General features: G+C 36.8%; 2 protein-coding genes and 1 non-coding gene across 3 annotated transcripts; 2 read left to right on the top strand and 1 right to left on the bottom strand.

Annotated features, from left to right (window-relative positions):
* Positions 1-4,140: 4,140 nt before the first annotated feature.
* LOC140154991 (mediator of RNA polymerase II transcription subunit 13-like) lies at positions 4,141-91,550 on the bottom strand. The gene is given in 34 exon segments (XM_072177659.1): positions 4,141-4,530; positions 4,922-5,022; positions 5,886-6,062; positions 6,840-7,097; positions 7,396-7,520; positions 7,942-8,246; positions 8,507-8,730; positions 9,302-9,493; positions 10,173-10,423; positions 11,356-11,619; positions 11,955-12,014; positions 12,511-12,634; positions 13,072-13,197; positions 14,786-15,051; positions 15,384-15,509; positions 16,675-17,411; positions 17,568-17,614; positions 18,438-18,578; positions 20,959-21,164; positions 22,397-22,505; positions 23,242-23,369; positions 29,638-29,845; positions 33,117-33,282; positions 33,913-34,713; positions 37,338-37,505; positions 39,095-39,416; positions 39,989-40,141; positions 42,784-42,815; positions 42,817-43,042; positions 43,677-43,822; positions 53,503-53,589; positions 55,723-55,807; positions 82,885-83,158; positions 91,345-91,550. Coding segments are annotated over 34 exon segments (6,837 nt in total). The 5' UTR covers positions 91,414-91,550; the 3' UTR covers positions 4,141-4,397.
* A 3,617-nt stretch (positions 91,551-95,167) lies between these two features.
* Positions 95,168-95,239, top strand: Trnaw-cca (transfer RNA tryptophan (anticodon CCA)). Its single transcript has one exon. It is a non-coding gene; the product is annotated as a tRNA-Trp (tRNA).
* Positions 95,240-101,634: 6,395 nt separating this feature from the next.
* Positions 101,635-109,041, top strand: LOC140154205 (alpha-N-acetyl-neuraminyl-2,3-beta-galactosyl-1,3-N-acetyl-galactosaminide alpha-2,6-sialyltransferase-like). Its single transcript, XM_072176807.1, has 6 exons — positions 101,635-101,684; positions 102,156-102,406; positions 104,051-104,292; positions 106,023-106,208; positions 106,755-106,874; positions 107,605-109,041. The coding sequence occupies exons 2-6, from the start codon at positions 102,395-102,397 to the stop codon at positions 108,134-108,136; spliced, it is 1,092 nt and encodes a 363-aa protein (XP_072032908.1). The 5' UTR covers positions 101,635-101,684; positions 102,156-102,394; the 3' UTR covers positions 108,137-109,041.
* The last annotated feature ends 16,155 nt before the right edge of the window (positions 109,042-125,196 follow it).

Here is a 125,196-nt window from a genome sequence, read left to right as displayed (position 1 = left end):
TGTAAGATTAAGGTCATGTCTTCCATAGTGGTGTATGGATTTCAACTGAAATAGCCCAATACAGCATAATCAGTTCAGCGAGGTCACTGAAAAAAAGGTCTCTAGCCTAACCTGGATTACTCTGGTTGTCTACTAAATCAAAGCAACACATGTGTGCGTTTCTTTTTTTCCACTGCTATTAATGCACACTTAGATTACAACTGCTGAAGGAATCCGATAGGTTAAACACATCTCTGCGAAGTGATTTAGGCATACACAAAGCTGAGGGCTCAGTGTAACATTGTGTCGTCTCCAATAGCTCCCCTGGGTTATGTTATTCATAAGTATGATTACATTTATACAAAACATTACCCAGGGGAGCAATGGAGACAAATGCTGTGTTGAGCCATTGATGTCTTTGCTATGTTTTCAATTTTATGCACTTGCACATAAAAGGCCAAGTATAAAATAATGCTTTTTTTTAATCAATACATTTGTTATAGTTAGTAACCAGTTTTGATCTGGTGTATTATTAGTTAATGCTTTCAGCAAAAAAATAAATTAATCATTTTAAATATAAATAAATACTTAGTATTCCATTCAATTTATCATTCATTCATTCATTATCTTAATATTTAGATTCACACTTGAAATGCAAAACTACTCTACAAAATTCTCATTCTCACTATAGAAAAATTATCAAATTCGTGGACATCATGGAACATACTCTTTTGCGTGGCTGTGCGTAGTAAGCATTTGTACGCAGATAGCCTCGCTAATATGGACGCGTGAGAGTAGCGTTGTATGCTGCAGTAGTTAGCATGATTAGTCGGGAGTAACAAGCGTAGTTGAATGTTCCACGATGTCCACGAATTTAATATTTTTTCTATACCCTCTGAAGTTCTCTATCTGAATGCAGTGATTTCCAACCAGTTTTTCCCAAATACTTGACTATGCAAGCTTAAGCAATACATGTTAGAGTTGTATGTCAAATAGGTCAATTGGGGATCTTGATTGTAGGTCCAATGTTAAGAATACATCATGATGTACAGCCCTGGTTCTTAGATAGTAGCCCTTTGGTCTTCATACACACAAACACAAGACTCATCTAACCGGTATGTATGATATTCAGCCCTTTGCACTTTTCATGGTTCCAAGTTCCTATTAGACCACCTTTATAAAGATTTATAATCAATTTATGTCCTTTAACATTTTCTTTCACCACAGAGATAAAATGAAACTCTTGGGTAGCTATTTCAACAAATAATTGACTATTTCAAACCCTTCCTATATTGCATTCTTCTAGTTATCAGCATGTCATTCATTAACAGCAGGAAACTGATTTGCAATAGTCAATTGTCCAAATGAAATATGAAGAAGCCTCTTACTATTAATTCCCTAGCATAAACATGTTCAGTAGCTGTTACAACAATTGAACAGTACACAAGAAAAAAAGATTGGAATACATCGGTGGACACTTACAGGACTCTTAAATAACGTATGCATAGCATATCCATTTATACACGATTCATTCATACACTAGCTGAAAGCACATTTCCGGATGGAATCAACCCCTTTTTCCGATATCACTATGGTTTCTGCATTAAATTAAATGAGCCTTTTCTTATTTGATAAATATTGTTGGTACCACCTCATTTGGGGTTTCTATAATAAACTTGAGGCTAAAATCCTTATTCAGTTTAATGCAAAAACCATATCAGCCAGATACACAAATGTCACAAGTCATTCATGTTCTTGCTTCTCAGGACTGTACCTTAGAGGAACATATCAAAGGCCAATTTGTGCATTTTTAGAATCAATTCTTTACATTCTTTGGTCTTCATACAATGGTATTATAAAACAATAATAACAAAAATTAACAAGCAGCAAAAAAAAATACAAAACAAAAATATGCGATAATAAAAAAAGAAGACCAACAAGGGAGATGTTAGACTAGAGCTTCTGCATTAATTACTACCAAGTTTCATAATTGAGCTATTCCACTTGGTATCCATACACCCCTAAGAAAGACACAATTTTAACCTTTCACATAGGGAGTGTTTTACCTGAATGGGCAACTCCATTTAAAATCTGCAACCCCTGTGTGGAAGATTTGAGTCATGTCTTCCATAGGGGTGTATGAATTTCAACGGGAATAGCCTATTATGCAATTAAGGTCAATAGGTCATTCATACAAAGGTTATCTATTTGTTATTACATCAGCAAACAGAATATCTAGATGGGTGAGAAAGAGGACAAGCTTATCATTTTGTGAAATGTTACTGTTGCTAATCATCTATTTCCAAATTCAATGTGTCAGTGATTTTGGTGTATTTTGAATGGTATAGACCATTCCTATAATTGGCACCTGCCTGCCGTAGATGGGGCTAACATTGATATCACAATGAAAGCGAAGTAAAAAAGTGTATCACATGATTATAAAAGAACAAATTAATCATGTGATGCCCTTCTTGATTTCACCATTCCATAATACGGGTTCACCCCATTATGGCCTATTAGTTTTATATATCACCTAGTCTGGTTTTTTATCCTCCAAGATGCATGTACAGCAAACCTTTCAGCACCATGTAACAATTTTATTTTCTCTAGGTACCTGTAAGGATGTGAGAATAATAGTGACTGCAGCACAGATTTTAGCCAATGCACACTGCGATGGCATCACATCATGGGTTAACCCAAATATGACGTTTTCAAAATCCAAATATTAATTTTAAGCAAAGAGACGTTATAAAGGTGAAAACCAGCATGATTTAAAATACCTAATTCATTATAACTTATTTAACACGTCAAATTCTGCCAGCAGAAAATGATGATATTAAAACATGATTTATTTAATAATAATGTTAGGACTTTTCCATTAAGATTTTTTCCTGATTTAATACTTTGGTTATACGGTACCTAGTTACAGAAAATCAGTAGCAAATATTTGACTCGTAGAAAACAATAAATTGAAAGCAGATAAAACCATGCCCATAAAGTGTAAAGTAAAACAATTAATATTTCATTCCGACGCTTCATTATTTTCATATTGATATCAAATTGCCAACAATTTTATGATGCAATTCATATGAGAATTGAAATATGAATAGTCTCTCTCACCATATTAAACACATTTCAAAATCACAACCATTACAAAATGGAGGTAATTTCTCATCAACTCCAAGGACATTTCTGAAAAGGAAAATGGACATGTGATACAACATTGAATCTTGTGCGTAACTTGAATGGTCTGCTTGACATATACAAATGTTGTGATCAGAGATAGATGCATGCTGGTTTCATACTTTCCTGCTGCTTGCCGCTCTGAAGATGATTTTGCTTCACTGCGCAGTCACACCAGAAATGCTAGTGGTGATCAGTGGCAAGCAGATATATATCAATAACTTCACCGCTTGACCCAAGCAGCAGCATCGCTGGGAGTTGAATTTAAGTAAACTCAGAGCATACAAAATACGATTTTGGAGCGGTGCTGAGCTGCAACAGTGGCTTTCAGAGTCATGCCACTGCCACTCAGCAGTGTGCCGCTTCACTTGCAGACCAAGTGCAAGTGGCATGATGAAGTATGAAACCAGCATTACAACAAAGTAGATCGTCCCATCTTATCAAGCTGGCTGATCTTATCTCTTATTACTGCTTTAATCCTACATCCTTCAGTAACGATGCTGGCTTACATATAACAGGCCATGTCCACATTTTTCACTTCTCATTTTCCATTGATGTTTATTACTGCCAATAAAGAATAACTTTGTGATCAACACAAAAAGTCCAAATATAAACTATTCTCATCAATGTATTTACTTAATTTTCACCCTGTTCAACATCTACATAAATTATTAATTTCTTTGCATCACGATTTCCGTTTAAAAATAGAACCACTTGTAGTGCAAGTTTGTCCACTCAAAATCAGTAGAAATTATAATAATTTTGTGCAATGAATTCTTGAACTTCACATTCCGGCGAAATTCTTCAATGGCAATCGCCAACAGTGTTTTCTGTCTGTCATGAGTAGCAATTGTGGGGAAAGATTGTTTCCATTTGATCATCTTTGAGGTAAATATGTTACATCCACACCTATGGTAAGACTTCACTAATGATGCTAGCTTCTCTTCACTGTGCCTCTTTCCCATGGCAAGGTTCTGATAAAAACAGTATTTACTTCCACCAAATAGTGGACTAGCGACAAACTATGAGTTTTCCAAAACACAGCATGTATAAATCCATTCACTAGCATACTGGGAAACTGCTCATCTTGTGTAACTCTCTCTCACACAATGAAATCACACAGTGCCTATAAATAATATACTGGAGTTGTTGAAGTCACATATATATTCCGTCTTTGTTCTGTACAGTCCCATATGTCAAATGCGGGCAATGGTTGCAAAAAGTTTCTTCTTTGTTCACAAGAGGGCTGCTATTGTGTTGTACAGCTGCACAAGGACGACCATGTGAATAGGTAGACATGAGCGACGATCGCCGCTAGCTGGGTCAACAGTTAACCATGACAGGCTGTTGTACGTCTCTAGAACATACCTGGGGTGATAAAGAAAAAGGTGAGGTTAACATCACATCTATTTACCCACTTGACTGCATATTGTGAATCTTTAATTTACATTGACGGGGATGCTTAGCCTCACATATCAAGAAACTTGATAGTTAGCATATGTGCTTACTATCGAGCGCTTTTGAAAACATGAAATTGTACCATAATCTGGCGCTTTACCAACTGAGCTAATGGGGTTGAGACCATTTTGCAGGTTTACTTGTTTGTATATAACTATGTGTATCGATGATTTGCTCAAACCCCTTTACACTTTTGTGGATAGGGCTCTTCATGTTTGCATGTTTTAAAAGTGCTCGATAGTAAGCACATATGCTAACTATCAAGTTTTTACGGTATATCATAATACCATATGTTGCTCACCTGAGAGGATCAGTGGTAAGGTTGGAGTCCAACGGGTGGGTGTGTTTGGTTTGCAAGATTTCGTCCGATGTCTGCTGCACATTGTGAACATGTAATGCAGCCTGAAAATAAATATCAAAGGTGGAAACATTACTCGTATAAGCTATTGTGATGAAAAAGTACTACATATTGTTCTGGAAGTTAACCATTTGAACTGTAATAAGAATGCTCAATATCTGGCTTTATATGTCAAGAGACAATTTGTAACATTTTAAAATCAAAATGAAATTGTGATACCATGGTTGGACTAACCATAACTTGGCTAAAAATACATAATAGTGTTTTGTTTTTTACATATTTAAATGAAGAAGGAAAGGAAGCAATAGAATAGTTTCAGAGAAGGGAATGAGATGAGATGAGATAGCAAGAGGGTTAAAGGAAGGAAGGTTTTATTTCAAACTCTAATGGTGACCTGCAGGTCAAATTGCTAGAATTGTACATTAAACACAACTAAACAAACACAATGCAATTTGCAGGCAGCAGCTTAATCAGCGCCAATATTGCAACATTGAAACAAACAACTATACAAACATCCAATCAACCCAACCCCATCCCCTAGTAGGCAATGGGGATAAAGTGCCTTGCCCAAGGACACAACACGTTGGCACGAGCGGGGCTCGAACTCGCAACCTATGGATTATGAGTCGGGCGCCTTATCTACTGGCCACACGTATGTGATAATAAGATGAAGCGAAAGGGAAGAAGAAAGGAGAGGAAGTGGAAAAGGCAAAGGGTGAAAGAGAAGAGAAGAGTGGGACAAGGATGTAGAGAAATTGTCCCAAATGAGAGAAAAAATAACAGACAGGTTAATAATAAATATGCAATTTGCAACTCCTCTAAAATACTTCTATGATCAGAATGTGAAAACTTGTCATCCACAGCATACAGATTATACTTATAATAGATTTTCCTATTGCACACATACCTTGAGGAAGACGGGACAAGAATGTTCAGCCTCAGGACAAGAAGACCAGAACCATTCCGGGAGAGGTCCAGTTTTGGCAGTGGATACAAAATAACCTAATGCTAATGGTTGCTGTAGGACGGCAGCTTCAATCTCACCATCTCCAAGGATGTTTGCAGGTTGTAACTGAGTAGATGCCTATGGAACAAAAGTAATTTAATTTCAGTTTACAGTTCTATGCTATGGACCTTTGCACAAATCCGTCATCGAGATTCTCCGAGGTTCTCCCAGCAATTCATGTTCAAACATTGCATTTTTGTTTTTGCACTTTTCTAGGAAAGGGCTAGAAGGGTTTTACAAGTGTACATGGTTATAACATATGACTATGAAAGGTGTACACATGCACAACACACACTTTGGGAGTAGCACCTTGTTTTGAGATGGCAGTGTAAAGGGTCAATAAGATTGGAAAATATTGAAAAGCTTCTGACATATCCGTATCAGATGAGTAATTGTTGAATTGGGCCGATTCCCTCTGCTCAAATGCATCTACCCACAATGTCAAAACTTGTTGCATTCACTCGGTCGGACATCCGGGAACATTGTCCCCTTCGTCCCCTTTGCACAAGCGCGCGCATAGCAACCAGCTCAAGAAATGGGAACAGCACATGAGCACACAGGTTTTACGAGGCTATTTCCCCTTTGTGACGTCAGCCCGACCAAGAGAATGGATTTCTTTTGTTAAAATGGACTTGGATTTCATATAAAGGCAATCTTCATGTAATAATTTGCATTGTAAATAATTCATAATATAAGAGGAACCCATCATGAACTCTACTTGGAATCATTATGAGCACTGAGCATGCATCTGAAAATTTATAGTATAAAACTAGCTCATGCACTTCCTTAAATCCAAACAAATCTATTAACTTTCATTACATTTGAATAGAATAGAATAGAATGAAAATTACATACCTCTGTAGTAGCTCTATTGGTCTCTGCAGCAGCAGTACGGGAAGTACTCGGTGAGCCATTAGGTGACTGGGGTGCACCAGGTGAACCGTTTGGTGTTGTCATTGCTGTGGGAGAAACTGGCAACCCTAGTAGATCACCCATGTCTTCAAAGCCAAAGCCTTCTGCTTCAGCAAATGTTGAAATCAGGTCATCAACATTGTCATTTGGAGCACCAAAATTGATGTCTAAGATTGGTTCAGCTGGTCCAGCCGATGCAACCTGATAATAAGTAGTAATATACATACAATAAATACACCTTACACATGCTTAAAACATTGGAAATTAATGAGTAACACTTTGGCCTGCAACAAGTCACTTTCAGCCTCATAAAGCAATTTTTACATGTTACCCTTTTAAAATTGTCATCCATGAGATCAGAACTTGTCCCCACAATGCTAATGCCCTTAAAGATTTTGATTAAAATCTGGTAATTTTGCAGACTCGATGCTTGATATGTTGTATTTTTTCCTTGGGTTTGATTTTTTTAAAGGCATTTATCTATATTAATGCTACTTACCTGTTTTGTAGCACTAGTTGGAAAGACCAGTATGTGGGTACATGTTGCATCATCTGGTGTATGCAGCTGACAACTTGGCTGGTCCCGCTGCGCATTTTTACTGCACTTATCTGCTGCAACGGAATCTGCAACACACAATCAAAACAAAACATTTATGTTAAATCCCGTACTTGGGAAAATATTGCAAGGCGCTAGAAAAAGTGACTTCACATACTATTGATGTATGCAAAAGGATGTATGCATGCTGCTGGTTAAAGATACAATACACCAAATAGCAAAATGGTATATTCCAGTTGACATCTGTACATCCCTATCGAAGACATGATCTTAATCTTTCACACATGGTATGTGTCTTTCAAATGGGGTTACCTGAATGGTTGGCTCCATTTGAAAAATCTACACCCCCTGTGTGAGCGATTAAGGTTATGTCTTCCACTAGGGGTGTATGGATTTCAACTGGAATAGCCCAATGGTAATTGGCTGCATCTCTCTAATGATTCAAACAACCATCTCGTTTTCATACTCTTTCTGAACTCTAAAGCTTACCTGCCATAATCCTTAAGCCTGGCTCTGGCTCAATGGACACTAAGCATGCACTCAAGATACACGGGAAATCGCTATTGGTCTGCACATTACACATACGACACATGTCCTTGAGAATTTTGGACTGGTTGTTAAGGGAACGCCGACTTAGTAGAATGGACCAATCGCGGAGCTCTCCTTGGCCTATGCGACCAAATCTACCTATCACCAGCCTCCATGGCACAGCTGTCTTGGAGATGACACCCATTATGAAATCCCAGACTTTGTTGAATGCTACGTGCCGAACAGAAACCTTTTTCCTTCTTTTCCTGTTGAGAAATAAATAGCAGACATTAGGACTTCATATTTCAACAATTTTGCATTGATGTGGCCGTGTAATATTCAAATATGGGCACTTCTAATGTGAAAGCATTGACAGTAAGCAGTGTACTCTAGAAAAAAAGAAAGAAACCAAATGACAAATTTAATTAACATGTACCCCTTTCCTTATTTTGCCCATTCCAATGTTGATATTGCCATTTTCCAGTACAACCAAACTCAGTGACACAAAAATAATGGTCTTACATACCTATTTGGAACATCTATATTGATGACTTGTGTTTCTAGAAATTCTCCTTTTGAGTCTGTGCATGAGACTAGCATCCACTTCTGGTCATGTGATAGACAGTAACTACAGAACAATTCTCCAGATTGCTTGCTAAGTTCACCAAATGATTCGCCAAGTTCTGTTTGCTTGTCTTTGAGTGATGCCAAGATGTAAGGTGGCGAGTACACCCTTGTGAAGGCTTCCCTCTGTAACAGGTAACACAATATGAAAGTCATATATTACACTGGCTTTTAAAAAACGAATGGCACTCTCTTGCTGATTGACACGAGTGCTCTGTTAATGCATGAATACGCAGAACTTTGTGTTCCCTTCGTGAGCGCTGCTCTGCGCCAACCAACGCTTTGACGCATAAACAGGCAATCCGATTACTGGCTTATGTTATGATTGTGAGACAACTGAATTAGCCAATCAGAACCACACTTTCGTGTTTGCAGTGTGTACGCTTACAAAATGTAAACAAGTGCCATTTTTCTCTGCCAGCAAGTGTGGAATATAACTGCGCTTTTATTACTGTAAGTAGTGGCCTAGTTAACACACAGCACTATAGGGTTTACTTATGTCACAATAGTTGTTGCTTAGGGTAAGTACCCCATTCTAATTATCCAATTGCCACATATCAATTACACTATAAACTTTACCAACTGACTTTACCTGCAGTTCTCATTAAGGATTTATACATCATCTTGTTTGCTCCCTATTCATTTTGTACCGTGTTATTTACTATAGATACATAAATATGAATAGTAACTCTTTTACCTCATATTCCCTCATCATTTTCTCCAGATCAGCTGCTGGACCAAAACTAGTGAGGCTTCTTCCCAACATGGACGGCCGTAGGTGCCGCCTACACTGCGAGAAAACTGAGAATGCTAATGTTTTCATCTGGCTAAGAAGACGCAAGGACATATCACTATTGGAAACCTGCAGCACTTGGTGGATAGGGATAATCTGTGGGCAAATAATAGCACAATAGCACACTTGTCAGTGGAATGTGCAATGTGCTTACATAACTCTGTTGACCAAATCATACCATTTTAGTTTTATCTTGTTTTAGGATTCCAGATTTTTTTCAAATTTCAGACAGAATTTAGCAGCATTTCCAAAATGAAAAATTTAGAACAAAGTTCAATTATAATTGTATACTTTAGTAAACAAATATCAAAGACAGTAATATACATGATATATAAAATGCGAATGCTGTTTTGAAGAATGATACATTTCTCTAACTCTTAAACATATTGCTTCATATAGCTATGTTTATATCCCATTTTACATTCAGTTTTATTTTGGGGGAAATTAATAACAATCTTCTTTGAGGTGTTTAAAAAATGACAATAGTTAGCAGACAATTTGAACATCCAAATTACATGTAATTGGGGGAAACCAACACCACACATTTTGTTGCGAGGTTTTATTATACAATTTAAGATTAACAAAGTATAGAAAAGTGCAAATTTTGAGCCTGGTGCTCTTCTAAAAATTATATAAATTTCATAAATCATTTGCAAGAATCCTTTCCAAAGTAACATTCTAACCCTGAACAATATTCTCCGAGATACATTATCATAACTGGTCATTTCATACCCAACTTCTAGCACCACTGCTGATTAACTTTATTCTAACATACCTGTAATACTATATTTCTTTGCAAGGTGTCGCCAAGTTGACTAAAGATTTCTGTGAAGCATCGAAGTAAGCCTACTGTTGTCACGGATGGGAACTCTTCAGTGTAATCTTCCCCATATGCAAATGGATCAACGATGTAGATCACTACTGCCGGTGGTTGTTCCAGATCTTTGGGATCAATGATGTCAGGAATACCAGAATCATTAACAGCATCTTTGCTCTCGGTGCCATCAGATTTCTCCTTTTGGGACCCTGCATGGAGATGAAACATTAACAACAGTAAATAATGTCCCACATTAGTAGTTATTGGGCAAAGCAGAGATATGGTATGGAAAATATATCATGCATGAAATGTCATGCCAGGTAAAGGCACCTTGTATTCCCATACCATATCGACGCTGAACCCAGTGACAAATTTATCATACCCTTAAATCGCTCTAGAAGAAAGAAAAAACACATCCGATATACATAATAAAACTGCTTGAAGGTACCTGAAAAAGTAAGGTTTTGAACAAATTATGGAAGCCCCTATTTCATGTAATGAGGTGCTCTATGTCGAGGTACACTTCAAATATGCGCTCATTTACCTATGAGACCATACAGGGTCAATAAGCATGTACTCTTAGATGTTTAGTGACCTAGTAAAATATCAGCTTGATTAGCAGTACCATTGATGTTTAGGTCGAATTACTTATTTTTTTATGATTTGATATTTAAAGAGTTTATTGATTGAATAAAGAGATGGTGATCTCCAGGACTTGTTTCACAAAAGGGACATGGCCAAGAAAGGGTAGCATAGCATGTCTAACATTAAACTGTGATTATATTTGATCCAATAGGTCAATGCCAGAAATAAGCAGCTTATACTAACATCACCTGCATAATGAAACAAGCACTCTTGCACACTTTAACTGTGAAACTTTAGTGTTTACAAACTTTTTTCCCATCCTTCTGACACTGACAACATTGGATTAAACAAGCCACATGAAAATAACCTGATACAATCATCATTGTGAATCTTACACCAACTTTTTCAAGCTTCATCTATGTAAGACCCACACTGACTGGTGTATGGTAAATTAGAATCTAACACAGCCAAACAGATCAAGGCTGTGATCATTTTGTGAAACTGGTCCCATATTTTTGGCATTCTTAAGATGCGATAACCGTACATGCTTTCGCACCTGAACCAACAGGCTGTGCGGGCGCTGGCATACTCATCGATGCCGATGGTCCAGAAGATCCACCATGATCAGAACTCCCATGTGATTGTCCGCTGATGTGACTTCCTTGCATGGAACTGCTGTGCATGGAACTACTCGATGAGTGGGAACTACCTGCGATTGTCGAGCCACTACTGGTTGTTGTAGAAGTGCCGCTACCTGATCTATCGTGTCTTGATATTGTAAAAAGACTACTATCGGGTGGGTGCATCATGAGCAGTGGTGCTGTGAAAGACAAAAACAAGCTAACTTGTTATACCTAAAATTTCAAAAATCTTGCATTTCTCTGCTTTACATGAAAGAAAAAGAAGAAGCTAAGTTGCTATACCTAATGTATCAAAACTTTGCATTTCTCTGTTTTATTTTTTAACACTAATACCACAAACATTCTGTCATGACGGCTTACCACCACCAACAACCATGTCTCACATCTTTTCATTCCCAATGTTTTTTATTGAGTACTTATTTATATCAACTCGGTTAAGATTCTATGTGCCAGCTGGTTGGTATATTTGAATCACCAGGCTCATCTACACATCTCTCTTGACACTAGTACTTACCAACATATGCCTTGCATACTTGCGCATAGAGCTTCAGTTTGGAGGCCTCGGGAAGCACACCTAAGCAGCAGATAAAAAAAATTAACATAAAATGAGTTTTATCAGGGGACAAATATGCTCAAAATAAGCTTCCCATGGTTTGTATTTTAAAATCGTAACTTTAATTTCTTTTTCCTTTTGAATGAGAATCAGTTTGTTGGTACACCCATTGAAGAATTCAGAATGAAACTGTGCACAAACAGCAAACAATTTGTTATCACATTGTGTGGAACTGGCTCCCAATGTTCTAAAACATCAGCCGACCTGAACTTGGAATGCTTACCTGAACAGGCTGAAGTTTAAGCATTTGAAAACCACATGCACCAAATGATAAATCATATCTGATCAAACTTAATTGTGATCAGTTCCCTACATTCAAAGTGCATCAGTTGGAACCAAACTATGACGGCAAATAATGAAGGACTACTGTAGTATGTAACATAAGTTCACATATTGCTTAATCATCACCATAGCACATTCAGGTTGTTCCTATGCTACCATTATATTATGATCTTACCTATTTCAGAGAACCAACCATCAACACTTTCTGTCGCCACTTTCTCAGCATATTTCTTGCCTATTCTAAAGATACCATCTCTCTGTGTTTTGGCAATGGGAGCATGCCTGCCGAGTTTGCATGTCTATTGAGATGAGAAACAAAGGAGTGGGGAATATTAACATCAAGAAAATAAAACAATACACAACTCATGGATCCAATGATAATTTAAAGAGCCAAAGCCAACAGGTGTAACATTTGCAAACTCAATTATTTGTCATTATTCCCTTCTTGGTGTTACATGTTTTGTGTTCAAGAACAAAAGTGCAACAATATTCATTTCTTTGAAACTTCAATCAACGTTGTCCATCAAAACTATCGTACTTCAGAGTTTCCAGAAGCATTCCCAATTTTACTTCAGATTTATTACTCCCTAATTTAGCTCCATGTACTATCTTACCCAGATTTAATTCTGAGGCTTCTTTATAAACAGTTTTGATGTTATTTCACAAAACAAAATTTGTTACAAAGCAAGCAATCTTGACACCTGTTATTAATTCCCTGGGTAGTTATTGAATTTACCTCATATACAGCGGTGAGTTCCTTGAAGAATGGCAGGGCACATTGTAAGACGTGGTCATTATCCGGTACCAAGGCAATATAAGCCACATCTCTTTGGGCACTATATGGCTCCAATAATAACTTCTCCTGAAATAGCAATAAGGATTAAATACATTATTGTCAAATGGGCTGTCAGTTGGCATGGTTAGTTTTGTGATAAGACTCTAGTAGTAGGGATGACCAATGAACCATCAACTTGATTAGAACACTCCCATAGACATGCAGGGAGCTCAACTGTGCACTACTTGCACAGACATTTCTAAATTGATCTCATTCTTTTATTTTTCAATATTTTTCTGTAAAAATTGGGGAAGTAAATGCCAATTATATTTTGTAACTATCTTGCAAATTACAGCAACATAACTTATTTCATTTTCCTGTAAGTGCGAATCAAAATTGGTCCATCACCACAGTGCGCTTAATTGCCAGTGGCTGAGTTCAGCACTGCTCAAGAATGGCACAAAATATTCATGTCAATAATTTCAGGTGAAAAACGTGGCCTACTGAGCTGAAATTTGGCAGAGTTGCTAGTAATACCTCTATCATACTCTCTGTACAAAGGTTAAAATATTGAACAAGTAGATCTCGAGTTAAAAATTAAATCACCAGCTTCCCTTTGGAATTTCCATATTCCTTTCGAATCATGCTAAGAAGACACCTTTCTGAACATAAATGTGAAGTTTCGTGCTCATTTGATGTATTTTTCACCTGATTTCAACCCTAAACATTTTCTTATATTTATACCATCTGCACTGACTTGCTGCTATACACGCACAGGAGCTGTACTTTTAAAATCGCGCCTAATCAATAATGAGTCTTTCACTCCATTGTTAAAGTATTGTGCTCCTGTAGCATATGGAGTGACCAGTCCCTGGAGTGTGATGGTTTTGTAGCACATGACAGTATTCATTCAAGCCTATCATGGTCAGTTATTAGCCACTTGCTGAATGGCTGGGCATTATCAGCTATCAAAGAGATACCTTATGCTGCTGCCAATCACAATAGAGGTTAAACATTTTGTTAAAACCCCAGAAGTGATATCAGGACAAAGCTGTGCATGTTGGTACTTGATTGTTTGGATTCCTATGTTGAAAATCCCTTGTAGTACATTAGTATTTTTCTTATGTGTAGTGTATATTGTTGTGGAAAAAAAGTTCACCTGGACTTTTGATTTTGTGCCACTTTGGCCATTATGGATGATTTTTGGCAAATGTTTTCTAAAAGCATGATTTCAGTGCCTCGGTTTGAAGAAATACTTAATGCTATTGACTAGTAAAGTGCCATTTCATAAGAAACCCTTTGATACTTTCACAATATGCTTGTTTCATGTTTGCATATATATTAAAATAAAGAAATATAAAAAGGTAAATATATGCTTATACCAATTTTGCTCACATTGCTATATTTAGACTTTGTCAATTTATTTCGTTCCAATGACCGGTCAGAATGGGAAACTTTGAAAATTCATAATTCGAAAAGTTTTTGACCGATTTTGACCATTTAACCACCAAAATACTTCTGTTGATGAGTTCTTTCCAGAAAACAATCTTTTGTAGCAATAGGGGCAACATGAAATTATGATGGTCATCCCTACTAGTAGTGACCAAACAAAATACAATGTTGTCAAGAATCCACACCATTTATTACTTTAATAAAACGACAATAAAAAGCTCACCCAGTAGTGTAGAGTGAATGGCGAAGACGACAACCAATCTTTGTCAAACCCAACCAATAACGGCGGGATGGGCAAAGGTTCTGGTGATTCTGAGGTCCCTTTGACTAAAATGTTGAAGAAGACCTGCCACGTAAGCGGCCCCTGGACTAGATAGGGCCGCTCCCATAACCTCATGGTGCGCTTTTGTATGGCATCCTGAAGTAATGGCTGGAGGGATGATAGTGTACGGACAATGTCCTGCGATGATAGCAAGCCTCTAGCTATACCTGCAATACATAAGGCAAACATAACAAATGAACCTTGAATTAATCAGTTGCATTGATGTATTTATAAGGTTCTAATTACTTAGTTCCAAAGGATTCAGAAGTATCCTTGTGATGTGGACACTGTTTGCTTCTTACAAGACCATAATTGGTATAAATACACTGCTGTTTGTATTACTCATGTTTGAAGGGAAAAATCAATACACATGGGGTACACAATATTTTACTTCATTGCTTTATCTTTATTAACCTCAATGACAAAATAGACATAGTCTCAACTGTCTTCACAACCAGTCAGTCTTTTGCTAGTTCCGTATGTTTGCCTGCCATCTTACCTGGAGTATAAGGCCAGCTATGAAGACATGAGCTCCTGAGCAGAGCATCATCAGGTAACTTGGTACCAACTCCCTCTGACATCAAGCGACCCTGTTCTAATGCTGTAAAGCACACAGCACACCCATCTGAAAAGCAAATATAATTATGTTATTATTTATGAAGTTTAAAAGCATATGCATTTTTGCTCTGCTTTATTGACTGAAATAGAAGAACATCAACACTTTCAGCATGCAAAGTCACTATGGTGCCTTTTGTCATGTGCAGTCAGGGATGTCACAGCTAATTTCATTATGCGCACATTGAAGTTGCGAGCTGTCACTCAAAATGCTATCATCGACACACCTATTTAAAGATGCTGCATAAATGCATGCACGAAATAGCTGTGTCTATGCATTGACTTCACCGACCGAACTACACAAAAGCCATAACACTAACTTTGAACAGGGTTGTAGCTTATAACAACAATAAAGTTTGAGTTCCAGGTGGCAATTTACAGTTTTATGCAAAATTTTACCAATATTGACACTTTGCGGATAAGTTCAGTAAAATACACATATCTGCTTCTGAGTGGCGGGCTCCAACATTGAAATTACCCTTTCAAGGCGGGCTCCATGTGAGTGATAGGCTCGATCTCCCACAGTAACTACAACCCGACTTTGAAGCAATTATGCCAATACACAAGAAGGTGCACATCCACAAACACACAACTACATGTAAACAGACAAACAACTCACCCCTCACTGACACATACACCCCACCCTAACAGACACCCCATATGTACATACCCCACATCAACACACATGGCTCAAATTGAGAGCATATGGACCAGGAGACACTTATTTCAAAGGAATCTCCTTGCCACTGAACCAGGAGACACTTTTGAGGAACAGGAGACCTTCCAAATCCCAAGTTTAAAGATGCCAATGTTACTTCCATGAGATAACATAATTAGAATATGAACAATATTATGTCAAATATCAACTCAGCTGGTCAATTGCCATGATTCCAGCGATGTGTGGGCCTATTAAAAATTTCACCTCCTGGTACATTTACTGCTTATTGTGTGCCAATTACCATAGGTTTGGGGACACACAGGGGTTTTATAAAAGTTTGTTCTTCATGTATTTTGCAGGCTTTATAATCAATATTCCCCACCATTTTTAACAGGTACTTGTGGAGTGAACATTAAAATCACCTGGTGCACTTTCTTAGTGAACTCCCAATGGTACCATCGCCCATTAAATACACACACACAAAACACATGCTACCTACGAATACACAAACACTTACCATCAATTTCTAGTTGACTACGAGCTAGCTGTCCTGAGTTGTTTAAATTTCTTCTAGCTATTGTATTTAACCTGCACAAAGTTGAATACGGTGTGTTGCACTGATCCTGGATTAATCTAAGCAGAGTATTGGAAGTTCTCTGTATTTCACTACCAGTGTCCTTAGACTGGGCGCCCTCTATTCTACCAAGGGTCGCCCTTCTAGCAATTTCACCGGCACAGTATGGATTGTCTCGGTGGTATGCCCACAAGGCAACATCCGTCGCCTGTCCGGTTATTTCAGATTCGTCCTCCACAAATAAACCGCTACCCACGGCGTATCTGCGATTCATAATTTCACTGAAACCACAACTACACGGTATGCCCAAATCCGGTGCATAGAGGGCTGCATCAGCCCCGTTGATGTCCATATTACAGGCACAAATGACACATGAGTCAAAGTTACGATCTTTGAACACATTGAGTAAAGAATCCGACAGTGCAAGGTTCACAAACAAACTGTGTGCTTCTGGGATGTTGTTCGATGGTGTCGGTGCCTCTAATGAGTTCAGATTCCTTGCGTAGGATGAGGTTTCTGAGGCAGGCGACTGGAGTTCTGGATTTGTGGCGCTTCTAGGCTCCTGACTACCAGGATACATTGCAGGGGATTGTATGGTACTGCTTGCAGCAGGTGGGGTCCGGCCAACGTGCTGACTATTAAGAAGATCCGTGTCCATACTGTGTAAGTTGTGTACAGTACTGAAATGAAAGGTTGCAAAAATAAAAAGTATTAATAACATGCAGCAAGAAATCATAATTATATCATATTTCTCAAAGTGCTATTGACAACATACATTATTTAAGTAGAAAATAATTATAAAATTTACATCATAATTAGAAAAAGAAGATATTTACCTTTCTTTGGTGGCTGGGAGAAAATCTAGCTTTGGTGAAAGAGGTAGCTGCAAAATGAACATGATAACATTTAAATTTGTAAACACTATGCAGGATATGAATGAATACCTGAGTGGAAGAAGGGCCCAACTCCATTTTACCAAATGAGTTTATCATATCTTAAAAGACCTGTACCGTTGCCATTGCAACATATATCATTTCAAATGTATGTTATAATGTATGTTCGTGTACCAGTACTCAAGGTCCCCTCAAGATAAAAACAGTTTGTCTCTTAAAACTTTTCCAAATAGTGTATTTTTTGTTAGTATCTCAAAAAAATGGTTGATGGAGTTGGGCCCTTCTTCCACTCAGGTATTCAAATGATAAGTATATTTTTCTCTTTATCATCAATAAACAAAAATTAAATGATATCTCTGTAAATAGTCAAAAAATCATTAAATGTTTTCATATTATCTTGGACACACATTTTCAGTGATGCAATGCTTGTGACACAAAAGTCATTATTTGTGATTGTCCTTTGAAACTGAATCAACAATTTGCAGTGATTTCTCAAAACTAGGTGCCATCAGCCTTAAAAACATAGAGCACCATAAACAAAGACAACACAAGTATTACTTTGATGGTAAACCAACTAAAAACAATGATGCAAACTGGCCCAATGGTACTTTCCATTGTTTAATTGTTTTAAGTGAAAAATGGAATGTGTTTTCAAACAAAAGAAATATGCACGAGCAAATTGGATGACCTATACAAATATGCAAAAAAATGTTTATGTGGCAAATCTCTTAAACTCTTGTGTAATATACTTTTATACAGCTGAGTATAATGGTTACAGAAGCACAAATCAAAAATAGATGTTGCATAACTTACCTGCCATGTTGCCTTATAGTTACACGCCTCAGTTATTCTTAGTGGGGGCAGCTTACTACTTGGCAGTGACTTGAGTGGTGCATACATGCTTGGCCCTACAATACGCTCCATTATTGGTACCTTGTATACAAAATTCCAATCCTGTAAAAGAAACAGAACAATGTTAAATACTTTTCAAAAAGAGTTTACTTTTTCCATAGCCTAGTTTTCAAGAGATGTTTATTTTTCCATTATTTGGGGAAAAATGTGTTTCAACAGGTACAATGGGGCTTTTTCTTTGCAAACTTCCAAATAAAGCCTTTTTCTTTCATACCCACTAAGAAGGAAATATATAAGTTTATATACCCCTGTATAATGAGTCTACCATAACATGTCATGCTTCAATATCCATAATGCCAATAATTATCAGTGAGCTTCAAGTTTAAAATTCAACATACAAAATATAATTATTATGAACAGGGATGTCAGTGGCCTGGAAGTGGCTTTGCAAGAAAAGCCTGAAAAAGCGTGCATATACCTCAAATTGGGCTGAAAATAATTAAACATTTGAAATCAGGCAATTGCCAGAAATTTGACATCCCTGTGTAAAATAGACATGGTACAATTTCCATTACACACCCTGTATTAGACCCAGCATATTATCTGCAACCCCTTACAATTTAATATGCAAGAATCAGAGGAACCTCATACCATATATGGTAATATTGACCTATATTAAGTGATAACAGACGGGGGACATGGGGATATCCCACTAGAACACATTCTCCCCTTCCCTATCCCATATTCTCCTTCACAATGGTACCCAAACTCCCACAACACAGTCTCCCATGGGCACAGTCCAATCCACCCATGTGCAACTACAAACATTTCCACAGGCTCTGTCCAGTTTAGATAATTAAACATAATTCCCAAAACCATTACTTTAAAAGTTACATATTACATCACTGAATGACGGATATTGAATGGTGTATCTGAGGATGGTACTATTTAGAGTAGCCTGTGTAGAGTATAGAGTGAATCACAGGAAACTAGCCAGTTAAGCTGTTAATTTCCTCCAGGCTGTATCGTAGCCTGTATGAGTGTCTTTATCTATCAAAGGTGAGCTCCCTCCGGTGAGCATGTCACAACATATAGAAATACAGCATACAATATAGGACTATATTTTCTCACATTAAATTATCATTTATTTCCTCTATGTCCGATCAAAAAGCAAAAGTGGTATATGGGAAAAATGACCAAACCTATACATTTTCGACAGGTTTTCTTGGTGCATTTTCAGTTGTTCGTTGTCGGATATAATGAAAGAGTAATGAAAGGCCCACAGAAATACCAGACGCTATATACACCCACACACCCCCACCACCCCATCCCTCCAACACACCCCCACACACACATACAAACAAAATAAAAATGAAAATCTAAATATCATGCAACCTTCAGATCTATATTGGGAACTGATACTTTTATTCAATGTAAAGAAGAAACTAAAAATACAACACTTCTAATTGGGAAATTTGATCCCTAGTTTAGGGGCATCACAACACTTCCCCAGTAAGAATCAACAGTGTTGAACCTTCCGACAGCCTAATCAATCCTGGCATGAAGCCCAACAGTAACACATAGCTGAAGGTCAATACAAGTGTGTGGTACAGATGCATACTTAAGGTGATGCATACATAGTGTAATGCATTTACAATGATTTCACTTGGGTATTAAGAAATAACAAGATTCATGCATCTTGAGATGGCAATCTTAATGAGATTCAACGCTGCAGTCTTAAGATAGACATCTCTCTTCTTGTAGTGTGACAAAATGATATGAAAACAAGTTGGTTCATTACACTTGTAGTCAAATGTTGAACATCATCAAATCCAGAATATGGCAGATTCTATTCACTTTCCTCATATATTTACTGCTAGATGCATATTAATGTTTACACAACATACTCCTACAGATATGCACACACAAAAACATTTTCAACAAAGGCCATCATGCTATTACATTTCACCTTAAAAGAATATTTATGGTGATACAGGAAACTAAGGATTATATCGGAAGGCCCAATAGGGAGATATGTACAGAAATGGAGCCATGCATGTGTGTGTGCATTTTACAGATCAATTCCTTGTCTAAAGAGAATATTTCCTTTCAGCAATGTGCATGTATTTATAGCCGAGCAGCACTTTTTGAACCGTATTTGGCAACAAGAAATTAACGTTTCCACTAAATCCTTTACTTTCCAAGAGCCTTTACTTCAAATATTTAGAACTAATATTTCACACAAAACTGAATTTAACAAAGTATTGAATTTAACCTTGATTACTATACACTTAAAATTGGTCTGATCTGGTCCATTTATATCAGCAGTTATGGCAAATAAAATTATGGTGCTGGTTGTTAAGAAAGTTAGTCTCTCTGCAATCACATATATTCTACACTTGTCATTGTTTATATTTGTACTTTTCAAACAAGCTATTAACAATTTGACTGGTATTGCTCAAAAGCAGGGACAACTACTCACTTCAATTGGTTCTGGTTTCGGACTCAACATGGATTCATCCACATCAATATCGGCAAGATCACCGGAGTTGTTATGTTCTGTCTGTCCCATCCCTTGAACTGAACCATGATTCATGTACTCTGGCTGGTTAACTGGTGATCCAAGTTGCTGTTCTAGAGACGGTGGGGTGGGGAACATCCGTGTCAGGTCAGGATTCTGGACCGGGCCTGGATAGAGAGGGAGGTAAACAAACAATAATGGTCAAAAAGTGTGAGAGTTTACACCCACAGGGTGATACTCCCCCCAATATTGGTTTGTCACATTTGGGGGCCAAAATAATGTTCCTCCAGCATTTATCAGCATAGTCCGAAACAAACAATAATTTGCGTCTTATGCATGAGCATGGCAAAGGTTTGCGCATGTGGCTCTTAGCAAGTGCTATCTGCATAACAAATTACATACAGAACGCAATGCAAGCAATCACTTTTAATCCAAGTTACCAGGCATGTAGGAGAATAATTGGGAGGTACACTATTTTGCTTCCATGAGTGATACACAAACTTGCCGGAGTCTATTATCTTTGGAATTAAATGTGTATTTATTACAGTAACATGTTTGAAATCATGTTATGCAACTTGAGAGCAGGACAATGATCAAATAACCATTTTTTTTGTAGTTGGATGGGTTGATTGATGAATGATGCTTATAATTCATCAGGGGTGTGAAATGGCTTAAAAAAAAAAGCGGAAAATTTACCAACCAGTGGGTTTCGAAAAAAAATCGGAAAATTTACCTACCAAACTACAGTACAAATTCGATGCTATTCCGCGCGTATTTCAAAAGCAAAAAAATTGAAGATTATAAGCTTCCATTTCATGGCCTAAATGTGAGTGTCGCTCGACAAAATTACATTTTATGGTAGCCATGATGTATCTTCTCTTAATTCCATATGCTTTTTATGAAATCCAATGTGAAACTTCCGATGGATGGTTTGGATTGTAAATCACATAATTTCGTATTTCCCCACAGCGCCATTTTTATAACATCATCCGATGGGCGCAGTTCCAGAACAAACGTATTACACAATGAGTATGGACGAGGAATCAAAGAATATCGCGATGATGTTATGACCTGCGTATCATGACCCGGATTCATGACCTTTCAAACATCGTTAATCTTATTTCCAGTCGTTTTATTGCAACACATAATGCTATCAGAAGTGCACCGACACTATTTTGATTTTTGATGTTTTAAAAAAGCTGAAATTGAAATCGGTCGGAAAAATGAAAAAAGCGGATTTCTGCTTTTTAGCGGAGATTTCACACCCCTGATTCATGCTCTCTTCAGGTCATACTAAACAATAATAGCCTCTTGCTTTGCATTCAACATCTTCATCAAGAAGCACTGGAGCACATCTCTGCACCTTTTAACTGCCTTAGTAATATATAGCTGAGCATACCTTGTAAATTGGTACTACTGTTTAGTGAAGCCCCAAAATGAGTCTTTGTAGGTTCAATATCAGTGTTGGGATCCGGTAGTTTACTTGTGATATCCTCAAACTCCACACCCTGAAAATAAAACAGAAATAAACAGCTTTTGAAGAAAGTAGTACATGTACAAATGTTTCAACTTAGTTGTAATGACAAATTTGAAGTAACTTCCACTGAAATATTTACTAGGTTTGTGCATTCTGTTGAATGTACATTGGAAACTAGACCTGAATAAGCTTAAATTTCACCTATTGTTGCAAAACTTCATTTCCCATTTTCTACTTGGAATTCCGTGAAATTTCTCAGTTTTCCATAAAACAAACAACTTCTGTCTCTACGATGTCAATAAATAGTATTGATCACATCACCATGACATAGTGGTTACTCTGTCGCATTGACCATCACATCAACAAAGCCATTATCGGCTATATTAAAGGACGTACAATTCTTTATTCAAAAGTATAAAAATAACACTTATTTAGCATTAGAATCTATTGAATTTTTCTTTTGTCTGCAGCTTCATGGTCGGATGAGAGAACAAATCAGCACCTGACAGAAAGCAATTTAAACTCTTTCTATCAATCAACATGAACTGGGGGATATTGGGTTCAATAACCACCACAGATCTATAACCAAATACCCTTCAACACATTACTATGCCATTCTTGAGGACCAAATACAAAGCTTTCTGCAGCTTTATTCTCACATCTTCCTACAGTTTACAGTAGTTTGTTAGAAGCACATTTTGGTAAAGATCACTTCGCATTTCAATAAGGTAATCTAGCGCCCTCCGCCATGCAAATGATACACTCACCATATCATCATCAGATGATGACTCAAAGAGGTTGTCCAGGTCGTTACCGGTGAGCACCAGATCCTTCTCCTGCGTCAGACTGGTACCTATACCGTCAAGCTTAGCCTTGGGTAATGAAGATAATGGACCTGTGCAAAAGACCAAACAAGAAACATTAAACACCATGATAAGCAAATGTTTATTAGCCTAGAAAATGAAGGACATAGGGCAGAGACTGGATGAGAATAACTTGTATGGAACAAAGACTTAATGACAGTAATTACAAGGGCCTTAATGTGCGACAAAACAACACAAACATTGAATGTCAGTATTACAAACTGTGCAAGAGACTACATCAGGAAGATGTGGTGTGTCATGATTACACCAACAGTGCCTGCACAACTTGAATTTTTACAAACAGTTTTTGACAACCCATTTTGTATCTTTTAAATATTGCAAGATTATCAATCTTTGCACAGCAAAGGGGGTACTAATATTATGGTTAACTCATATTACTTTCAAACATTTTAAAACTGTTCTACACACTTCATACTTTACATGCAAAAGTGACTTTGTCAGTTTCCAAAATAAATTGAAAATAAACTCAACATAAAAAAAAATGAAACAGCTTGTCACTATTTTACAAGTAGTGTCAATTATCATTTTAAAGGCAGTGTCATGGTTAAACTTGTATTTAACATAAGAGTTTCAAGGTAAGGTTGGCTTGATCCTAAGTCTCGCTCACCAACCATCAATTTCCTGCTCAATGCCAAAAATAGGCTTGCAAGCTAAGTTTTGATTACAACATCATATCATGCAACGGAGCATTATTGAGTAAATCAGTTTTTTGTACTAGTCAGACTCCTCCCGCACCCCCAAATATTAAACCTCAAGACTCACAATGACAAATATTTTAGTAATAAATTCAGTCAATAAGTTATTGGTGTTACCGTTTGCTGGATTTTGATATTTTTCAACAACTTTTATTTCAGTATAATATTCTCTGGGACATCTTAATTATTTGACCTAGATTTGCACAAGTTAACTAACAGGATAATATATCCCCTCACTTGGCATTAATAATCAACAAGTCTGTGCACTAAGTTTTCAACTTGTTTTCTTTGCCCTGAATTTGAATAAACCACAACTTGACAACTTTGTGTAGCTATGTTGTCGTTGTTTGGAGACAGGCTACATTAGCAGCCAATTACGCCTTCCTTCACCTATCCAACCGCCGTCAATAAGTCGCTGCGTATACTCAAGGGGGAATCACTCACAACAACATGGAAGTAGCTATGCGTCATAACAACCTTTGCTGCTAACAAAATCCCATAGACCAGCCTGTAACCTATACTGGGTGGTGGTATTGTGTCATACCCACTATGTAATATGGAGGTCCCATATTCTCTGTGTCACTTCCAAATCGTAAGGAATGTTACCAAATAATATCACACATGAATGATAAATTGTGAGTGAGTCTGATACTAAAGTTAAAAGATACGTTCCATCATACCACAATTTCTATTACATTGATTCCCAATGTGCCTCAAGCATGGCATAAACCACATACAGGATTTAGGCTAAACTCAAAATGTATGCAAAGCTTGTAACTATTGAAAAAATACATTCCGTTCTATTAGTTTATCCAATTTACAATTGCAACCAGTGTTCGAAATTTTGGTTGTCCGGTTGCCCGGGACAACTAAAAAAGTCGCCGGACAACCAAAAATACTGATTCGGTTGTCCGCCGGACAACCATAAATCTAGCCAAAAGTCACATTTGTAGGCCTCACGGACAACCAAAAACTTAGGCGGACAACCAGAAATTGTAATCTGGTTGTCCGTGGGACAACCATTTATTTTTCCTAAATTCGAACACTGATTGCAACCTATGCATTTACTGACAACAAGACTGCTCTAACACAAATCCCCCCCTACAAGGACTTGCTGCTTTAATTCTTTCAGACATCTTTATGACCAGTTCTGACAGAGTACTTTTATAACATAATATATTATGATCAATTATGTCTTGATTATGTCTATAAATAGAAAATCTTCAGTTTAACTAATAAAAATCTCATAGAATTCTGTAAAAGGGAAGTAATAGCTTGCATCCTAGGTATGTGTCACAGGACATGTTTCTTACAATTTCTTTATTGTAGAGACACCCTGCAAGATGCAAACCTTGCATATCATTTATCACTAAAATATTTGGCATGGTCCTTTCGCACTTTTTTTCCGACAACATTTGGTGTTGTTTACAGCACAAACATGGAAGTGGGGTTCTGATTGGTTAATTGTATCATTTCATCATCATGTTGGCAAACCATTCACCACACAAGCTGCGTAGCATCTTGTTACTCAGGCGTGACCTACATGTAATTCTTTTTATGCCATAACCAGGAAGCATGGTTGGGCAATGCGAAAGGACCTTGCCGAATAGTATAGCTATAAACTATATAGTTTATAATATCATATTAAATCATACCATCAGAATGTGATTGGTCAAGCTGCACGTAACTGTGTACTTCTTTTACACTTACATACATATGTACATATATAAATGTATGACACATAATTTGACAGTTTGAGGAACTTTGACTCAATGTTTAGTATTATGAGCTGGCTGCAGAAATAGCAACTGTAACAGCCAGCTGGACTGAGAGACTGGCTTACAGCCATATCTGTGAAATGTTATACTGTTGCAGCTAATAAACCTCGAGATGCTTCCCTGCTTTCACTTGAGTCGGTCTGGGGGATTTTGGATTTTCGGGTTGCCCCCAAGGGCGTTGTTTAGAAATAAGCCTTGACTAAAAGTAGTAACTCACTGAACAAAAAGATTCTCAAACAACAATTATATGGATAGAGTGGTAAAATAAAACCTAAACATTAGCTTGACTAGACTGACAACATTCAGCTAAATGAATATGATAAAGTAATTGCACCCCATTAACTTTCCAATGATTTCAGTATTGTGCAATAATTGACAGAGTAACACTTTGTCCCTAATAATATCACCATTAAAACACATGGCTCATCAGTCAAGCAGCCAGCTAGAAAGCCAGTCAGCTACTTCCACATTAACCAGTCAGGCACTGGAGAATACCACCATTCAGTCAGACAGGGTTTCATATTTAGCACAGTGAACGGAGCTCCTGTATTTAGCTTGCCAACTTGTATTAGTTTACTGTATGGGTGTATACAGCAAATGACTGCTGCATTGACATGACCCAAGTGTAACCTCTGATTCAACCATTACACAACCAGTAAGTAGTTTAGTACATGCTTGTCTTCAGTATGACATATGTTACATATCACAAGATCAAAAACACTTGATGAGAAAGAGCATAACAAAGAACCATCCAATTGTGCACATCATTAAAACAATATCATCCAAGCATACATGTCCCCATATCTATGACCTTACACGATTTACTTCAAACTCATTAACTTCAGAACTGTATAAAATGGGAGTTATACAAGCGTTGTCAAGCTGTAGTCGTCATCAGATAAAGTATATATAGCTATGTAAAGGAAACCAAGTCCTACATCATATCATGGACCTGCCAAATATTTTTACTTGGATGGCCAATGCCATCTGATCAGGAAAATCTGATGCCATAGTACTTTTGGCCAAGTGCAGTCAGTGTAAATTTCATTGAAGATAGTGTCAAATCCCGAGCAATTGGCTCACAGTGTTGGCTTCCACACTTGTCTTTCTAAAGATGTGGTTGCACAGTTAAGTTGACTATGGTTACAACCAAGACCATTATTAGCTTTAGTTGCAACCATCATAGCCGACTGTCCTCGGACAATTACCAGGAAATTTCTGGAATTCTCTTTCACCGCCATTTGTGATATGCAAAATCCCCTTAATGAAACTGCCTGCAAAAATGCACCCATTTCACACTAAATTACAGTAGCAACTGATGTGTAACAGGCCAAGATTCAACACAGAGGAGATGGCTGGTGATTTAGGATAATTGATGGGATCGCACTCTCAAACAAAATGTCAAAGGATCAGCATTTCTTTAATTTGATGCCAGATTTCCGCATCGGGAAGCCAGTAACTACCATAGGGAGCTGATTTCCTATCTGTATTTCCACTATAGAAATATACTTAAGCTTATTCTTTTCATTTTGAAAAATCCTTTTCTCATAAATTTGATCGAGCCTTATATTTTAGTTTTATGTACCTCCTATCTCTTTAGTACCATTTTCTACTTAACAGTCACTATGAAATTTTCTAACTTCCTCCCCCAGTGCACAATTAATATAAAATTGAGTAAATTTATTGTTACTAATATCACATGTGACAGGATAATCTGGTTTGTTGACCCATAGATTGTGGTACCAGGTGTTTTTACTATAATATTATCCTCAATTACAACACTGTTTAATTAACATGCGACTGTCTGGTTTTAAGGTGTTGTGATGTTTCAATGTACCACTAACCAGTATTGAAAAATATCAATGTTTTCCAACATTGACTTACCATGTTTTCAATCTATTAAGGGATCGGATAACAACGTTTGTAGTTGCACAGTATTTTTTGTGGGACATGAGAGTACATCAGACATATCAAATTGCATTCTGAATACGAGGAATGTCCTTCTGATATCACATAATTTTGATTTTTGAAATTTGCGATATAATACAAATTTTATGGCAAATTATTAAAAATTGATATTTTTTTAAATTATTGATATTTCACAGTCCTTCAAGCAAACTTTATAAATCTAATGATATCCAGACCTGCCAACCTACTAAGTCAGAAAGAGGGATATTAAGGCCGAAACCTTGAACATGTACACAAAGCAGGTACCGACAAATTCAAAGACTTGAGGTGTGCAATACTTTCAGAATTCAGGAAGGTTTTGCAGGTCTAAATTTATCAAGAGAATGCTATAGCAAAACTTTAAAGTGAAATTTGCATTATTTTCTGCTGTTTTTACATTTAAATTTGCCATCACTGAAATTTTCAGAAAGCAGGACTGTCCCTCATTCACTTTGGAAAACCCCAAATGAGGGACAGTCCCAAAATGAGGGACAGTTGAAAATGAGGGACAGTTGGCAGGTCAGGATATGTACTTAAAGTGTATGTAGCTGGGAGGAAAAGCTGTTTATCAATTGAAAATTATGACCTTTCGTATTGAAGATATACATTTTTCTCCTCAAAAGACATAAAATATTTGATCATGAATGATCCTAGCATTTAGCTCTAGGTCCAGGCACACTCCAAACCCGAAAAAATAAAAAACTTCTGACATTTTTTGAAAAATTGGGGGTGAGACTTTACTCAAAGGTGGGACTATACTTGCGTCAGTACAGTAATATACTACAACATCTTGCAATGATCTAATTCAGCACCTCGTAAACTAATTAGGTCACATACAGTGATTAAGTCTGCAGTTGGCCACAGGGATTGTTTCTGCATTTTCCTGTTAACAAGTGATATTTGACCTGTTTTTCTGCAGGATTTCAGGTCATGCTTCTGAAGATATATTATAGGCAACATAAACATTGATCTCTGCCTTACTGCGATATGATTCAGGAAGCTCACTTTGAATCAGTCAACTGAAAAGTTTTACATGCTTGAATTAACAACTTAGAACAATAAACATGTCAAGAACAATGTGACCAAATGACACAACCCAAACTGGTTCAATTGACAATACATTGTCCCAAAGTCACAAATCGAGAATTCATTTATGTGAACAAAATCACATCAGTTATTTACAATATTAGTATGGCAATAAAAGTGACATGGACAATAAACAGATACTGATCAAAATGCACTTCATCCAGGATTTGAACATATGATCTGGCTGATTACCTTTTGCAGTAACCACATAAATCACAAGGCCTTCAACTCTTTAAGAAACAAAATTGGTTATCCATCCATGTAAGCAACATCCCATACATAGTTTTTCAAACACTTAGTTTGTTGCAGTGCTTGGCCATTTCTGCCAACAAGTTGAACAATTCTGAATGCTCCAGCATGTACTTCTACTGATAATCCATTTAAAATCCACATTCCCCTGTGGAAGATTTTGGAAATATCTTCCACAGGGAGAGTATGAATTTCAAATGGAATTACCACATAACCAGCTCTATCTGAAACTCATCTCACTGTGGAAGATTCAAGTTGAATTCATACTCCCCCTGTAGAAGATATTTCCAAAATATACCACAGGGGTAGTGTGGATTACAGATGGAATAGCCCAATACTTCAGTGATCATAATTATTCCAGAGGGAAGATACTTTTCATTTGGAAGTCACAAGTATTCTAAATGATGATATTAAAAAGAACATTATTCTCCACTATATCATAAGAATAATACTGCAACTTTCAAATGAAACACCAACAGAAAATTCAAGTTCCTAAGAACAAAAACATTTCATTCCAATCTTACCATCATCACCATTCTGTGCGCCATTTTGTGAGTTATGCTCATGTTTCATCTTCTCCTCTTCCGATGCTCGTCTCTGTGCCTCTTCTTCCATTTTCTTCCTCTCTTGTAACTTCTTGCTGTTTCTTCTTGCAATCAGACCTTTTGGCGTCTTGCCCTTGACATCTTTGCCTTTCTTCATCATTGGGGCTTTACCATCTTTAGCATACTGCTGTAAGGAAATTATTGTAACAAGATTAAGCATCATATCAGCCAGACATTGTCCTTCACATTAAAAGGATCACATTTATAAATATAATTTGCATGTTATATCTACACAACTGATGCCAACATCATTTCTGTAACCCATTGCTACTGTAAGTGTGCATCCTTTAAGGTATTACACAATTCAGAGTTCCTCTCTTTCACACTTTTTGCAAATGTTACGTGTATTGCGTAAAGCCTGACTGGCTAATTGAATCATGTCAGAAAACATTAGGACCTCATTTGTTGAACAAGTCTTATTTCTGTCACTTTTTCATTGAAAAAAATAAACGGGGCATTTAATATGGCTGGGACACTTATTAGGAACAATACAGTCTATCGCATAGCCACAAAATTATCATTAAATGTACAATTTGGTTTTAATTCAGTGAAGGATTACAAATTAACAGTAAGACTCCAATTTGAATTGCACAAAGCATTTGTTCATAGCCACCATATCCATGGCATATTTTTTCTCATGATTATGCAAAGTCAACATACAACGTAAAAAAAAAAAGGTTTGGACTTTGAACTGTGGTTACACAAAGCCTTCAAATGATGAGGACCAGTCAGTCAGTCAAGCAAGGCCTAGTCTATTCAATAACACATGTTGACAATACTAGATAGATAGTATCACACATCGGGCCAGCCATTTCTTGTTATTTGTGTGATAAGCAAATAAAACAGCAGCAAATTAAACTGTACTTATTTATAGATAGCTAAATAAAAACATATAAAGAATAGCATCATCTACATTCAATATTACCGTAACCACTCGGGTATAAGCCCACCCCCTAGATAGCAGATTTCACTTCAAAATGGGGGTGGGCTTATACCAGGGGAGGGGCTAGTACTTGAATTTACAAATAAGAAAAATCATCCCCGGGAATCATCCCCATTTGTATGCCCAATGTGCCAGTAATTTCTATCATCTATGTCAATTTCTTAACTTGACATTCTAAGTGTGGAATGTTAATTATCAGCTGATATATTTTTTTTTTTTTCTTAAATGTGAGAGAAAAGCATTGATTTGATTTAAGAACTTGGCAAAAATTTAGTACTGGGCTTATAGCCGAGTGCACCCTTGTTCCTAGAATGTTTTGAAAAATAGGGGGTGGGCTTATACCTGAAGGTGGGCTTATACCCGGGTGGTTACGGTAATATTGGTTTCTCCTCAAATTAAAGTTATTATCAGTTTGATTCATCTTTTTATACTCATGATACCATTACAGGAAAATGTTAAAATCAGCTTTTATCACATGTCCTTTGTTTAATACAAACAATGGGACTAGTTGGAATCTCATTGTTTTACCAGACAAATATATTTGATTTTGATGGCAATTACTAGTAATCACTACTATGCAATAGTGTGTTTTTTTGTTAGCTCAATCTATGTCTGGTCTGGGGAGGTGGTTATTGAGAAAGTTTCAGTCAGCAGAGTGTAATTAGTTATTGTCTTTAAATGACAACAACTAATTAACACTAATAAAATGGAATCATGATAAACATTATCTGCATGCCAATGTTTGTTGACATATAACCATACAATAAATATGATCCCACTTAACTTCGATATTTAGATTGCAATTGCATTATTCTGAATTCCTGATAGACAGTTCAAGGTTAACATACTTATTTATTTTCCCAGTCTATTTACAAGAAATTAATTCAACAAATGGATATTTATTTCTAACTTGCAAACTTAAAAACATAAGCATGTTTTACATTGGAAATTACACAAAAGAAGTAACTGTCCTAGCCCAAGAAATATTTCTTGTACAGAATATTAAATTGAGCACAGATGGACAACTAAAACCAAATAATTTTCCTGCATCACTGTAGCATCATCTTACATTAAATTTAATGAAATTCATGATGCCACTTTTGATAATAGATTTGAATCTTTTCCTCCAAATAATAAGGTCTGGCAAAATAATGATTTCTTAGGGAACCAAACATTTTTTTTTCATTTTGTGTAAATAATATTTCTTTTACAATGTTAAGTTTTCCAAGAACATAATTCTTACTGGTCAGCACAGAAACAAAATTTCCACTTTTATTTAAGGTTTAATATTTTAATGAGGCCAATTTAAATTGGTGTAAATTACAAACAGTACAGAATCCACCACATTGTAACATCATGATCTACTATATACAAATTTCATTTTCTACATGAATGACAAAAGAACAATGCTACAGATCAATAACAATACTGATTAACACATTTGCTTCCCGTCGCCAAAGTGAACATTTCACATACTGTATAGTGTATACGTCATAATAATACTTGTAACAGTATTAAGTTTCATGGTAAAAATAGCTACTGGCTAGCCATTAAATCAATAAGATGCACTGTGCATAATGCGTACCTGTCTATCAGTAACTGTACCAGGAGAAATAATTTAACATCTTTGCCAGCCAGGCATAATACAGGCATGAGACTACACTTTCCTAAAAAAAACTGAAAAAACTGAAAATGCGCGTGAAATTGGGCAAAAAGTACCAAAAACAGGCTGAATTTAAATAAAGTTGCGGAAATTTTGAAAACAAAAAAAACTGAATTCAGTTTAAAAACTGAAGATTCTCATGCCTGATAATATTTACAATTCTTGCACACTTAGTTTATCCTATGTGTGTTGATGAATACTTCAGATATTCAAACAGAATCAATGTCAAAACCTATCTTGACAGTTCTGAATCAATAAGCTTTGTTAGAATACACTTAACATTTACCTTACACTAAGTACTACAATTTAAAACTAAATGTTCACGCATGTTGGATTTGCACACTTTTACCCAGACTATATTATGTTGCTTTCACCCACCCCTACACTCCCATATCGCAACCTGACACTGGACTAAATCATGATAATTGTTTTTTAAATCCCTTGTTATGATGTCAACATTAAAATAAAATTAACAAAAAATAACACAAAAATTCAGTATTCTAAATTTGCAGATTGCACACTTTCTGCATTCCAGGTTATGAGTTCAATTTAATTTTTGAAATTGTTATCATGTTATATGATTAAAATATAACATGGAGGAAATACTTTAAAATGGTAATGTATTATATACAAGTCTGTTGATTATATGATGTGTTGCTTATGCAATGTAAGAAATATATACTCTTAGTAATGTGTTGTGAAACTTGTATGGATCACGGGATTAAATAGCATAGTCTGGGGCTTTCTGATACAAGAAAGCTGATTTGTTGATCAAATTTAAGAAATACATACTGTCGGTGATGTGTCGTCAAACTCGTATGGATCGACAGGGTCCGGTGAGGGTATCCTAGGTGCTTTGATGTCAATCTCTGCAGTGAATACACCAGGCATCAGCTCATAGTTATTCACTGGTACTGTTCGCTCTTGTTTCAGCTTTTTTAATGGTTGCGAAAAGACTCTGTGGATGAGATGGATGATATTAACCATTTATATAAACATAAATTTGATCGATTATACCTTCTTGACTAAAAACACAATATTTATCACATTATTTACACAAAAAAGGTGAATTTTATATCAGGCAAATTCGATCATGATTCTTTAATCTCACACATTATAAACCTTCCACCAACAAACTAACACACAAACATGAACAAACATAGAAACGCACATACACTGAAAGGCGCATGAGATACAAATGTGTTCTAATCCTATCATTGCTGAACAACTTTACAAAATGACAGCTCCTTTGTTCCTAGTATTCATCCATACACTTCACTAGATGGCTTAATCTACACATGCCCCAACATGTGGGTACTTTCACATACAATGCTCAAAACAAACCATTAATTAGCTAGGCTCAGAAATCCGAATTGATATCAATTTAGAATCTCATAAATCACACGGTCAGTGAACATTTTAGCATATTATAGGATTACTCATCATCAAATTGCCAAAGATACTTTTAATCACATTGATTATAATAACAGTATCAGGAGATGATGACACAAGAGGTATACAGAAACAATACAATGAACTGGGGAGATAAAAGAAAGTAATGAAGACAAACAAATGCAAGATGACTTACTCATTGCTATTGTCTCCTTCATAAAGAGCATCCAAACTATTTTCATCCAACTCCTCTCCTTCACAATTCTGATGAGGCAACAGTGGCCTTTTATAATCCGTATGTTGTCCTAATGGCAATTTAAAACACTGCCACAACAGATCCTCATCTTCATCTTTCCCATCAATACTGTGGGGGACAACCCCGTGTTCTGCAGTCAGTTTATGTACATCCATGTGGGCACTCCCATCATGGCCTTCTAACGCATTCATAGCTACTTCAGTTCTGGATAATACTGTAGGTGCGTTGGTTGTAGTCGGCGTGCCTGAATCACTGCCAGTGCGTGGATACGGGCTCAACGTTGGCATTTGATTTTCAATGGGATTCGTAGTACTTGATGGAGGGGGAACTAGTGGGGATGGCGCAACGGACGGGGGAGATTCTGTCAGGCTCGAATCTGCCGTACCCACAGGTCGAAATGCTGGACTCGGTTGAGTGAATTTCGCATTTGCACTACTAAGCTTCACATCTGGTTGCGATGAGGAGGACGAAGGTCCCATTGGGACTGGAGTTGCCGTGGTAGCGGCAGTAAGTCTGTCATTGGCCATTTCATGTTCAATAGCAATGAAGTCTTCAGCCATCATTGCACGGTGGTGAAACGGCGTGATAGGCCGCTGGTTTCGTTGTTGTCTATCTTGTTTAGAGTCTGATTTATGTTTACTGCTAGAACCATTGTTACTGTAACTAGGATGTCCTGGCATGGGAGGAGATTTACCAAATGAAGCTGCTGATGATGCCTTGGGCTTCATCGATGCCTTTTGCCTATGATAAAAACAGAAATAGAAATGTTACTATCAAAATTTTGTAGAAGATGCTAAAAATGCAAATAACACTATCGTAATTAGGTTTCAGAACTTCCAAGTTCATATTCAAAAATGACCACATATATTTACTTGTTCTTTTTCATTTAGAGGCTATTGTACAACATTAAATTTGACATAAAGTAAGGCCTAGGAAAAATTGTTTGATTGGCGCAACATAAAAAAGCAATTTTTTTTTGATATAAATATGAACCTACAGCAAATACCCTCCCCCACACACACAAAATTAAACAGGATAAAATATTTCAAATTCACATTGCGCATAATCTGTAGGAAATCTCTATTGGTGGGCCGGTAGTGGCCAATAGAATATGATTTTCTGCACTACAAGTTTGGTTTGTATTGAAAGCCGTAATATATCAGGAACTACCCACCCATCAGGAATACCACTTGTTTTCACTTTGCATATTCTCCAATGCAGAGTAAAAGAGAAGATAATTTGCAACAATAATATTCTTCAGGGAATGTAGTGCAATAAAAAGCACAGGAAACCACAAAAACCCTTAATGAATTTGGTACATAGTTAACATGTCTAATGCTATTAAGCAAACATATATTTGACCCGATTACCTATATTTTCACCAGCTGTTCAATGTTTAGACATGCCACAAACACGATGACGTATATTGCAATATATATGTATGTTTTGTATTACTGGGAAAATGGCGTCCACAAATTAACCTTTGCTTTTCAAATATCAATATCATCAATTTCTTGATCAGCATCAAGATGCATGTATTTAATGGAGCAATGGTTGAATTTATTATGTTTGTTTACCTATGGCAAATGCGACTACTTTTGTCCTGGTCTAGATTATGAGATTGTTTACTGGAGTGTAAACGACGATGCGCCATTTACAGCGATAGGTAATATTGCTTGTCTGAATCCAGCACAAAATGCTCCCTAGTTTATCAAATAGGCTTAGGCAATGCTGGTCAATTCAATATTTGCATTCGACAATTTCCTTGCAAATATTACAGAACATCCATTTGTTTTTAAATGTTACAGTGTGAAACATGTGCTACTTGATTAACACTACATGACGTAATCTGATGGTGGCTTCATATATCATGAATCAGAACATTGAGATCACTAATCTCTACTTATATCACAATGACATGGAAAAATATCCACAAATACCGCCCATTAAAAGCTGTCATATGAATGCATTCTTGACTACTTAGTTGTTGGTTGTAGTGATCATTAACCCTTATTACCTGGTGAACAAAACACCAATTGCTCTACATGTATGTGATATACTGAATTTTGTAATTCAAGGTACACAATTTTCTATGCACATTAGCCATTCTACCCTGAAGCAACAATTTAAATTCATCCAAAACTTTTGACAAAGAAAGTTCCTCTGACATTTGTCTGGTTTTAACACTTTCGCAACAGATATAGATCATATGTCATGTTGCAAAAGTGTCACTTTCTTCATCATGCTATGGTAAGAAATCATGGGAAAATCAGAAACTCCCACTAAATGCATAATAATTAATACACTTGAGGCCTTAATACAGGAGCATTTGACGTGATGGTGCATCGCAAATCTATCTCCAAATTTCAACACAACGATACAACAGATTTGGGAGACAAGGAATGGGTTTAGTAATTAATATGATACATTGACAGGTTATTGAAAAGACTGAGAGTCAGGTTATAAGGCCAGTGATTGTCACTGAATCCTGCCAATGAACACACTATTGCTTTGTGTACATATTTAAGTCCTAGTCTTAAAATCCAAGCAGGAAACCATAATGGTCATTTCCTGCACTGAAAGAATTGAGTTTTTTTCACCTCGCTGTTATTTTCACTGTTTTAAAGAAATTCTTGAGAAAATCTCAGTAATTTAGTTCGCGGATTTAGAAAAAGAAGAGAGTTTGCACAATATTGTCAATTAAAATTGATTTTATGAATGTCAAGTACTGCAAAAAATTATTCAATACTTCAGAACATAAAATTTCATACGTATTTCACAGTATTTTGTGTCAATAACAAACAAGAGGAAATGTTCGTACAGCTTAAAGTTCCTGCTACTCATGTAAAGGGGTATACTGTATACAATTATATACACGGATTTACATTTAAAGCCCTGTTTGTTGCAGCTTTGGACAATATGTTATTCACAAAGTTGTCGTTTGTTTTGCTTGACCTATTAACAAGCTAATCCTGTTGAAACTGATTTCATGATCAATGTGTACACTCACTCATCAATGTCATATTTGCAATGAGTACTACTTCTAGCATACACACATTAAATTAAATAAATACAGGGATTTATAATGCGCAACTTATATCCTCAAAGTGGATCTCAAGGCGCTGTTGTGAAGCACAATTTAATGCAGCGATGTTTAACACAACGAGGTGAATCGGATTAGACGGGACAGGATTATGGGAAGATGTCCGACTTTAGAATACAGAAAAACTGGAGTACTTGGGGGGAAAACCTGTAGGGGTAGGGGTGTTAATGGATCAGCAACCATACTCGGCACTGCTGAGATTGAACCTGGGCCACAGTGGTGAGCAACAAGTGACAAGTGCAAACCACTTTTTCAAACTTACCTTGAACAACCGCAATTTGAAATTTTGGTAGCTGGATCCACAAATTCCCACATGTTAGTTGCCCCTGATGACCCATTATTTGTATTGATGATGTTGGGTTTCATCTCTGCAGTAGAACCTTCTTCAGGCTGGTTGTTAGATGATGGCTGTTGCTCTGAAGGTTGACTCCTGTCAAGCAAAGTAACAATCAGAGATGTATCAAGACATGTTTTTCCTGAAAATCAAATTAGCCCTTGGCCAGACGGGGGTGTGCTTGTGCGTGGTATTGAACATATATGAGAGGTAACCACAGAGGTTGTCCTGGGAATAGGCTACGAGGTATCACCCCCCCCCCCCCAAAAAAAAATATGTTTTTGATTTTTTTCATAATAAGTTATATCTCTGAACAATGTGTGAAAGATATCACAAAGTCTTGAGTGCAAATCTGTCCCAAAATCTCCACATCATCATGGCTTTGTATGAACTGGTCAAACCAAAAAAAACAAGCAACAACAACAAATCCATAAAAAACAACTTGTTCTCCATTTACACAGGCAGTCTGACCAGGTGTAAGTAACTCATGAACACAATCCATGAAAAGAAAATTGCTATGACCATGCCTGGTAAAAGAATTGTAAATGTTTAATTCAAATTTTAATAACAAATTGGCCAATTGCAATATTTCTGTGCATAGTATGGCAATGTTTGTGAAATCACTCATAGGACCACCTGGTTCTAACAATGTTTTATTAAATTATCACATAACAAAAGATATGATATCAATTTGTCTGTTTTCCATATGGTACAGGTTCGGATTGCAATTTTATGATATCAATAATCATAATTAGTACAATTCAAATTGTTCGCTTGTATACACAAAAACTTATTAAACTATTTGTGAAAATTTACACATGTATGTATTGACAAATGTTACTAAAATTACTTAACATTTTTGAATACAAGGCAATAATAAAAACATAATACACAAGCAGCATTCAAAACAAGAACAAAATATATGAGCTTTTGCTGTTACTAATTTTCGAAATATTTTCAAGCATTTGTAGTTTATCGATTATTACCCTAGCTTACCAATACATCTCTGACGCAAAACTGTTTTCACCCAAAAGGTAAAATATTGGAATAACAATATTAAATGCCAAAATATTAAATAGCAACTTTTCACTAATAATTTGACATATATATATTTTTCAACAATGAGATACCATAATATAGATTAAGATAATAAGGTAGAGACAATGATTAACTGTGATGGCTTATGCACACAGCTGTAAGTGCCATAGTAATATCTATGCATACATATAGTGATTATGTACATGAGCATAAAGAGTCAATTTTATTTCCACAAGCAATATGTTCTGTGATCATATGTACAAATTGTATAGCCTGCTCATTGAGATTTAACAATACCAGTGTTTCGCAAACCTAAAAAAATATATTTCGAATTCATTTTTTCATTTGGACTTTTTCTTCCTTTCAATGAAATCGGTCCAGATTCTAGTATTATTTGTGGCTTTTTAGTACTTATTTATCATTGATCACAGACAAAATCATTTTATATTATGCATAACAGCTGGACTGTTTGTTCCATCCCAAACTGCATGTTATGTTAGTGTATAATATACCAGTTTACCACAAGCTGGTAGATAATGGGTATGATCCCCACTCATTTGTAGCAAATAGCAAAGAATAATAAGACTCATCCCTCTTGTCAAAATGTATATTGAGCACAGAATATAAGAGAAGAAAAGTTAACCTACCCTGTATTGTTCATAGATGCCGGTGTCACTCCACCATGACTAGACCCTGCTGGGCTTATCCTCCCGGAGTCCCTAGGCAAAGTCCAGTCTCTCCATATCTTGCCAGCTAATTTGCTAGCCACAGTATTGGGAGGTGCTACTATCTCATGATGGACACCATACATGGTGTCCAGCATCGTGGCACCCCCAACACCTAGGTAACCACCGGCAAGGTTGTTACTAGAGTTCATACCGGATGGTGGCATAATAGAAAGTTTGTGATCACCGAGAACTTGTTGATCTGGCGGAGATGTTGGTGGTGTTAAAGAGATGGTTGACATAGCTGCAATGTAAAATAAATATATTATCATTGATAACATCATAACAAATAGTACATGTACATGATACCCACCCCACCCTATCCAGGGGAATGTGGGGAAATGATGGGGGTGTTAACTTTTGGACTACATGTAATTATATAAGTACATTCTGCCAACCCCTGTGGATCCCTGTAGGCAATACATGATCCCAAAATCCTGTCGTCAACCTACCATCCAATCCCAAATTTCGAGGGATGGGAGATTACATGTTACAAAATGCTGCACACCCCAACCCTAGGAGTGCACCAACTGGTTAATCCCTAATCCCTTTATATAAATCCCAGCTTGAGCTTACAACCCCCTCCAGTGCCCTGGGATGGGGGTGGATATTTGAATAGTGCATTACACATGCTCAGTGCCTTCAAATTTCAATTAAATTTCAATGGTTGAAATCTGAGTGCTTTGCTTTCTTTCAACACATTCATTTTGACAAGGTATTTGAAGCAAATTTTTCTAGCTTCAGGATTTCTACAGCTCATTCTACAACCACTACACCAAGACATTTTTTTTGCCCTGAAGAAATGCTTTCACTTACCTGCAGCCACCACTGAGGGCATTTTGGAGTTATGCACTGCAGGCGTAGGCATATAGCTGCTACCCATTGGCTGCGGAGTTGTTGGTATCGGCATCATATCTTCGCTATGAGGCACCATTACATACACTGATGGATAGAGTAATCGTACACCGCCTGCAAGATGAATCGATATACAAGGTAGGTGGGAATCAAGTTAGTGCAGCGGTGATGAAATTGTTGCCCTACTTATGAAAGAGGTGCTATCATACCTCACTGTGATATTACCCTGAATCCTTCATAACACTATAAATTGGTGCTGTCGGTAAGTTGCAAGAATATGTATTTTCAATGATACCAGAAATATTCCATCTCTAAGACCAAAAGTGTGGTGTATTTCTGTTCAATCATGTGGATTTGATGGGCAAATTCATACCCCATGTGTACGCAAAAGACAGTTCTTCCCATGATTAATTGCTAATAAACCGTCCTTAATTATTCTTCAGAAAATGATGGGGTTTAGTTTGTGTGCAAGGGTTATACTTGATCATTAAATGTACATGTATCTTAATATCACACAGCACAAGTACTTGAATAAATTGCTTTAATCGAAAATAGTAAAAACTATTTCGAAATGGCCAACCAACCTGTTTACATGTGAGATTATTATAACAGAGACACAAAAAGACCCATGAATTGAAACTATAACCCCTCAACTTATTTCCTCAATTTTGCAATGAAGGATGTAGTTACACATAAATGTATGCAGTTGCAATATAAAAACTTGCAACCTCATCCTTCTATGTACTATAGCCACACAGTATCAAAAGCACCTCATTATGGAATCCCTCGTGTGTGCATTTAATGAGGATGAATGTGCAGCCCTTCCTATGTTCAGAAATAAAATGCATTAGTGCCAGTCATCGATAGTTTTTGCTCGTGGGTAATATTGTATTGAATGGCATTATTTCACATTGTAACATACAGCCAGTATGATATGCACTACTAGCCTGTAAAATGTAGGCTACATATCTGATGTTTCTTATATTTTGTGTATCAGCTCCATGTTATGGTTTATAAATACAGTAAGAATAGCTGGAGTATCATGTTTGCCCCTTAACATTTCCTATACAATGCATATCATTATTACACCCACATACGCAGTGAATACTTGCTTTACTTTTCCACTCTCTGGTGGGAGATGGATTTGAATCACATGTAGCGATATGAGCTTGTCATTTTTTGTGTTCATGACAGCAAGTTACATTTTGTAAAACTAAGCACATGTCCATGGATACAGGTATCGATGGTGTAATAATTGATGTAAACAGCCAAACAAATTTGTTTAATATAATCTTCCTAAAAACAGACACACAGTCACTGGAGCCAATAATATAATTCTTGCCACATGACTTCCATTCACTAAAGCAGCGTTGGACATAAGACATTTTTTATGCGTAGCATTATCAGCTTGCACTACTTGATTTTTGTTACATTTGCACATTTCACTGTATAAATCTGGTATAAAATCGCTACACATTTCCAAAATTGTATAGCAAAGTGACCAAAATAGAAAAGCGTTTTGCTCCTGGATACCGGCTATGGCCAACGCTGTTCCAAAGCACTGTCCTGAATGATAACCCTCACCAACATGAAATTATTTGGTACAAATTGAAGCTGTGCAAAGAAAAGTTTACCCCTATTCCATATTGATTAAAGAGAAGCTGTCCTATTTCTGCTTGACTTGAATCCACTTTAAATCAGTACGAATTTGTATCCAACTTAATGGATTATTTGTAAGTGGATGCTTTTTGCACTCTCCTAAACTCATCCCCCTACTTTATCCTATCAAAATGGAGATTTTGGAATCGGAAGAAAACTCATACTTGTCTCATAACTCATAATCCCAGTGAAATTTTAGGCCTAAAATATGTTCCATTTAGATGTTATGAACAAAAAAGTGAGTCTCATCCCCCCATGGCGGTCACCACTCCTATTGTTTAAGGCCGTCAAGTGTAACCAATGCAATTTAACTCAAAACTTGAATAAATGTGACTACTCCCCTTTGAGCCGATGTAGAAAACTTGAAAACAAAGGAAATAAAATGCTTGAAATTACCATTTGTATAAGAAGTTTCAGCTGTGTAACACTTGCATTACATTGCTCTCCACATCACAGGTACATGCATAGCTACAGCCATACTCAAAATGGATTATTTTGTGGCAATCTATCTTCCTGTCTACTGTGAGCAGCAAGTCAATTAAAAATTGGAATGGACAGATACATTTGAAACCAGCCTAACCCGATTGATATTGGAATAGATGTTTTCAAGACTATACTATTCGGCAAGGTCCTTTCGCCCTGCCCAACCGCTCTTCCTGATTATTACTTCAGAACAACTATAGTCTATATATCTACCTCGAGTCACCGGCACTAGCTGTGAAGTTCAGCGTGTTCAGCATTAGCTTAGCGTTTCCTGGTACGTGTACATACTTTTACGCATGCAACCAACGTGCCGCATATGTACACGCAGGAAACCATGCTAAGCCAACGCAGCACATGCTGAACTTCAAAGCTAGTGCTGGTGACTCGAGGTAGATATAGGGTCACACAACAGTGACGACACTGACACAGTTTGTTTGGCAAATGATGTGCCAATATGATGATGACGTGATTCAATTAGCCAATCAAAACCCCACTTCTGTGTTTACGCTGTAAAACGCCAAACCGACTTGGTATGAAAGGACCTTGCTGAAGCATAACTTTTCTTTCTTTCTTTTTTTATTTAAAATTTTGTATGTTTGCCTACATGTACTTACCAACCATAACTTCAACTACAGCTGGCACGCATCATCCCTAAATCGTGGCCCCAATGGAGCGGTGTTTCAGTCTCTTTCTCCTCTTCTTTCACCTGTTCTTCATTTCCATCTTCTCCAGAGGATGGTTCTTTCTTGATCTCATCTGGGACAACAGGGTAGAAATGCTTCCATTCATTGATGATCTTCTGTGCTACCTGATGACCTGCCTTGTAGGAATGACCAGTGAGGACTCCACTCATGCCATACGGGAACAGCACAACTAAAGAAAGTTAAGCAACATAGGTGTTCCTTCATTTACTTTTTTCTCTGTATTAATTTTAACAATATACAATAAAAAGTTTCCAATGTCCATCAAGAAAACTTTTCTAAACAAGCCTTGTTATGTAATGGTTTGAAGATCCATCTAGGTGAAGATAATCTCAGAATACACATATGTGACATGATCAAGGGAAATGAGTCGGATGTCGCTAATATTGACTTTGAGATATTGGCAAAGAAAGTGTTTAAATTCTTTTGTTTTATATTGTTTTCAGCAATTGATCAAGTGACGTAACTTCACAAAGGAAAGTCGTATCAACATGGGGTTTTCAGTTTTTGAAACCTCTAAATGTCCTCTTTATAAACAAATGTAAAAATCATTTTTGACCAGGGTCGACATGTGACTCATTCCCTTGATCATGCCACATATATACTAATTCATCAACAACATTAAGAGAGCAAGGTACTGGATGCAAGTTAAAGTGTAAACTATAAAGTGTGATGAGGCTTGTGTGCCTGTGCGAAGCACACTATAAATCACTACACTTTTTTTGCAACACTAGAAAGGTGAAATTAAGTTGTCAAAGAGCACATTTTACTGCGATACTCCCTTCCTGTCCTGATTTGTTACTTACCCTGAAATACAGTAGCAGATCCCTGAGCTATGGCAAGATGGTCAGATGTGAGTCTAATAATAGGTTGGTGAAGCATGGTTGCCACACTGGCGCACACAGTACTCTCCCCATGAAGAAAGAAGGAAAATGATGATGACAGATGATCACTGTACAGAAAAGTAGAACACAAGCACATAGGAAATTAGTATGTATCACACTAAATGAAAAATTCTATATGAATTGCATTAATAAAGCAGGTAATTTGACTCCAGTATTCAACGAATGCATGCAAATTGCTATTAAGTTTTCCAAGTAGCAATGAGGTGTGATTAATGTAGCTCTGATGACCTGCACTCAGAAATGGAATCAATGTTTATATTTCAAATTCTACAAAACCCTTATCGTCGCTAATTGCCGAAGTCATTTTTTTTTGTGATTTTTAAAACAAAGAACAAAATGTGGTTCAAGTATGCATCAGTTACATAATCACCCTAGTTATTTCGGATTATTCCCTTTCATTTGTATCATAACCATTTGTTCTTGTGCAAAGATTTGTGAATAAATATGTTTAAACGCATGCTTGAACCATATTTTGTACAAAAATAACTTAGGCAAAAAGCGCAGCAGGCTGACGTAATGTGAATATTTTTATTGTCTATATAGAATTGCAGATTCATACGTAGTGCTAATAAAATGAAAGTGATTTATATTAACCTCGGTCACTACTTGGCTGACGACGAGGAAGTTCCTTGAAAGCGTTACCGGTAAGCGAAATAAACAATTACTAGTCTGTCAAATTTGTATTGCTCATTTTCCATTTTTGCAAGTAACTTCATAACTGACAGCAATAGCAGCACCTTAATCACCAACTATATGCCTGGTTGACTTCCATGAATTTGATTGAAGCCATTGGAAGCCAGTGAACCCAATTTAACGATATTTAACAAGGGTCACACACACAATCACATACAAATCCTGCATGTAGGTAAAGATTCCGCACAGCTGCCCTTCAAACATAACATTGTCAGTCAGACACAGCTTCTCAACTCTTTTTGATTCAATTACACTATGAACCAGTCTTCCTTTCTCAACATTTTCTCACGTACAGGCATGAGAATGGCTTTTTTGAAATCTGCCTGAAAAAGCGTGTGAATTCGGCCTTAAAAAAGGTCCAAAAGGTCCAAAACAGACTAAAAATAAATAAAAATGCATAAATTTGGGAAACAAAACTGCCTGAATTCAGGCAAAAGCCTGAAAATTCTCATGCCTGCATGTAACTTGACTTGTTACAAAAATGTTGGTAAAAATATTTTTTAAACATTTTTTTTCTTATGTTAGAATTGTATAAAATTAACACTTTATATTATTGAAAAAAAAATTTCATTATGTGTGTTTTTAGAATGAAAAATGTGAATATTCTGAAAAAGAATTTTTGCACCATGTACATCGAGAAAGTCTACTTAATGACCTTAGAAGGTCAAGTCATCTGTGGAAATTAAAGTGGTGAAATTGCGACAAGATCTGCCACCCTTGCGAGTGAATTGCAGCTTATTTAGCCAATGTCAACATGGTGTCATCAGTTTAAATATTTTCCTAACATACTGGACTAACACCACAGGTTTTTCACAATATAACAGTAATGGAAAGAAAAGTGCTAATGTTCATCATTTTTCGGCACATATAATTTCGACAAAAAACGATGTCACAAACATAAACATCCATCTCCTAGTATGCTTATAGCCACCATTCCTCCAGGTAGCTCGGCCATATGATTAGCGATCTAGGTATTATCTACGTCTATTAATGCCCCAGCAGAGATTGAACCACAAACCTTGTGCATCATAAGTGGCTACCAATCAAATTTCCCAGAGAATCAATTGATTCTAGCAAATTATTTACTGGACTGAAAATTTATGAGAATCAATTTACTCTTTTCTTTTCAATGATCTTTGGATCAATTCTGGGATTTAATTTGCATCAAAAATTCATACTTATAAACCCCTGAAGTCGTCTTTGAACTCAACTTCATTTGTGTGTAAACAGGGTTTTGAGGTCGCCGTGTTTTGAACTTGACTTCAGAAGTCGACTTCAAATGACCCAGAACAACAATTGTCGAATTCAAAGATGACTTAACTCGACTTTTGCAGTATAAACGAACATGTAATTAGAAGTCGACTTCATAATGGTTATTTGAAGCATGAGCAAGTCCCGGGGATCAAGTGATGGCATAAAATTTGAATTCACAATTTGTTTTGAAGTCGACTACCGTGTAAACACCACATCTAGAAATAATTTATGCTAATCCTTAGTGGCAATCTGAATTCGATGTCACAATTGAAGTTGACTTCTCTCTGTGTAAACGGGGTCTAATATTTCACAATCAATTTTATTGACAAACATATCTTTGCTTTTATTCCATATTTGCATTATCACAATTTTGACATCAAATTTGCTGCTGGTTTGGTGCACATAGACAAACTAACTTTCCTCCTCACTTTAAACCTAAGCTAATCACATTATGTTGTCATCCTGATCTACAAGCCATATCTTAATAATAATCACCATGATATCACACTCACTTCAGTGTTGACCCACTAGCAATCAAAGCGGATGATGATTTTGTTATGTTTAATGCTCATCCCTTACGGATGAGTGTCTCCACAACGACGACGTATGTACGCATGTATGTATGCCAAAGTAGACAGGGAGATAGATGGGCTAAATGTCAAATAGTCTGACCATATATGAATAGTTTTTTTTAAAGCAAATACCATGGCAATCAAAATCCTGAAAGTGAGGAGAATTCACAAATATGGGGGGAAGCGGGAGTGGGAGAATATAGTTTCTAATTGAGGACAATTCTTTTCCAATCATCATTATTGATGATTATCACCCTCATGTTTCTGGCAATGTCCTGCTAAATCTGCAAAAGCAGACAAGCTGGTGCAAGGCTTGTTTTTTACATTTCTAATGCAACTATTACTAAAATAGTACAAGCTCAAGTTCACACAATACACAGGCATATTGAACATAAAAATGTTCTGAACTATTTAATATTAAGAGTAATTAATCTTTTAACAAAAACACATAAAGCCAAAGCCAATTCCCACACATCTCTCTCAGAACAACAATATATCTTTTCGTAACATAGTTAGTTCTGCTACTGGATTTCAACTTCAAGGCGCATCTTCTCCATTCTTTTCACATCACTTATAACGAGATGTTCTGCAAGTCTTCCGCATCATTTATTGTGATGAGCGTAATCAAAATGATGAGAGAAAGAGAGCGAGCGAGCCAAGAAAAGCGACTCATCAAGTCAGACTAATGTCACCTGTATAGAGTACTAAGCTCTGCATGCTGTCAGCAGGACAAGACACTAATACCCTAGTGGGTTAGGTCTGGGCATATGGATGTGTATACAGGCAAAAGTGTAATGCTGAGGCGGCCGGCCGGCCAACCGACCAGCCAACCAATGGTGCAATAATGAATCAACGCAAAATATTGGCTGGCTCCCTTGGTCTGCCGAGCAACATAATCATATCTTGCAGACACTATGAGCCTGCCTCAACTGTTCTCAATTCTCATCCGTCTTTCAGTTACATTAAGTTGCTACTACAATTACACACTCGCACTTCGGAGGTGCGGGTCAAGTTCCAATTTGTTTCGGTTTTCTTCTCCTGAAATAAGCTGAATATTAACATTAAATTTGCCTTTTATGACACCTGTTTAGAATTAAGATATTGGTTTAGAAAAAGATAATGACCAATTAATTAAAAGGTATTCATACTATTTCCAGGTTGCCAATCGGTGTATAACAATTAACAATGCCAATTATACCATAATCTTATTACCATTTTAAAAAGATGCAATACCTGTTCCATATAACTGATATCAAACAGGGCACATCACCAAAATATTACATTTTCAAAAATATAATTGTAACAAAAAACTAAAGCATATCATCACTATTAAATCCCCACTAACTTCCCCAGGGAGTTCCTAATTGTTTAATATTGATGATTATAACAAATTATGTTGATTACCCTAGCTAGCATTATTCACTAACGCATCAGAGCTTCTCCTGCACTATCAGGCACTGCAGGTCATAATTATGACTTATACGTCAAACCTGCGTATTGTCAGCAGCACAGACCCGTAACATCTTAGTTTATTAATGACTTGTAATGTGTAAATTTTCTGAATACACTCAGCTCACGCAGTGAAAACCCTGCAGAAATGTCGCATAATTGGAAAGCATGCAATACCACTGATGTTGAGTTCTGGAGCCAAAACAAATGCAGCCATTTAGTATGGATTTGAGGACAAGTGGTCGTTTGGATAGCATGCACAATAATGCATAAATAAACTGCCCCCGTTTAAGTAGCAATCGCTTCTCGCATCACTATACACAATCGTTGAATGGAAGGCATCTGTAATGTGTCCTTGTACAACAAATCGTCATTATAACTGCCTCATTCCCCCGTGGCATAGATTAAAAAGAACAATAGCACAGTACCAGCTAGTTTTTACAATTTAACTATAAAAGCGCTAATGTGATGTTTTTAGAGTTGAAATGTACATCACATGCATGTGATTGTGCTCATTATAAATGAGACATCGTGTTGCTAATGATATAACTAGGAAATGGAGGCCATTATTAAATTTTATTGTACTGATGGGATTTCCATCATTATTTTACTTTAATTGGAGTCTGCAATCGCATGATTTTGTAGCAACTTGTTTAATTAAATTGCTACACAGATTTTGTAACCTTAATGATGCATATTGTGGAATACAAGTATGACATGAATAAATTTACTCATTATCAAACAGCAATTAAATGGAAACAATTAATGATCTCCCTTGAAAAAAAAATCATATCCTAAAACAAGAAATCAAATGATCTTTCTACCTAAAAATCCATAATTTGTGAGCAAATGATCTTTCAACCTAAAATCCTAAATTTGTGAGCAGGGACTATTTTGTATCACACACAAGGTCTGTATCACAAGGTCTGGCAGTGGCCTTGTGCAATTACTTGTTTCCAAGTACTAGGTCAACCTGCATGAATGAATGCACTCTCTATTGATATTCTAAATATGTAAAATATCCACACACACACATTTGTACACATACACATTTTATTCAGGACCTACGTGACTAGCACAAGTTTATCCAGGTTATTACTCTCAACCTTGGATAAAAGTACATTTTCTGATTATATTTATCTACAATTTTACACTTCTACAGGCTCTACATTGAAGGGTTTTTCTATATTATCTACTTATAATTTGGGTTTGTCACATTACAGGGTTGTAAATGGGCAACATATCCACTTTCTGAAAATTGATCTGGCCCTTGGAAAGGTGGCCAAGGGCTTAATGCTGGTATCAAGCTTTTGGGGTTGATTTGTCCAGGAATAGGCTGCAGAGTATCAGCCCCCTCCTAAAAAAAGTATTTTTGGCTCTTTTATGACTAATTATCATCATCCAATTCCAGAAATGCAAAAAAAAACCTTTGCAGATTTTTTTGGGGGTGGGGGGTAGGTCAAATTTCCAGAATTCCAGCAATTTCCGCAAGATCTCTGCACATAAAGGCCTACACATTAATTACATTTACATGTTGATGTAGTAGCTTTGCAGATCTCATTTAACCCTAACGCTCCTGAATACTACAAAATACTACTTGATATATGCGCTGTTCGTGCATGCATCCCACGTGGTGTGATGACGCAATCGCCCTAAGTGATATATAGGCACGGTTTCGCTGGCCAGCGAAGCCCAAGACCGTGGCAAAGTGTCGCCGACCGAGTGCTTGGCATGCGAGGGGTCTCGGGTTCGAATCCCACCCAGAGCAAACAACTTCTTTCCTTCTTTTCTCTCTTTATTCTTTCCTTCTTTCCCTTCCCGTCAGCCAAAAAGCCCCTAGGCGGTTAGGGTTAAGGGATCAGATAGCAATGTTTTCACAGTATTTTTGTGGACACAGACACATCAAATTGCATTCTGAAAATGAGGAATGTCCTTCTGATATCAAATAATTTTTTGCTTTCTTGACATTTGCAGTATAATCAAAGGTATTCCATCATAAATTTGATAATTATTCTGAACTGCTCAATAAAAGACAATGAGACAAGCAATTAAAAAATGAACAATATATTAAAATATTTGTTTTTGAATGTTTTGTGCTCATGATACTTACATATTTAATTTCATTGTATAAATGGTAGTGTCAAATTTTGAATGGTTGACTTTTTAAGGCAAGATTGCTACTCAATTGTTTTAATCGTTATCTCTTTGACTCTTAACATGTTGTCATGGCAACAGAGATTGTCAGATCTAGCTTCCTAAAATAGAATTTTTCACAGAATCAGTAAATATACATGTAATATTTAAAATGAAATGCTCCAATTTTAACAGAAATTGATCATCTATAATTTGTGATCGTAATTTTTCAGAACTTACAGTTTTTAAGGGTTTGAATTATTTTAGTTTTAGGGTCAGGGTTAGGGTTTTTAAAATTAGCATGATGGTAGGGGTTTAGAAGTGATTTCTGGGGGTTCAGGGGTTTTCAAAAGCCCTGGTTTTAAAACCTAGTGCTACCCCTGCCCAAGTTTGATATAAAATTGGATCGATTGAGCCCATATTTATTGGTCGAGCTATGAGTTTTAAAGTATTTTAAAACTCATAGCGAGACCAATAAATATTGGGCGTAAAGTGTGCCCATATGTGTCTTTGCATGATGATGCAATCGCATCACATGGGATGCATGCGCTTGCAGTTGCTTAAGCCTTTTTGATGTTTGGCTCGGTTATGGTTAATGAAGACAAAAATATCAGAAAGTGAAAACTGCATTGGAACAAGATTTGAATTTTTCACTCTTTCCCAGTCATGGTAATATTGTTCCTATTTCACCCCACCCCTATGACATTATATGCATTTCATGTTATTCTAACTGGAATAAAACTTACATGGATGTGAATGTTTCACACGTAAGGTTCGTATTTAATATTTACAAAGAAGACACCCACTGTCTGTAGGCATGTAAGGTAACACTTCTACCAATAACATTACAGGTGAGTAAGATTTGCAAATTAATTCTAGCTTTTTAGCCTCTACAACATAATGACTAATGTTTTCACATATTGTTTGCTTACAGCTGATGAGTCTACAGATAAATATTCAATTTTGATGTGCCTGTTTTGTTTTAGTAGAACTAAATATGATACGATTAGAGCAATGTTACGACTTGATGATTAATTTATTTACCCTTAATAGCTTTAATGCTTTCATGTCACGGTCACCAATACCTGTCATCAATTTCTGAGACATTTTTCCTACTTTTCCCAAGCAGACCTATACTTCATTTCAAAGATCTACTATAGAAGAAAATTCTGTTTGCACTCTTTTGAGATGGATTGTATTGTATGCCAATCAGGGTCTTAGCTAGCCACCCGTCTGGCCGTCATTTCAGACGGGGAGTTTACTCCTGGGACGGGCAAAATTAATGCCTTTGACAGATGGTATATTATAAATTTTATGTTTTGAGAAACTAATTGACCTTTTAAGTAGACCAAATTTGTAGGAGAAGGCCATATCAGCACATATTTGAACCCCCCAATTGGCTATAGATGTCTGATAAATGTTTTAAAGGTCAAATTAGGACAGACAATTTTATTCAAATGACGGGCAACCCTCAATTTCTAGCTAAGACCCTGATGCCAATCTGTATCTAATCAATGGAACATCACAGAGCTGAAATATTTAACTGCACCTTAAGAGTTGACATATTGCCAGTCAGTCAGCCAGCTAGTCTCCTGTAACATGACATGCAGTGCTGGGCAAAAGATATTTATACACCTCTAGCTCATTCTCATCATTCAGGGGTTCCATTTTTTGTGATGTTGTCATACAAATGTACAAGTTGTAGTGCTAAGGAGATGGCAATATTATGTAATTTGAAATGTATACGTGGAATCGAGCATGTCGCTAATGCATAGCGAGTATGTAAACTCCTGTCACACACCCACCGCAAATGGACTGCAGCCCTTGTTTTTATCTGGGTTTTTTTCTGCTTTCATCCCATTTCCCCTTGCTAGTTCTAGATACGAGTTGATGAATGATATTTGTATTTCATTTCAATAAAATTCATTTTAAAGACAGGCACAAAAATAATACAGAAATATATGTCTCATATGATTTGGTCTGAAATCAATCTGGAATTAAGCACTTTTTTGAATGCAAGTTTACACACACATCAATTGCACTCACTAGAGAATGTCAATATCACTATTTTCATACTTGGACCATTACTTTGAAATTCTTTCACAATAAGGTGAATTTTACAAAGCACGATACTCTAAATCTTTTAAAATGTTCTGCTGACATAGTGGAAGTAAAATACTGATTGGCTATTCAGATCATCCCTCGTCATGAAATATCGGCTGAACAAGCCGTGTGACATTGTGCCATCCAGTTGTGTAGCCTAGTTATATTTAGGTGATAAAGAGGGTGTGTGTGTTGGCAAATATGAAAGGACTTTGCAAACCTGAAGCATTCACATGAACAAACTATGACAAATTACTTTGACTGGGTATATTACACATTCCCATGAATGTCTGGATCCTGACCCATAATAGATCTCTATGCTTGACCAGTGACCACTATCTTAGCAAATATTTGTCACGCTTTCTAACATAATCATATTCAACTTCCACGTCGAAGGATATAATTATGGCGGCTATACCAAGGAACACCAAAAACAAAAAAACAGAAACAATAGTATTTTTTTTGGCATCGCAAAGAGTTGGTGATGTGCACTTGTAATAGCTGTCTTCTTAATATGCTAGACCTTCACTGGTGTAACTTTCCATGTTACCTTCATGTCTGCCAAGTGACCGTTCAATGTCTGGCCACAATCTGACCATTGCAGGAAGTATGTGTGATTAGTATCTGTCCACTGTGTGTCTGCTCTTAGCAAAGTAGGATATCCACTTTGACTGTCTATTCTTGGCAAATCTACCAGGCCTACGTATTACTGTGAGGAGATGGTGACTAAAGCGACGTATACAAAATCAGGTTAGTCTACCATGATTGTGACTTGACTGTGACACATACCATACAATTTAACTGTAGAATGACAGTGAAAAACTTGCTCCAAGCAAAGCTGCACCTTGTAACAAGTGATCTGATCTGATCTGATCTGATTCAATTCAACCATTTTGATGTTGAAAATCACAAGGTTGGGTTAGATTTCAAAAACCCATCTAAACCCAGAACTCCAGCATCTAGAGTTGCAAATTGACTGGGTTTTCAGTGAAAAACTTTGTTTTCATCCTAATTTTGCTGGAACTGTATCAGTTTTATAATTTAGGACAAACTAGATAAGATTTGGTCACCTGTCACAAACACTTTTCTTTTAGCCCTTTTTCTTTGAACAAGTTCATTAGGAATGTAGATTTCAACTGTAAATTTTGTTCATTTGAACAATTCCTAAGAAAAACACCCTCTCACGGTGTCTCCTGTTACCCATAAAAGGAAACAGTCAGATGTGATGAGTTGCCAGTCTGATGACGCCACTAGTGTAGTGGTGAAACATCACTAAAACGCGAGTCAAAAACTTCGTTTTTTCTTAGAAATTGGTCAAAATGAACAAAATTTACACTTTTCTTTTAGATTGGTAATGCTGCCATCTCTATCTCTAAATATGCTATAATTGAAGACCGAATTAAAAAGACTCGTTTGCGCCTGACGTCAGGGCAAAGGCACAATGTGATTGGTCACATCATACGTATTACGCAACTAGGCTTTTCAATTCGGTCTTCAATTATATGCATTCATCTCAAACTCACCTGAAATTTTCTCCTGGATGAGGGATCCCATCGTAAGGTCGGATGAACCACCTTCCAAGGCGAACATAATTAGAACTAAGAAGACACCTGGGAGGAAGAAAAGGGGAAGAAGAAAATATGCAAGGGAATGGGATATGTTAAACTCATCCAAAACAAATCATAATATTCCACTGTTCTTCTATATCTACTTTAGAGGTTACAGTTATTCAACATTAATGTATGTTCATCCCAGACATCTTATTCTAAGACTCTAATCTTACTTTTATTGTACAAAACCTTCCTTAGACAAGGAGGGACCTTCATGCACATGTATGCCATCAGTGAGGCCTTATAGCAAGGACCTGTTAGGGAAACCAAGACAAGTCCTTCACCAGCCCGCTGTTACTCACAATGCATTAAGAATAAAGAGCTAGAAGCCCATGCTTGTTGCTGGATTGACCCATTATCATACAAAGTGCCTGCGGGTATATTTTGTCAGGAAAAAAAATGCACACGGGTAGTCTATCCCATTGTTGTATGTATGGTGCCAGGTACAAGGTGCCATCAGCTCTGTACATTGCTTTTTACATTAACAATGAAAATGATCCACACATTTTGAACATTGTTTAGGGAATTGATATGGTCGCATGTCGTAAGTTGGGTACAATTTCCATTACATGGTCAAAAATGACAAAAAAATTATTTTTTGATATGTTGTATATATTGACAACCTCTAATAATTAACACAACTTTTAACCTTAACACATACTTAATTTTTTGAGATAATGCTTAATTACTAATTAATTAATACACAGGTGTCTATGTAAATCTCAATTTTCAAATGTGTTTTTCTCAAATCGGACCTCAATTACAAAAATGACTCTAAAATTTTTATTTTATGCAAGAATGTCATCAGAATTAGAGGATATGTTCTCAATACATCAATGCTTCAAATGAACTATTTAAAATAATTGTACGTATGTTAATTACATTGTGAAGGTCAACAACATTTTTACGAGTAATTAGCGAGACGGTTATTCTATTATTGAGGAAATGAATATCAAGAAGAGAAACGTACATTAGCATGTTGTTAAAATACTGAAATTCAACTAGGATTTCATTAAAAATGAAAATAAAAATGAAAAAAAATGGAACATAATACCCTTTAAGGTGGTACTACACCCCTTGATAAATTTGTGTCTATTTTTTCATTTTTTTTCAAAAAATAATAACACACTGGTAACAAAAGTTATGTATATTATAGGGGCAAGGAATCCAGTTACTACACTGGAATTTCAGTGACTCAATATAAGCAGTACGTTATTTATGATAAGAAACGAGGTACCGATAGAATGTACCTCATTTCTTAACATATTTAGATGAACCACTTATCTTGAATCACTGAAATTTCAGTGAGGTAATTGGATTCCTTGCCCCTATAATATACATAACGGTTTTTTTACCAGTAGTTATTTTTTGAGAAAAATGCAAAATTAGTCTTAAAATATATCATGGGGTGTAGTGCCCTTAAGTAGTCGGTAATTGTTTTAGTTGTATAAATTCAACATTCACAGCTGTCAATACATCATTCCCTCACTAGATTTGAAAAAGTAACCAGTAGTTTTGACATGCTGACATGTGAATTTTCACATAGGCCCTATGCACACACTCCCGCATCCGCCTGCTCCACATCCGCCTGCTCCTCCACCCCTGGCATTTTTCATTTCAACTGATGTGATTTTTTTACTGAATAATGTATAATTATATGCTTCAGTAGACTGAAAGAGTATAAAATTAGGCTTAAAATGAGGTATCAACCACTGCTGTAGGATATGGGGTTACGGAAAGGCAATCAATTTTGTATCGCAATTTTCAGAAAAGTGTAATCCCTCCACCCTTTTTGCATACCCAACTTATGACATGCGACCATATCTTTTATAACATAAATATTGAAACCAAATGTTCTTAGTAGTAGTAATATGTAAATTTAGCAATGCTTGTTCTATTTTCGATGGGTTCCTTTACTCTTATAGATCTTGTTGACAGCTTCCACAAAAGCATACATATTTATCCACATTGGCTCACAATTTATGAACTGCCATTACAATGTTATACATAGGAAAGAAATGCTTCACATTGGCTTATGGAACTGTTAAGAACTTGTCAGTTCTATTGGCAAGAGGGAGAGCAAGTTGTGTTTACAAGTTCCACTGCATGGATGTGGATCTGCATCATACATACCTTTCAATTAAATTATGTAGAGCTTTAAATAGTAATGTCCTGCATTCATAAGATAAACCGCCGTCCCAAGAACCAGTTGAGGATTCTGCAAATTGAAATACAAGACAGAAATGCATATTGAGTCAAGTGTTCAGAAAGATTAAAATGAGAACATAAAAACATTCATTAGGAAACAATCACAATTATGTCACACAAAATTCCTCTCAATATTATTAATATTATATTATCATACACAAAACTGATTAATAAACCAATGTTGATTGTCTTCATCATTTATAAACCTCTTTCACAGAATTGACAATGAAGTTCTCAAATAAAGTCCTCTCATAAATGTTAACGTTCTCACAAGAGTTGGTACATGTAGATCTCAAAATGGTAACAGGTAGGAGGGAGGGATAAGTAGATAATGAAGGGTACTCACACAGTTTTGTGGGACAGTAATATGCATGCCATAACATTCATAGGTACATGGAATGTTGGGCATCTAATTATTTCAGCACACTTTTCCCCCAGATTGCAGTTGTGGTTGAGCCAAGGTTCATATAAATCACAGAATGTTAAAACGTGCAGTGCAGGAATCAAATCCAGCAACCAGCATTATATGTATTCAAGTCCCTACAAAACAATTCAGTAAGTACACTAGTATACTAAACAATCCGATGTATATAATAGTGTTCAACAGAGGGGAAAATAGACTTATCCTAAACAGGTCAATGTGGTCTGTTCAGTGGTTTAAAATGTCAATACATGTGTCTGTTTGGCCATAACTGCCAACAAATTAGCTGTGTGTACAAATGTTTGCACATAATTTCCCTCTAAAATTACACATTTCCAACCATTTTAATGCATTTCTTTGTCCTTTTCCTTCATTTCTTTTCCCTCCAAATACCCTCCTGCATGACTTGTGTGTCACTTTTCCTACACATTTACCTGGAAACAATTATTCTTTGCAGATCTGATAAACCCTGTTCATCATTAGGCCTACAAAATTGTTGTATTCACGTAACAGGGGTTGAGTTCTGAAAATAACAGGCATGCTTTAAATCGCACTTTTAAAAAGGCAGGCTGTTAGGTGTGCTATTAAATTGCACTCTATAAGAAATTTAGGAATTGAGGTGTGCTATAAATCACACTGGGACAGGCTATTTAAGGTGTGCAAACGATGGTGTGTGATCGCACTTGCGCGCCTTAAAACTTGATCCCTATTTGTAACCATGGAGGTACTAAAATTAAATCTTCACAAAATGTTAATGTTATATAATCTTAATCCGATTACCGCTTTCTTTTTCTTTGTATGTGATAGTGATCTTTAGACACTTTATACGTATGTATTATTCAGAAAAATATTTAATGAAAAATAATTACTTAAAACAGTCAAACACAACTTAGGCCTATACATAATCCATTATGTATTGTACATGTATGTCTAAGTGATTGCAATTTGGAAGCCCCCAGTATCGGTTTGTTATGTTTTGAATAGTTGACAGATGTAATCTTTACAGGTATTCTAAAATCTCAACTGGTCAGCTCTGATCTCTATACTATTAATATCCTTTTTCAAACCTATTTAAATTTTGTTCAATATCAAGTAGCATGAAAATCTAGAGCTATTGATGTAAGGTCACAGATGAGATGTATGTCGATGACCCAACAACTCACTGGTGCAAAATCAACAGCATCCACAGCTTGTAGAAAATGATCTACATGCCAGTTAAATCAATACACCTTGTGAAGTAACCATGGCAACATGAATTTGTAATCAACTAGTACGCCTTGGGGATAAAAGGATGATGATAATGAAACTAAAAACCACGGTGACCTTGCTCTGTGGTTACGCAAATATAAGATGCGCATTAACTGTCCATAATTAATACAATTACTGTAACACACTTGAACTTAGTAATAATTGGATGTAAATTGGATTTGGTATCACCTACTTTTTAATAACAAAAAGGATTATGCTACTTGTACATATCATTCAAAATTCCAAGTGATCCTTTTTATCCAAACACTGGTTTCTACCAATATAATAATAATAATTTTAAATTGTAATAAAAGTCTGTGTATCGCAAAACATTGTGCAGGGACAGCTGTAATCGTGACACAATCTGAATCACGGAAGCCAAAGGATGCATTTTTGAAAATTGAGTTACTATAATTATACCTTGTATACAAACATTTAATAGGCTATCATGTACTGAAAAGTGAAAGCACCAAAGGTCTAGCATACTTAGTTCTATTAGTTACCAAGTTTTGTGATGTCAATTTTCTAATGTAGGCCTATTTTATTTATTTTTTCTCCATATTTTTGCCTTTATCTCAATTTCAAATTTACCGCCTTTAGCCGCCATGTACCAGATCATTGGTATTTTACAAGTTGACCTCAAATGACCTTTGACCTCAGTATATGACCTTGAACACCACCAATAGATGTGGGTTTCCATAGTACAGCTATGACCCCCATTGACCCCAGTTTGGTTGCAATACGATTTAAACTGTTCATGAGACCAAATTGTAACCAACAACACAGCATACGCAGGGACGTACGTACCGAAGCACAGACAATGCAAAAACAGTATGCCTCGTGGTGGAGGTATAAAAAATATTATCATAAACAATAAATCGTATGCTAAATTGACCCAAAAAATACGACAGGAGGTTCTACCATGGCCTACCTATCCTAGAATATCTGAAGTCGATTCACCTATCCAAAAATCACGCATTTTGGTAAAATTCAAAAACTGGCACGCGCATTTTACTCTCAAAATGGTCGCTCTGTTGTTACACTGGTTACAAATATATTTAACTGAATGAAAATTCAGAATACGTTTGAGCCCGAAGTTACATTGTAGGCTAATCAAGACATCAAAAAGAAAATTTGATAAGGCCCATGAAAGTCAATTCCGAGTTTATCGTCCCTTTTTTTTTCCCAGGTTGGTGAGGTGACTTTTTCATTTTTAATTTTTCATTATTTCATCAGATTTCATTATTGACCTCAAGTGCGTGTTGATTTAAAGCCACACTCATACATGTTATTTATAAACATGTTTTTATATGGGTAGGGACTAGAAAAGTTAGAAAAGAGCCTGGTTTTGGTTCCAAGTTATAAATTTATATGTTTTACAAACAAAAATATATGTTCTTCCAATTGCTAAAACTGGTGAAAACACTGATACTTTGAAAATAATGAATTATTTTGGCATTTTTGAAAATTTGACGCGGGTGTTTTTGGTGTCCAAAAAGTGACGCGGGCGGAGGACGATAAACTCGGAATCGACTTTCACGCGCCTAAGGACTTCAGCCCAATATACCAGCGGAAAAAAGGCCTCAATGGCAAAATATTCATAACTACTGACATCGGTTCATTTTAACCTTGACAATTACTTCTAGACACTCATGTTATCTGTTTTATCACCCTATTCTAGAAGTAAAATTTCAGTCTGATACTAACTGTAAAGGGTTAATGAACTTTGGCATGTAATACAAGCTGTGGAGAGGTGGGTGACATGATCATGACACAAATACACCAAGAGGAAGAGTCTGGCACATGACCAAATCCATGACACTATGAACGCTCACTGACTGCAATGCAATGTAATGAACCACCCAATGCAAAAGTAGGCCTAAATCATGTTCCTTTTACCATTTCCCTCTTAATATCTGTATGTTATGACTCACAATTACATAACTTCCGTGTAACAATCATTTCTGTACGGAACTACATTTTATACTTAAACTTAAAGGATTTGACGTATCAGTGAAAGTGTAAACTGTAGTACCAAAACTTCCTTACCAATCTCAGGTTGACTTGACTTGTGAACATAATTTCCCTACCTGTTCATCACCTCTGCTCATCATATAATACATCAAAGAAAATGATTGCTACTAAAATGAATCTTACAAATTAGGGCTACAGGAAAATGACAAATTGTTGTTTCTGCAGATTCAAATTAACCATAATGCATAAAAACTTTTCTGCAATTGTTGCATACATGTATTACCATATTATGTCTATTTTGAAACTTTTTATTGACAATTTGACTCAAATAAACTGCTCCCCCTTTCGAAAAATTTCACCCCAGGGGTTTTTGAGATGGCAAGAGCTGTATTTTTTCAATTTTAGCCATTTTAACTTTTTGCCTTAACCTGGAGGGCTACATTGTATACTACTACTTTTTCAAGTGATCTACCTGACCAAAATCTTCCAGACTTCCCAAATTTGTTTGTCTACATTTATACTTTTTAATTTTACCACTTCCTCTAACAACTGCGTACCTTTTCCCCTGAAATGCATCCTGTACTACATTTTTATACACCCAGCCAATGTAACCATGCCTTCAACAAACCAATGAACTACATAATTATTCATTTGTAAAATCCACAACACACATGTACAATTTTTACATGCTTGGCATTGCTAGCTTTACTACCCTACAACATGCATGTAGTAATGTACACAGACCCACAGCACAAATCACAACACCCAGTCAAACGCAAACTCAGATATGTGTGTGTACATGTGCGTGCATATTCACGCACTTGACCTCAGCAGCGAGTTTAGCTCTAACCTTGAGCATGCTGTCAATGTACATGTATGCACACTGAATCTGTACAGAGAACACTTCATTTATCCAGGCTGTATCTTTTGTTACACACCACAATACAATTGGCACAGTGGAATCAACTATACAATCGCTGGCTAAGCACGCTGCCTTGTGCTACATTACAACGTTAATGCTTAACATGCTATTACGTGGGTGTCAACTTGCGCAAGTCAATGATTCACATTTTTATTCCCCCTTAAATATAAGCTAACAATTAGCTGATTATTCCAGTCTTTTAAAACAGCACTAAAGCCGGGACTAAAGCATGTCCTACAGGTTCAATTTAATGCCGATATTAATTTGTGTTACTGGGATCACCCATGAATGATGTTGACCCTGATAAGTGTGTTGAGTCTCTGTCTGAAATGAAACCTGTTGCACTGATGCACAGCACAATTGTGTTTGAAACCCATACAGAAATTTAAATACATTATTTGGTGGTTCAGTTTTGGGAGGAAGTCACAAAGGACTGGGTCAACAACCATAATTAGTACGATACACATGCTTATATTAAATCTCAATTATCTTAGGCCTGCAATTTTGATTGTTTTATAAATACCAATCATTTGAATTACATCCCCTATTTTGTGTTAATTGTTATTCTCCTTTCATTTTCAGTTTATACATTGTATAGCTCTGATAAATAAAAATAAATTACTAACATTTAAACTGTGACCCAAATAAATCGCAGAAGTGGGGGGGGGGCTATATATGTATGCAGGCTACATAAGTTCTATAGTGAGAATGGTCTTTATCTGACTGAATTCACATCATTAAATCAACCAGACTAGCATACAATTATACAAAGAAATCAATAGTGATATTGAATGTCCAGTGTTGTATAAAATGAGATACAAGGACATGACCCCAGTTGTGGTCCTTCATTGGGGCTTGCTGTATAAATATGTTTGATTGGAAAATAATTTGGAGCCAGGGCAAAACATGCAGGCCTACATTGTACAATGTAAGCCTGCAACTTACCATGTCCTAAAAAGTTACCAGGGCAAAGATTTGTGTGGGCACTGCTGTAGAAAATACATTAGAATTACAGGACAATTAGGGACGAGAAATTGGGAGGGAAACAAAAATTAACAAATTCAAAGCAATGAAGCAAGATTAAGTGTTTGATGCTACAAATTGAAATTGAAATGCAGCTGCAAGTGCTGAATTCTGTTGGCTGCTACATGAAAACATTCATGCCTACAAAATGTACTAATAACAAGTTGCATAATTTACCAATAATTTGCCTACATATTTTCCATGTATCCTTCCAATACTTGGTCCCATCATGAATTGCACCAAAACAACACTTCTAAAATTGGTAAAAATTAAGATAGTAAGCCTACACCATTTTAGGAGACTTTGTGGATTCAATTTTATTTTCAAAGGGTCTCAAATCAGGATTTGCCACCACAAAATAAATAAGTTGCTATCAAAAATGTCACCCCTGGCATTGTTGTGTATTTTCTTGTTTGTGTTTGTACACAACAAAATAGTTTGCAAATTTATCATTTCAAATGTCAAATCAGGGAAATGCATCTGTTTTTCCTGCAACTAGGAGTTTAATGCCAATGATTCACTGCTTACCTGAATGTGCTTTCTGAACACACATTTGGTCCACACACAGGGCCATCAAGGCCATATCACCCATAGTATTGCAATTACAGATGGGAGCTCTTTGGGAACATACTGACTGGAATCTGAATTGGATTGGACCAAAGGATCTGTCTATCCAGGGAACTAGCTCAAGTGCTCAAGTTCAGTTCAGGACATGGAATGTTTATAGTCATCCCTGTGCCCTCATACAAGGTCAGTGAGGTCAAACCAACCCCCAGTGTTGCAGCAGGCAGTGAGGTGAAATGGGGCTCTCTTGGGTAGTTGTTCTGAATCAGGGACAGTCCCAAATTATCATGGATTTATTGAAATGCATGTTTTGAGCAAACCCAATGGAGGTCGTACTGTAAACTGGTCATTCCAGCTCAAACTGGCAACCCATATGCAAATCATTCAGACAACTTTCAACTTGGGTTCTTCTGTATTTATTTACCCACTGGATATCTACATGTATTCTGTGTAAAAACTTGATCCAATTGTTTCATTGGTAAACATGTTATTGAACATGTACAAGTACGCTGCTAACCATGGTAAACAGCTGATCAAGTCAGACTTCATAACATCTGACATGCACTTGGTGAACTTACATACCAGCCAGGGCAAGGAAATCAACTTGATAACAGTGAGCTGGCTGGCAAGTGCAATATTTCCTGGATGGCTTGTGTGGTTTGCCCAGGCAACATTGTGCATAGAGCAGAGAAAACAATGACCTGAATACATGTATCTTTGATGTTCTTAATTCCATCATTTAAAACACATCTGGACTAATCAAAATAATTTTTGAAAATATCAAGGCTGAAAAAATGTAGAACATAATGCTGGTTTTAAAACTTTCAATCCTGGAAGTAAGTTCGAAAAATGGATAGGCCTAAGGTGCGAAACAAATCTCAGATAATTTGTGTGAAATGCATCGTTGGACATATACATGTACATTGAACGAAGAATGAAGAAAGACTCCATTTTGAAAATCTTTTTAGGATTATCAGATTGACAAACATGTTCTTTCCTCAAATCTGAAAACATCTTATTCTTAATTTGAATTTGTTGGTACTGATCAAGTCTAGCCATCATAATAATTGACAGTCTGGCCAGTAATGGACTGCAGACAAGAGATAGAGGCGGGGTCATCAAATATCTTGAGTATTTTCTCATCCCTAACTAGTAACTACATTGTGCATATCATCCATTGCTTATAAAAGCATATCCTGGGCCTTGCAGATCAGTAGTGTCACTTTCCATATCAATGACCACCGAGGATGTGTGCTGGTCTTGGATTCATTCTGTTTTAAAGACCCATTCAGTTCAGTGATCCCAGCGAAAGTGTAAAAAAATCAAAATTGTTTATAAATTGCTTAAAAGTGAAGGATAAGTCATTCAAATTGTCATTTGGTATTTTTGAAATGAAAAATTTGAACAAAACAGCAGTATTAACAAAGTTGAAGCCCCATTCGAATGCATGTAGCTATTTTAGTCAGTATCTAAATTACAGATTCATGTAAATTCCTTATTTTAGTCTTAAATACAAGGCTTTCGGCTGAACCACTAGCAGGCCATGTTTACATATTCATGACAATGACAAAGGTACCAAAATATGAATTTTTATGATTTTTACGATCAACCAGATGAGCAAATCACTGACTGGGCCTTTAAGTAGCAGGAAATTAGAGTGGTAATAATGTCAACTTTACTTTTCACAATGTATTGTGCAAATGTATTATGTGCGCATCATTTCTAAAAATGTTGGTCATATTTTTTTCCAGCTTTTTCAAGCTTTTCAAGATTTTTTAGTGTCATTTAGCCTCTTCCAGAAAGAAAAAATCCTGACTAATGACCGACCCTACTTGACAAGTCCACTTATTTAAGTATACACTGTCTTTTGAGAAAGAAAAAAATTCAACATGGATTATGTGTGATGTTCCACTCTAATATTTATAACATGAAGTCATTTCTACCATCCCAACACTTATCATGCAAATTAAAAATGGTTATTTAGTAAAAAAAAGGTTGTAATTTACAATACTAGAAATAGGAAAGTTATGTTCAATTATGTCATTGATGACAATGTCATTTCTACTAGCGTCCCAACACTTTCATGCAAATTAAAACTGGTTATTTTCCATGTAAAAAAAGGTTGTAATTTACAATATTTGAAATAGGAAAGTTCTGTTTAAATGTCACATCCATGTTTTTTCTGTATTTTGAGAGGGAAAAATTTTTGTTTATCAAATTCCATGCTAAAAGCGCACAAAAAGGGGCTTCTTTATACCATAACATGTGTACTTGTATGGGATGTATTACAGCATCCACTGTCTCTTTTGGATATTCCAAACCACAGAAACCCACATCTCCCCATGTTCTTAAGAAGGTAATGCAAGTATATATTGTTAATTCAAGTTCACCCAATTTCTTGGGTTGTACTTAAAATAAGTGCAGGGAAATGTACCATCTTCCATTAGTGTGATTAGGCCCTTCACAATTAATTCTTAGTTTCCTGTTTCATGGTTGAAAACCAGGGATGAGGCGACTTTTAATTATTAATTATTAATTATCTTTTATTTTCTTTATTTAAAAAAAGTGGTCGCAACCTACATCAAGCCATTTTGACAAGGAGCATGCATTTAATTATTTTACTACTAGGCCTATGTTTGATTTTATACATAAGTAATGGTACAATTAGGTTCTATGTTTATTCATCATTTAGAGATGATATGATCAAAGTCAGAAAGTAGCAAATGGTAGTCATTAAAAGTTATTTTAAAGAGAAAATCCAAAATATAAATAAAATAATTAAATATTTTGCAATTCTCTACTTTGGACGCGGGCGGGAAACAGGAAACTAAGAATCAATTGTAATTGGCCTTAACAATGTTGCAAACTGACTGCATAATGGTGGCTGGCTGGTCAAATTATGCTCGCTGACAAATGTCATGGGACTTCAACATCAATAATAGGGACCTACAGTGTTACATGATTTTGCATGCAATTTTCCACGCTGTTTCTAGGACAGCTATGGTATTTGCAGTTTAAAATTTCACCCTTTTCTCTACATCATACATGTATGTATACATATTACATGTCTCGCAGTCTCGGGACTGTTTTTAAATCATTGGTTGTTATTTGAAAGAAGAAAATCCAGGCATACAGATATTGCCATCAACCAGATGATGGCTTGTAGCTGGCAAGCAAGTAAATTATTATTATTATGTCAGATATGTAATAATATAAAATTCTAAAGGCTATATCACCAAATGCTTGCTGGATTACTTAATAATCAATATATTAGTTTACATTATGCTGGACCACTGTAAAGTGCAAGGTCAATGTGATGCATCATGGGAATGATTGAAAGGTCATATTTTAAGCTCAAGATGGTATTTTAGATGTTGCCTGCATCAGAAAGGTAGTGAGCCTCTGGCCTGAAATTGTCAGCCAAGTAGCATCTCATTATTATGTCAGACTCAATGAGGTAGGGAGGGAGGGAAGGCAGCATGGCAGGGCTAAATTTAGAAACCTTACCTGTGTTGCTGCTATGTTATTAAAGATTCAAGACAACGTCGTCCGTCAAATGGAATACTCAAATGCAAAACCGCAGTGACAATTTTTGCACTGATTTTATTTTCAGTTCACCGACTCTAACCATAATCTACATACGTCCCAAAATATTCAACTTCATGCTAATCATTGTAACACAAATTGTGGGAAAATGTAATTGTACTAATTGTAAGGTGTGTTTTAAGTTCGGATCTGGTACATGAATATTGTGAAAAGAGAATGTGTGAAAATTTATAATCAATGACGCTCCTCTACATTTTCATTTATTTGCTTGAGGAAGGATACTATTTCTGTGGCAACTCGATCCTTTGTCATGTTTTCCTTTTACCAGACATATTAAACCTATTCTGGCACTACTGTACCTTACCTTACCTAAATTATCTGGTCATGAAGCTTTGATTATTATTTGGTGACATTTTCATTTGAATTCCAGATACCTCATTGTTTCAATTTAATAATATCTGATATCTGACCACCTGATGATATTCAATAATCAAACAGGTGTTTTTTAAAAGTTACATGTAGGTGTATACAAAAATACACACTTTCAGTGATCCAAGTAAATATTTACTGTGCAATGGTTTTCAAAAGTCAAAGAATTGACTCAATCAAATGTTACCATATTGTACTTGCCAAACCTTACATAAATATTGAAGAAAAGTGCATCTGGGAGTCTGCAATTTCAGCAACCATACTCAATTTTCCATTCTCAATTGTTATGTGGGATAATGTTGTCTAATAAGGGGTAACATCAGGACAGGCCCTAATCGACTTACTGAGATTATATTTGTGAGATACACTGAAGTCAATAGGTGAAGTCATGTGAGGTGAAATACATGTAGCATGGCATGCTGAAAAGTCATGGTAATGTCATAAGATGTGTATCAAAATCAATTTTTTCCCATCACCTGATTCACATTCACATTAGGGTCAGTCCATGTCGAAACAGATTGAGTGTACACCCACCCTCTTGGATTTTGCTCTCCTTTGGCTCAGGGGTACCTTTCATGGATCCCTAGGTGAGGTCACAAGAAAAAATTCAAATTCCATTTCGTTTGCGAATGGCGGGCAATCAAAGTTTGGCGACCTCGACCAAAATTGTGAATTTAAGGGTCCAAATGACAAAGTGCTCTCTTTGAGGGCACTTTCTTCTTAATTGAATCAGTTGTGATCCTCTTTTTGAATGTGGTCACTCACTGGCTGTGTCTGAAATACCTAATGCCAAAAAAGATAGATTTGAATTTCGTTGGGATTTCAGAGGGGGTCAAAATCAGCACTTCGTACTGTTCAATCAAATTATCTTGATTTTGAAGGACCCATGATAATGTCACAGTGCACTTATAGGTCCTAATTATGTTCAGAATGGATTAACCATATGCCAATGTCTATGAGCAATTAAAAAAAGAGAAATTTCTAGACCCTACAGAATTTTAGGCCACCCCTAAAGTGGTTCAGCCACAAATGGCACTTAAAGTCGGCAAATTTTGACCCCTAATAACTTTAGGTGTACACCAGATATGAATTTCTAGTCTTTTGCATCTGAAAGAATGTAGTTTAATGTTACTAGGAACATAAGATTTGTTTTGTATTTTTGTGTTTTAGTATTAAGTTGACGCTTTCAAAAATAGTCATTTTTGCCTAACATACCATGCATACAGGATACGGTACAAAATGCCAATTTTAGTATGATATTTTTTTATATTTTTGATCACTTTATAGCCATTTGTATTATTTATCCTGATATTTCAAGTTGCTCTTGAGTCAAGTAATAAGAAAAAAACTACTTTCTAATCCTCTGTATGGATTTTTTAAGGGGGTCAAAAATGTACTTCCTGGCAACGATGCACATGCAAAGTACAGGTTATGGGGTCAAATTTTCAGAATGCTCCCAATTATGTCAAGTTATATATCAAATTACTCGTATGGTCATGAGGATTCCAAAAATGTATAGTTTGTTATGTGTCAGACCTTTCAGGAGGCGCTATGACGAAAAAATGTTCATAGGTCAACGACCTTTTGAAAGTATCAAAACACAAAAATACAAAACAAATCTTATGTTCCTAGTAACATTAGACTACATTCTTTCAGATGCAAAAGACTAGAAATTCATATCTGGTGTACACCTAAAGTTTTTAGGTGTCAAAATTTGCCAATTTTAAGCGCCATTTGTGGCTGAACCACTTTAGGGGGGCCTAAAATTCTGTAGGGGGTCTAGAAATTTCTTTTTTTTGAATTGCTCATAGACATTGGCACATGGTTAATCCATTCTGAACATAATTAGGACCTATAAGTGCACTGTGGCATTATCATGGGTCCTTCAAAATCAAAGATAATTTGATTGAACAGTATGAAGTGCTGATTTTGACCCCTCTGAAATCCCAACGAAATTCAAATCAATCTTTTTGGCATTAGGCATTTCAGACACAGCCAGTGAGTGACCACATTCAAAAAGAGGGTCACAACTGATTTAATTAAGAAGAAAATGCCTCTCAAAGAGAGCGCTTTGTCATTTGGACACCTTAAATTCCCAATTTTGGTCAAGGTCGCCAAACTTAGATGGCCCGCCATTCGGAAACGAAATTGAATTTGATTTTTTTCAGACCTCACCTAGGGGTCCATGAAAGGTACCCCTGAGCCAAAGGAGAGCATAATCCAAGAGGGTGGGTGTACACTCAGTCTGTTTTGACATGGACTGACCCATTACTACAACAAGAACACATTTTATGGGACCAATAATTTCACTAATCAAAATATTCAAATTGGCCTTAAGTGTGTTAAAATTTAAAATTGTTTTAAATTGCAAAAATTCATTTGTGTACATAGATCTGGCCACATATATCCTGGATGCATGTAAATAGTTTTGTATAGTGATGACCTTAGCATACTGATGTGACCCCATCCTCACACACTGACAGCTCCCATAGAGAGTTGCATACCAAATGCTACCAACAGTACTGCATCATCTGTCAGCTTCTATTATTAAACCACTTCCATACAAGGTGCACCTGATATTGCATGTCATGCACATAGCCAAGTGTGTGATGAATGTATACACATGGTTGCTCCACACTTATTTACATGTGCACATACATGTAGGATTTAGGTCAGTACGTTTGTATGTGTGCAGTGTTGCTTACAGAAATACCTGTCAAGTGTTGCAATCACGTAGGCCTACTGGTAGCATAATGAATGGTGAATTGAGCAAGATTTCCTGAAATCAGGAAATTCCCTGAAATCTGACATCATAATTATGCATTGTCAATTAATGCATACATATACATACCAATACTAAAATATCTTTATGATTACAGTGTGTAGTGTCGACTCGACAAGCAAAACAATTCAGTGGACTTGGTCCTACATGTACGTTGTATGTCAACACTCAACAATCAGGACATTTAAATGATATAAATTCTTTTCTTCGTATATCTAAGACAATTTGCTTTGAAACTCATCAAATGAGACTATTGAGAGGACACCTATTTTTGTAATTAAAAAAATGCGGATTTCTTTTAGAATACCCTACCACTGTAGATTTTCAATGGGGTCTTTTATGAACGACCCATACTAAGGGTCTCAGTGAGTCCCGGGAATTCGAGTCCCGCCCGATAATCCTCCTGCCGGGTACCGAAATTTTTCGGTTTTTAGTGTCTCTGGACCTAGACCTAAATGCTAGGATCATGGTTGACCTAAAAAAAAAAAAATTTTTATTGAATTTTGCACATTGTTTTGTGTTTTTTAATATGAACATTGATACATAGTTTTCATGTCATACTCTATTAATGATATCAAAATGCATTGAATTTGAATGCATTTTGATATCGTTAATAGAGTATGACATGAAAACTATGTATCAATTTTCATAAAAACACAAAACAATGTGCAAAATTCAATTTTTTTTTTTTAGGTCAACCATGATCCTAGCATTTAGGTCTAGGTCCAGAGACACTACAAATTTGCAATTTCGGGTACCCGGTTACCCGCCCGAAAAATGCGCTGGGTACCCGGGCACAAAATTACCCGAAAATCAGACCCCTAACCCATACACATACACTGTGAATGTAAAAAATGGTAGGGTGTTCTAAAAGATAGCCAAAAATGCACACAATGCAGAAGGTCCTTAGAAAACATATTTTTAAACACTATAGTAGTAATTAAATACTTTACGTGTAGTCCGTGTACTCAACAATTCACTGTGTAACTGTTTATCCACTGCTGAATATAGATAATAAATTCATATTATGCAAACAGCCAAACAAACATATGGCTGGATTTCCATAATAAAGCATGAGAGCTCTTAAAGCCAACTTCTGACTAAAATGGGCACTGCAATAAATGCAGTTATCACAGAAATTTATTGTTGATCAACAATAAAACTATAGGATAAAACAGTCAATGTTTAGCCGCTTCCTCCAAAATAATGAATTCCACATGTAAGCATGTTTACGTACACAAGTTCCCAGGGCATGAATTTTAAAAAACAGCAGGTGTGCTACAAATCGCACTCCTGGAAATAGTCAGGCGAGCTACAGGTGTGCTGTTAATTGCACTCGGTGAGGATTTTAGGTGTGCTATCATTTGCACTCGGTAAGAAGTTTAGGTGGGCTATTTGAATTATTGCACTTGATATTCAGATAAGAAGCATTGGTGTTGAATGTGGGACTACAATGTACAGAAAGACAGGGAAGGGAGAAAGAAAGAAAAGGAAAGAAAAAAAGAAAAGGAGAAAAAAGGGAAGGGAGAAAGAAAAGGAAAAAAAAGGAAAAAAAAAAACCACGGGCCTAAATAAAACATAAATACACTGCTTAAATACATAAAATTATTTATTATTTCGTACATAATCATAAACCAACAATTACTATGCAAACCACGCCCGTAAAACATGTTTACTATATTCACCCATTGCAAAAAGTCGCCAAATTCAGTACTACACAAAGTGCCACTTCACTCAGGAGGGTGAAAGTGCATAGGAACAATGCCGGAAACTACGTCACGCTATTGTTCGACTTAAACTACATCATTTTTACCCCCTTCCGCAGGGATGCCAACCTTGCAACTCAAGAAACTGTACTCACAGACCCCAAAAACTGTATTTTGCCATACAAAACTGTATTTTTTGAGATCATGTGTAATTTCACTTCTAACTAGCTATAAACATTAAAAACTTGTTTTCAAGTTTGTCAGAGTGTTTCTACACTGTAAAAACCCTTTGAAGTCCCTTACAGAAGACAAATTTGATAGTTAATGCAATTTTCAAAGAGGCTCCATTTTGGAGTTATAGCACTTTTGATGTCCACTTTCCTATACTTAACCATGTACAAGGCATTTTTGAAACTGCTGCACTGGCTTTATTACATGATTTGCGTGGCTGGCCTTCGTATATATGATGCACAATTACAAATTCATAATTCATTGATTCAAGTGACCATTCCACCAGAAGTCAAACACCCACCTCCCCCACTCCAACCTGGGGGCTACTGCCCGGGCTACTGGTGATTACTATTTTTCACAAGGACAAGGTATGAATCAACAAGAAATTAAAATGTATTTTTCAAAGAGGCTCCATTTTGGAGTTATAGCACTTTTTGATGTCCACTTTCCTATACTTAACCATGTACAAGGCATTTTTGAAATGGCTGCACTGGCTTTATTTTATGATTGGCGTGGCTGACCTTCGTATATATGATGCAATTTCATACAAATAATTCATTGATTCAAGTGGATCATTCCAACAGAACCTCCCCCCCCCCACTTGGGGGGGGGGGGGGGTCACCGGTGTGGCCTACCTCACATCATAGATACATGCTTGAAACGCTGAAGAGCATATCTGAAAAAATATTAATGTGCCACTGCCTGCAACATTAATTTTTTTTAATGTGCATGCATCATCCGAAAGTCGGCAGTTAGGAAACCATCTTGTAGGCCTATTCTTTTGCACCAATAAATAGTTGACTAAATACTTGTATATATATTGCATAATTATGTAGCAGTAGAGTTAATAAAAATATTAATGTGCATGAACCATCTGAAAGTCAAGAAAAAATTATTTCGGAAACCATATTGTAGGCCTATTAAACATGTTAAATATTTTTAATGTGCATGCATCAACCGAAAGTCGGCAGAAAAACGTTGTAGGAATCCATCTTGTAGGCCTATTCTTTTGCACCAGTAGAGCTAAATAGTTGACTAAGTACCTTCAGAAGACATTGCATAGGTAAGCAGTTAGATAGTTAATAAAAAATATTAATGTGCATGAACCATCTGAAAGTCAAGAGAAAATTATTTCGGAAACCATATTGTAGGCCTATTCAACATGTTAAATATTTTTAATGTGCATGCATCATCCGAAAGTCGGCAGAAAAACGCTGTAGGAATCCATCTTGTAGGCCTATTCTTTTGCACCAGTAGAGCTAAATAGTTGACTAAGTACCTTCAGAAGACATTACATAGGTAGTAGTTAGATAGTTAATAAAAAAAATTAATGTGCATGAACCATCTGAAAGTCAAGAGAAAATTATTTCGGAAACCATCTTGTAGGCTTACTAAACATGTTAAATATTTTTTAATGTGCATGCATCATCCGAAAGTCGGCAGAATGCGTGATTAACGGGCAGTGGAGTCGGAACGAAGGGCGATTTTGTTTCAACTTTTATACAACGCTAGGCTTCAAATTATCAGTTATTTTAACTCTGGTTTTTCGATAGGCTAAGACGGAAAATCGTATTTTTTAGGGGAAAACGTAAAATCGTATTTTAACCAAAAAATCGTACAAAATACGGCAAAATCGTACTAGTTGGCATCCCTGCTTCTGTTTCCGTTAATACAGCTTTAGTCTCCTCCACCTTCGCAACACGGTACGTGGAGTGACTGGAATCACAATGACAGCGGAGGAGAATACTAGCTGGTCAGACAATTTAATTCTATCAAGCATATAATACCTGAACAATCACCGTCATTTGATCGATTTACTACAGAATATATTGTATACACAAAATATAATTTTAAAATTGTAAACCTGTTAACTTATATACTTGTGTACTAAAGTATAAGGACACGTGAATAAAATCATGTAGAAGACAAAATGGCCGCTAATCCGCCTATTGTCTAGACTTAAACTACATCTTCCGGTTTGTTACGTAATACTAGGATGCCATGCCCTGCTTCACTCACTTTTTTGCGCAAGGCACCCTCCAATCTCATCTAACCAAACATTTTTATGTACAAAAACTACATTTATTCACCGTGTGCACAATTTAACTCACCGTTAAACTCTGTTAGTTAGATATTTGGAGAGTAGTTTCCGAATAATCAGTTCGAAATCGCCACTTTCAAATTCACTAGAAAGTCGTCAAAATTTGCTGCGAACAAGTGCCAATCATGTGTGTTGGTACCATGCGCAATGGAGCTTCAGTTTTCACTAGACTTGAAACCCACGGCATGGAAACACCGCGGTTATCAGCTTAATCGCAAATTGACCTTTTCATTGTTGACCTGCTTGTGAACTGCGACCTGACAGTGCAAGTGACTTTTTTTAATTACGTTATAGGAACACGGTCATCAGTACTATTTTCGTTACATATTTTATGCATGTGAAGAATATTACGGGGATGAATTTGAAGGCTGAATTTGAAGGCTGCAACTTTGGAAACTCCTTCAGGTGACAAGGTGCGCTATAATCGCACTCGGTAAAGTGATTTAAGGTGGGCTCTATGCGCGCGATTGCACTCGCGCGCTTTAAAATGCATGGCCTGAGTTCCAGGCATGACAAATTGTGACGCATATCCCTGTTTCTGTTAACTTGCGTTCGCTGTTAAAATGTGGATTCATCACCAAGTTATAGGAGGAGTTGTTCAATGGTTCTTGAAACATAATTCCAGGGCAAAATTCATCATGAGATTCAACTGGCAATCAAGAACACTCAACAACTTTTGATTGATTACGATTGGTGCACACAAATCTTTAATTTACATCATACATTTTTTTGTACACACCCAGGTTTTTGAATATACACACCCAAACCATCAAATCCTACCTAAAGCTTGATGTACATGTATACTCCACTTCATGTGAAGCCGAGATGAAAAAATCAATTTGCAGCATCTTGCGAAGGCATTATGTATACTTCCATCAAAATATCGCAGAGTACCCCGAAGAATTGTACCCCGTCCTGTGCTTTCTGATAGAAACTTCACTGGTCTACCCCCCTAAAGTTGACCCAAATCCAACTTTCCAGAAAAGCGAACAAACCTGCTTCAGAGAAGTCTCAAAATTTTACCTCAAATTTCTTTGCGACTGGTGAAATCGAGCATGAAGTGGAGTATACATCGAGCTTATGACCTTGTTTCATGCCAAGGGCTCTAAATGGTTCTTTAAAATTTGGGTTATTCCTTCATGTAATTTTACACGAAATTAGGGTTAGGGTTAAGGTTAGGGTTAGGTTTAGGGTTAGGATTAGGGTTAGGATTAGGGTTAGGATTAGGGTTATGATTAGGATTAGGCTTAGGGTTAGGGTTAGGATTAGGGTTAGAGTTAGGATTAGCTTACACGAAATAATTACATGAAGGATCGACCAAAATTTGACATTCATTCAGGGCTTTGAAACTTTCTTGAAAAGGCGCTTTGTAAATGTTGTAGTACTTATTTGTATTTAAAATGCAAATCCACAATATTTGAATAAAATTTAGATTGAAAGTAAAGCATTTTACATGCATGGCATTCACATAAAAAATGGCATGTTTACAACTCATCAGTTCCACTTTACTTTCATGTAGGCCTGTATGGTGTATGAGACTTTGGGAAAGTTAAGACTTCTTTATAAATCAGAGAGACAAGTCTCCAATTAGGATGGCATTACAGAAGAATCTACAAGCATCTGCCTAGATACTGTGCTAATTCTGATGCTGCAGCTACAGATTTATGCAAAATATGCCTTATGCATTGGCCCAGTGGAGGAATTTTCTCAACTTTTCCAAGAAACTTGCCTCAATATCGCTTATCTTGAAAGGTATGATATTTTCAATGTTACTACACATGTAGTGTAAAGAAAATGTAGGTAAAAACCATTACCATTCTCAAGCTGATGAGGCATTATTCAACAGATATGTCAAATGGTATTAAACGGCTACCCTTTAAGGGGTACATAACCATCCAGCCAAATATACTTAACATTCAAACACAATAAATATTCCACTGACCTACAGCATAATAATAAAAGGCGCAGGCGGGTAGAGATGTATACGGCTTGTGCACTGCATGTCTATACATGTAGTCTAATCACTCTATGTAAACCCCTCATCATGTCTCGCTCAGCCTTGCTTGAACACATACTACGCGATCTAGCTAGTCTACGCTCTCATCTGGTTAAGGTTTCATGTATACATACTTGAAGTCACTAAGTTTATTGATGGAGACTTCTTTCTACTACGCTATGTTCAAATCAATCCTAAGATCTGCTGACCCACAACCTACAAATGTACCAATACTTTTAGTCAAGAATATTTTTCTATTGAATTCAGGTGTGCTTTTTTTTCTCCTGCCTAAAAAGAAATTTGCATTTCAAGTTGATAAGCCAACTTTTTCGCAAAGAAGAAATATTTCCAATTATTGCATTTTCTAATTCTTTGGAAATGTCACTAAAATGCTAAAATTTCACCTAAAAGGAGCTTCCTGGACTTCACATTCTTTAATGGCATTTTTTTTGCATTAATTTGTCTCTTTCCTCCCAGTTTGATACATTTGTAACTCACCAGGAACAGAGCTGACATTCTAGATGACAAATTTCATGTAACCAGTTTGCGCTACAAATGTAAGATAAATCTTGATCCTAGAGTTCATCAACAGGCCTAGAAATGTGTGACAGTGTGCCAGACATTTGCGGCAATCCATTTTGGATTCTTGCAGGATAATTTTGTGAGAATCTTATTCAATCTTTTTGTTTTTTGCCAATTTGGTATTGGTGCAATTTATGTATTCCCCTGCTGCTCCCCCCCCCCCCCCACCAAAAAAAATACTGAGCTCTATTATTTACTCATATAATAGTTAATCAAAATAAAGGTGGCAAATCCGCAATTTGACAATACCGAACAGCCATTTTTACCGTTTAAAATCCATCCTAAAATCAGTATTATTCTAATGAAGTAAATTAAACAATAAATTCACTATTTTCAGGTTTTTGTTACCTCGAAAATTAAACGATTAACGTACACCATGCGATATGAATTGCAGTCAACCCATGGTCAAACTCAGTTTTACCTGCAATCCATTTGCATTTCGCCGAGCACCAAAGATATCAATAACAATCCATAAATCAACTTTTCTAATTAATATCAATATCGTCATATCCCTTTTTGAGGAAAAATCTATATTATCATAATTTTCTGGCAACATTCATTATTGTTTGGAGAACCCTAAAAATAAGATCCCACGATTCCTGCGTGCAGTATGTACAGTGTAAATAGCAGCTACTGTTAAGAAATAAATAATCTGACACAGACAAACTTGAGGCCTGAAACTGTCAAGTAGCACAGGCATACACTCAGTTGATATGAGGCACTCAGTCATGTCAATCTTTCACGCAAATCAAATGTGTATTGTTGTTGCAATTTGTGCACATAATTATATACAGTATTATACACTCACTGGAAAAGGTGCTGGGTAAATTGTTTAGATTTTGTTGTTCAACAAAACAATATATTTAGCTAAAGTAAGTGGGAACTAGCCAAGCAGTCACTAAACAAACTAAATGGGTCAGTTAAAAAAAAAAAACCCTCCCAGCTGTCCCCCTCCATACCCAAGTCAACAATGAGCCCCACCCCGCCCCGTCCCCCATACATACATGTTGCGTGCTTAAACACCAGCAAAATGCTTTCACAAGTGGCTACTACAATGTGGCTGACACAACGTTAACACAGAGGCAAAAGTTTCAAATCAACCTTCCTATTGGAAAAGGAAGTTGTATTAAACATCAAAGTATTCTAGGTATACTTTTAGTGAACTTGTAGAAGTTGGACCTTGTAGACTGGGTTTACATGTACATGTCATACAACAATAGGAGTGCCTAGGTGACCTTCAAATCAACAAGTGGTGCATTGCAATAAAACACAATTGTAAATAAATTGGTTGTATTTACTGTTCAGCACTGTTTTTACTATCACTTTGGTAAAACCTACATTCAAATTAGATCCATAGATGGTAGCTTCTGTATAAGAATTGTAGACTTGTTTGATGCCATTTTCACTTCTGATCTGTTGTGTTAAATGTCAATTTAATGATCCAAATACAACTTTACTTTGAATTCAAATGATTACATCACATTCACATTTAAAATTTATTTACAAGGTCTGGATACGTGGCTCAAAAAATATGTGAGATCTCTTTTTTAGGGCTTGGATAGCAACATTTGCACAGTATTTTTGTGGCCCTTGTGGGACATGAGAGCACAACAGACATATATCAAAATTGCATTCTGCATATATGAAGAATGTCCTTCTGATATCAAGTAATTTTAATTTTTGAAACTGGTTATATAATACAAATGTTATGGCAAATCACTGAAAATTGATATTTTTGACATTGAACAGTCCTCGGAAAAAAAAAATCAAAATTATTTGATATCGGAAGGACATTCCTCGTATTCAGACTGGAATTTCATATATCTGATGTGTTCTTACATGTATGTCCCACAAAGAGTATTGCGTAAATATTGCTATCCGGTTCCTTAAGGTGGTATTTGAGGCATTTTAGAAGTGCTCTATGCATGTTTTAAACATATTAATTGAGTAGAGCAAAGCACACTTATCGTGCCTTTTGTTTGAAGCAAATCAGACATACAGTTGTCACATTAAATATCAATTTAAATTTTCTCTGGATCTTATTGTTTTTATCAATAATCAATAAAGTTAATGAGCTAAAATGACTGGAAAAGCTCACTATATATGTTGTTAAAAATCCATGCATAAATGTTCAGGGTACTTTTATTTTAGTTTTTATATACTTTTGCCTTGAAACTTGGTCAAAGTATTACTAACTATGTTCTATGTATTATATGTGACATGATCAAGAGGAATAAGTCACATGTCGACCCTGGTCGAAAATGAGTTTTTCACATGCTTTTAAAGAGGACATGTAGAGCTTCCAGAAACTGAAAACCCCATGTTGATACGACGTTTCTTCACAAAGATACGTCAATTTATCAATCGTTGAAAACAATAGAATACAAAAGAATTTTAACACTTTCTTTGCCAATATCTCAAAATCAATGTTAGCGACATCAGACTCATTTCCCTTGATCATGTCACATATAGTCTAGCCGCCCTCTCATTTGCATATATCCGGCATATCCGACCTCAGTATGGCCTTGAACACCACCAATTAATGAAAGTTCCCATAGTGCAGCTATGAATATGACCCAAATTTGATATAAAATTGGGCAAGACATAGTCAAGTCCAATACCGTAAAACCCCGTCAACAAGCATATGGTCGCATGTCACAAATAGGTCACCCAAAAATGGAGCAGCCGTAACATGAAAATGCTTTCTTCACACTTCAAGTTAGGTTTATTCTAAAAGTATAATACCTATTGTAGAAAGTTTGGTGTCATTTTGTAGATAATTAGGTTCTTTTTCAAATACAAAAACCCCAAGTCAATTGGACAAGTACTTTGCGATTTATACCTCAATATGTAAGATGTGTCAATGGAGCAGCCGGTTCGGGAGAGCCAGTTCGGGAGAGCCCCATAGGGTTATACACAAAATTGTGAAAATATGGCAAACTTCAAACCTTTGTATCTTGAAAAGTACAACTAGCATGGACCTCAAATTGCACATATATCATCCTGGATTGTAGATCTACCTCATAGTACATCAACTGTAACAAAAGATGTAACCAATTAATTTCCTAATTAAATGCTAATTAAGACAGTTTTCCTATATGTTACTGTACAAAGTGTGCATACTATGCTCCAACATTTCTAAATGGACTATCTCTTGCCCGAGTCACCCTGCTTATTCATAGAACACATATTTTTAAGGAAATTTGATAAGGAATTCAATTATGCTATTAGTTTTAGTGTCAGAAATGGAGGAAAAAAGTTTTGATTAAAAAATGTCATAAAAATTGTGAAATTATTTTACAATTTTTGACCACCCTGTATGTTTAACGCAAGGGATACTAAACTCTTTCTTCCTAATTTGTTTGAAGGACCCATGCAATGTCTTTCTGAATCCATATTTATTTTGAACTACATAGCTTTCAGAAAAGGAAAAATATGGGGTTCACCATGACAAGAAAGATGCCTAATTTTGTTGTTGTTCCACCCTGTATATTTCTCACCCACCCTGTATTATGATGTTATGCTTTGTTGATTTGGCATCCTTGTAATATAAGCTTTCCAGAAATATATACTTATAATGGTCTAAAATGTATTCATTAAAAGTTGTGTTGAATTGAATCAAAATTGGTGATATTTTTCTCATTTTACATCATGTTACACAAAAGATGACCAATTCATGACATGCGACCATATAGCTGATGAAAGCTACATTAATCCAGGCGCCATTATGGAGTTTAAGCAAATAAATTACGGATCCAAGCATACAAACAGTATTATTTTAAGACCAATCTATTGTATTGGTATATTTACGCTTGCTTCGAATTAATTTAAGCTTTCATAAAAAACACTATATGCTTGTAGACGGGGTTTTACGGTATTTAAAACTCACTGAATAGCAATTAGCAAGACCAATAAATATTGGGCATAAAGCATCCAATTTAATCATTATTATGTTTTGGATCCAATATTTTCACACACTTGAACATTTTTTTACATTTCGAATTTTTTTTGGCCACATTTCCATAATTCCAGTATTTTCCGGAAGACTTGCATAGACATTCCGCATAGTATGCACAAGCCAGGCCTTCATTTTTGAAAATTACAGGAGCTCTGTTAATCACTCTCCTGTGTTTAATACTAAGGTGCTCAATAAGGAGCTCAATCTTTTGATATCTGTATTATAATTCAAGTACATGTAGTGAGACGCTCAGTAAATCACACTCCTGAAAATGTTGTTAAGGAGAGCTGTAGAAGCTCTGGTGCAATTGAGCTCCTCAAAAACGAAGGTCTGACAAGTGCAATTAACCACGATTAAAACACTCCGCATAATTTTCTGACAACAGCCTTTCTGTTTGGCTGCCATATGAATCTATGAATATACATGTAATTGCACTCCAGATGCAATATTAAATTAGTACATGTAAATGATTGTTACCAATTAGCCTAGATTTCATTGTTTTTACCAGATTGAAGGAGCATTTCAAGTGTTTGCCATATGTGAAATCAGGTCTTCACCTTATATTTTGTAACTCACCTATAATTGTTTTGTTTTGACCTTGAACTAATTTCATTGTTTCATACATTTAAATTTTAGTTACATACTGAACATGTATATTGTATGTACATGTATGTACAGTGCAGGAATATTCTTGATGCTTTATAATTAAGGCCTTTTGCACTTGATCCCAAGTTTCCTCACCATATCCATTCCGAAAACAAACAAGGTAACTTTTTCATTGCAGCATAGTTTCCCCGAGTTAAAGTGAGTTTCATAATATTAGTTAACGTATCAAAGAATTGAAGAATTTACTTGGCCCATTTCAGCGGGATTGCACCAGTGTTGGAATGTAGCTTGGTGTAGCAAAATACTACTCAATTTTACAAATTTGCTACACAATTTTGGAATTGAAGAGCATTTTTATGTCATAGGCTAACACACTGAAATGTGTGAAATATATTTTGACAGCAGATTTTGCTACACATAATTTTTTTTTTCTAACAGCAAAAAAACACATTTTGGGCACAAATTTTGAACACAAGCAGGTGACATGAAACTCAGGAATCAAGTGCAAAGGGACTTTTTATTATCATCAGGCACTGGCAGCATAAACATGCTACAGCACAAAAGGCAATATGCGCGCAGTACATGTAGCAGATTGATGGCCATTTTCACCCACATACCACAGAGATCATTGCCAGGTCATGGCCACAGCTTGACACTAAAACCACTGCCTGTATTGACTATTTCAGACTGCCCTGTGCACCAAACCAGGCAATGTGAAAAGTGACACTAAAGGCATTTTAATTCTTTCAATCTGAATGGTTCCACAACACAGTGCCACACACAGCAATTGACTGTTTCTTTTTTGCTGACAAAGTTATACAGATTTACCAAGATATTGAAGATAAATTTGTCAAAATTATTTTTTTGGTTTATGGAAATGGGAAAAAAGGACCATGGAAATTCCTTCATCATTCATGTGTTGAATCTTGAGTTTTCAAATACAGGCAAGCAACACATGAGTTATGAGTGTTTGAAAAATTAAATTGTGATTTTCAAAGATTCATTTATTTATTAACTGCCATTTCACAAGAATTTTAAAAGGAAAATGATGGTCAATCAGTGATCACCCTCACTCACCTTACAAATCAGGACCTCCTCCATGCTTTCATGGGAGGCCTTGTACATTTGTACTTGTAGTGCAGCAGGAAGGCAATGAGGAAAACCTTGTATTTGTTTGACCTATTGACCTCTGGCATAGTGTTATTGCATGGATTTATATTCACTCTATAGTTGCTGATGACCTTGCTCGTAGCTGGAATCACTACTGTGTGCTTGCCAATACAGAGCACCATGAAAGTTAGTCCGAGGTGCTCTGACGATAACACTCCGATCGATCGCCAGGCAATCTACGTGTAGTAGGCCAGTGGGCAGTGTTCGATTTTCATCTATTTTTTTGTGTAGCAAAAATTGCTACTCACTTTCAGATTTGAGTAGCAATTCCAAAATTTTGAGTAGCAGTTTGTTTTCACCATATTTTATCGATTTTTTTGTATTTTCTTATCTTCTCACAGATTACTCAATCCCAGTACGGTACTCAATGCTTAAAAAAATGTTATGCAACTGCAGTGTTGCAGACCGAATGTGGTTCAAATTCGCACCTAAACTTCCTAAGCTGATTATCGTGTGCCCTTTCTAAGCATAAATTTTCCTTCAGTAATCAAGAGAAGTCCTACATTTTTGAGTAGAGGAAACTCACTAATTTATTAGCTGAAGCATTAAAATAATATGTGGAATCTATGAAATCCTAAAAATCTTGTATAATTTTGGAAGATTGTCACCAAGGACACACGATATTTCCATCTCACCACTGAACTATACACCATATAAACACCAGTGCTACTTCTATGACGTCATAAAATTAATATGCACATTTTTAGTTATCTGGTAATACATGGAAGTTTGTAACACAACACGTCATGGAAATAAATTTGCATACAAGGGAGGATACTGTATTTAGTTTAATGGCGTAAACATCACGATTTAGGGACTTTTGAGTCATATTGTTGTGGATTATTTTCTTGGAAATAGAATTTATGGAAACATTTTTGACTTCGACAAATGGCAACTTGCAAATGATGGTATATCAGCGTGGTTCACGATCGCAAGTAGGCATTTTCCCCAATTTTTGGGATCGCATTTTTGCTACTGGTCTGTGTAGTTGAGTAGCAGTTTGTAAAAAATGACTCGCATTTTGCGATGCGAATCCAGGTAAATCGAACGCTGCCAGTGGGACAACGAAACCTCTACGTGAACGAGCTACATGAAAGTAGGAGACACATATTTCCCTACCAAATGTGCCAGCTGCAGAGATGCCAACCCTCCTGATTTGGTCAGGAGGCTCAGGCTCCCGAAAAACAGACCCAACTAACTACTGACTTTACTACATGTATAGTCTCAAAATCCTTCTGTGATTTTCTGTGTTTTTGCTTCCTTTCGACATGTTTTGAAGCTTCTGCTTCTGCTTAGTTACTGAATACCGATTGTAAACATCGCCATGTTGGACTATCTCAGTACAGGTCTTTTTATAAGTAGGGGCCTACAGTACATGTACATGTAGGCCAACATCAGTTTGTAACATGGGAGTACTAAATTTTGTTGCTCTAGTCAGAATGCATTTATAATTTATAAATTCATGAAATATCATACAAACTCAAAGCATGACCTTCACTTTACATTTCCCTAGAGTAGACAATAAATTGCTGCACATCTGTAACGAGAGCGTACTTGTGCGATTTTGACAAGGTGGAACTCATATACTTGACACAACGCGCATAAGGCCATATAGTGGGGGTGCCTTGCCATTTGTCAACATCGCGGAAATACGCTCTTGACAAAGCTTTGTACAGCAAAATACTACAGAACAGCCTACATGTATACGTACATTGTATATGACAGGACTGTTTGGCAGTATTTCACCATGATGTATCAAAGGGAAGGCCAGGACTTCTAACCTGCAGCAGAATAAGTCACTCTATGACTCACAAGAACAGCAACTTACCTTTCAATTCCGCTGATAACAGTTCATCCCAATTGGGATCATCGCCATACCAAAAAATCCACAGTTCCTTCTCCCAGCTATTCTGTGATGTAGGTTGAGGATCCAAAAATAAGTTTGCATTGTTACTCAGTGCAACCCTTCGCCAAACACATAATATATTGGCAGCGAGGCAGCGAGAGAAGGAGATCAGGACGGGGTCCTCAAGAGGCCCCACCACCTGTTCAGCGGGGCACGGAGCACTCAACTTACGCCATTTTATCCCAGAAAGGTCAGTCTGGATTGAAAAAACAAAACAAGCAACAGAGTTACATGTAGATAGTGATCATATAAATGTACAAATGAATTGAAGTAGGAATACACAATTCTTCCTTGATCCAGACACCTCGTTAAAGAGGAACCAGGGCTTGACCGCTTTGATGTAAATGATTCACTTTACATTACACGGGTTACTTCAAACAGCTTCTACAAAATATTCCCTGTGCATGTATTTTGCCAACTACATTCCATGAGCTCTACTTAGGGGCCTTATAATAATTATGGTATACTTGCTCTTGGCCCTATATGTTTTCAAATACATTTGCCACATGGTGTTTAATAGTGACAGTCAAATTGCAGATATCTTGCATTGTTTCTTTATCACATTGAAATAAAATATTTTTGCATGCCACAGGCCACAACCCTACTTTTTGGACAATGTGCAACCTTAAGGGGCAGAGTTCGATTTAGAGGGGTTTTACATGCAAATTCATACATGTAACTTTGGCTCTGTGCATGTAGAATTTTGCCTGTGCATGCAAAATTTTGTGTTATTCAGCCCATTTTGAGGAAAAATCAGAGTTGTGCATGTCAATTTTATTTTCCAAATCGAACCCTGGTCAGGGGTCGCGCTAATGCGCGTCTACGCGTCAGGAACGCATGGAACTGTTGTTGGGACGCAATAAAATTAACCTAAAGCTTACCTATATTGCGTTTGAAAAAAATATCTCAGACGCACAGAAAATCAGGCACGTAAAAACTTATTGACAGGGCACAAAAAAAACAAATTCGATCATTTCAGACAAAATGTCAAAATAAATGCTCCAAGAACTATATCAGATCGTTCACTCTGAATACCAATCTCTTGAAACATTGTGCAAGTCAAGGCTCTGCGAATGAAATAATGTGACAATCACAATTGACTTCACTTGCAAAGTATCTCTCCCTTGTATAAACTGTCACGATCACTGGGGGATTCCCCAGATCACGCATGCACACATTTTTACTACTTGGGCGACCACTATACATTGTAGTAATTAGTAAATCATCATTTTCATCATAATTTTCATGTCATGCTGAGTAAAAATTGGAGTTTTCTCAACACAAAAAAGTCACCTTTGCATCAGGGTTCACAGTTTGCTCTCAAATAACCAGGTCCACTTTTTAAATGCTGGACCCATTCAGATCCCATTTAGTTGAAATCTACGGGTCCCAAATTGATTTTGTGGGTCCAAATTGTACTGTACTGAAACTTCAGAAACACCGAAATGTATTTTCAGTACTGGCATAAACGATAAATATTAAAGTATGCCGAATTTGGCACCCAAAACTGACCAAAGTCGAGTCAAATTACTGGGTAAAAGACGACTTGCCGCGATCGGCCGACTTTCTCATAAAGAACTACAATTACTACCTAATAACATGCACTACTTTAATCATCTAATTATTTGGTTATTTTGTTATATTTGCTCGGTTGAAATATACACCTACCGCAAAAACATGTTTTCGTGATGTCACCAGGAATTGACCCTGTTTTGTTGACATTTTTATTGCAACATAATATTTGCACGATCCGGAAAAAAAATCGCAAGTCAACCTCTTCCACAGTTCCCTTGTATCGCTGATCAAATATCTGTGCATGAAATAGCGATGAGGTGTGTATCATGTTGCAGCGATTTTTGTAATTGTGTGTAATTTATGAATGAAAAGTGAGCCGATTGAGCTGGGTTATTGCACAATGACGATCTATGATGATATTTTCTATTTCCGGGATTTTTTCCGGGTCCAAGCACAGCCTGCTGGACCCATTCAGGTTACATAATAGTCCAAAACAGAAATGTTTTGTAGACTCATAGTAACCGGAGCGATCTTACCTTTCCGATGTTGATTAAGATACTTCTTGCATCGATCCCGAGATGCGGAAAAAACCAATAGTCATTTTGTCCCACATAAATAAATAAATAACAAAAACCCCGATCCCCCGGTGGACTCACCCAAAAGGTGACGTCACACCATATGATCGTCCCTTATCCGACTTGGGATCCCCTACCGGACCAAACTTGTAGGGGTGGCGGGGTCGGGAATAATCAACATCGGAAAGGTAAGATCGCTCGGTTAAGAGGCTACAAAACATATCTGTTTTGGACTAGACTCCAGTACACCGGACGATCTTACCGTTCCGATGTTGATTAAGATACTTCTTGCATCAACATCTGAAAGATCGATCTAGCAAGTAACCGGACGGATGGAGGTACAAGATTGGTCAGCATCTGATCAGGGATCGGGAGCGGTAACGATGGTTTTCGCGAGGTCAGAAAATATTTTCCCCAACGGTCGGGAAAACAAAAAGACCACGCGATCACAGACATAAACCTCCTTACTTAATAAGTTCGGTGGTTAAGAATAGAGACACTGGTTCTTACCATGCTGAGTATACTGTATAGTCTGACAACCTGGTACCCGTACACCACCGTATTATGATCGCCCAAACAATGTCCTGGTAAACCTCCCGCCCCGTCTCTGATTACTAACGTAAACGGAAGTATCGTAGAGAAGGGCGAAGGTGGCTTCCAGGACACCGCCTGCTAGATCTCCTCAAGGGACAACCGAACGGTATACCCAAGATGATGAGATTGCTCGTGTCGAGTGGGTCGTGGGACGCGAAACCTTCGCGATCGCCCGGACTCCACCAACACCTGGACCAGCCATTGCGACAGCGGCTGGACCGAAAGGCTCTGTAAGGGTGATGAATGCGGTCGTGAGTCCTCGCAAGGCTTGTGTTCGGAAGAAATAGTGCTGCAGCGCCTTATCGGACACCCCAGCCTATCTTTGGCTTCAGCGAACCTTGCCCAACCCTGGGGATTGGAGAGGGACGAATGTCGGTATGCACGGCGCCCGTGCGGAGTCGCGAGAACAGAGCGCCGAAACAGTGTCGCTCCAGTGTTTGTGAACACGGAAGCTAACCTCGAGACCGTGTGCAACTCAGCACCGCCCCCGAAGCCAACGCCAAACCGGAAAGCCATCTTGAGAGTTACGTATTTAAGCGCCGCTTTTGACGGAAGCTCAAAAGGGTGACCCTTAAAGTAATCTAAGACTGTGTTGGGATCCCTTAGGAGGATCACTTTCTTTTCGGGCGGACACTCGTTGAACATACCGTCGAGGCGTAGACTAATAAGGTAACCAGCGGCTATGATAGTCGACCCGTCTCGAAACCTCGGTGAATGGAGAGGATAGCCGACTTATAGTCTTGCTTGGAACTTTTCTGTCAGAAACTCCGGAACTAGCAGCACAGAGGCTCTAGCGTAGGCACCGGAGTTTTGCGCGATTTAAAACAGCAAAATGCGCTGGCCACTTTTCAAAGTGCGCGAAAATGCGCCAAAAAATAGGTCAAAATGCGCTAAAATCGTGATCCCCTGTTATCAATGCAAAACACGAAAAACATCGGTAAAACGATGGCATGTCAATCAATTACGACCGACTTCGGTTCATTTCCGGTTTCTGGAAAAATAAAAAATAAAGATGGCGACCATCACAAATCGTCGATCGAAATGTCGAAAGCAAGGGTAAATTTCCCCACATTATGCTTGGTTTAATGATCGTTATTTGTATTTTGATGTACATAAGTGAAGTTAGAACCAATATTGCGTGAATTTTCGTGTAAATTTTAACTTTAAGCTTATCGATGGGTCAAAATCGTGAACATTCTCGATGGAACCCAAAATGCGCTTTGGACACCCAAATGCGCGAAAATGTGCGCTTTTGCGCGGTTCGCGCAAAACTCCGGTGCCTACTCTAGCGGGAGAGCTATTTATCTCATTGCACCCAAGCGTAGTATGGAGCCAGACGCTGGCTATACGTACGGAGGGTAGACTTCCCCGGCCCGGCGATGAGAAAAACAGCTTCTGATGAAAAATATCCCTCCGCTGCGCGTTCCCTGGTAAGGGCCATGCAGCTAACTGCAGGTGCTCTAGTGATAGACTGGGTACCTCCCCTCCGGGCATCCGGAGTAGATCTGGTACCTCAGGGAGTGCCAGCGGCCTTGCCGCTAGCAGAATGACAATGCAGTCTTCCCACCTGATCTTGGCCACCACCCTCATGAGTAGTGAGATCGGAGGAATGCATAAGCTGTCATCCCTCCCCAGTCTATGGACAAAGCGCCCACGGTGAATGCTTGGGGTCCGCGACCCTTGAGCAGTACACCGGCAGTGGATGATTGCGATGAGATGCGAACAGATCTATCGAGGGGTGGTACATCCCCTTGAAGATTGTCTGAGCGACCTGCGGAGCAAGGGACCATTCTGCTGGTCCCGACACCCTTCCTCGTGACAGATTGTGCGCGAGGATGCTGGTGACGCCCGTGATGTGTATCGCTCTCATCGTAATCTGCCTGAACTTGCACCACCCTATCAGGTGTCGTGCATGCAGGCACAATCGTGGTGGCCCGGAGTCCCCTTGTCTGTTGAGGTAGGCTACCACGGTTGGACAACGGTATGTGATTCCACGATCACCTCCTCGTAAGCGAGGGAGGTTGATGTGAAACTCTGTCTCTATGGCCCCCATAGGCCCGAGACGGAGTCTCGTGGATGTGGACCCCCAGCCCCGCTTTTGACGCTATGGTCGTCACTACGTGACATACCGGGGTGCAGGAAAACCTGACACCCTGGGTCAAATTGGGCTGATGGGTCCACCACCAGAGTTCTCTCGCGCGATCTCCGACAACGGAACCGCGAGGGATATTGGGTGACGACTGGGCCTGCAAGCAGGCTAGAAGGTGCAGTTGGGTAAGCCTAACGTAGAAACGGCAGTACGGTACGAGGTTTATCATACTGGCCATTAGGCCTACCACCTTCATCCATGCCACAGCGGTATTGCCCGAGACTCGGCCAATTCACCATGTTTGTCACCCGCTCGGGTGAGGGCACCGCGATCCCCTCCGTGAGGGTGATCTGGGCCCCTACAAATAGTGGTGTCTGCGTCGGAACCATGCTGGACTTTTTTGAGCTGATCAAAAAATCCAGTGTCCCGCACCCTACGGACTATCAACCCCACGAGACCCGTAGTCTCCAGTGGAGTGCGTCCGTATATGAGCCAAACGTCCAGGTAGCAACGGATGTTGACACCCCTGTGCTTCAGGTACGCTGCCACCGCTCTGACCAAGAGTGTAAACACCCTGGGAGAGATGGCTGATTAACTCGTCTTATCGGACGGTAATGAAGACATAACGATAGAGTAATCACCCTAACATAGCAACAATAACCTACCGTACATGAAATACAATGTGCATACTGTACAAACATCTATTGTAACTTACAGGCTGCAATGGTTGTTTTACGTGGGAAACAAAATGAATGGCGTCAACGAGCGGCCATTTTGAATTGCTCGTGTGTCCCGTATACAAACGGAGGCACGATATGTAGCTAAGTTTTGGATTGTTTTTTGTCACTTTTTCGCCAGAAAATGTCGTCAAAACTATCCTCAGCCGAACAATACCGGTTTGGTTTTACCTAAGGTGTGAAACTACAACCGTATATCTCGCCTTGGTCGAGAAATTGATACACAGTGCTACATGTATGAACAATCGATAGGCACGTCTGTGTCATTCGGAGACCAAGGAGGATAAGGGACGATCATATGGTGTGACGTCACCTTTTGGGTGAGTCCACAGGGGATCGGGGGTTTTTTGTTATTTATTCATTTATGTGGGACAAAATGACTATTGGTTTTTTCCGCATCTCGGGATCAATGCAAGTATCTTAATCAACATCGGAAACGGTAAGATCGTCCGGTGTACTGAGTCTAATCTTACTTTTTCCGGGTCCAGTGAGTTCAAAAAGCGTCCTGGACGCGAAAACACGATAAACTGTGAACCCTGCTTTGCATTCTTTATTGATGGCATTATGGCAATATAGGATAAAATAGCAGTAAATTAGCGGCACATGGTGAGATTTGGGGTGTTGAATTCTGCACCTTTTTACATTAAAAATACACATTTATAAACATAGTCACGTTGTGTGATCATAATTTTTCAGAACTTTGCCAGTTTTGAAGGGTTTGATTCAGGTTTAGGAGGTGAAAGGTTAGAATTAGGGTTAGGACTACGTTTTCGATAATTAAGGGTTGGCGTTCTGACTAAATAAAAAAAGCTCCACTAACTTTTACATGATGTCGTGAACTGGATTGTAAAAAACAACCCCTAGTTTTTGGGTATGCACCCCCATATTTTGGATTTTCTTGGGGTTCAGAGGTTGTGCAATACGGGCAAGCATTTTTTGGCAGCCGGGGGAGGGCAATTTTTGTTTGGCAAGTCAAAAAGGAGGGGGGCAAGTGATTTTGAGCACACATTCATAAATGGCATGTTCAAAATTAAATGCTCGAAACAGGCTGAAGAAAATAGTAGGCCTATGGAAACTTAAATTTTCCTGCTTGCTACGATTTTTAGCAGGCCGGTGCAAGCATTTTACCTTTTGGAAATATTACCCCCTGGGAGGCTCATAATTATTGCACAGCCCTTCGCTCATTCTATTTTGTTGATGTAAAATGCATAATCTCCATCCCATGTCCATCATATCGTAACCTTTAATATTTAAATAGTGGGTGATGTTTCCAGAGTTGGACTCGGACCCCTTAAAATTCCCATTGGACCCCTTAAATTTGACTTTTGGAGGGCTGAATGAGTCCAACAAAAAACACTTGGACCCCTTAAATTTTGAAGCCAGCGCTACCCCTGGATCAAGGCATTAGCCAGAGGGGTGTCTTTAGGGTGTCCAAAATGGGCAAAAATACCTTATTCTATGAAATCAAGGTGTCCACTTCCTATTCACTTCATTTTAAAAATCTGAATTTTAGGGTGTCCAAATTGAAAACAGGGTGTCCAAATGACACCTGGACACCCCTCTGGCTAATGCCTTGCCCTGGATGGGGAATGGACGTTTGGACAGTATATTTTGTGGGACATGAGAGCACATCGGGCATATCGAATTGCATTCTGAATACGGTACGAAGAATGTCCTTCTGCTGATATCAAATAATTTAAGATTTTTTGAAATTTGCGATATAATACGCATTTTATGGCAAATGATTAAAAAATGATAATGGTGTGCAAATTCAAAGCTAGCTGCTAGAGTCTAGAGAGAGGTAAATTGTGCGACCATGTCTGTGTTTACAATGTATGCATATTTCATATGATCAATACATCCTCTGCATTTTCCATGCACAAATAGAGGCCGTCAGCCTTTCGCCATCTTGTGGGTACAAATGATCTGCGTGTTCATGCGTCGGACACTACGCGCAGGGCGCAGCTTGCCACGCAGCTCTTATCACGCATCAACGCGGTGCTTTTGCTGTTCACGCATGGAGATCGAACGACCATCATAGCGTGTATCCACAAGATGGCGGCATATGACGTCACGCTGACGGCCTGTAGCATACAATACATGCAGTGTTCGAAATAAGTACTTATCCTCTTGTCCTCTTGTCCAAAAATCACTGGGGACAACCATATTGAGCTATGTACTTATCCCCTGGACAATCACTATATTTTGCCTCCAAAAGTATGACACATTATGGGGACAACCAAAATGTATTGAGGACAAGCAGAATTTATGCTTTAGTTATCCTCGGGATAACCTCCAGATTTTCCTTATTTCGGACACTGAATACATGCATTTTATAAAAATAATAATTTAAAGGCCAGCAGTCAGACTTGACAAAATAAATGAAATTCAAATAGAGAAGACAGAGAGAGGAGAAACAGCAGAAACTAGCATCCTAATTAATTATTATACTGAAAGTATGGGATCCAAATTTCTCAGTGAAACTAGCAAAAGGTCAAGTCAACATGACTCGAGGGACGGCACCATCAATAAATGCCGGGGTCTCCCGTACGGTCATGGGTTGAATTATGCGTGCAATAATACTAGCTGTGCATGTTTTCAAGGGTATGCACGATCGTGCACTTGTACTTCCAGCCGTCGGGTTTACATTTTTTTCGACGATGATTACTTCCAAACAAGCCCTGATATGTTATTTAATTTGGTACTGCTACCATCGTACATATGTCACTGATCCAAACTGATACGATGTTATGTTTTGACCGGCCCCAAGTGTTTTTAAAGCTGTAAATTACGCTGACGATGTCGGTAAATTCTACACCCTGACACATTACACATACATGCATACAATGATAAATTGACCCCGACGACTTACCAAGGCAAACAAGTTGGTATGACAATCCTCTAAACTGGCCCCGTTCGCTGCCGAATTTGCGGCGGTCATGCTAAAAACATGACTTCTACTATATTCCACATTTGTCGTCGTATTCCGATTGGGTTAAAATTGTAAAATCCCGGTGAAATTGGGTTATTTTGTGTATTTTCTACTTGGCTTTTACATTGACCGTAATGGCGTACAGTGAACAGCAAAATACTAGGCGGTAATTACCCTCTTGATTGATTGGCCTAGCCACGTCACGTGATCATTGCTTATTCAAATACGTTGTTTCCTGACAGATTTTACCGTGTCTCGTACTGATGATTACCTTTAAAAAAACACATTTTCTGACCAAATCAAAATTCAGAATTTATTTTTCAGACGCAAAACATGTTCCTCAGATATTGTTCTTCACTTTGGTGACATTTATATCGCTTTACAGTAAGATTATAAAGGTAAAACAGAGGGGTATCCCCAAGTAGATTTCAGGACTTCTTTCCGGGCGGCGCAGACTGCCATGATTTTAAGGATTTTAAAAATGATGTGAATGAATATGATTTCCCCGGGATGATTTCCTGTTTTTCACCTGGATATTGAAGGATATATTTAAGAAAACTAAGAAATTGTACAATCGTGTTTAATTGCTTGCAAATTCATCACCAACCAGTGAGTGCTACATTATTAAAAATGGGTTCATTGGAACTTTTGCACTTTCAGTGAGAGAGCCGGCCCCGTGGCTGAGTGAGAGGATACAGTCATCATCTGATTGCTCTCAGCCGGGCTCTCAGCTGTCTAAAATAAATCTGGAATTTGAATTCACGAAATTAAACCTTAATTCTGTAGGTAGGACTATTACCGTTTTACAACTTCATTGAAAGCATTAATGGGGGGGGGGGTTCGGCTCAGGATCAGCCTCAATGCATGTGGCTGTGCAACCCTCAGAATTTATAATACAGTCCTCTCAGTCTCATCATGTGTGTGCATGGATCTTTAATTTTTTTTAGATGGCGCTATTGCACAATTGAATATGATGGTGGATGCGATATCGCGATTTTTGACGTCGCCATTGGATTAACACATAATCATGAAATCTTCACAAACAATTCTAAATTTGTTATGTGGTGTCAAAGCAAAATTATCTTACTCTAAAACCGTTGGGGTTCTGCAAAGTACCCCACTGCAAGTGTGTTAATTGTCCATTTATAATCGCTAACCGTGTATTGTGAATGGGGCTGTCAGCCCTGTATCTTCGCCAGCCTCGTACGTCCGTGTTGCGTGTCCTATGCCGCCTGAAGGGATTTTTTGGTGAAGTGGCTACCACTACCGTAAAATGGGGGTAACTTTGGGCACTTTTCAGAGTTTTTAAACCACTGCTTCCAAACAAAATCAATTATATTTGTAATTAATTCTTTTTTATGACATTAGGGTTCCCTTCTACACCTTAAAGTTGAAAAAGATTTTTAAATCATTTTGTAAGGGTGCCCTAGGGGTTAAAAATAGCCTGACCAAAGTTACCCCGCATATGGGGCAACTTTGGTCAGTGTATAGGCCTAATAATTTACATTCCATGAAGAAGAAAAAAATTTTAATTGATCTTCGCTGTAGGCCTATATGGGCAATTTATTGTTTTTTTGTGACATTTGACCCCTTGTAAAATTAATCAAGCACACATCCTTGCTCAAAAATATCGATTTTTATTTTTACTGAAAAAAATGTAAAAAAGTGCTCATTTTTGGTCAAAAATCCCGAGTTTTTCGTAAATTTCGAGGAAATTGAACATGGGCGACTATAATTTCTTCCAAATATATTTCTTAACAAATTGATACCAAATATGACTAAAAACAATATTGCTGTACGAAAATATGATCATTTAAAAAATATTTTTGACCGACCAAAGTTACCCCGCTGACCGAAGTTAGGGCCTACCCCATTTTACGGTACCAGCCCTTCAGTAGTTCAGCATATTTATAGCGCTACTGGGTCCGATCGGGGCACTCACTAAATCACGGAGAAATCACATTGACTCGCATTTTCAACTCCCTTTCATACATCAATGACCCCATGTACAAGCCTATAGGCCTATTTTTTGTTACTGACACCATGCACTATAGGCCTAAAGCGTTTTACCAGGTTTTACAATGCCCAGTGGTATACTAAAATCACACGTAAAAGACTAAGCCTGAAGTGCTGGTAACCTGATATATTGAAAATTGAATTTACCTATAACATAAAATTTTGTCTCTTTCAAACATTCATGCAAAAAGAACCCGAATTCCTTGTAAATGTGTCTAATTCCTTATTACTGACATTTTGTACAGCGTGATTTTGGTAGTCTACAGTGTTTTTATTAATTATAATCATATGATTATGTAATAAATTAATATCAAGTGAGAGATCCTATTTTTCTCATTAATATATTAGGAGCTCCAAATCGGTGTATTTCCGAAGATATGATCAAAAAACTGTTGAATTAGTCTCAAATACCACATTTGAGACTAATTCAACAGTTTTTTGATGATTTCTCTGGAATACTGATTTGAAACGCCTACTTTCAGTATGTTAATGTGAAAATATGAGCTTTCACCTGATACCAAAATCTGCATTTTGATGGGGTAAAGTGGGGGATGATGTTGTCAATCAGGTTACCCACCTTTAATAACAGTAAAATTGAACTTTTTATATTACCGGGAAGACCCAGTTTTATTCAGAGTTCAACGATCGAGTGCTTGATGTCCCGTGGTTGTCAGCTTATGTGTAGGCCTACAAACGTCGAGCGCGATGCTCCGTGCCAATTATAGTACAACAACATTTCACCTAAAATGTTTTATTAAAGACTATTTAAAAACTCCGTTTTGTAGTGTTTTGTCAAATACTTTGATGAACATCTTGTAAACAACTTGCACATTGAGTTGTTCGTGAGGATGTATTAGTCACGGTTCAAAGCTTTGAAGATTACCCAGCATGCCTAGCGTTTTGTCACAATGTGCCCTTTCAAATGGGTAACCACCTTGAAAATACATTGATTCTCAAAGTTATTTTTTGAAAGCATACCTTTAAATTGAAACCAAGGATGTTTTACTTCGTAACCAATGGTAACGAAAACGCAAGTCGATAGGCCATGGTTTTAAGCACAACTCATTGCGGGCTTTCAAAAAATTTATTTTACAAGAAAGAGCGCATGATGAACGCCCAATATCTTAACGACACTAAACCTGACTTAAAAAATAAAGTAATCAATAGATGGAAGTTTGTTCGGCGCATTTCGATACCTCATTCAGCACAATGCGACTTTCATTATGGGAGGGGGGGGCACCACCTAAGAGGGACCCCAAATTGCATTTATGCGCCCCTCCAAGCGATGAAAGTCATTGTCGCGATTGAATTTCAATACTTTTGTAAAACCAGAGAAGATGAGAAAACGTACAAAACTCATTAACAACAATAAATCAAGCAAGTTTTTTAAAGTATTATATGATTTGTAGAATGAACCTGTGCAAAACATCATTATTTGTCAATAATAATATTGACTTAGATAATGAAAAACCGTACAGAAAGTTAAACACAATCAGCAGGCACTTTTGTCGACAACAAGAAATAATATATGTGAAACATCGTGCTTACAACATCCGCTTATAATATATTATTATAAGCGGATGTTGTAAGCTAATGATGTTTCACATATATTAATTTCTTGTTGTCGACAAAAGTGCCTGCTGATTGTGTTTAACTTTCTGTATTATTGTGCATGATGTAATTCAGTGTAATATACAAAAATATGCGTGGTATATGATTAGGAAAACGGCATATGTTCTCAGCAACTGACTCCGTGGCGCAACGGTAGCGCGTCTTACTCCAGATCTGAAGGTTGCGTGTTCGAATCACGTCGGGGTCAATGGACTAATATTTTTGCCATAGTTTGTTGCACCTTAAACCTACATAAGATAATGTTAAATTGAAAATAGTTGATTTGTATTTTTAACAATCTGTTCGATTTTTTTTTTACCCGAAGAGGATCAAATTAATTTAGCATATTTATATGTCTCCGGCAAACTTACTTATCCGACGCAGTAAGCCTATATGGTTCTACCTCTTCTCCATTAACTGCTAACAAACATGGGAATGTGAAAACATTTTTTTTAAGTCGGTCGGTATAATGGGTCATAATTCTAAAAAGAAAATTATAATGACTATAATTGGGGTTTTTTTGCCATTTTCAGTCCCTGGGTGTTCAGTACAATTTCATGGTCACCCATTACGGTGTCTGATCTCCTTAAATTCCCCCCTTATTATTAATTCCCCGATTTTACTTACCCCCCTTCCACTTTTTGCAAAATACTTCCCCGTTTTAAAATAGTTATCCAATTTTGTTTTACATTTCCCATTTTTGCAAATAGTTCCCCTTTTTTGTAAATTTCCCTTTTATTTTTTACAAATAATAGTTTCTTTTTTTTAATTTCCCATTTTTACAAATACTTTTCCCCCCCCTTTTTTAAATAGTTACCCCTTTTCTTTTACCTTTAGTTCTTTCCCATTTTTGTAAATAGTTCCCCTTTTTTAACAAATAATTTTCCTTTTTTTTAAATTTCCTTTTTGAATTTCCCCCATTTTTGCCTCTAACATAATATTCATTCCCCCTCGTTGCCTGACCATTACTTAGAGTAATGGAGGTAGCTAGCTGCCCAGAGACCATTATCAACACAATAGCTCAAGATAACGGTCTCGGGCAGCGAGCTAAACAAAAGGAATACAATGGATAATCTGTGAATAGAAAAGGGCTAGACGTAGGCCTATACGTGGTTAGAGGCGTGATTCTATATAAAACACAGCATCATGTACTAAATGAATCCACGCACACCAAAAAGCGGGGAGAAAGTACAAATCGGGGAATCGAATTTGAAAAGGGAGAAAGTAAAAATGGGATAAACCATTCTTGAGTGTAAAAAGGGGGAAACTATTTACACTAAGGGGGTGAGTAAAAAGGGGAACTATTTACAAAAAGGGGGAAAGTAAAAAAGGGAACAACTATTTTCAAAAGGGGGAACTATTTGTAAAAAAAGGGGAAAATTTAAAAGGGGAATTATTAATAAAAAGGGGGAGCTATTTACAAAATGGGTGAAAGTAAAAGGGGGAAATATTGACAAAAGGGGAACTATTTGTAAAAAGGGGGAAATTTAAAACGGGGAATTATTTGTTAAAAAGGGGGATTTCAAAATGGGGGAACTATTTGTAAAAAGGGGAAATTTAAAACGGGGAATTATTTGTTAAAAAGGCGGAACTATTTACAAAATGGGTAAAAAATAAAAGGAGTAACTATTTACAAAAAAGGGGGAACTATTTGTAAAAAGGGGGAAATTAAAAAGGGGGAATTATTTGTAAAAAGGGGAAATATTTGCAAACAGGGGAATTGTAAAAAAAGGATAACTATTTTAAAAAGGGGAAGTATTTTGCAAAAGGTGGAGAGGGGGTAAGTAAAAATCGGGGAATTAATAATAAAAGGGGGAAATTGGCGGAGATCAGACACCGTAATGGGTGACCATGAAATTGTACTGAACACCCAGGGACTGAAAATGGCAAAATATAAAAAAATTATAGTCATTATAATTATCTTTTAGAATTATGACCCATTATACCGACCGACTTAAAAAAATGTTTTCACATTCCCATGTTTGTTAGCAATTGTCTTGAATCACTGAAATTTCAGTGAAGTAATTGGATTCTTTGCCCCTATAATATACATAACTTTTATTACCAGTGTGTAGTTATTTGTTGAGAAAAATGCAAAATTAGCCACAAAATTTATCAGGGGGTGTAGTACCACCTTAAGGTACCAGTAATTCACCCAAGTCTAAACAAAGACAGATATGTCAAAGAACCAGCAACCCGCTGCATCTTTGAGTTTGGCCTATTCGTTAAAAATAAAAACAGTGCTGAAGTTAAATTTCGGAAATGACTATACGTACTGAAATGACTTTCATCGCTTGGGGGCCGCAGAAATGCAATTTGGCGTCCCTCTTAGGTGGTGCCCCCCCCCCTAATGAAAGTCGCATTGTGTTGAATGAGGTATCGAAATGCGCCGAACAAACTTCCATCTATTGATTACTTTATTTTTTAAGTCAGGTTTTGTCTCGTTAAGATATTGGGCGTTCATCATGCGCTCTTTCTTGTAAAATAAATTTTTGAAAGCCCGCAATGAGTTGTGCTTAAAACCATGGCCTATCGACTTGCGTTTTTGTTACCATTGGTTACTAAGTAAAACATCCTTGGTTTCAATTTAAAGGTATGCTTTCAAAAATAACTTTGAGAATCAATGTATTTTCAAGGCGGTTACCCATTTGAAAGGGCACATTGTGACAAAACGCTAGGCATGCTGGGTAATCTTCAAAGCTTTGAACCTTGACTAATACATCCTCACGAACAACTCAATGTGCAAGTTGTTTACAAGATGTTCATCTCAAAAGTAAATGACAAAATACTACAAAATGGAGTTTTTAAATAGTTTTTAATGAAGTTTTTTAGGTGAAATGTTGTCGTACTATTGGCACGGAGCATCGCGCTCGACGTGTGTAGGCCTACACATAAGCTGACAACCACGGGACATCAAGCACTCGATCGGTGAACTCTGAATAAAACCGGGTTTCCCCGGTTTTAATATAAAAAGTTCAATTTTACTGTTATTAAAGGTGGGTAACCTGATTGACAACATCATCCCCCACTTTACCCCATCAAAATGCAGATTTTGGTATCAGGCGAAAGCTCATATTTAGGCGTTCAAAGTCGTTATATTTCCAGAGAAATCATCAAAAAACTGTCGAATTAGTCTCAAATATGGTATTTGACTAATTCAACAGTTTTTTGATCATATCTTCGGAAATACACCGATTTGGAGCTCCTAATTTCAATATGTTAATGAGAAAAATAGGATCTCTCACTTGATATCAATTTATTACATAATCATAATGATTATCATTAATAAAAAACACTATAGACTACCAAAATCACGCTGTACAAAATGTCAGTAATTCCATAAGGAATAAGTCACATTTACAAGGAACATTTACATGTTCGGGTTCTTTTTGCATGTTTGAAAGAGACAAAATGTTATGTTATAAGTTTTAAAGAATTCAATTTTCCAAATATATCAGGTCACCTTCCTTTAAAGCACTTCAGGCTTAGTCTTTTACGTGGTATTTTAATACACCACTGGGCATTATAATTATGCAAAAAGTAATCCGAGTAAAATTGAGGGCGTCGTTGTGAAGCAAATCACACATGGCTTGAACCAGTTTTTACAAACATAATTGGACGTTTTGACTGAGTAACTGGAAATCACTTTGTTGACAAAATTGTGTGGATGCTCTTAATAGGGATAACCATCAAAATTTCATGTTGCCCCTATTGCTACAAAAGATTGTTTTCTAGATAGAACTCATCAATAGAAGTATTTTGGTGGTTAAATGGTCAAAATCGGTCAAAAACTTTTCGAATTATGAATTTTCAAAGTTTCCCATTCTGACCGGTCATTGGAACGAAATAAAAAAACAAAATAAAAAAATATCAATTGTGAGCAGAATTGGCATAAGCATATATTTACCTTTATATATTTCTTTATTTTAACATATATGCAAACATGAAACAAGCATAGTGTGAAAGTATCGAAGGGGTTTCTTACGAAATGGCACTTTACTAGTCAATGGCATAAATTATTTTTTCAAACCGAGGCATTGAAATCATGCATTTGGCGAACATTTGCCAAAAATCATCCAAGATGGCCGATATGGCACAAAATCAAAGTCCAGGTAAACTTTTCTTTCACAACCAAAAATTTCGATGTTATTGGGTTTAATATGACCAATTAGTAGGTGTATGCAAATTAAATCTTAAGTGTCATTGAAGGTCATTGACTCATTCACAACAATAGAGGTTATCCACTTCACTCATCATGCTCATGTGTGACTTCTAACAAAAGGTGCTGGTTCCCGTAGTATTCCTCATTCAATTCAATACATGACCTCGGAGTTACCTGCATGACTTTCGCGGGCTATTTTGAAACAGTTATGGTTGCACATTCAGGTACTTCTTTTGAAAGTTCTAAACAAGGTATAGCCAGCAGCAAGTTGTAGATGGTATGGGCCTAAATATAAGAAAATGTTTAGGGTTGAAATCAGGTGAAAAATACATCAAATGAGCACGAAACTTCACATTTATGTTTAGAAAGGAGTCTTCTTAGCATGATTCGAAAGGAATATGTAAATTCCAAAGGAAGCTGGTGATTTAATTTGTAACTCGAGATCTACTTGTTCAATATTTTAACCTTTGTACAGAGGGTATGATAGACCCAGCAAACACACAACGTTTTCGATATCATTCGCAAATAGTTATAAAAGGTTGTCAGAAAACGTTTAAATGTCGGGTTATATAAAGGGTATATTAAGAGTATAAAACATTTTCATAACATTAAAAAAACATTTTGTGATAATCTACTGCTCAGCAAACAAAAATGTTTTACAGAAAACGTTTAAATGTCGGGTTATATAAAGGGTATAAAAACGTTTTAATAACATTCCAAAAACATTCTTGAAAACTTGATACAAAACATTCTAAACAGAATGTTATTTTAGCTGAAAAAATATTTTGCGAAAAATGTTTGCCCAAAATATTTTCAATAACGTTTTAAAAACGTTTTCATGACCTTTATATAACCCGACATTTAAATGTTATTAAAAGGTTTTGAAAAAAACACTTGAAGAACATTTCTGTGTTTGCTGGGTTCAAATATTTTAACATAATGTTATTTGAGTATTGACACAATATTTGGCCAAAATGTTTGCAAAAATAGTTTACAATAACATTTTTTGAAAACATTTAAAAATATTGTTGTAGTGTGTTTTCATACAAAACGTTTTAAAACGTTATCATGACCTGTATATAACCCGACATTTTAATGTTATTAAAACGTTTTTACCTAAACCAAAAGCCAAAATATAACTTATTTAAAACGTTTTTAAAACGTTTTTGTGTTTGCTGGGGAGGTATTACTGGCAACTCTGCCAAATTTCAGCTCAGTAGGCCACGTTTTTCACCTGAAATTATTGACATGAATATTTTGTGCCATTCTTGAGCAGTGCTGAACTCAGCCACTGGCAATTAAACGCACTGTGGCGATGGACCAATTTTGACTCGCACTTACAGGCAAATTAAATAAGTTATGTTGCTGTAATTTGCAAGATAGTTACAAAATATAATTGGCATTAACTTCCCCAATTTTTACAGAAAAATATTGAAAAATAAAAGAATGGGATCAATTTAGAAATGTCTGTGCAAGCCGTGCACAGTTGAGCTCCCTGCATGTCTATGGGAGTGTTCTAATCAAGTTGATGGTTCATTGGTCATCCCTACTCTTAAAGTGTGGCGGGCACCAAAATATGTTCGGGGAGGGGGTCCTCGAAATAACTATAGCTGAGACGAATATGTAGGTATATTGTGTCGGGTTTATAGGATGAGGTTTTGGCTTTACCGAAACTTGTGGACGTTTTAAGTCTGAGATAGGAGTGCATGCTTCAAAATTCAATATATCGAAATGAAAAAAGAAATGACGACATGAATAATTATTTCGATCCAATGATCAATACATCGGAGATCGAAATAATACCTAAGACATGCTTGCATTTTAGGAAACGAAAATGAATAATTGATTATTAGTGCACAGAATGTGTCCATGACGGCCCTATGTATGCAAACCAGCGTCATTCAAACTTTGAAGGGGAAAATAGCATTGGCAGATATTACCAAGGTAAGGATGCGTGATAAATTATTGTACCTATAGGCCTATTCTAATGTCATACTTTAAGGCATTGAATACAATTTTGTAGCGTTATATTTTGGTGTTCTTGATTTTTTATACAATTAAAGAAGGAACATTCGCCAAAAGGAAAATACAATATGGCGACGTCCCCAATAGGTTAACACGTTTTGAGCTTAATGGCGACTTTAACTGGTTTGACTTTTATTTGATAACTAATTTTGACTTCGACTGATTTAATTTAGTATTCGCACGAAGTATCATCATATTCTGATATAATATGAATAATAAACAAAAACAAACTTAAATAGAAACTGATGGTTTTATGACCTTTTCTAATATTTATCTATATCAATTCGATTGATCTTATGTTGCATTTTGCAGTATTGTCCATAATCATTGGAAACTGATGAGTACCAATCATTTTGATTCGGCTTGTATAACAGAAATGTATATTGCTGTATTTTTTGTATTTTTTGTGCGTACACAGGGTTAAAATGATGAAGAACAGATGATGATCCGTATGGCCGCGTTAAATGTAAGATGCCCATAAGTTGTTATAATGTTATGATGATGAGGATGAGGATGAGGATGAGGATAAGGATGATGATGATGATGATGATGATGATGATGATGATGATGATGATGATGATGATGATGATGATGATGATGACGATGATAACAATCTGAGATAATAATAATGATGGTCTTTCTGGAATGGCGGGTCATGATGTTGTTGGATGATGGTGATAACGATGACGATGATAATAATTATAACCATGATAATAATAAACTGAAATGATGCTGATGATGATGATGATGATGATGATGATGAAGATGTTGTTGCTGTTGTGTTGTTGTTGTGTTGTTGTTGGTGTTGTTGTTGTTGTTGTTGTTGTTGTTGTTGGATGAGCAGGAGGAGGATGTTAATGATGAAGATAATATTAATAATAATAATCTGAGATGATGATGTTAAGGTTGTGCTCATTTTTCTCCATTGCTGTTACAGAAGCCATATGCTCTGCTCCTTGCAACTGCGACTTATTCTTTGGTGTTATCCGTCATCTACATAACCTATGTATTTAATCATAGCGAAGTGGTTATCAATACTAATTCACCATTGGATAATGAATTATCTAAATGGGTAATATCACGTAATCTGTTCCAAGAATTTAAAGATGCTCTTGGTTTAGGGGAGTTGCTGCTACAGGATCAGGATCTGAAGGGGTGAACGACGGATACAGGGATATGACATATAAGGTTAGTATTATGGAAGAATGGCTATGAATAAAGCTGCGCACACAAAATTCGTAAATCTTAGGCATTTCGTAAAGAAACTGAAGTCCGATTTCTCGAAGCTTGGCTCCCTAGTGGTCAGGCTTCCTAAGCCAGTAGGCTAGACCCATACCGATGTGGATCCATTTTCTTGATTGATGTATGAGTTGAAATTGTAAGCACTAGTATAATAGGACTAATAAAAACTAACCATGCTTCGAGAAACCGTTCCGGGTTCTCCCAAATCAATTTTTTGGGGGGAGGGGTGCGGGTTTTGAAAAGGTGAACCTTTTTTTTTGTGAAAATTGACCCTTTTCCAAAACTTAAAAAATATCCTGAATTTGTTGGGTTTTTTTTTGCTCGCTAAATCGCATACTGGCATGATACATATCAATTTGTAAGCGCTCTTTAGCAAAGTCATGGTTCATTGAACTTACAACTGTATGACAAAACAGGCGAAAATAGTAATTTTTTGCACAAGATTTGCAATTTAAAAAGTGTTTTTATGGGCGCTTAAGGGAGAGTGTTAACTTTCATTTGATATATACAAAAATTCTGATTGGATGAAGGGAACACTTGAATTTTCGACAAAAACCAATCACAGAGGCCCATTTTTCAGCTATAAGCTCCACAGCTCTTACGATACTATGCACTCAACCGTGTAGTGTTATCAAAGACTGTGTGGAGACAATTCACTGCTTGCTGTTCTCTGCTTGGATTGGACGAAATGTGTGCTCAGGTGTATCGAGGTGGAAACTGCGTAGATGGTTTATAAGAGAATCGTTTTGTATAGAAACATTTCCATCTGTTTTTGGACTTGTTCTATACCGGTAATGTTGCAAATGAGGGGGGGGGGGGGTGCCATTGCAGACGGGCCCTCGATAATGTGTTTTGTGTATGTTGACACATGTCGAATCTTTTTCCATCAAACGTGCGACATTAGGAAACGAATTTGGAGAAAACCTTCTGTTAATAAAATACTATGCTGAGTCACCAGCCTGTGTGGCTCACGCTCCAGTAATTTCAGATGATTGAGCTCAGTAATACATCAAAGAATGTCTTCCGATTCATGAAAACAAATAGATAATCAGCTTATCGGATTAAAAGCTTAGAGGAAAGGTCTTGCTGCTCAGCGAGTGTTTGTAATTATCAGAAGGTTTTCTCCAAATTCATTCTCTAATGAGAATGAATACAGTGCAAAGCGTCAAACAATCACGCCGCAGTAGAACCGTTTCAAAAACGGGATTGGGCTAGTGAAATCCACATATGGAAGACATATTCCACACAGAGAGTCTGAATTTCAAGTGGGGTTACCTGATTGGGTGACTCAATTTGAAATCTAAACTGTTGGAGGTCTTATAGGCCTATAGGTGTTTATGGATTTCAACTGCAATAGCCTATTAACTCTTGGAAGTAGAAAACATTTTCCCATTACCCTGAGCTTCCCTGTATACAAGCTTAAATACGGTAAGCGATGTCTTCCAACCACCGGATGGAGAATGATTCCCTAACCCTAACCCTAACCCTAACCATTCCCTAACCCTAACCCTAACCCTAAATTCTCCATCCGGTGGTTGGGAGGCCGTGAAAACCAGCTTATACATAGTACATTCTGTTTCTTTTGTACAGCCACTTCAATTATCCTGTTCAAGATGTGCAGTAGTCTCAAGTTCTGGGCATCTTCTCAACACGAGCGCAGGTCCGGAGATCGACTCATACCCTTGCATATTCCGAATGAACAATGCACCAACGAAAGGCTTTGAAAAAGATGTTGGTGTACGAACTACAGTTCGATCGATGGGACATGTCAACTTAATCAAAGGTTTTGCGAATAGCAGCGAATATAGAGAAGAAATGTTTGCAGATAATAGGTAAACCGATACTAAGGGGGAAAATTTTCACTTGTTCTCGTCCGAATGACTGTCCCAAAACGTTCCGACTGAAAACCCTTTTTTTTTACATTCAGATCATAAATTCTTGAACAAAAAACGTTTACCTGTTTACCTTACCAACCCACCCACCCACTATAATACACTCTAAGAAATAAAGGTTCTAGATATAGAACCTTTTTGTCCTCTCAGGAAAACCCTCCTTCTTGAACCTCTAAAAAAGGTTCTTTAATTTTGGAGAACCCTTAAAGGTATGACATTTTGGGGCCATTTTTGATAGTTTTGGAACCATTTTAGTTCTTTAGAGAACCTCTAAGGGTTCTCCTGAGAGGACAACTTTAGAACCTTTTTAGAACCTTTATTTCTTAGAGTGTAGGCCTATGATAAATTGATCTATGGACAAGCAAACAATCGGGATCGCCGTCTATCATGGTGTAGACTATGCCATAGTCGAATTTTATTTAAAATATGTTATTATTAGTCATGATGAACCCATTTCATTGAACTCAAAATTATACTGATGTTTATTAAAATTAAAGTATTCAATAGTAAAATGGTCATAAAGAGTTAAAAATATCAGACGATTAGTGACAATAAAAGTAATTGAATGCAACATTATCTTGCATAATTATAACGGCTCACTTTAATACTGAACAATTCTGATTTTGGAATCTACCAGTTTATTGATAGCGAACCCCGAAAATGTCAGTAGTCCACTTGGGAAGCTAACAAACAGAGGGAGTAGGGTGACTGATCAGATGTGAAAATCTATCAATTGTCCACACATTAATTAAATTAGCGTTTTAAGCTTATATATAATATCCAGAGTATGCACATTGGGCAAGTGGACTACGGGGTAGTCTAATCATGGTGCTGATGGATAGCCTCAAATGTCAGAGCACCTTTAATTCCCGGCCCCCAACTCAACACAAACGTTGGTAACCTTGATTGGTAACCTTGAGAGTTACCAAATCTTTCAAAGACCCCCTTTACAATGATTTTTCATCAAATTGACCCCCCCCTTTTTTTCATGCAAAATCAAGGACAAAATTTGCCAAAACTGTGGTTTTCAATGACTAGAATTTCAAACACCCGTTTTCATGACACTCAATATTGACATACAATTACTGACATACAATTACTGGATTTTCCCAATTATACTCCCTTTTATCCAAATTTTGCGGACAGTGCGAATTAAATACCCCCTATTTTGCTAATTTCGCGGCCAAATTTGGCGGACAGTGTGAATGAAATACTCCCTATTTTGCCGATTTTTGCGGTCCTCGCTATACTGGTAAAAAAATATTACCCCTTTCCCGCGAGATTTGATAACTCTCACAGGCATAAAAATGTTCAGTTTTAAAACTGAATTCATTTTTTAGTCAAAATTTCCGTAACTTCATTTAATTTCAGCCTGTTTTTGGTAGTTTTTGCCCAATTTCACGCACGTTTTCAGTTTTTTTAGGAAAGTGCAGTCTCATGCCTGCTCTCATGGTTACCAACTTTTGTGTTGAGTTGGGGCCAATTTATTGCTCTGCGTCTTAAAAGACGCAGTGTAAATGCCCTATTCGGCGATACCGCCTCATCCCAAAATAAATATTCTTTTGTTTTATTTGTAATATACCGGGTGAGTTTTATTATGCCTATACTTATTCATTAATTTATCAAGAAATCGAATAGAATCAATATTAAATAACTCCATCATATTGCAGGACCCGAACCGACATCGTCCTTATCAACTGGATGAACATGATGAAAGTGGACGTGGAGTCAGACCAGGATTTCAGATATGCTTTACTCTTAGCCCATCTCTATCCACATGTACGGTTCTTTCATTTTACACCAGAGAAAACGAACCAAACACAGGAACTGTTTAAAAACGAAACAGGAATATACAGGTATGCGTTCACATTATCAGAAATTGTATTTTTAAATAAAAAATAGTCAGCCTCTTTGCCCGCCTCTTTACTTTTTTGATAAGCAGCTAGAACTGTTTAAATATTCATTCTAACAAGGACATGGTTTAATGAAGCAGGTCGCGCGTTCAATCCCAGGAAGTATATAGGATTGGTACCATTTCACCACGTTAAAAAAACCAATTTATATCTGTAGGTCCATAAAATGGACATAAGGAAAAGACACGCGGATATGAGAAGTAACTTTCTGTTTAATCGACAGTGGCGAAACAAACGAGCGCGTACAACCAGCGCCTGGAAAGACAACTTTGTGTTTATATTACTACATTTTCCGCATTGCGAATTAGTAGTAGCAGTATTGTTGTTGTTGTTGTTGTTGTTGTTGTTGCTGTTGTTATTATTATTATTAGTGTTATTATTATTATTATTATTATTATTATTATTATTATTATTATTATTATTATTATTATTATTATTATTATTATTATTATTATTATTATTATTATTATTATTATTATTATTATTCAGTTATGAAGCAAATACATGGCTGTCAACGGGTTGGTTTACCATGGTTGCAGCTATGGATATATGTGATGAGATAACAGTATTTGGAATGGCCTACGACGATTACTGCCAACAGAATGGAACGTAAGTTGAAATGATATGATTATGTAAAGTGTGATGTGCCCTGACTAATTTAATCTTACCTTTTAAGTTTTACATTTAATTTTAAAGCTATTTCATGAAAGATGGGAATGCCCTCTCATGTAATCAAATAACAAAGTCAGTCAGATCTATTTATGGCTTCGGAAATCCCAATATTACCCTATATGTTATATATCATTGTACTCAACATGTTAAAAAAACACTGTTTTTTAAATCTGTATGTGAAGTAGTGAGCTATCAATAAAATGGTAATTTTCTGGTGTTTAGTATAAAACAAAAATGTAAACGTGATTTCGGGGCAGAGTTTGCAAAGTATATGATTTGCAGAATGAACTTTTGCAAAACATCAAGGTGTTATTTTTCAATAATATATTGATCTAGATAATGAAAATCGATTTTTAGGTTGCTTCGACCAACAATATCTCGTCTACCCTTAATATGCAATTATAATGTAATCGTGTCATCTTAAACAGATATAAAAAGTTACTGTTGGATGTAAATGATGCAAGGAATAAAGCAATATAATTTAGATTTGTGAGGAATAAACAAAATTAATATCACCAAAATATCAATTCTCCGTATCTGTTGTGTGATTGCCCAGAACAAAGCAAGTTATCAATACAAAAAGATATGCTTATGGATGACCAGCATTTGACATATCATTTTTATTAACACATTATATTAACTGTGTTTATTATGTTATTCTTAACAGGGCAGAACAAAATATCCCGTACCACTACTACGAGCCAGACAAACTGAAAGAATGCCAGTACTACGATAAGAGTGAGACACGCCTTACAGGTGGACATCTATTTATCACTGAAAAGGCTGTCTTTGAGAATTGGGCAGTGCAAAAGAAGAAAATAAGCTTCAGGTATCCAGAATGGCCCCTGGCAAATCACACTAGTAACCTTGATACACCGTTCTTACACAAATTTTGGGCTTTTATTAAAGAAGGTGGTAATATGACCGAACTTCAAGTACGGAAAAAGAAAATCCCTCCGAAGAAGGTGCTACGAAAGCAAGCCCCTCCCAAGACGGAACTCATTGACAATGCCAAGAAGAAAGTCGTTATAATGACTTTACAGAAGGGAAACGAAAAAATAAAAGTGAACCAAGATGATTTGGTGGATATATTAGTGGAACTGCTACCAGATGTGAAATTAATACAAACGGATGAGTATGTAGAAAAAGGTGGTGATAAGAATAAACGAGACATGAAGAAAAGAGGCAAAAAATCATGACATAACGGCATGCAAGAGGACAACGAGTCAGATTATGGGCGATGTGAAAGTCTTAAATTGTACTGTTAGTTTTGAGAAAAATGTAAGCCTTTTTTTCCCCTGATGATTCCATTTAATGGGGTAAAGTATGGGGGAGGTGGAGAAGCCTATAATTTTACATGAATGAAAGGGGTTTTCCTGAAGCGTTTTCTGACCATTTCAAACCGGCTCATGGACGTAATATTTCACGAGTCTTGCAATGTGTTCCTTATCGTGTCCTTCCTGGGATTGTTGAAGGTGGCAAGTAAAGTATCGAAATCAAATCCACCTGTATAGACCTTGAATTTCTTCAAGAAAAGTTCGTATATGTCTTTTAAGTGTAAGCTGTGTAACAATACTTTTCGTGTGCAGTATAATGTAATTTATTTATATTTCTGTTGTGTCAATAAAATACAGTGATTAATGTTAACAACAAAACGTACGTATACCTCGGAGCTGCCGCACGAGTTGTCGTCGGTCACCGTGCTTATTTGTGTCGGATATATTGGCCCAACAAACCACTATATATATTCGTGTTTAATGCAAAACACAACCCAAGTTTAATGCTCCTTATATATTTGAATTAAGAAAATATACTCTACAGGCAATGGAAAAACTCTTCTACGGGCTCGACCGACTCATATTTTCCATTTTGGGGACTTTTTTCTTTTATATAATTTGCTGCATGCGTGTAATATTAACGGAATGCAGAAATTGCTGTATGTGTGTAAATTCAGCTGTTTTGGACAAAACACTTATTTATTTTGATTGGAAAAAGTTTTAGTTTTAAAGTCATTTGCTAGCAAAAAATGGTGATCATGAACGTAATGATGATGCATCTAATCATTCTGAGCGTCGTAAAGCTTGGTGAGCTATCTTCCGTTGATAGCATACTGTCGTAAAGCTTGGTGAGCTATCTTCCGTAGATATCATACTGTTGTAAAGCTTGGTGAGCTATCTTCTGTAGATATCATACTGTTGTAAAGCTTGGTGAACTATCTTCCGTAGATAGCATACTGTCGTAAAGCTTGGTGAGGTATCTTCTGTAGATAGCATACTGTCGTAAAGCTTGGTGAGCTATCTTCTGTAGATATCATACTGTTGTAGAGCTTGGTGAGCTATCTTCCGTAGATAGCATACTGTCGTAAAGCTTGGTGATGTATCTTCTGTAGATAGCATACTGTCGTAAAGCTTGGTGAGCTATCTTCTGTAGATAGCATACTGTTGTAAAGCTTGGTGAGCTATCTTCCGTAGAAAGTATACTGTTGTAAAGCTTGGTGAGCTATCTTCCGTAGATAGCATGCTGTTGTAAAGCTTGGTGAGCTATCTTCCGTAGATAGCATACTGTTGTAAAGCTTGGTGAGCTATCTTCCGTAGATAGCATGCTGTTGTAAAGCTTGGTGAGCTATCTTCCGTAGATAGCATGCTGTTGTAAAGCTTGGTGAGGTATCTTCTGTAGATAGCATACTGTCGTAAAGCTTGGTGAGCTATCTTCTGTAGATAGCATACTGTTGTAAAGCTTGGTGAGCTATCTTCCGTAGAAAGCATACTGTCGTAAAGCTTGGTGAGCTATCTTCCGTAGATAGCATACTGTTGTAAAGCTTGGTGAGCTATCTTCCGTAGATAGCATACTGTCGTAAAGCTTGGTGAGCTATCTTCCGTAGATAGCATACTGTTGTAAAGCTTGGTGAGCTATCTTCCGTAGATAGCATACTGTCGTAAAGCTTGGTGAGCTATCTTCCGTAGATAGCATACTGTTGTAAAGCTTGGTGAGCTATCTTCCGTAGATAGCATACTGTCGTAAAGCTTGGTGAGCTATCTTCCGTAGATAGCATACTGTTGTAAAGCTTGGTGAGCTATCTTCCGTAGATAGCATACTGTTGTAAAGCTTGGTGAGCTATCTTCCGTAGATATCATACTGTTGTAAAGCTTGGTGAGCTATCTTCCGTAGATAGCATACTGTTGTAAAGCTTGGTGAGCTATCTTCCGTAGATAGCATACTGTTGTAAAGCTTGGTTAGCTATATTCCATAGATAGCATACTGTTGTAAAGCTTGGTGAGCTATCTTCTGTAGAAAGTATACTGTTGTAAAGCTTGGTGAGCTATCTTCCGTAGATAGCATACTGTCGTAAAGCTTGGTGAGCTATCTTCCGTAGATAGGATACTGTTGTAAAGCTTGGTGAGCTATCTTCCGTAGAAAGTATACTGTCGTAAAGCTTGGTGAGCTATCTTCCGTAGATATCATACTGTTGTAAAGCTTGGTGAGCTATCTTCCGTAGATAGGATACTGTTGTAAAGCTTGGTGAGCTATCTTCCGTAGATAGGATACTGTCGTAAAGCTTGGTGAGCTATCTTCCGTAGATAGGATACTGTTGTAAAGCTTGGTGAGCTATCTTCCGTAGATATCATACTGTCGTAAAGCTTGGTGAGCTATCTTCCGTAGATAGGATACTGTTGTAAAGCTTGGTGAGCTATCTTCCGTAGATAGCATACTGTTGTAAAGCTTGGTGAGCTATCTTCCGTAGAAAGTATACTGTTGTAAAGCTTGGTGAGCTATCTTCCGTAGATAGCATACTGTCGTAAAGCTTGGTGAGCTATCTTCCGTAGATAGGATACTGTTGTAAAGCTTGGTGAGCTATCTTCCGTAGATATCATACTGTTGTAAAGCTTGGTGAGCTATCTTCCGTAGATAGCATACTGTTGTAAAGCTTGGTGAGCTATCTTCCGTAGATAGCATACTGTCGTAAAGCTTGGTGAGCTATCTTCCGTAGATATCATACTGTTGTAAAGCTTGGTGAGCTATCTTCCGTAGATAGCATACTGTCGTAAAGCTTAGTGAGCTATCTTCCGTAGATAGCATACTGTCGTAAAGCTTGGTGAGCTATCTTCCGTAGATAGCATACTGTTGTAAAGCTTGGTGAACTATCTTCCGTAGATATCATACTGTTGTAAAGCTTGGTGAACTATCTTCCGTAGATAGCATACTGTCGTAAAGCTTGGTGAGCTATCTTCCGTAGATAGCCCAGCAAACACAAAACGTTTTCGACATCATTCGCAAAAGGTTATAAAAGGTTGTCAGAAAATGTTTAAATGTCGGGTTATATAAAGGGTATATTAAGGGTATAAAACGTTTTCATAACATTTAAAAACATTTTTGATAATCTACTGCCTAACAAACACAAAATGTTTTACAGAAAACGTTTAAATGTCGGGTTATATAAAGGGTATAAAAACGTTTTAATAACATTCCAAAAACATTTTTGAATACTTGATAAAAAACATTCTAAACAGAATGTTATTTTGGGGTTGAAAAAATATTTTGCGAAAAATGTTTGCCCAAAATATTTGCAATAACGTTTTAAAAACGTTTTCATGACCTTTATATAACCCGACATTTAAATGTTATTATAACGTTTTGAATAAATCATTTTAAGAACATTTCTGTGTTTGCTGAGTGCAAATATTTTAACATAATGTTATTCAAGTGTTGACAAAATATTTGGCAAAATACGTTTGCGAAAATAGTTTACAATAACATTTTCTAAAACATTTAAAAAATATTGTTGTAGTGTGTTTTCATATAAAACGTTTTAAAAGGTTTTCATGACCTTTATATAACCCGACATTTTAATGTTATTAAAACGTTTTTACCTAAACCAAAAGCCAAAATATAACTTATTTATAACGTTTTTGAAACGTTTTTGTGTTTGCTGGGAGCATACTGTCGTAAAGCTTGGTGAGCTATCTTCCGTAGATAGCATACTGTCGTAAAGCTTGGTGAGCTATCTTCCGTAGATAGCATACTGTTGTAAAGCTTGGTGAGCTATCTTCCGTAGAAAGCATACTGTCGTAAAGCTTGGTGAGCATTCTTCCGTAGATAGCATACTGTTGTAAAGCTTGGTGAGCTATCTTCCGTAGATAGCATACTGTTGTAAAGATAGCATGCTGTTGTAAAGCTTGGTGAGCTATCTTCCGTAGAAAGCATACTGTCGTAAAGCTTGGTGAGCATTCTTCCGTAGATAGCATACTGTTGTAAAGCTTGGTGAGCTATCTTCCGTAGATAGCATACTGTTGTAAAGATAGCATACTGTTGTAAAGCTTGGTGAGCTATCTTCCGTAGAAAGCATACTGTCGTAAAGCTTGGTGAGCATTCTTCCGTAGATAGCATACTGTTGTAAAGCTTGGTTAGCTATCTTCCGTAGATAGCATACTGTTGTAAAGCTTGGTGAGCTATCTTCCGTAGATAGCATACTGTCGTAAAGCTTGGTGAGCTATCTTCCGTAAATAGCATACTGTTGTAAAGCTTGGTGAGCTATCTTCTGTAGATAGCATACTGTTGTAAAGCTTGGTGAGCTATCTTCCGTAGATAGCATGCTGTTGTAAAGCTTGGTGAGCTATCTTCCGTAGATAGCATACTGTCGTAAAGCTTGGTGAGCTATCTTCCGTAGAAAGCATACTGTTGTAAAGCTTGGCGAGCTATCTTCTGTAGATAGGATACTGTTGTAAAGATAGCATACTGTTGTAAAGCTTGGTGAGCTATCTTCTGTAGATAGCATACTGTTGTAAAGCTTGGTGAGCTATCTTCTGTAGATAGCATACTGTTGTAAAGCTTGGTGAGCTATCTTCCGTAGATAGCATACTGTCGTAAAGCTTGGTGAGCTATCTTCCGTAGATAGCATACTGTTGTAAAGCTTGGTGAGCTATCTTCCGTAGATAGCATACTGTCGTAAAGCTTGGTGAGCTATCTTCCGTAGATAGCATACTGTTGTAAAGCTTGGTGAGCTATCTTCCGTAGATAGCATACTGTCGTAAAGCTTGGTGAGCTATCTTCCGTAGATAGCATACTGTTGTAAAGCTTGGTGAGCTATCTTCCGTAGATAGCATACTGTCGTAAAGCTTGGTGAGCTATCTTCCGTAGATAGCATACTGTTGTAAGGCTTGGTGAGCTATCTTCCGTAGATAGCATACTGTTGTAAAGCTTGGTGAGCTATCTTCCGTAGATATCATACTGTTGTAAAGCTTGGTGAGCTATCTTCCGTAGATAGCATACTGTTGTAAAGCTTGGTGAGCTATCTTCCGTAGATAGCATACTGTTGTAAAGCTTGGTTAGCTATATTCCATAGATAGCATACTGTTGTAAAGCTTGGTGAGCTATCTTCTGTAGAAAGTATACTGTTGTAAAGCTTGGTGAGCTATCTTCCGTAGATAGCATACTGTCGTAAAGCTTGGTGAGCTATCTTCCGTAGATAGGATACTGTTGTAAAGCTTGGTGAGCTATCTTCCGTAGAAAGTATACTGTTGTAAAGCTTGGTGAGCTATCTTCCGTAGATAGGATACTGTCGTAAAGCTTGGTGAGCTATCTTCCGTAGATAGGATACTGTTGTAAAGCTTGGTGAGCTATCTTCCGTAGATATCATACTGTCGTAAAGCTTGGTGAGCTATCTTCCGTAGATGGGATACTGTTGTAAAGCTTGGTGAGCATTCTTCCGTAGATAGCATACTGTTGTAAAGCTTGGTGAGCTATCTTCCGTAGAAAGTATACTGTTGTAAAGCTTGGTGAGCTATCTTCCGTAGATAGCATACTGTCGTAAAGCTTGGTGAGCTATCTTCCGTAGATAGGATACTGTTGTAAAGCTTGGTGAGCTATCTTCCGTAGATATCATACTGTTGTAAAGCTTGGTGAGCTATCTTCCGTAGATAGCATACTGTTGTAAAGCTTGGTGAGCTATCTTCCGTAGATAGCATACTGTCGTAAAGCTTGGTGAGCTATCTTCCGTAGATATCATACTGTTGTAAAGCTTGGTGAGCTATCTTCCGTAGATAGCATACTGTCGTAAAGCTTAGTGAGCTATCTTCCGTAGATAGCATACTGTCGTAAAGCTTGGTGAGCTATCTTCCGTAGATAGCATACTGTTGTAAAGCTTGGTGAACTATCTTCCGTAGATATCATACTGTTGTAAAGCTTGGTGAACTATCTTCCGTAGATAGCATACTGTCGTAAAGCTTGGTGAGCTATCTTCCGTAGATAGCCCAGCAAACACAAAACGTTTTCGACATCATTCGCAAAAGGTTATAAAAGGTTGTCAGAAAATGTTTAAATGTCGGGTTATATAAAGGGTATATTAAGGGTATAAAACGTTTTCATAACATTTAAAAACATTTTTGATAATCTACTGCCTAACAAACACAAAATGTTTTACAGAAAACGTTTAAATGTCGGGTTATATAAAGGGTATAAAAACGTTTTAATAACATTCCAAAAACATTTTTGAATACTTGATAAAAAACATTCTAAACACAAGGTTATTTTGGAGTTAAAAAAATATTTTGCGAAAAATGTTTGCCCAAAATATTTGCAATAACGTTTTAAAAACGTTTTCATGACCTTTATATAACCCGACATTTAAATGTTATTATAACGTTTTGAATAAATCATTTTAAGAACATTTCTGTGTTTGCTGAGTGCAAATATTTTAACATAATGTTATTCAAGTGTTGACAAAATATTTAACAAAATACGTTTGCGAAAATAGTTTACAATAACATTTTCTAAAACATTTAAAAAATATTGTTGTAGTGTGTTTTCATATAAAACGTTTTAAAAGGTTTTCATGACCTTTATATAACCCGACATTTTAATGTTATTAAAACGTTTTTACCTAAACCAAAAGCCAAAATATAACTTATTTATAACGTTTTTGAAACGTTTTTGTGTTTGCTGGGAGCATACTGTCGTAAAGCTTGGTGAGCTATCTTCCGTAGATAGCATACTGTCGTAAAGCTTGGTGAGCTATCTTCCGTAGATAGCATACTGTTGTAAAGCTTGGTGAGCTATCTTCCGTAGAAAGCATACTGTCGTAAAGCTTGGTGAGCATTCTTCCGTAGATAGCATACTGTTGTAAAGCTTGGTGAGCTATCTTCCGTAGATAGCATACTGTTGTAAAGATAGCATGCTGTTGTAAAGCTTGGTGAGCTATCTTCCGTAGAAAGCATACTGTCGTAAAGCTTGGTGAGCATTCTTCCGTAGATAGCATACTGTTGTAAAGCTTGGTGAGCTATCTTCCGTAGATAGCATACTGTTGTAAAGATAGCATACTGTTGTAAAGCTTGGTGAGCTATCTTCCGTAGAAAGCATACTGTCGTAAAGCTTGGTGAGCATTCTTCCGTAGATAGCATACTGTTGTAAAGCTTGGTTAGCTATCTTCCGTAGATAGCATACTGTTGTAAAGCTTGGTGAGCTATCTTCCGTAGATAGCATACTGTCGTAAAGCTTGGTGAGCTATCTTCCGTAAATAGCATACTGTTGTAAAGCTTGGTGAGCTATCTTCTGTAGATAGCATACTGTTGTAAAGCTTGGTGAGCTATCTTCCGTAGATAGCATGCTGTTGTAAAGCTTGGTGAGCTATCTTCCGTAGATAGCATACTGTCGTAAAGCTTGGTGAGCTATCTTCCGTAGAAAGCATACTGTTGTAAAGCTTGGCGAGCTATCTTCTGTAGATAGGATACTGTTGTAAAGATAGCATACTGTTGTAAAGCTTGGTGAGCTATCTTCTGTAGATAGCATACTGTTGTAAAGCTTGGTGAGCTATCTTCCGTAGATAGCATACTGTCGTAAAGCTTGGTGAGCTATCTTCCGTAGATAGCATACTGTCGTAAAGCTTGGTGAGCTATCTTCTGTAGATAGCATACTGTTGTAAAGCTTGGTGAGCTATCTTCTGTAGATAGCATATAAAGCTTGGTGAGCTATCTTCCGTAGATAGCATACTGTTGTAAAGCTTGGTGAACTATCTTCCGTAGATATCATACTGTTGTAAAGCTTGGTGAACTATCTTCCGTAGATAGCATACTGTCGTAAAGCTTGGTGAGCTATCTTCCGTAGAAAGCATACTGTTGTAAAGCTTGGTGAGCTATCTTCCGTAAATAGCATACTGTTGTAAAGCTTGGTGAGCTATCTTCCGTAGATAGCATACTGTTGTAAAGCTTGGTGAGCTATCTTCCGTAGATAGCATACTGTTGTAAAGCTTGGTGAGCTATCTTCCGTAGATAGCATGCTGTTGTAAAGCTTGGTGAGCTATCTTCCGTAGATAGCATACTGTCGTAAAGCTTGGTGAGCTATCTTCCGTAAATAGCATACTGTTGTAAAGCTTGGTGAGCTATCTTCCGTAGATAGCATACTGTTGTAAAGCTTGGTGAGCTATCTTCCGTAGATAGCATACTGTTGTAAAGCTTGGTGAGCTATCTTCCGTAGATAGCATGCTGTTGTAAAGCTTGGTGAGCTATCTTCCGTAGATAGCATACTGTCGTAAAGCTTGGTGAGCTATCTTCCGTAGATAGGATACTGTCGTAAAGCTTGGTGAGCTATCTTCCGTAGATAGCATACTGTCGTAAAGCTTGGTGAGCTATCTTCCGTAGATAGCATACTGTCGTAAAGCTTGGTGAGCTATCTTCTGTAGATAGGATACTGTTGTAAAGCTTAGTGAACTATCTTCCGTAGATAGCATACTGTCGTAAAGCTTGGTGAGCTATCTTCCGTAGATAGCATACTGTCGTAAAGCTTGGTGAGCTATCTTCTGTAGATAGGATACTGTCGTAAAGCTTGGTGAGCTATCTTCCGTAGATAGGATACTGTTGTAAAGCTTGGTTAGCTATATTCCGTAGATAGGATACTGTCGTAAAGCTTGGTGAGCTATCTTCCGTAGATATCACACTGTTGTAAAGATTGGTGAGCTATCTTCCGTAGATAGCTTTACAACAGTTAAGCCTATCCTATCTACGGAGGATAACTCGCACGCTTTACAACAGTATATGCTATCTACGGATGATAGCTCACCAAGCTATCTAGCCTATCAACAGAAGATAACTGGCCAAACCTTCTAACAGTATGCTATCTACGGACGATAGCTCATCAGGTTTTACAACAGTGTGCTATCTACGGAGGATAGCTCGCCATGCTTTACAACAGTATGCTACGGATGATACATCGTCAAGCTTAAACAACAGTATGCTATCTAGCCTATCAACAGAAGATATCTGACCAAGCTTCACAACAGTATACTATCTACAGAAGATATCTGCGTATTAAAGACAATAGAAGACATTTTACATGTTCAGTTCAGTTCAGTTCAGTTCATGTATTTTGAATGGGGCTTCAACTTCGTCAATACTGATGTTTTGTTGTCAAATTCATTCATTCATTCATTCATTCATTCATTCAAATATAAAATATAGCAGCACAACAACAACAAACACATACGTTGAATGAGGAGGTTCTCGGAAGACCGGATGGCCTGTATTAAGAACCCACTGTCCTAACCTTAAACAGTTTCAAAATAATAACAACAACAACAACAACAACAACAAAATATACCGCAAAATGTCAACACAGAGCTCACCCCTTATACCCTGCAAAAACCAAAAAAGCCTGTTTTGTGATCAAGAATATGCAAGAAATTACCGTGATAAATTCAATACTACATTAACTATATTACAGAAAATACGATACACAATAAAATTACTTTAAGCCGTACAAGGAAATTAAATAAAACACTAAATGTAATTAAGAATAATATAATATTATCTTTTACTTTGGTTTTGAAATGCTTGATCTTCCGTAGATAGCATTCTTCTGAAGATAGCATTGCGGGCCTGATAAAACAACAGAAAATATTTCACAAATTTAGAAAACATCTGTTAGGAAAGTTTGTTTTTGATGTTTTTTGTTTGTTTTTGTTTGTTTTTCCCACTATCTACTCAAGATTGTATTTATTTATTTATTTGTAAAATACAAAGAAATTGAGAAAGGTTGAATATATTTTGTTAGGCCTATCTACTCATACTATAGCATTTGTAAACCTAATGAAATAATACAAAAAAAGAAGGAAATCATAAGACTTAGCATGAGACGAGTCAGAAAGATCATTGGCTAATTTTTTGTGTATTTCATGTTTGTTTGTCTATCTGTTTGTTTGTTTGTTTTTTATGTACTCAAGATACAATTTACGGTGCAATTTGCAAATCACCCGTTGTGACATGCATCATCTTCTGTGAAAACGCGCGAGCCCACTTACGGCTTGCATTATTTACGATCTGCATCATTTTCTCGCAACGCGTGCGCACACGGCTATCTTCTGAAGATAGCATTGCGGGCCTGATAAAACAACAGAAAATATTTCACAAATTTAGTAAACATTTGTTAGGAAAGTTTGTTTTTGATGTTTTTTGTTTGTTTTTGTTTGCTTTTTTCCGCTATCTACTCAAGATAGTATTTATTTGTAAAATACAAAGAAATTAAGAGAGGTTGAATATATTTTGTTAGGCCTATCTACTGATGATAGCATTTGTAAACCTAATGAAATAATACAAAAAAAAAAAAAAAAGGAAATCATAAGACTTAGCATGAGACGAGTCAGAAAGGTCATTTGACAGCCCATATTCTTTTTATATTTCATGTTTGTTTGTTTGTTTGTTTGTTTTTTATTTATTCAAGATACCATTTACTGTGCAATTTGCAAATCACCCGTTGCGACATGCATCATCTTATGTGAACACGCGCGAGCCCACATACGGCTTGCATCTATTACGATCTGCATCATTTTCTCACAACGCGTACGCAAACGGCTATCAACTGAAGATAGCATTGCGGGCCTGATAAAACAACAGAAAATATTTCACAAATTTAAAAAACATCTGTCAGGAAAGTTTATTTTTGATGGGGTTTTTTTGTTTGTTTTTCCCACTATCTACTCAAGTTAGTATTTATTTGTAAAATACAAAGAAATTGAGAAAGGTTGAATATATTTTGTTATCTACTGATGAAAGCATTTGTAAACCTAATGAAATAATACAAAAAAAAAAGGAAATCATAAGACTTAGCATGAGACGAGTCAGAAAGATCATTAGCTATTTTTTTATATATTTCATGTTTGTTTGTCTGTCTGTTTGTTTGTTTGTTTGTTTTTTATCTACTCAAGATACAATTTACGGTACATTTTGCAAATCACCCGTTGCGACATGCATCATCATCTGTGAACACGCGCGAGCCCACTTACGGTTTGCATCATTTACGATCTGCATCATTTTCTCGCAACGCGTGCTCATACGGCTATCTTCTGAAGATAGCATTGCGGGCCTGATAAAACAACAGAAAATATTTCACAAATTTAGTAAACATTTGTTAGGAAAGTTTGTTTTTGATGTTTTTGTTTGTTTTTGTTTGATTTTTTCCGCTATATACTCAAGATAGTATTTATTTGTAAAATACAAAGAAATTGAGAAAGGTTGAATATATTTTGTTAGTCCTATCTACTGATGATAGCATTTGTAAACCTAATGAAATAATACAAAAAAAGAAGGAAATCATAAGACAATAGCATGAGACGAGTCAGAAAGATCATTTGGTATATTTTTTTATATTTCATGTTTGTTTGTTTGTTTGTTTTTTATCTACTCAAGATACCATTTACGGTGCAATTTGCAAATCACCCGTTGCGACATGCATCATCTTCTGTGAACACGCGCGAGCCCACTTACGGCTTGCATCATTTACGATCTGCATCATTTTCCCGCAACGCGTGCGCACACGGCTATCTTCTGAAGATAGCATTGCGGGCCTGATAAAACAACAGAAAATATTTCACAAATTTAGAAAACATCTACTGATGATAGCATTTGTAAACCTAAAGAAATAATATAAAAAAAAGAGAAGGAAATCATAAGAATTAGCATGAGACGAGTCAGAAAGATCATTTGGTATATTTTTTATATTTCATGTTTGTTTGTCTGTCTGTTTGTTTGTTTTTGTTTTTTATCTACTCACAATACCATTTACGGTGCAGTTTGCAAATCACACTATGCGACATGCATCATCTTCTGTGAACACGCGCGAGCGCACTTACGGCTTGCATCATTTACGATCTGCATCATTTTCTCGCAACGTGTGTGCACACGGCTATCTTCTGAAGATAGCATTGCGGGCCTGATAAAACAACAGAAAATATTTCACAAATTTAGAAAACATTTGTTAGGAAAGTTTGTTTTTGATGTTTTTTGTTTGTTTTTCCCACTATCTACTCAAGATAGTATTTTATTTGTAAAATACAAAGAAATTGAGAAAGGTTGAATATATTTTGTTAGGCCTATCTACTGATGATAGCATTTGTAAACCTAATGAAATAATAATAATAAAAAAAAGAAGGAAATCATAAGACTTAGCATGAGACGAGCCAGAAAGATCATTAGCTATTTTTTAAAAATATATTTCATGTTTGTTTGTTTGTTTGTTTGTTTTTTATCTACTCAAGATACAATTTACGGTACATTTTGCAAATCACCCGTTGAGACATGCATCATCATCTGTGAACACGCGCGAGCCCACTTACGGCTTGCATCATTTACGATCTGCATCATTTTCTCGCAACGCGTACGCAAACGGCTATCATCTGAAGATAGCATTGCGGGCCTGATAAAACAACAGAAAATATTTCACTTTAGAAAACATCTGTTAGGAAAGTTTGTTTTTGATGTTTTTTGTTTGTTTTTGTTTGTTTTTCCCACTATCTACTCAAGATAGTATTTATTTGTAAAATACAAAGAAATTGAGAAAGGTTGAATATATTTTGTTAGGCCTATCTACTGATGATAGCATTTGTAAACCTAATGAAATAATAAAAAATAAAAAAAAGAAGGAAATCATAAGACTTAGCATGAGACGAGTCAAAAAGATCATTTGGTATATTTTTTTATATTTCATGTTTGTTTGTCTGTCTGTTTTTTGGGGTTTTTATCTACTCAAGATACCATTTACGGTGCAATTTGCAAATCACCCTATGCGACATGCATCATCTTCTGTGAACACGCGCGAGCCAACTTACGGCTTGCATCATTTACGATCTGCATCATTTTCGCGGAAAGCGTGCGAACACGGCTATCTTCTGAAGATAGCATTGCGGGCCTGATAAAACAACAGAAGATATTTCACAAATTTAGAAAACATCTGTTAGGAAAGTTTGTTTTTGATGTTTTTTGTTTGTTTTTGTTTGTTTTTCCCACTATCTACTCAAGATAGTATTTATTTGTAAAATACAAAGAAATTGAGAAAGATTGAATATATTTTGTTAGGCCTATCTACTGATGATAGCATTTGTAAACCTAATGAAATAATAAAAAAATGAAGGAAATCATAAGACTTAGCATGAGACGAGTCAGAAAGATCATTTGGTATATTTTATATATTTCATGTTTGTATGTTTGTTTGTTTGTTTGTTTTTTATCTACTCAAGATACAATTTACGGTACATTTTGCAAATCACCCTATGCGACATGCATCATCTTCTGTGAACACGCGCGAGCCCACTTACGGCTTGCATCATTTACGATCTACATCATTTTCTCGCAACGCGTGCTCACACGGCTATCTTCTGAAGATAGCATTGCGGGCCTGATAAAACAACAGAAAATATTTCACAAATTTAGAAAACATTTGTTAGGAAAGTTTTTTTTTATGTTTTTTTTTTTTTTTAATATATATTTTTTCCGCTATATACTCAAGATAGTATTTATTTGTAAAATACAAAGAAATTGAGAAAGGTTGAATATATTTTGTTAGGCCTATCTACTGATGATAGCATTTGTAAACCTAATGAAATAATACAAAAAAAGAAGGAAATCATAAGACAATAGCATGAGACGAGTCAGAAAGATCATTTGGTATATGTTTTTGTATATTTCATGTTTGTTTGTTTGTTTTTTATCTACTCAAGATACCATTAACGGTGCAATTTGCAAATCACCCGTTGCGACATGCATCATCTTCTGTGAACACGCGCGAGCCAACTTACGGCTTGCATCATTTACGATCTGCATCATTTTCTCACAACGCGTACGCAAACGGCTATCATCTGAAGATAGCATTGCGGGCCTGATAAAACAACAGAAAATATTTCACTTTAGAAAACATCTGTTAGGAAAGTTTGTTTTTTATGTTTTTTGTTTGTTTTTGTTTGATTTTTTCCGCTATATACTCAAGATAGTATTTATTTGTAAAATACAAAGAAATTGAGAAAGGTTGAATATTTTGTTAGGCCTATCTACTGATGATAGCATTTGTAAACCTAATGAAATAATAAAAAAAAAAAAAAAAAAAAGAGAAGGAAATCATAAGACTTAGCATGAGACGAGTCAGAAAGATAATTGGTATATTTTTTATATTTCATGTTTGTTTGTCTGTCTGTTTGTTTGTCTGTTTGTTTGTTTGTTTGTTTGTTTTTTATCTACTCACGATACCATTTACGGTGCAATTTGCAAATCACCCTATGCGACATGCATCATCTTCTGTGAACACGCGCGAGCCCAGTTACGGCTTGCATCATTTACGATCTGCATCATTTTCTCGCAACGCGTGCTCACACGGCTATCTTCTGAAGATAGCATTGCGGGCCTGATAAAACAACGGAAAATATTTCCCAAATTTAGAAAACATTTGTTAGGAAAGTTTGTTTTTTATGTTTTTTGTTTGTTTTTGTTTGATTTTTTCCGCTATATACTCAAGATAGTATTTATTTGTAAAATACAAAGAAATTGAGAAAGGTTGAATATATTTTGTTAGGCCTATCTACTGATGATAGCATTTGTAAACCTAATGAAATCTATATAAATAAAAGGAAGTCGCTAAATCTTGTGCACGAATAAACTCAGAGATGATTTCACTTTCAGCTCTGATTTATTCGTACATTGATCGGGTACATATTGCCATTAAACCATCTGAGGTTCATTTTGCAAAAATTGATGGTAACTAAGAGAATAACATAAAAACTGTCGTGTTGCTATGCAAAATCGCATGCAGTGGCATTGTGGGTAATAAGGACAGTGTGAACCGCGTAATCATATTTCCATTAAAAACCATACGCAGAGCAACATTGCCCTGTTTTCTGCCAACTGCGAGGTGGCCAAGAAATGATTCAGGCTATCTAGATGCACAACATCGCGTACTTTAAGAATGATCTTACGAGCTTTTCGCCCCTACGCAGAGCTACGCACCCCATTTTCCGCCACTGCACCGAAGTTGGCAGCCAAGAGATTAAGGCTACGTCGCGTGAATTTTATTATTTACTAGCGGGTACCCGCGCTTCGCGCGGGCCCCCGCTAGATGAGTAAATGGGAGCGGTTAGTAAACGGGATCGGTTAGTATAAACGATGGAAATGGTAATCATGTCAATTGGTATCGCTTTTAACAGCTCAATTATTACCCGGTTAGTGATGTGGTAGGCCTACCATTTGTTGCCTCTACTTTGCAAACGACGTTCTTTCTTTCTTACTTTCCCGTTCTTTCTTTCTTGCTTTCCCGTTCTTTCTTTCTTGCTTTCCCGTTCTTTCTTTCGTGCTTTCCCGTTCTTTCTTTCTTGCTTTCCCTCCCTTTTGTTGCCTCTACTTTGCAAACGACGTTCTTTCTTTCTTACTTTCCCGTTCTTTCTTTCTTGCTTTCCCGTTCTTTCTTTCTTGCTTTCCCTCCCTTTCTTTCTTGCTTTCCCTCCCTTTCTTTCTTGCTTTCCCTCCCTTTCTTTCTTGCTTTCCCTCCCTTTCTTTCTTGCTTTCCCTCCCTTTCTTTCTTGCTTTCCCTCACTTTCTTTCTTGCTTTCCCTTTCTTTCTTGCTTGCTTGCTTTCTTTCTTTCTTTCTTTCTTTCTTTCTTTCTTTCTTTCTTTCTTTCTTTCTTTCTTTCTTTCTTTCTTTCTTTCTTTCTTTCTTTCTTTCTTTCTTTCTTTCTTTCTTTCTTTCTTTCTTTCTTTCTTTCTTTCTTTCTTTCTTTCTTTCTTTCTTTCTTTCTTTCCCTTTCTTTCTTTCTATCTTTCTTTCTTTCTTTCTTTCCCTCTTTCTTTCTTTCTTTCTTTCTTTCTTTCTTTCCCTCTTTCCTTCCCTTTTTACTTATTTTTTCTTTGTCTTTCCCTTTCTTTCCTGCGTTCCATTTCTCTTTCTGTTTCTTGCTTGTTCACTTTCTTTCTCTCTCTCTCTTCTTTCTTTCTTTCTGTCTATTTCTTCTTTGTTTTCGTTTCTCTCTCCCTTTCTCTTTCTTGCTTTCCCGTTGTTTCTTTTTCTTTCTTTCTTTCTTTCTTTCGTTCTTTCCCTCTTTCCTTCCCTCTTTCCTTCCTTCCTTCTTCTTTCTTTACATAGGCATAAATCCCGGGATGAGTAATAAATTCCTCAATATTTCGATAAGGGGCATGATCTACTGAATCACCTCCATGTTGACGCATGTATGTGGGTTCCTTTATTTCTTTCGTTCGTTCTTTTTTTAAATGTGTTTCTGTTTCATCAAGTAGGCCTATAGCAACATTGGGTTTCAAGAAGGTTGAGTTACATAGCGTAAATTCCGGTGTTGGGGTGGGTATAACCCCCCCCCCCCAATGTTTTGATAAGGTCAATGGTCCGTACAATCACCCCAAGTTCACACATGTATAATAGATGTGGGTTTCTGACAAAATTAACCTCATTTTTGGCCAAACTAAAAAGTGCCAATTTTGCGGCCTTCGTGCGAATTTGTTCCACTTTTGCACAATATAATTCACCAGTAGGCCTAATTAGCTTGCCATAAATTATTCTGTCGCCAAGATGCTGATTGCTGGCTTCACTGTAGGCCTATTGCAAGAAATTGATTTAAACGGACCCATCCCCCATGCCATGTCAAGAGAAATCTACGCCATTGTTAATGTTGCCAAAAGATGCCGGATTCACTATTAATATGCACACATCAAGAAAGTTGTTCTTCCCTCCCCTACTGTCAAAAAGAAATCTACGCCACGGATATTTAGCGGTTGTGGTTTTATACCATGCTATAATATGCTAATAATGTCCCACACTCCCCATCGAAATTCATCACAACATGACAAACGAATAAACTCAAATTACTTTCCAATACCGTATATATGCCTAGGCCTACCTTGAATTTAAAATCTTCGGAAAGTCATCACAAAAGAAGTTTCCGAAAGTCATAATTTGCATAAACGAATGCAGTTGATTTATTATTATAGCCGTTGCGGTTACCATGCCGCA

Source organism: Amphiura filiformis, chromosome 6, assembly GCF_039555335.1.
Source record: "Amphiura filiformis chromosome 6, Afil_fr2py, whole genome shotgun sequence".
NCBI lineage: Eukaryota > Metazoa > Echinodermata > Ophiuroidea > Amphilepidida > Amphiuridae > Amphiura > Amphiura filiformis.
The sequence above is the reverse complement of the archived record's forward strand: the minus strand, read 5'-3'. Positions and strand labels throughout refer to the sequence as shown.

What these genes read in the sequence shown, in the direction of transcription:
- LOC140154205 (XM_072176807.1), top strand. An exon ending in GAAATGTTTGCAGATAATAG is followed by an intron (nt 104,293 to 106,022) that starts GTAAACCGATAC and finishes ATCATATTGCAG; the next exon opens with GACCCGAACCGACATCGTCC. An exon ending in AACGAAACAGGAATATACAG is followed by an intron (nt 106,209 to 106,754) that starts GTATGCGTTCAC and finishes ATTATTATTCAG; the next exon opens with TTATGAAGCAAATACATGGC.